The sequence below is a fragment of the Pholcus phalangioides genome, unplaced genomic scaffold (assembly GCF_987345545.1).
Source record: "Pholcus phalangioides strain wild (caught in Gottingen) unplaced genomic scaffold, Ppha-v1.0 ptg000015l_1, whole genome shotgun sequence".
Classification (NCBI taxonomy): Eukaryota; Metazoa; Arthropoda; class Arachnida; order Araneae; family Pholcidae; genus Pholcus; species Pholcus phalangioides.
Window position 1 is genome coordinate 90,446,682 of NW_028301608.1, and position 143,787 is coordinate 90,590,468.

The 143,787-nt window shown below is 36.3% G+C and overlaps 5 protein-coding genes, 1 long non-coding RNA gene and 1 other non-coding gene across 9 annotated transcripts; 3 read left to right on the forward strand and 4 right to left on the reverse strand.

The window, feature by feature from the left end:
* The first annotated feature begins 32,400 nt into the window (after positions 1-32,400).
* LOC149077008 (uncharacterized) lies at positions 32,401-53,194 on the forward strand. Its single transcript, XM_089242623.1, has 2 exons — positions 32,401-32,668; positions 51,925-53,194. The coding sequence occupies exon 2, from the start codon at positions 51,954-51,956 to the stop codon at positions 52,596-52,598; it is 645 nt and encodes a 214-aa protein (XP_089098749.1). The 5' UTR covers positions 32,401-32,668; positions 51,925-51,953; the 3' UTR covers positions 52,599-53,194.
* LOC149077009 (alpha-tocopherol transfer protein-like) lies at positions 33,885-47,254 on the reverse strand. Of its 3 annotated transcripts, none has more exons than XM_089242621.1 (5): positions 47,027-47,242; positions 43,337-43,579; positions 42,148-42,341; positions 36,172-36,282; positions 33,885-34,264 (listed from the first exon to the last, which is right to left on the reverse strand). In XM_089242621.1, the coding sequence occupies exons 1-5, from the start codon at positions 47,193-47,195 to the stop codon at positions 34,076-34,078; spliced, it is 906 nt and encodes a 301-aa protein (XP_089098747.1). In that variant the 5' UTR covers positions 47,196-47,242; the 3' UTR covers positions 33,885-34,075. The 3 variants fall into 3 exon arrangements, with proteins under 3 accessions (XP_089098747.1, XP_089098745.1, XP_089098748.1); XM_089242619.1 differs by having other exon boundaries at positions 33,921-34,264; positions 42,148-42,332; positions 47,027-47,254; XM_089242622.1 differs by lacking the exon at positions 36,172-36,282 and having other exon boundaries at positions 33,921-34,264; positions 47,027-47,252.
* Positions 53,195-57,920: 4,726 nt separating the features above from the next.
* On the reverse strand, positions 57,921-78,862 carry LOC149077010 (uncharacterized). The gene is made up of 2 exons (XM_089244746.1): positions 78,008-78,862; positions 57,921-58,253 (listed from the first exon to the last, which is right to left on the reverse strand). Exons 1-2 carry the CDS (start codon positions 78,503-78,505, stop codon positions 58,089-58,091), a joined length of 663 nt encoding a protein of 220 aa, XP_089100872.1. The 5' UTR covers positions 78,506-78,862; the 3' UTR covers positions 57,921-58,088.
* Positions 78,863-86,818: 7,956 nt separating this feature from the next.
* LOC149077011 (uncharacterized) lies at positions 86,819-93,699 on the forward strand. The gene is made up of 3 exons (XM_089244747.1): positions 86,819-87,193; positions 90,031-90,163; positions 93,394-93,699. Exons 1-3 carry the CDS (start codon positions 87,139-87,141, stop codon positions 93,647-93,649), a joined length of 444 nt encoding a protein of 147 aa, XP_089100873.1. The 5' UTR covers positions 86,819-87,138; the 3' UTR covers positions 93,650-93,699.
* An 8,492-nt stretch (positions 93,700-102,191) lies between these two features.
* Positions 102,192-117,518, forward strand: LOC149077012 (uncharacterized). The gene is made up of 2 exons (XM_089244748.1): positions 102,192-102,401; positions 115,905-117,518. Exon 2 carries the CDS (start codon positions 116,038-116,040, stop codon positions 116,368-116,370), a length of 333 nt encoding a protein of 110 aa, XP_089100874.1. The 5' UTR covers positions 102,192-102,401; positions 115,905-116,037; the 3' UTR covers positions 116,371-117,518.
* On the reverse strand, positions 112,595-112,666 carry TRNAA-GGC (transfer RNA alanine (anticodon GGC)). The gene has a single exon. It is a non-coding gene; the product is annotated as a tRNA-Ala (tRNA).
* Positions 117,519-126,145: 8,627 nt separating the features above from the next.
* LOC149077014 (uncharacterized) lies at positions 126,146-128,775 on the reverse strand. Its single transcript, XR_016193976.1, has 2 exons — positions 128,615-128,775; positions 126,146-126,330 (listed from the first exon to the last, which is right to left on the reverse strand). It is a non-coding gene; the product is annotated as an uncharacterized LOC149077014 (long non-coding RNA).
* Between the last annotated feature and the right edge of the window lie 15,012 nt (positions 128,776-143,787).

Below are 143,787 nucleotides of genomic sequence, written 5' to 3' on the forward strand. Positions count from 1 at the left end.
TTCTCAATTTTTTTTAGTGTGCGAATATTTTCATGTGGGCAATTTTCATCATTTCTGACATTTGAAGTATGTATAAGCAATGTTAATCTCAAAGCTCGAAGTGCCGCCAATTCACGGCCAAAGTCCAAATTGCAGAAATAATGCGGACTTTGGCCAGCCATTTGCCGAAGTGGCCGGAGATCCCTGGTCAAAGCTCAATGTGCTGGTGTAAGACGGCCCGGTAGGAGCCAAATACATTTTTTTTAATCACCAACGTGTGATACATGTTGTCTATGTACAGCAACTGTATTGGATTGGCTCCATGTGACGAGAGAGAAAAAAACGTGAGTTTTGAGAGAAAAACGGTAAAAAATAATAGTAATATACACTCATGTCCATAAATTAAGGATAATTCAGAATCACACGGAAATCGAAATCTAAAGTAAAAATTTTACCTGTAGAATTATCACACACATCTGCAAGAACGATATGCAAATTTCAGGAAGCCACCAGATGATGCCGATAGTACGTCACAATGACGAGAATGTAAGAGGGGGGGGGGGTATATAAGGAATGGTGGCAAAGAAGTGAAATTGTTCACAAGAGTTCTGTAAGGCTCTCAGTGCCATAAGCGAATAGTTATGACACAGAGGACGCATGTGGATGATTTTTTACGTGGTAGAATTATCGGCCGCCTGGAATGTGGGCGTACTCAAATGGAAGTATCCGAGGAACTTGGAATTGCCCAAAGTGTCATCTCTAGGCTTTGACAACGATTCCAAGATAACGGAAATGTCAATAGATGTTACAGTACAGGTCGCCCCCGAGTTACAACGCCGAATGAAGACCGGTATTTGGCAGTAACTGCCAAAAGAAGCAGACGGAGCACAGCATCCGACCTGTCTCGTCAGCTATCTGCAGCCACGGGTACCACAGTTTCAAGGCAAACCGTGTACAGACGTTTGGGAAATATTGGTCTATATGCTCGCAGGCCTGTCAGATGTGTTTCGCTCACGGCAACTCACTGTCGGCAGCGATTAGCCTGGAGTAGAGAACATGCAATGTGGACATCGTCACAGTGGGCTTGTGTGATGTTTTCCGACGAGTCCAGGTTTAACTTGCAGTCTGATTCACGTCGGACTTTCATATGGAGAACGCCAGGTACCCGTTACCACCAAGACAACATCATTGAACGACACCGTTACGGTGGTGCAGCATTGCTCGTTTGGGGTGGAATTATACTGGGTTCCAGAAGAGATCTGCATGTTCAAACCGGAACCACGAAAGCCCAAATTTATCGGAACATCATTCTGGAACAACATGTACGTTTGTTTAGGGGTGCCATGGGCGCAGAATTTGTGTTTATGGATGACAACGCCCGTCCTCACCGAGCAAACATCGTAAACGAATGCCTTGAATCTGAGGATATAACCCGTATGGAATGGCCAGCACTCTCACCAGACTTGAATCCGATAGAGCATATGTGGGACATGCTTGGCCGACGAGTTGCAGCCCGTCAACCACCTCCTACATGTGTACTGGAACTTCGGAGAGCATTGCTTGCTGAGTGGAGTGATCTTCTCCAAGATCAGATCGATAATTTGATACTCAGCATGCCTAGGACGTACGGACTGTATGTCATCGCATGGGAGACATACAATGTATTAACCATCATACTTATACCAACCATGTAATAGTAAGTTTTTGTAAAGGAGATATTTTTTACAATTGCTCCAGGGAGCAAAAATCGTAGTTTTTATGAATGGTATCATACATACACCATCGTTTTTGTTCTTTATCTTTTGTTTAATAAATGGACTTTATGAATAAGTAACGTTTGTTTTGTTTCTGAATCTTTATTTGCTGGAGTTGGCATTATCCTCAATTTATGGACATGAGTGTATTTGATATAAAAAAAAGTTGAGTGTGAAGTATTATAAGCTGCACAAAATCCCGCGCTGGGCAGCACTGTTGCGCCGACCATGATGAGTACGAAATCCTTTGTAGCACTTTCTGTAATTTCAGAGACTCAATATTATGGAGTCTCAAACAGTGCTCAAGGGTGAATTGGAATGGGGTGCTGCTCCCTTTTTGTCATACATGAGTCGGCAAACCTTGATTGATCAAAGCTTTGATTGCATTTTTTGCGCATTGATTTAATACAACTTTCTATGATTGTTTATCATTGGTACCCATCGCATTTCGATTTTCACTCTATTCTCCGGTTTACATAATTTTCATTGTGATGCACTGTATATATGTGTAATCTTCGGCATCTCAATAAATTCTAGGTTTGCTGGAAATGGCCTACTTCACCAACTCTGGCTATATGGCTGTATTACAATTTACTGTCATTAATAAGTTGAATTGGAAATGAAGGTGACATCTTCCGTCTTAAGCTCGTTTGGGAAAATATCGTATCTATATTCTTCCCCTGGTTTGGACCTGGGACCGTGATGGCAACCTTCACAGTGGTAGAGGAGCATCTCACCACCGCGTCACTCGGGCTGCTGAAAATGGCCGGTTTTCTCCTGGTGGATCAAAATGCTTACGTTGGTTCTTGCGACATAGCCAGGGTGTCTCGTGGTTTCTCCAGTTTCTCCAGCTGCACAAAATTAAAAACAAATATCCTTGAAATATTTTTACAGATATTTTAATGAATTCTCACTGTGTCAGTTGTGAAGCAGATCAATGAAGTCCATCCAACCAATCCATCGGTTGTGTTCAAAATTGTGTCTAAAAACGATCGAATATCCTTGCTCTTAAGTGGAGGCACCTCTTCTTGTTGGGCAGACAATAATTATTATTGGGCTGCAAATGTGGCACCCTTGTTGTACTTATAAAGTTGCCGCATAATTAATGTTTATGACATTCAATAAAAGCACCCTTTTCAGCTCGGGCTGCATCTGAAAGGATGAAAGGGTGCTCATGTTTAAATATGGTAGTTTTATGTAATGCAAATTGTCATAAAAATTAATCATATCCTGTTTATGTTGCATTTTATGTGTGTTATGTTTTGTTTTTCAGTTCCCCAACTGTGAGTTAAATTTAAACTTTTATTTTAATTTTCAAAAGAAAATTAGAATTTCAAAGCAAACCACACCATTTTATGTCAATTGGTTGATTCGTTATTAATTTTCAAAATGTATCTATAGGACTTCTTACCCACGTTAGGCTTTTCATCAGACATTTCTACCTAAACAGTTTCGGCAATGTAGAATATACAGGGTGATTATAATTAAAATTCCCGTACTCTAGTTCCTGTGCAGTAATTTTCCCAAAAACTGCTTATCCAAATACATCCAAATATTCAGGATATCTTAATAAGATCAAGGGAGAGAGATTTATTCAATAAAAAATAGTTCAATGTTTGACCACCAGTTGAATAATTGGCGCTTTTTTTATTGAATTTCTTTTTTTCCCCATTAATTGAAAGAAGGTGGCCTATATAGCATAGGTTTATATACCAAGTTTCGATGGAATAACTTCATCACAACGGGTGCTTCATCGGTCTGAATAGTGTCAGTTTAGTGACACTACTCATCAGACCTATGTAGCGCTTTTTCTGGTAGGCGTATTCCATTGGAAGTATGTATACACTATATAGGTCATGGGGGGGGGAAAGAAAATTCAATAAAAAAGCACCACTTATTCTTCTAGCGGTCAAAAATTGAACTATTTTTATTGCATAAATCTCTATCGTGATCTCATTAACATATCCTGAAAATTTGGCGGTATTAGCTGAAAAACTACTCAGAGTTCGGGGGAACTTTAATTATAATCACCCTGTATTTAGCGTGCAATTGCAATAGGCATTCTTCGTCAACCATGTATCACCCAATTTTGATTGCGCACTTGAGGGATTTTGTGAGAATAATCAATTCACAACGCAAGCTGTTCATGTCTATAATGTGAGTTTAATATAATCTATAAGACGTTGTGTGTGTAACATCTCCGATAGATTTACCTCATATACCGAGAACATTTCCCAATAAATTATCATACGAACGCCGCTAGATATAGATTCTATCTCCGCAATATTAGTTTAATTTCATAATTAATGCTTAAAGATGGAACTATAAATACTTTTACAAAAATACAAATACAACGCCACAACAGGCAAAATGCCCAACGAGGTGGCTGAGAAAAAGATGCCCATAAAAATATGGACGTCATATATTTCAAAAATATAGCAACGCAATTAAAAATGCAATTAACAAAAAATTGTAAACAATATATACACATGATACAATATTATACAATGCCCATAAAGAATACTTATGGTTGTCTTATTCTAAGTATGGATAGCTTCTCGATTTACCCCAACATGTTTATCGTATTTCTTTTTAAACGTGTCAATTGTGTTACAATTTACTACCTCCGGGGGTAAGCTATTCCATTTATTAACAACCCTATTAGAGAAAAATTCCCTGCGACACCATAACCTTGCATTGTCCCTCAGCAATCGATAATGGTGTCCCCTTGTAAAAGCAGTCGATTGGCGGTGTACTAAAAGTTCATGGTCCATCCTATCCATCCCATTGAAGATTTTGAACACTTCGATCATATCTCCTCGACACCTGCGTTCATCCAATGTAAACATATTCAAAAAATGAAGTTTCTCTTCATCACTCAAGCCCAATAAGGACACGCGTAGCTATTCTATGCACCCCTTCAACCAAGTCTATGTCCCTCTGTAGGTATGGTCTCGCAAACCTTACAGCATACTACAGAATACCCTTATATAATTATTCTATACTCCCCATAAAAGCGATATTGACAGAAGAATATTTGACTTACCCGGATCCCAACGGAAATTTAAATATGTCTTCAATTTATTTATAAATATGTAGGAAATATATGAACAAAAAAGATTGAAAAGCTTTTGAAAATATTTATTTCGATGTGTTTTCAACATTGTTTGTAAATGTTTTTCCTTAATTTTTTGATTAAATATGTCTATATTAATGAATCACGGGAATAAATATTTCGCGCAGATGATTATTATTATCACTGAAATATTTCCCTGGTGTTTAAAATAAATTGAAATTTTTTCGATTGAAATTCAAAAAGGTGAAAAACATTCACACAAAAATTTAGAAACACGATAATGAATTGAATACCGTAGTTAATAGATATTTCCATAAGTTGTTACATCGCGTTTTGTTCAAAATTGATGAAAATTTATCCTGTAAATTGAAAAAATATTTCAAAGGAAAATGACTAATTATGAAATAAAATATATATGCTGCTTTAATCAATTGCTTTCAATTTAAAATAATAATACAGTCGGACCAACGTATAACGAAGTCGGAAAAAAAAGTCGGCGAAACTATTCGTTATATACGGGAACTTCGTTGAATCCATACCGGTTTTGAAAATGATGCTTTCAAGCAAAATGAAGCATAATTTACAGACGCGATATGCATTTCCCAATATTCTAAGCCTTCTTAGAATAAAGATAAAACTATATTAATTAATATATAGGGTGTTTCAAAAAGAATCGCCCGATTTGAAATGCGTATATTACGAAAAATATTGAACATATACAATTAATTTTATTTTACATGGCTAATAAAAGTTTTTTTACACAGTAAATTAAAGGTGCTCAATATGTCCACCTTCTGATTCACGACATATGTCTACACGGTAGTCAAATTCGTCCAAAACTTTTGAGAGCATGTTTGCATCCACTGCTAGTGGATTTCTGTGAAATACGTGCGAAACTCTGTCGGATGTGCTCCACATTTGCGTTTGACATGCACGAACGGCCAGCGAATTTCCCTTTACATACTGACAACCCGTGTCTCGGAAATGTTTAATGCTCGGAATTGCTCAATGCATGTAACCATTCGAAACCAAACATATAACCATAAACGGAACAAACCAAGCACTACCAGGCTCTGTCGCATTAGCTTTCTAAGCTCGGTACCCCGAAGGGCGTGGTCGTGCTGCAAAACAATCCAGTCGGTAGTCCGGCCGGTTGATGAAAGAAACAGGATTAAAGAGAAGATAGAAAAGTAGGAAAAAATAAAAGAAAATTATAACAATTAGACTACATACATAAACATCACCGAGCCCTGCGAGGTTTAGTCCAAAATAATATCAGTAACCTGGATGTGGGTCCACGTGGGCACACAATATGGGAGAAGAAGCTGTAGCTAAGAGTCAATACCGCTTTTGTAGGGCACCCATTGCGAGGGGTCACGTCAAGGGGTCAGCATGAATTGTGTACTGGAAACCACCCGCATCGAGTTCACGAGTGTTCGGAGTCCGAACACGTGCATTACAAAAAACAGAATCTGGTGTAGATACCATGGATCAAATGCCTCGATGCTATAGTGCAGAGAGAAAGAGAGACAAAGAAATGACCGATGATACTTTTTTACAACATAGTCGATGTGAGCGCTCTCAACGCATACATTGTTTGGCTGTCATTTCAAAAAGGGTAACAAAAAATGAATGCCAGAAACGAAGAAGTTTTCTGATTTTACTTGGGAAACAATTGGCGCTTTTCAAGGACGATCCATCATGAAGCCACGACGATGATGAGTCACCTAAGAAGGAAGCTCGGTGTGGAATATGCCCATCAAAGAAAGCGGCAAGACAAGAACCTGCTGCAAAAAAATAGTACACATGCGTGTACTAAGCATAACAATGTACATTGTAAACATGTAGTTGGAATGAACTTCAGAACTATTTTCAAAGGATACATATACAGGGTGGGCAAAAAGTCCGTAGAAATTTTAAAAATTCATAAAAACCGGAAAAATAACAGAAATAAAAAACGGTTTTCAGCGTTAGCATCGCTAGGTCATTAGAACTTTAAGACAGGGAAAAAATATCTCATAAAACAGCCGATAGGTGGTGCTGACGTACACGAGTCAAATAAAAGATACGCAAATAACGGACAGAATGCCTCCAAATCGTTTATCACAGTAGTATGTGTTCCACACATGACCACCACCACCACAGGGGATAACACATTGCAGGTGAGTCACAAATCCAGCAATGGCAGCGTGCAGCAGGTCCACATACACGGTTTACAACGGTGAACTGATTGTGGATTAGGAGCGCAAGTTCTTATAACCGTCTCATTTGCATATTTCCATCAAAGTTGCTCGCACCAGCTCCACCTATCGGCTGTTTTTGAGGTCCCCCCGTCTTAAAATAATTCCCGTAACCTAGCGACGCTAACCCTGCAAACCGTTTTTTATTTCGGTTATTTCTCCGGTTTTTATGAATTTCTAAAGTTTCCATGGACTTTTTACTATGGACTTTTTCAGAAAAATACGAGAATTTGTATGAAGCACGGGGTCATATAAAGAGTATGTAATTTATATTACGATTTCATTTCTTGCGTTGAACAACGCATTGTTTTAATAAATGATCCTCATCAACTACTATTCGATTTATCTTAGTTTTGAATCATTTTCAAAAATCTTTGCTGTAGTAAATATTGGTTATACTGATTGTTGTTAATTCCCACTCCTGAACCTCCCCACCATTTATTACTCTATGCCGTGCTGTGCTCTTTTTATGTTATCGTTTTTGGTGGATGATGCAACTGCTCGATGTGAAGAGACTCCAGAATAGGATTAGACTGGTTACTTGACCAGCAACTAGGGATTGAGTGCAATGATGACAATGGTTTAATATGTGCCGCTGGATGAGGAACGGACGTACGGTTCTTCCCCGTTGATCCGATGGACGGGGAGTGACGGATGGTGCCGTCCTGCTGTAGGTCCGGCGGGACCATGGGCTGCCAGGGTGTTCTTACTGGTCATTTGCGTGGGTCGGAAGTCCAGCGATGCGATGCCGGCCGGCGTTCGACCGGTGGTCTTGGTGGCTGGCGGGCTTTCCTTTTTCCAACATGGCCCAGCCGTAAGGTAACCTGCTTATATCCCACAAGGGACAGAGCGGAGGCCATGTTTGGTGTTTGTGTGTGGTAAATATTGTGAGCAAAATACACACATATTCAAATGTGGGTCCATTGGACTGCATTGTTACTGAAACCTATAGAAATTTGCAGGTAATCTAAGGGTTAATGTATATCACGAATTACGATATTTTTGTCAACGTTTCATGGATAACTTGAGAAAGTCTCTCGGAAAAAACAAACTTGAATCTAGGTACGGAAGTGTTTGTAAACAACGGAGGTGGAGAGAGAACACCTTCAAACCAAGTTTGGTTGGACCTTAGCTTCAGAATGCGCAAAAAAAAAAAAAAAAAATTTCGACAGGAAAAAAAATGATTACATTATCCGGAGTCTTGATAAGTATAAACGAATTATTTCGCATGTTGCGATATGATATAGACTCGTTCCTTTTCGCGGGAGTGGTAACAATAACCAAGTGGAGCAATATTCATGATTCTAATAAACGGCGTTGGTTTTATTCATTAAATAATAATTTTATTCATTAATTTTTCTAATTCATTTATAGTCACTTGAAATTTTTAGACGCATCGGATCCGTCTTTTTTTGGTGCATACAACATAATGATATTCACTTTTAAACTTTCTAACAATTTATAATTGTAAAAAAATCGATGAATTATGAAAATTAAAATGTCAAATAAAACTAATCAGGAAAAAAAATGGTTGTATTTTATTTTTATTCCATTCCCATTCCAATCAATTTCTTCTTTTTTCTCTCGAATCATTATTTTGCTGAAAGAAAAATGCAATTAATTTAAGATGAATCTGGATGTGCAACTACTCGCACATAGGGGTTTTTTCCCATAGATTCTCTGTCTGATGCTTCGTACAAGTAAAATGAAAAAAAAAAATCAATTAGTGCGATTAACTTATTTTTGAATAAATATTTTTATACCGTTCCAATTACTTTTTCTTTCAGACAATGGAATATTAGAATCATCTGAAGCACATTCTCGGACCAAATAAAAAATATTCTCATCAAATATCTCACAAAAGTTCAATTAATAATTATAATTTTTTTCCCCATAACAGAATTGGTAAAAAGTCCAAATAGGCCTACTAGTTGTTCTTTTTTTTAATTGCACGAAGATCAATTAATAAATGTTTCAATGCTTAATGTTTCTCTGACTAACTTCAAACATTAGTACGTCGCTTTAGCCGCTGTGGTGGTCGAGTGGTCATAATGACGGACTCGCATCGCGAGGATCCGGGTTCGAACCCCACCGTCGCCATAGTGGTGGTCGGCTGAAGTTGGTTTCCTGTGGTTCCCAACTTCGAGGCGCAAATGCGAGCCGATCTCCCCATTAAAAAGTCTCGCCACCTACAATGATTAATTATTCAATCATTACACTTCACTCATAGTTATAAAAACTGGTGGCAGATGGCAGCACTACACATAACAAGCATTAGGCAGAAACAAACTTCACGTCAGGTTTCACTACACGCACACACATTCCCGCATGTACCAATTCGTTAGAGGTTCCGCAGAGGAATATGACCGGTTTTATTCGGGGGAATAGTTGCGCCATCTATCTGCGAAAGTTGGGGAAAGTGTCGTTACTAAGAATGCGCATGTAGGAGTCCTCCTTTCTCAGTTTTCGAATCTGGTAACTCTATATATGCCTCTCATGTAGATTTTTTTAATGAATTTTTAACGTAATGGTTCAAGACGTGCTGCCATCTATCTCAAATGTCTCCTCCAGACCAACCGTGACTACCCGCTCTGTCCCCCTGGGACAGTTGTTCCCAACCTTTTTGTCCTTTCCGCACCCCTAGAACACAATGCGATGTATCTTCCTGCACCCCCTTAGATAATACGTTTTTTATCTGTTAAAAAACTCAGGTTTTTCTTATGTAATTGCTTAGATTAATTATCCAATAATTAATTTTTATGAATTACAGTCAAACCTCGTTAGTGCGTCATCCGGTTAACACGTCACTCCGCTTAACGGGTCACTTTTTGGAAGTCCCAGTTGTCCTCAGGCAGGAATTGGCACAACTATGGATTGCTCCGTTTAACGAGTCACTCTAAGTCACATTTTTGCTCTCCCAAGAGTGACTCATTAACGAGATTTGACTGTATTTTGCTTATTGTAAAATGTCTTTTCGGCTATGGCAAATATTTAATTTGGCTTCAGTTTTTTTTTAATTAATTGAAAAAATAAAATAAAATGAGCTTATAATTAAAAATTTTTTTTTTTGAGATTTAGGAAAAGAGATCCATTGAATAGTTCTTCGCTTATTGATTCACGTCGCAAAAACTATAAATTAATGTTTCTTTGACATTTGGCTGAATTTTTTTGAATCATGTATGTTCACGACAGTATCAAATCTAAGCACAACATGCTAATATGACGGGGTGCCAATGTAAACAATGCACGATATTTTTGTCACACACAATTTTTTCTCAACGGAAATGGGAAACAAATATGATCACTAATCGAAAAAGTAACTTTTGCAATGCGAAATTCGTATGACACATTTCTGCCAGCAGAAGCCAGAACATTGGTATGATTCATATTTTTTGTAAATTGAAAAATTAAATTGTTATCATCATTATAATTTTTTCTTCTTTCTCGCACCCCCAAAAATTGCTTTCCCGCACCCCCGGTTGGTAGCCACTGCCCTAGGGGACATAAGCTGGTTCGTCTCCGGAGACGTAGGCCACGTTGGAAAAAATCCAACGGCATCAACATCCAAGCCAAGACCGACAAACCACCCGCACCAGGCCAGACAGCCACAAGCCAACTAGCAACAGGACCCCTCCCATGATCTCAGAAGTCTGAAGCGAGAAACAAACTGGCAATCGCCTTTTCCTTTACGATCAGTTTGCGCTTCAACGTTAAGGGTGGATTCACATCTTCAGACACTCGCCGTGTCGTGTCAGACGTGAAAAACCATTCTTTAACATGAAGCCAATCAACGTATTCATATCTATCGTATCGTGGCTGCGAAGGCAGAGACAGACGTTTTTTGTTAAAGAGTATTTGCTGTGTCTGACACGACATGGTGAGTGTCTGTAGATGTGAATCCATCCTTAAGGTTCTTTTGTGTTTGTTCGGTTTTTTTTCCACTGAATTTAAAGGTAACTTATAAATTATAGTATGATGATTATGACTACAGTATTATCATAATTAATTATAGATATAAAAATTGTTCATCTCACATATTAGTCGAACCAAACCTTTTTTTCGTGAGTCAGATGTAATCATTTGCGATTTACAAAAGAGCTTCATCTGCTGCAATTAATGCTTATTCTAGGTCAAATGGCAACCGTGCTTCTTTGACAACTTTCTTGGCGTTAATTGGCGATATCCCGTATTTTCTTCTCGAAGGGATCCCTGTTTACCGTATTTTTATCAAAGAAATATGCTCAGCCTGGACATACATTGTGTGTATTGACACTTTTCTACCCCAACTAACACCTTTCACGGGGCAGATGCGACCTCTTGGCATTTGACTCACGGGATCATGATCGCACAACTCTGTCATAAACATCCTGAACACAAAAAGGATTGCGCGTTGTGTGTTCAAGACGTGCCGCAATCTGTCGACAAAATTCAGAAGCAACGAGGCAGCGAGTCATTGCCTGTATAAGTCATGAGTAAAAAATCTTATTTACCGGTTTACTCTTTGTGCAGAGACTTAAAATGGGAGATCGGCTCACGTTCCACATTTCGAAATTTGGGAACCAACTCTATATATGTAAAATTGATTTCCTGTGTGTGTGTGTGTGTGTGTTCGTGCGCGTGCGCTCTATATATACAAGTATGCAATTTTAGACCGATCGTCGCTAAATTTCGCATATATATCAAACAGGATTCGGATTGGGCTACTTTAAAATTTCGTCAGAGCTGGGAACTGCCCGAAATGGGCAATAGTGTGTGGTTCCTGGGCTTCACAATCACTTTCAGAATTATTACTGTGGTTACCGTGGTTCTCTAGCAATGCGTTTCAGACATGCATATGCCTTTACAATGGTTTGTCACTTCTTTAATGTTGCCAGTATATAACAGTTTATTCTTTTATAATAGTTTGTAACACTTTTTTAATCCCCCCCCCCCCCAGTAATTGAAGTAAACCTGGGCAGCGCCGGATATTACAGCTAGTTTATTATAACAGTAATTTATTTTCGTATAATCAATATTTCAATTTGAAATTTTTATTTGAAAAATGTTTTTTAGACTTTTCACGGTTTTCGGTTGAAAAATCTTGTGATAAATCCTCTCAAATGGATTTCACTGGATCGAACCTTACACAAGGAATATTTACAAGAAAAACCAGAAGAGACAGATTCTGAGTCCTTCATCATTTATATTTTATAAAATGCGTTACGTAACATTCTTTTATGATGAGTATCTTTTTTTCTCACATTTTTAAAAGTCCATCAAGTCTTATGTTCGCAATCCTTACCAGACAGCGAACGAGACTAATTTCGCTTCGACTAAATAAAAACTAAAAGCAAAGCAAAATGGGAGAAGATAAAAACCAAAGAATCCTTTATACGGGCCTTAAAAAAGTCCATAAAAAAGTTTTGATAGTTGAAGTGAAATAACTATTCCGTTCACATGCCAATAAACTGTAGACGTGACTCTTTTTCCAAGACGTCTTTTTCCATGCTCTTCACTTTCCGAAACACTCACTATTGCCTTTTTTTTTGTCCTCCACTCACATCGCAAAACTGCCATTAAGTGCATTTAGGCCTTCTAGACGGCTCAAAATGCACTTTTCCATAAAAAAAGTAAACTGAATAAATAAGTGTGCAAGGGCTTTTTTACTTATGAAAGGAAGTCATTTTGTATTCATGAAAGTGAGGTAAAACGAAAGTATTTGGCATTCTTTAACGTCATTTTTTCTATACATATTTATTCATTATTACTCATAATTTACACTTAAATAATTAGCAAACGTTTTCTGAAGAACTGATTTTTTTGCATTTAGGTGTCTTAATTACTTCATTATTACAAAAAAATTCTATGTTTAAATTGTACGTCATCACTGTGCTTTAAAAATTCTTCGTGTGTGTGTGTGTAATTGAAATTCTAATTAAAATCACCACTTATTATTCAAATAAAATGACAGTTTTAATTAATATTAATTGCTTTATTTATACAAAATAGGAAGAACTCGAGAAATTTAATGAAAAAAATACAGTTCTTAATAAACTTTGCGATCACTAATAAAATATGCGTGAATGTTTTTTGACACTGTCACAGCGAATCTCAACTATTGTTCCGTAGAAACTCAGTTTCCCCTGAAATACAGTCTACGTTTCTTAATGCGATTACATTGGGACTTCTAATAACAATAGTTGAATGATAACTAGGTATATCCGAAAAAAGTTTCGTTTTGGAAATACGGTTACCATACCTCCTGTTTGTGAATGGTGAGTATAAAAATGGCTGCCATTCGGAATCGGCAATAAATTGTAGGTCACGTTCTAATTAACCCTCGTGTGCAGAAAAATGACCGTTGGTGCGACAAAAATGATCAAACGAATTACGATATTTTTATAATATAGATCCCTTGAGAAAGTCTCTCGGAAAAAGAGATTTGAATGTGGTCAACAGAAAGAAACTGATCAAAAACTAAAGGAAAGGGCTTTTTTTCGTCATGTATTTGCCCTCACTATAGGATGGCCATTGCAAAAGCAGCTCCACATGTGCGTAGATCAGAGCGGGAAACTGCGGACCGATTACGACATTAAGTACAGAAATGTTTGTTAATGGATAGGGGGAGGGGAGAACACCTTCTAGCTTCCTACATGGTCTTGCAGCCTGATAACGATAACTTACGGGGGGAAAAAACAACTCTCGATGGGAAAAAATGATATCATTATCCGAAGTCCCGATAACTCTAAACTAGTTTTTTCATCTACGTTATGATATTAGTCCGTTCCGTTCTCCCGTTCTTTGCGAAAGTGATAACAATGCCCGAATTTATGACATTATCTGTGATTATAATAAGCGGTGTCGAATGTATTACTGAGTTCCGAGGGAAATTGTAACACAATGACAAATATTTCTAGCGATGGGTTCTAGACAGTAATTTTCCTCCCCCCCCCCTCCGGATTATGGACAATTGAGAGGCACCGTATTTTATCCGCAGTTAGTTTAAGAGTGTTTTTACTTTTTATTTTAATAACTATACAATCCCTTGCAATATGAATGGCGTATATATCTGAGAGTTCTACACGTTATTTGAATATTTTTTTTCCAATTGGAAGTATGCCTCTAGGATCAACGATTCGCCAGTGTAATGCGGTGTGTGCTGGTAGTTGTGCACCCTGTATACACTTCGGCTGACCATATTTGATTGAGGAAAATACAGTAAATTAGGCTTCGAAGTAGGCTGACCATATTTCCTCGAGAGAAATACGGGACATTGCGTTTCCAAATACGGGAAAATACTGGACATCGCCAATTATCGCCAAAAACAACGCCAAAACCAAACAAAGTTGCCAAATATTGTTGAAATTACGGAAAAATCCCAATGGCGGGAAATGATGCAAATTGCAGTGGATTACAATGTATTCCACGAAAGACAAACGTTCAATCAAATGTGGGAGATTAATATTCTCATATATAGTTGTAATTATCGTAAAATAATTTATAAGTTGAAAAATAATGTCAATCTTCGACTTCAATAAAGAATAAAAATTCAAGTAGGCTTCGTGTAAAATACGGGAAAAACCGGGACACTTTCGCCAAAAAGTCGGGACGGCCAAAAAAACAGAAAATACCGGGACTGCCCCGGGAAATATGGGACGTATGGTCACCCTACTGCGAAGTAGGGTAAAATACGGGACTATGCCAAATATCGCCAAAAATTATGCCAGAAGTAAACAAAGTTACTGAAATCACAGAAAAAAGTCGCCGATCGCGGAAAATGAAGAGCCACTTCAAAGTCTAGTGAATTAAAAAATACGTGACACTAATATGCAAGATGAATATTATCTGTAATCGTAATTATCGTCATGTAATTTCTGAGTTAGGAAGAAAATTTTAATCGTTATTTTTGAAGATGAAAATGAAGAATAAAAAGTGAAGCTGTCTTCGTTGAAAATATGTGAATGAACAACCGGGATAGTTTTTTTCACAAAAAAAAAGTCGGGACAACCAGAAAAACAGAAAAAAAACGGGACTGTCTTGTTAAATAGGGGGAAGTATGATCATCACACCAAAAAAAACAGGTTCGTATGTTTCACAGAGTGTAGTAAATTACCTACGCGTGTCGTAGTCTCGGTGGAAATGAGAGTATAATGAGACTCATTCTTTGAGAAGAGACAGAGAACGAGAGGGGCAAAAACAAAATCTCAATTTATTTTTTCATGAAATGACGCGACAAAGTTGTCGATCCATTAACGAATAATTTTCTTTAATTATTTCTCCGCCTTTCTTTTGTATGGCGACATACAGTGGCGGCATTTTTTGACATCTGAAGGTATCATAACGAAGAGTATCGTAACGGAGGTAACATCATTTCGAGCATATGCTAATTTTACTTCTTAACATGTACACGGAATAAGAAAAAACAGAGGCGGTGCTAATTGGATGTCATTGGAAGTCTTGCAGAAATTCATTTCTTGAGGAAAATAAATGTATATTTTTTTCTCGTCAGTGGATATTACAGCGGGATGGAATTTCGTAAGTACACGCCGGTTCGGTGAAATTAATGATCCGATCGGCATAAAACAAGTCATAAAATTATACTGGGAATTGAGATTATGCTCAGAGAGAGAGAGAGAGGGAGTAAACGTGTATTCTTGTGGTAGAGATACGATATCGATCGCATCTATTAAAATAACAGATTCACGTTTTGACTCATGATATTTCTCTAGGTTTTCTTTCATTTTTCCTTTAGGAAGAAATGGATTATTTCCACACGATAATAAAGAAATAATCTCGAACACACAAACAAGTTCGTACGAGTTTCGCGAAAATTCTGGGAAATAAAATGAATATTATTTCTTTTGATGATATATCTGAAAGATGATTCTCTTCGATTTCGATGAATACCATCGGGATCAGTACGGCAAGATACCAAATAATTCACGATTGTATTGAGCATACAGCGATACATACCTCGGCTAAAACTAGCCGGGTTTTCCTAGGAGCAGGCTTTCTGCTGCGCGTCCAGCGTGGAAACTGTGATTAGTCAAAAAACCTAAATTTCAAGTTTTTAACCAATCAGTGTTTCTGATGCTGCACACGGCGCAGAAATTCTACTTCTAGGAAAACGCGGCTTAACGAAAACAATTCGTTCCGGAATCACGTTCGTTAGCCGAAGTGCGATTTCCCGCAGGTTTCTATGAAAAATCGTTTAATTCGTTCAAAGTACTGCCCAAAATTTAAAACTAAGTTTTATAAAACACCAAAGAAGCACTATAAAGAAGATGAAAACTAAGCGAAGGCTTAGAAGAGTTGATCCACTTTGCCAAAGAATATTTAGAAGACACCAACGAATAAGGCAAATACACAAAAAATAATAAAAGTCCTAATGCATTTCAACACCAATGGGTGCCGTCTTCAGAGGAAAAATTTAACCACTAGTTGAAATTTAACCGAGCGTGAAGATTTGGTATTCAACCCAAATGGGAAACTCGGTCAGCGAAACTAGTGGTTAAATTTTTCCTCTGAAGACGGCACCCATTGGTGTTGAAATGCATTAGGGCTTTTATTATTTTTTGTGTATTTGCCTTATTCGTTGGTGTCTTCTAAATAAGCGAAGGCTGTTTGAAATACTGTTTTCTTTAGTCATTTTTAGAGATTTTTGGATTCAAATATCTCAGCGACCAGGGAAACCAAATAACTTTTTTTTACATATAATTATATTTTTCTTTGCAATATGAATGGCGTATCTCAGGTTTACACATTATTTGGATATTTTTTCTAATTGGAAGTATGCTTCTATGATCAACAGTTCGGGAGTTATCTTAGATAAAGGAACTTTCCCATGCAATCTGTGTGTTTGGGGCATGCATTGACATCATAATAACTCCTTTCCCCCAGTCTTGTCATCGTGCCCTTTCCAGCCTTAGCTCCTTAAGCAAAATCGAACCACGTTTTGTTGGGTTTCCTTTAGTTCCAAGCAGATTATAACTAAGTGTAAAAAAAGTAATGGAAATTAGTGAAGCAGCTAAAAGAACAAGATTTGTACTGCTGGAGTAGGGTAAGCTGCAGAATAGTCATTCAATGGTCACTCTTAGGTTACCAGATCTGATCTAACCAGCCGAATAGCAAACCAAGCAATCCGTTGCGTTCGTTTTGGTTCGTTCCGATGTAAAAAAACGTTCATGCGTTGTCACGACGTGAAAAAAGGCATTAGAATCAAGTTCCATCCGTATTGAAGATCTTGATCCAACCACACTGGATCACAGATGCTCAAGAAAACCCACTTACAACATGACCGAGAACTACTGACTCTTCTCTGTGACTGCAGTTAATATGTACAGAACGAAGCAGACCGTTCACGACCAAGCTCGATCGCTTACGCCATTTTTGCTTATTGCTCCGGAGGTCGTGGTAGTGACGGAGAAAATTCTGAAACGCAAGGAGGGAAAAAATTATTATTGGGGGGTCCCTATCATGAGATCTAAATTACCCCTAAACATGTATGTACATTAAAATTGACAATATACATTCACTGGATAATACACAGGGAATTGAATAAAGTGGCGACAAGCTCAGAGGGGTGGTATTAGGCATCGAGAAGAACAAAAACTACCGTAGAACATGGTATCGCAAACCACGTTTAGTCGGGCAAAATCGCAAGTTCTCGCCACTTCAAGCAAAACCCTGTATACAAAGTGGATAATATAACCACTTTTGTTCTTGTCCATATTCAGTTCTTTGACTTTTTTTCTTCATTCTTCAAGCAAGCCCCTCTCGTGACTTTTCCTCTCTATCACTCTTAACACCCTATACATACATATATATATATGTTGGTCTTAATAATAAAACATGGTCTTAATAAATAAATATTATCCTCATATATGAAAAATTATAAATAACTAAATAGGGAAAAGAAAACGTATTTTCCTTTCTGAAAAAAAAATTTCCCATCCACAGGGAATTCGAGTTTAGCAGTAAACTTGCTTTCGACACAGTATTAGCTTACTCAGCATTTTGCATTTTTTTTTACGAATTTTCATCATGTAAATACTGTTTTTCTGAACAAAATAATGCAGCGACGGCACGTGCCTCTCATATAATTATGCCTCCTTCTGTGTTAGCGCGAGTTCAAAATCACGCAGCCGAAAATTTTATCGCTTTGACGGAGCTTAAAAAGCAATTTAAATCTAATTAAACAAGTTGCATTAAAATGTTTATGCGTCCCTATGAATCGCGCTGCTTCCTCTCATTTGTGTCGGGAGCAGCTGTTCTTGTGAAAATCCTGACGTTGTTGCGCGTTTTCGAGAGGGAGGGAGGTGAGAGATGACATAAGCTGTGACACGTTATAAAGGTCGAATGTGATGATTTTAGGAATAATGGTACTCGGAAACGTTCATCGAATGGTGCTACCCCCCCCCCCTCTCTATCTTTTTGGCATTTGGATACCTCTTTAGATTCAAAACCGCGTGAGGATACCTACATAAGGGACCATTCAAGTATTACGTAAGCAGATTTTCAGCCATTTCTGACACCCTCCTCCCCCACCCCCTTGTCAGCAAAAGTTCGTCAGCAGCTTGGAATATTTCATATCTTCAAAAAGGGGTGGTTGATGACGTAAGCAACCTTCGAAACCCCCCCCCTCGTCATCAAAAGTCAGCAAATCCGAATCCTCCTTCCCCCCCCCCCCTCCACTCGATGCTGACGTAATACTTGAATGACCTCTAACTGACCACAAGCATGCATGTTCAATATTTTTGCGCAAGCATGCACACCTTCCCTTTCGCCTCCACAAACATGCTTACATATACGCACCGGTTTTTACGCTGAATCTATTCACGGGGACTTAACCGACAAACAATGCGGCAAGTGTGAGTGATCGAGTAAGTGAGCAATTGAGTAAATGAGTGAGTGAGTAAACGCACTCAGTCAGTGATCAAATGAGTGAATGAGCAAATGATCAAGTTGGCACATGGTTGAGTTGATGAGCGAGTGATCAAGTGAGCAATTGACTGGCAAGTGAGTAAATGAGCAAATGAGAGAGCGCAAGTAAGCAAATGGGTGAGCAAGTGAGTGAATGAGCGAATTGCCCAACCAGGTGGCTGAAAAAATGCGCATAAAGAATACAGATATCAAATATAACCAAAATACAGCATCCCAATATAGAAGCACATACCACGAAAGTAAAAAATAATATATATATACCCCGGAGGTAAGCTATTCCATTTATTAACAACCCTATTAGAGAAAAACTGCCTGCGACACTAAAACCTGGAATTGTCTCTTTCAAAACAATACTGGTGTTCCTTTGTCGAAGCAGTTGATTGACGGTATATTAATAACTCACAATCCATCCTATCCGTTTCGTTGAAAATATTTAACACTTCAATCATACCCCCTGACATCTGCGCTCTTTCAGTGTAAAAATTTTCAAAAAATCAATCTCTTCATAACTCGTGTGACATCAGGAGCGCTCGTGGCTCTTCTCTGCACCCTCTCGACCAGGTCTATGTCCATGTTTAGGTATGGTCTCTAAAACCTTACAGCATACCCCAGTGCAGGACGATCTAAGCCTCGAAAAAGCAGAGGAAGGACTTTAGGAGAACGCGAAGAGACCCTTTTAAGAATGGAACTGGGCATTCCATGGCCCCCACATCCCGAAGCATGCCCCTAGGAGGCGATCTTTTACGGGCTCCCGATCAGACTTCCACGGGTCCCTTTATGATGAATTTATAGCGTGGAAAAACAAAAGAAAATGATGAAAATCATCCCGGGCCCCAGGACTAGAGCCTTGTTAGCCCATCCCTTGGGGGCCATGGAGCATTGTATTCGATTTTTTTACCACCGCTGAACAATGTTTAGAAAACCTAAGTCGCTCGTCAATGAGATTTCCCAAATCGGTGACCCTACCTTCAACCGGCATAGTGACACCATTCAACTCGTAAGAGAAACGTGTGTTGTTCGTTCATGCACTTATCCACACTGAAGGTCATGTTCCTTTCATTAGCCCACGTTACTACGATATATCCCTCTATAACGATACTTTTTTGAGATTTTGTAACTGCTACAATGATATTTTCTTATATTTATCTAAAAATCGATTTGAATTTAGTTTTAACTTCATCTCTTGTTTCCGTGACGAACTATTCCAATTCAATAAAACACTTGCCACTATTAAAAAAAATCAACCCACGTAACATGAATATATTCGGGAGAATATTTTATCTCTTCCTCAAAACATTCATATTATGGTTCGTCAATGAATAATTAATTACGTATCCTACAGAAAAGTTTATCAGAGCCTTCGCCTTCGTTTACGATGGAATCAGAATTTTTAGTTATCATTTTTGCATATTCCGAATATTTTACCTAATCTTATTTACACGGCACAGCACGTTTCGTGGATTTTTAGTTCGGTTTCATTTTCTCTTCAACTATTGCCAGATCGTGCCTTACTTACTAAAAGAGGTAAAACAAAACTTTCACGCAGGTGTGTCTGTTCCCTAGTGTCTCCTAATATAATGGATGAAATAATATCATATAGCTTCTAAGTATTCGTTAGCGTGATAAACACGCTTAAATTAACTCGGAGCTTTTCACCACCGCATTTTTAAAGTATTTTAAACGGAAAATTTGCATACAAAGAACTTTGAACATCATCATATCTTTTAGCGGTAAGAGTGAATTTCTACTCTTCTTATTCACAAAACAAATAAACGTTTAACATCGATGCATACAGAATGAATGTCTCACTGTTCAGAATCGCAATGAATGTGAGTATTTTCATTATGCTAATATATTAAAATAATCCTTATATAGAAAATGAGCAGATCAAAAAATTCTGGAAGTAAACCTTTCTTCGAAATTGAACCACATTTCGAGTATTTAAAAATAGATGGTTTCTCATGAATTCGTAAATAGTTTAAAAATTCATAAAGAATTGCAAGAATCACTAAATTTTTTTGGACGCGGTTAGCAAAGAAGTTAATCCACGAAACATTTCTTTCGAACAGAAATGGTTCAAATGTTTGTCGATAGAGGACGCTGCACGCCAATCCGGCAGGAGTGATTAGACCTCAACCTTCCTTCAATCTCTTCCGAGTCCAAAACGTCCGTAAATCTTCAACTGGCAATTCGTGGCAGGAAATAAAACAACTTCACCATCTTCACTTCTATATATCCACCAATGTCAACATTACAATGAAAACAGTGCCAGTGACAGGAAAATTCAGAAATCATCTGTTATTCGAAAACAATGCATTTTATAGGATTCTGATTCGAATATTACCAGTGATTTGCTTTCGGTTCTTTACTTTCGCCCGCTATCGATAGGAAAAAGAAAAACCTGAGTTATTTTTCTTTCTGTACTAAAAAATCCCTCTTCCCGAGAATAACTTTTTCGCAAACCGCATTCAAATATAATTTATTTATTTTGTTTTATTTATTCATCACTCCAACAACAGATAATCCAATTACAGTTGGAGAAAATACAAGAGAAAAAATAATAATATAAGACAAAGAGCACATATACAAAAAAAACAAATAAGAACAGAAAAACGCTTAAAATTAAATGAAATAATCAAGTAAAAACAATGCATTACATCCGATGTACTAAAAAAAAAGACAACACAAGAATTAGTAAAATGACGGGGAAAAAAATTTAAATAAAATGTGCAAATTTATTTAATTTTAATTTTTTTATTAAATTAAAATTAAATTAATAAAAAATTAATTATAAAATTAAAATAAAATGAATTAAAATAAAAAATATTAATTAATTTTTTATTAATTTTTTTTATAAAAATTTTTAATTTAAAAATTTTTTTTTTAAAACTATAAAATAAAAAAATAAATGTAAAAATTTACAATAAATATATATAAAACAAAGTAAAAGTATATAAAATTTTCACAGTTGAAAAAGGTGATTTTTAAAATTCTTTAAAGGAGTATGAAATATATCCAAATGCCCTATTCGACAATTGTATAGCTTGCAGAATCGATGAATAGGATAGTAATTACATATATTTGATCGATAACTTTTAATTGCAAATACATTACAAGATCTGCTGCGATACATTGGTACATTGATGTGAATTTCCTGTGAAATTGGCGTACAATCAATCTTATTATGAAATAATTTATAGAAAAATGATAACAATAAAGCATTTCTACGATCATCCAAACTTACAACATTAAATAAATTACGTAAAAACGTACCAGTAAGAACATCGCAATTGACACCGAATTTCTTGAAATAAAATTTTTTTAGAAATCTATATTGTATAGATTCTAACAGGTTTATTTGGTAATCGTGAACGGGGTTTGAAATAATACAGGCATATTAAAGTTTTGATCGAATTAAACAATTAAACAACACTATTAGAACATTAAAATCCTCAAAATGTTTGGTGATTCTCCAAGTTTTTCGTAAGGAGTAAAAACGGTATCATTAATATGGTTTGATAAATTATAATCAGAAGAATATCGAACACCAAGGTCAGTTCCTTCAATTCTTATGAATTTTAAACTACATTATTTACGAATTTATGAGGCTCCCGGTACAACAAAAGAGCGAAAAGAGCAATTTTTTTCAAATTTAAAAAATACATACAGGGTAATTTCACGATTCCTTTTGCCGAAGCATACCTTGAAGCATATTTCCAATTACAAAATGCATTTAAATAACCTTTAAATCTCAGACACATCATTCATATTGCAAGAGGTTGTATAGTTATGCAATAAAAAAAATAACTTCTTATACGGACACCCTGTCCTAAAAATCCCAAATAGAAAGTTGTTGCTCCGTCTCTCCCGAAGCCAAAAAAATAAATTCCACGTTTCTAAGGGGAATATTCGATGAGATATTCGAATTCATAAATCAGAAAAAAGTTGAGGGAAAGAACAACATAATTTAGATACAGAAGCGTTTGTCAGTATATTCTGTTCTCTCGACTTTTCTGCGGTTTTGGAATTCAAATATCTTAGCGAGTATTGCACTTAGAAAAGTGAAAATTTCTTTGTTTGCCTTTGAAGAGACACGGAAACAACTTCCTAACGGGTTTCTCAAACACAGGGTGCTCGTATTGGGCGTGGGTTCCCTTTCCATAGCGCCGTAAGCATACGCTGGGGTAGGACACGCGCGACGGACGATATAAATTAGATTATCGTCGCTGCGGCAGACATCAAAAGCATACCTGGTATCTCGAGCTCATCCGGGAATCATTTTTAAAAAGCCGCTGTGGTGGTCGAGTGGTTATAGTGACGGACTCGCGATGCGAGGATCCGGGTTCGAACCCCACAGTGGTGGTCGGCTGAAGTTGGTTTTCTGTGGTTCCCAACTTCAAGGCGCAAATGCGAGCCGATCTCCCCGTTAAAAAGTCTCGCCACAGAGAGCAACAGTCCTACAACGATGAATCATTCAATCATAACACTTCACTCATAGTTAGAAAAACTGGTGGCAGATGGCAGCACTACACATAACAAGCATTACAGAGAAACAAAAAAAAACTTCACGTCAGGTTTCACTACACGTACACGCTCATTCCCGCATGTACCGATTCGTTGGGGGTTCCGCGGGGGGGGGTGTATGTGTGGTGTAGCAGTAGTAGGTAGGGCCTCCAAAATATGGCTCGGGGATCCATGATGTTCTTAAGTCAGCCACCTCGTTGAGCAATTTGCCTGTTGTGGCGTTGTATTTGTATTTGCATAAAGAGTTACTTTTTATATTTTAATAACTATAGAAACCCTTACAACATTAATGACGTATCTGAGTTATAAGTTATTTGGATACTTTTTTTCTAATTGGAAGTATGACTATAGGATCAATGGGTCACCAGTAAAATGCGGCAAGGGGAATTATGGAATCATGTAGTTAATTATGAAGGTGTCAAAAACCTTTTCAGGCTCAAAATGTTTCGGGTACTGGGTGCATAGGAAACTCCCTTCTTCTCTGAATAACTCGCGAACCATTGATCCTACAGCCATACTTCCAATTAGGAAAAAGTATCCAAATAACGTGTAAATCTCACATGCGTCATTCATGTTGCAAGGGGTTGTATAGTTATCAAAATAAAAAAATATATTTGTTCTTGAAAATCCAATTACAAACGTGTTGCCCCGTCTCTCCTGGGCCAAACGGAAATAAAAATTCCACGTTTTTAAGTACATTATTCGATGAGATACCTGACTTCGAAAATGACTGAAAATGAAGGAAAAAGCCGCATAAACTAACGGACAAGCTCATTCTACGCTTTTCATGTGCAGTTGTTTACCCTCATTTTTAGTGATTTTCGAATTTAAATATCTGAGCGAATGCACTTGAAAACTTGATTTTTTTTTTCAGTTGGTCTCAGGAGAGAGACAGGGCAACAACTTTTTAATTGGGTTTTTTAGGACGGTGAACAAATGAAAAAGAAAATTAATACTTATACAACCGCTTACAATGCGAATGACGTATCTGAGGTCTAAACATTATTTTCATACGTTTCTAATTGAGAGTATGCTTCTGGGATCATTCCTCAGTTAGGGATTTATTCCAGGATGAAGGGAGTGCAATATCCCTATGCACTCCCTTCAGCCATTTTCGAACACATGCCCTGTGTATGTATCCAAAACATGTTCCTGCATGTAGCAATTCGATAACAATTTCCGGGAGTGTGGGTTTCAAATACAGTTACCCCTGTTTTTGGCATTATTGCTCTCAAACAACACATGCGTTTCCTTTTCCTTTTCTTTCCTTTTTTTTTTCAAATAAAGGCTCAAAAAAATGTTTTGAGCTCGTTCCGGCATCGAAGAAAGACAGGCACAAATTTTACTTATTGACACTGTCTTGATTGCCTTGTAAATTTCCAAAATCTTCCGTAGTTTTTATTCTGCGTAAGTTGTTTTATTTTAAAAAGTCGCCAACGTGTAAGGCAAATATACGAGAAATGCAAAAAAAACTTCTAATGCATTTCAACACACAGTGGGTGTTGTCTTCAGAGGAAAAAATATTTAACTACTAATCACGGTGACCGAGATTTGGTATCCAATCCAAGTGGGTCTTTTACACGTATTTACAATCAGATATCATGACCGAAAGCGACCTACAGATAGAATGCGATCGATAAATAAGGTCTCTTCTTCCCGATACAATTCCAACTGAACCTAGTTCCGTTTTGGTGGCAACACTTTACATAGGCAGAACTGGCCTTCGAGAATAATCTCAATGATTCGCGTGACATCTTTACACTTCTCATTTAGCATCATGACATCGTTAACTTATAGCCCTCGCCAAACTTGCTAAATTGGCGATATTTACAGAGAATTCCATTAACGGTTATTTACTGCCGAGAAATGACACGACAAATAACGATTATTTATTTAATTTTCACACACACACAACAATATTCTCTCGCTCTCTCTCTGGGGCAAAGTTGATCTATTCTTCCATAAGTTGCTTTAACTGGATTCCTCGCTTTTTTTCATTTTTATCATTATTTCATATTTTACTTTAAATCCAGAATCAACCGAATCATTTTTAATCTTCTCAGGCGGTTTCCGTGAAGCATCAATTATAACAGACAAGCGTGGACAATTTTCTTTTGGTAAGTGACGTGAAATTTTGAAGAACTTGAGAACTTTGAAGAACACCTCTATATTATCATGCAAAACTGTTCGCCAACGTTATTATCTCGACAAGAATGCTCACAAACAAAAAAAGTATAACACTTGAGAGATTTCTGGAATGATAAATGAACGCTGGCAGGTAATAAATTATGGTTAAGCAGTGACTATGGATTGATTTTCAGCCAATTGTTTGAGACTTTAGAAAACGAAATCTCTTCCAGCTTACAACGAAAACACATATTTGGAAAAATTGACTACGTTTAAACTGAACTTTCTTCCCAAGAAACCATTGAATTTATTTTTATAAAACTTGTTTTCTTTTCTTCTTCAAATCTATCGATGCTGGTGAAAGAATTCCAAGAGACAGTCTTTAGCCTCGTGTGTAGTAACTAGATTATATTCCATAGAGTTCTTCGAGGGACGAAGTGAAAGTAGAGCATTTGATGTCACGTACAAAATAAAGTCTATGTATTGTTTCAGTTTTTCTGGAAAGAATTCCACTCGACTCTTAAGATAATAATAACATTAAATCTAATATGAGTCTAGTGAATTAAATTTGATCGAACCATTTGAGTCCCGTTTTGTTTTTCTCACAAAAATATTGACACCTTTTTTATTTAAAAAATTCAAACATTTAAAGTAAGCATGAAAGTAAGCATGACTTGGACTATTAAGAGCATTCTGAAGCTTTGACTAACAGTCGGATTGATACCAGACTATTTCTATGTAATAAAATGCAGCAAAACCCCTGCTTAACGGTCGGTCATCCCTCATATGTGGCCACCCCTCTTTTACGGCCAAATAAAAATATCCCGGCAAAAAGCCTATTTAGATAATGTACTTCGAACCCCTGTTCAACGGTCACCCTCAGATACAGTCCCGGACACTATTTTCATCATTCGTTCCATCCGGCTGAAATCCCTATACGGACACCAAAAATTTCAATTTGGTTTAAATTATGGTCACTAGATGGCAGCAAAAGTTTTAATGTATTTGATCTAATTTTTAAAGTGAAACTTCCACAGCGACGGAAAGGAGGAAAGGGACATAAGAAAGTGAAACACTTTCGTTTTCCTCAAAACCCATTTTGTGGAATAACTGAATGAATGAACGCCAGGGTCTCTGCCACCGGACTTAACCCCGTTGCCGAGATCTCTTCCAGCCCGGCTTCGTGGCAGAGTCTGGAACAAAGTGAGTGCACCTAACAGTCCGAGTGTATAGCTAGTGTTGTGTATGATATTTCAGTGCTGCCATCTATACTTCAAATTGTGAGTGAAGTGTAATAATTGAATATTTGTAACGTTGTAGGACTGTTGCTCTCTGTGGCGAGACTTTTTAACGGGGAGATCGGCTCGCATTCGCACCTTGAAGTTGGGAACCACAGAAAACCAACTTCAGCTGACCACGTTTGTGGAATAACTGAATGAGGGATGAAGTTCCGAGAAGCAGATAGGTTGTGGTGGTGGGGAGGATGCCAATAGACATTCGGAAGTGTAAGAAAATGTGTTTTACTGTATAACCAAAATATTTCTATAAATAATGCGTTCAATGATTCCACGATGGACTAGTTGAAAAATTATCCAATAAAGAGTGGCTTACAGTCACATGATACTTGCCGCTGTGCGGCCGTGTGGACTCTCATGGTGAGGATCTGGCTTCGAACCCCGTTGATGGTACAACGGTGGTCAACTGAAGCTGGTTTTTTGCGGTTTTCCAACTTCGAAGCCCGAATGCGAGTCGGTCTCCCATTTAAAAAAAGTATCTCCACAGAGAGCAGGCAAACCTTCGCGATGATACTTACATTCACCACTTTCATTTCAAAACATGGAGGACAGATGGCAGCACTAGCAAGAACACGAAACAAGCAAAACGCTGACAACATCAATACGTTAGGACCATTCATATACATACACACAACACGTTCCTGTATGTATCGATTCGTTAGAAATTCCACAGAGAAATGTGTACGAATGGGTGTTCATGTAGGTTTAAATAGTACAGTCGACACACACCTAATGTTATAGTGACCATTCCATTATACCTATAGGTTGGATAAGTCCCAAATGTTTTCATATAACGCACATGCGATGCATTTTCCTACCGATGTAACGTCCATCCGATATAGCGTTCAATTTTGATAGAACGATGGGGTTCGTTATAACGAGTGTTGGCTGTAGTAGTATGAGGAGGAGCATCCCTCTTGTTGGAGATCATGTGTTTGTTGTAGCTGAAGCAGAGTCTTTTAAGACATATTTGTCTCTCACCACCATCTACTTCCTTCTGAAATATTGTTTTTCTTACTAAACCATAGTGACGGACTCGCGATGTGAGGATCCGGGTTCGAACCCCACAGTGGTGGTCGGCTGAAGTTGGTTTTCTGTGGTTCCCAACTTCAAGGCGCAAATGCGAGGTGATCTCCCCGTTAAAAAGTCTCGCCACAGAGAGCAACAGTCCTACAACGATAAATCATTCAATCATAACACTTCACTCATAGTTAGAAAAACTAGTGGCAGATGGCAGCACTACACATAACAAGCATTACAGAGAAACAACAAAACTTCACGTCAGGTTTCACTTCACGTACACGCACATTCCCGCATGTACCGATTCGTTGGGGGGTTCCGCGGGGGGGGGGGGGGGGGGGTGTGGGTGGGGTGCATGTGTGGTGTAGTAGTAGTAGGTAGGGCCTCCAAAAAATGGCTCGGGGATCCATGATGTTCTTAAGTCAGCCACCTCGTTGGGCAATTTGCCTGTTGTGGCGTTGTATTTGTATTTGTATATTTGTATAAACCAGCCCATAGAATCGCATATTGCATCGATTCTCAATGGTCCGTAGGTAGACTTGGCAATTACAACTAAACGAAAAAAGATTGACTTGTCATTATTGATATAAGTGCAGTAATATATACATATATATTCTCATGGTTAAAAATCAGACCTCCACGGCCCCTACAAGGGTAGGGATGAGAGAGCTCAAACCTGGCGGCCCGATACAAATCTTATTATATATTTTTTTTCGCTTATATTTTAAGTTCACCATAGAAGGGCTCGTCCAAGGTCTCATCCTACTGGCCTGCATTTAAGAAGAGGTGGACCCCATGCTTAGGGTAACGACATCTCAACGAGAAAATTACATCAAATTGTGATCCTAAATGCGGGATATACTATTTGTAGCCAAAAAATGAAATTTACGATGAAATTGCTAATTGTTTGCTGAAATTTCTGAAGGACTTACGGCCGTATTCACCGACCGAGTTTAACTACAATCTCAGGTTAAAGGATTATAGAGATCGACACGAATTGGTTAAAATCCCGAATTCGACAAATCCGTTCCGATCTCTAATCTAACCTGCGATTGTAATTAAACTCTTTCGATGATTTTAGCCGATATAGAAGTAGAGAGCTCTCTGCTACGAATCGCAGTAAACAAGAATTTATTTCAATGTAAAAACATTCATCATGAGTTGGGTGTCCGTATTTCATTCAGAAAAATACGGGAAATTGGTAGCTAAAAATACGAATATACTGTAAAATACGGAACATCGGCCATTTCATTTTGCTGATTTTATTTATCGTTGACGTAAGTCGGCAAAATTTGCAAATGCTGCTTAAAAGTTATCAATCTGTGGGAAAGTAGAATCTCTAGGAATTTTAGGAAATTGAAAAGTTTTCTTAGTAAAAACTATAAAAACTCAAATAGTTTTTGTCTCATCGAATGGTTCGATGAATATTCACATATTCATAGTCATAATTATCTCAAAAAATGTATAAGTGATGAAAATTATCTTAATTCTCAATGTTAGTAGAGATTGCAAATTCAAGTATATGTTTCGTTGAAAAATACGGGACAGATTTATAAGAAATCAGAACAACCAAAAATACACAGGAACATCGCTTACAATACGAGACATTTGTGCATAATAAGTATTTTATTCATGAGTTTAAATGTCCTGTGTTTATAGGGCATCTGGTCACGCCACTTATGCTGTAAGTTAGTGGTCCATCGCAGTGTTTCAGAATTTTTACTGGTCCTTGGATTCAGAAAAGTTGAGAAACGCTGCGATATTGTATCTATTGCTTATACGGCCCTCGTGGTCCTTTCCTTCGTCATCCAAGGGTTCATGTCCTTTCCCTTTTGCAACTGGGGTAAGCTTAACGTAAATTCTGCAAGTACAGGGCACTACATACAGCCGCAGACACAGAACACACACACGTCCAAAGACTAGTGGCAATAATTTCTTCGAAAAATAATTGTATGTAAATGTGAATAATCCACACATTGCATCAACACGCCCTCTACCAGATTATTTAATAACTATTTTAATTAAAGAATCGTTGAGCTTATTTCTTTGAATAGCATAAGAAAAAATGTTTTGGCAGCGATCTGACTGTTGGTTAAAACTACAGAATACTCTTATAGGTCACCAATGCTACTCATAATAGGCCAAATTTCTTTATACCCGTCTTGAATGGCATATTTCTGGCTGTACATTCATGTTATTACCCACCGCTATCTAAAAAATATTGTACGCCATCATTTCTAGTTTTCATAACAGTAATTTTTAGACTGAATCCGTGTTTGAACATGACCTCTGTTGTGACCGAATACTTGAATTTCACCGTTACCTTCCATTCGCTCAATCAAAAATATCTATTTTTATGGCTAGAAATCTTCACTACTATGTGGTCTTACTGTCAAGTCGATCTGAAATATAGTTATAAGTATCGTATTACATTGTTATCCGGTCCTAAAAGAAATTGCACCATAAAAATCTTTTCACTACTCATCAGCACGATAGCTAATGTAGGGGTAGAGAGAAAAATAGGTCAATAATACAAGAGTCAATGGGGGGGGGGTTAGAAGAGAGATATAGCAGTAATTGATGGTCGAGTGAGGAATCGGGTATTGATATTTACCTAGGGAAAAGACGAATGTGATACCGCGCACAATAGCTTCGATTTACTAAAGAGGCTCGACGACAATATGATGTATGAAGCAGTTGTTTACAGCGGTCTTGGTGGACACAGACAGAGATAGAAACTAAAGATATAACTACTTTCGAGGAAAGCGTCCCAAGTTGACGTCTTCAAAAAAGATTTGAAAAAAATTACCACTCAAAGAAGCGCAAGAGACGATGAGTAGCCAAATGTTATAATTTTTAATAATTTATTTGCAGCTTTGCTAGTTGCACTTCGCCGCTTTTTGTTTTTATGTGGTTCCGGGTAAAATGAATGTACTTCAATTTTTTCATAATTTTCGGAGGACGACACTTTGTTATTAAGTTACAGTAGTAGAAAAAGAAAGAAAGATAGAGACAGCGTAGTAGAATAACAGAAGTTTTCATTCGGATATTGCTATCACTTTTGCAATATACGGAAAAGACCAATATCATAACATGAGAAAAACTTCGTTCTGTTTTCGAGAATTTCGGTTGTGTTATAAATTTTTTCTTCCAAATTCAACTCCACCCCTGGTGGGGGTTCATAGTGGGCCCTCAAAGGTTGCATAGATAAATCGTGCCGAGCTGAAACCGCTGAAGCTACAAGTATGAAATTTGGCCAGTAGTTTTATTTAAGACTTACTAAGAAGGGGACGTAAAGACTTAATAAGACGGGGTTTTCGAAATTCAAACCCCCAAGGAGAGTTCAAATATTATTCGGGGGAATCATCGCAAAGTAATTTTCAGATTACCAAATCCACTCTCAAAGCCTGATTTACGGAAAGAGTTCATGATCATCCGCCACGAAACTGTTTTCCAAATTTTGCTTATCGTTCTTATGCTATCAAGGAAATGTATATTCATTAACGTATTACAATTTGTACTTTCCGATACTTTCCATACTCTTAATGACGATAAAAATATTCAGATTTTGAATGCTACTCCTTGATCCATAGGTTGAACAACATGATCGGAATCAATTGGTACACAGTCCCGATGCACTTCAGCTGAACAACATAAAAATGAGCATTAAATTATCAAACAAAAAAACAAAAGTAGAGAAAAATAGAATTTTCAGACTTTTATATATATAATTAGTCTTTAAAATTTTGTGGTTTTAACAAGCTGATCGAAAACCAAAGTCTCGATCGAAAAGGAAAATCTTGAAAAGCAAAGTCTGGCTCTTCTTGTACAATTTTTCTAATCGAAATTTGCTAATATAAAAATCATGAATTTTTTTTTGGTCCAACAACTCAAGGGGAGTTCGTCAGAGTTCGTATTATCCGAAATTCGAATTAACCAAGTTTTACTGTAATAACCCGATGACGTAGATTTACTCTTTTTGTGTCTTCAAAGAGCTTTTACAATATTTCTTCATAATTAATAATAATTGCTTTCTAGGCATTGAGAGAGAGAGAGAGAGAGAGAGAGCAGCTATCAGCTATCTTATAAATAATAGAAAAAAAAAATGTTTTTAAATGTTGAGTTAGTCAGTCCTGAACTTATGTATAAATAAGCAAAAAGTCATCCAAATAATGACCAGTGGAGTAACTCAGACAGTGATTTCCTCGTTGACCAATAAATCATACGCTTCGAAGATCTCTTCCTTCGCGTTTCCGTATTTTTTATTATTATTATTTGCCACCAACTATTGATCGGAATACTGACCTTGTTCGTGTTGCCTGGAGACCTAGTAGCCACAAGCTGGTAACATATTGTACCGTCCCTGAACAGCTCGTCCTTCCCCTCGGACGTCGACATCTGAGACCGAATATTAATGGATTTTGTCAACCGGAGAAGTGTTAATGCAGGATAAAAAGAAAAAAACGGGAGCGACCTTATATTTTATGTTTTTAGTGATGGGAGTTTCTTTGCACGGAAGCGTCACGAATGTAGGTATATGTCCGTGAAATATGAAGGCGGCCAGCACAAAAGCCCTTGGCCTCGTTCCTACCGGCATAGGGAAGAGCGGAACTTGGCAATATGAGCACGTGAACTTTAGACTGAAGCGATCATTTGCCATCGACTTCAGTCCGTGAGAGGTTTTGATCTAACAGCGGAACAGCGACCGTATCAAGCGACTTAATTTGGGAGGTAAAATAATTTTGTATTGTCTTTATTCTATCAGGATATTCTCTGTTTTTTCTGACGAATGTACAATCAAACTCGGTTATGACGACATCGAAGATTCCGCGGAATTCTGTCGTTACAACCGAGGTTGACGTTTTAAGACTTTAGTATAGAAAGAAATTTTTTTTATTATAGAAAATATAGCCAGATGCAATAATACACATATGTGTGTGCTATGCATTAATACTGCATACTACAGTGCGCCACAAATGTTTAGGCACAACACTAATTTGTAGTTTTAAGTTTTTTAATGTAAATTGTCAGGCTACACATATTTTTTGAGCAGGATTCCTTAGACAAATGAATTCACCTCATATATTCTAGAATATACATGATTTTTCTGATGGTCGACAAAATTATTAACAAAATCAACCAGTTATTTTAATGTTATTAAAGAGTATACTGTGCGCCTGAACTTTTGTGGCGGAGTGCATGCAAGATGCTAGCACTATAAAAAGACCACGCCGGTGGTTTTGACCGTTTTCGATCCTCTCGTGCGATTTGTGTATTCCTGTATAGTCTTTAGCGCTAATATTGGTATGGTGTTATGGATATTTTTTTGCCAACAAAAAAATCCATGTTTATAAGTGCAATATTAAAATAGATATTTATTACCCTCTCGGATTCGAAAAACGAAGGAAATTTGGGAAAGAATAGCAAAAACTAACGGACAATGCTTCTTTCCCTCATTTATGCTGTTCTTTTCCACCTTTTCTGCGATTTCGGCTCAGCAAAGACAGGGCAAGAACTTTCTAATTGGAAGTTGGAAGGCGAGGTGGGGGGGACAGTACAAAAATTAAGATTTTTTTATTTTGTGACACACTGGATACTCATTTTCAAATTTGTTTCAGGACGATTTCTGAACGTATTGAGCGTTTTTAAATATGAACTACATACATCTACGACGAATGGTTCATGAGATAAAGGCTATATTTGGATTTACGGGACACCCTGTACATACAGTATATTTTCCCAATATAAAATATATAGTACACTGTGGAACTGCAATCTAATTGTCCCCCGCTTAATCGGATAAAATGTGCTAAAATCATTGATACCCGTTAAACGGGGCCGACTGTATTGCAGAACTGTTGACTCCTCCCTATATTGGAGCAATCATTGGAATACAAAATAGTGCATATAGAGAAGTAAGCTAAAGGCTTTGATGTATGATGACGATAAAGGACTAAAATTATATATTTTTATTTTAGTCCTTATCAGTAAAATACATATAGAGATAAGCTCTTTTTTTGCACAAAAACAAACAATCCGATGTCTTCATGGCAATAATATCAGTGTTTCTAGCACGAAGGCGTGATATATCCAATGACTGTGTCTGAGTTTTGTCATTCATGCAATCCGCAATGATTCTCACTCGAATTTGAATCCGTAAGTGTTCATTCTCTTGAAATAATCTTCTTCGTCGACAATTATTTTTGCAAGTTCCGAATTGTCAGTCGGTCCAAGGGTACCACCAAACTCAATAGGAAACACCGAACGCGGAAGACCTATCTCTTCTGGTAAATTTTTCATGTCGTAACTGTGGTCGTAAAAATGAACCTGGAAATGAAAAAATATAGAAAAATGTGCTATCACTACACACATAGTATTATGACCAACATCACAACATCATTGTTTACATTCATTCATTTCTTTTCATGTAGAAATATTCAGAAACTGCAGTAAACGTTTCCTCGTGAATTTTTTTATGGGCGGGTTCAAACAAAACCCAAAAGGTGCATTGCGATAGCGTTTTACGAGGTGAATTTCAGATGGCTTGAAGAAGTGTTTGAAATATTACGGAAGTTTTGACTGCAGCAGTCAGATAGTATTTTATATCCGACATTCTTGATGTGTGGGTCCAATAACAGCAAAAGAAACTTTTATAAACACTGAAAGTCAATGGATACAAAGTAAATTGAACTTCACAAAACTTTGTGAAAACCAAGCAATTGCATCCATCAATAAGTGTAAGTAAGCTGTACACAATTGTATAAGTGTAAGTAATCTGCAAAATTTAAGACCTTACGGTCGAGTGTACTCGAGTGCTAATACTGAGGTAAAATTAAGAGAGCAGCTAATAGCAAAGGGGGAGGGGAAGTACCTTATACTTTGTCCTCATTTTGACGTAAATACGTCTTTGAAATCATCCGACGATGCCTGGAAAAAATTGCCTAACGAAATTATTTAAAGGCTCATATCTCAGAAAGTGCACAACGCAAATCAGAACCAATGGTATCTTCAGATGGGTATTGCAAATACCAATCCTATGATATCACTCCGGTTTCAATACCTCTTCTCGTCCAGTCACCAGACCCACTGCACTTATTTGTAACAAAATCGTTTTACGCTGTCTTGGGATGTATAAGATGAGCATTAGATCTTGTTGAGAAAAAATTGCACAATACCCTACGCTACAAAAGGAGACTTCAAGTCAAATTACCACACTAAATAGGTCTCATTGCACTGTAACAGGGTATAAAATACGTATTCACGTTTAAACGTGCGGCTGCGTCATGACACAGCGTAGTATTATGCAGATACGCAAAACCACTTGTCTGATGCTATTGGAAAGAGAAAGAAAAAACAGTGCGTATATATAAGCATTGACGTCAAAATGAGCGAACGTAATTAATTTTAAATATTCTGTGATGCACGGTAAAAAAAATAACAATTTGGAAAAATCGCTGATCATCCAAATACGTACTATCAGGAAGTTACTTGGAAACAGCTCACTCATTGCGTATATCTTTCTGAATTTTCATGACATTCAACTGTAATTTTCACTGAAATTGTTCCATATAGTGGACAACAAAAAATTATGAAAGATAATGTTTTATCTTTCGCGTACGCGTGCCTAAATGTTTTTCAAATATTCAATATTTTTGTTTCAAATATTTCAGCGCATTGTGTAACTCTTACGTTGTCAAGTCCCTCGTGAATTTCGTTGAATTCGGTTGAAAACTCCAAGCAAAAATAACGTGTGAAGTAAATTGGAATTTTTAGAAGAAACTTTGATGCATTGCGAATAGCACGTAAAATATTCCGTGAAAGTTATAAATTATTTGCTGCTTTTTCTGATACAGGTTTAATCAGAAAAATTTGTTTTTTCTTATTTAATTTTTGGTCAGTTCCCTAACTGCACTCGTGACTAGATTTTCACTGGAAATTGTGTGTACACGTACAGGGTTTACATGACCAAAAAGTTTAGAATATTTTTCGAATAATTTATCAAGTATTTTTTTAGAAATCCGAAACACACACACACACACAATCTCTCACCTCCAAACTGGTGTATAACTTCTGGCTGTATAGTGTATATCGAAATATCAACTTTGTATCATGTAATGGTTTCTCAGAATCATAATTTCTTTAACGTGCACTCTAAAAGTAGCGTATATTGAGATGTAAAATGAGATAGATATATCCAATGGATATCCTACCTCCCTAGTACCAGTTTCACTTACTCTCACGCGCATTTTCTCCGCCAAGAAACTCAACAAAAACTTCGCAGCAACCTTGAGAGCAGGCGGCATATTTATCATGTAAAATGCCTTCATTCTTATTGGTATCGCTTTCTGGGTGGGGAAAAATCAACAAACGAAAAATTAAACTATATAAGTAATAAATAAATATTAATGACTTACAGAGTAAAGTGATATTACAAATATACAAATACATATACCAAGGATGGCCAGCTGTTCTCTGTTCGAGGGCCAAAATAATGGTTAGACGCAGTGTCGCGGGCGCCGCACAAGAAACAAAATAACTGCCAGTACATAAGCCGCATGCGCAAGGGGAGAGAACTCCAGCATATAAGTCGCACCCATTTGATTGTTTCTCCAGTTGATTGTTTGACGAGGGACTCGGATTCGAGCAGAGGAGACTATAGGAGCATAGTCTTTTTATAGGTATCACATGTTCGTGATGAATGCACATCAGAATTAAAGAATTTGAAACCAATAATTTGCCAATAAACAGTTTTTTTCTTTCCTCCCATGATTTCTCTGGAATAGAACTACCGAACATTTACCGGGATTTCAGAGGAAAATTAAGATAGAGCACACTAGATAATAAACACGATGCTCATTGACAATGTCAGAGAAATTTTTGTCATTATAGAAGAATATTTTTTTTCCAAAGCTAAAACACTGATATATAATTCCAAAGAAAACTATGAATATTTTTGGGGGAAACTGTGAATAATACAAATCTTATAGAGTAGTCACATTGTGGAATTGTGCTGGCTTGAAACGAGAGTCAGTAATTCCGACAACAGTTCAAATTATATTTAGGATAGGACGGGATCACAAGCTTTCCAGAAAAGTTATCATATGTTATCATATAAATGCTATATTGATAAGAGCAATTTAATACGTACTTTAATAATCCGAGACTCAGAAAACTGCCGAAATGGACAATAAATTCATCTTCCTCTCATTCTTCAACAAATATTTACCGTATATACTTCGTGTGTAAGCCGACTCGTATATTAGCCGACCCTCCCCCCCCCCCACACTTCAGGACCACCAAAACCCCAATAAATTGAAAACCCGTGTATAAGCCGACCCCAAAAAATCCGTGCATTTCAGAGATAAAAAATTATTATATTTTCAAGCAAAATGAATAGCTTGCAGAAATTTACAATAGAAAATTATTCAAACGTTTTAATCCGTTTCTTCTGATTCTCCAAGCTCATCGTAATCGATCAAATCATCGTAGGGAGTGGAATCTTCGTTTTTATCTTCATCTGGGCTGTCATCGCCATTGTCACTTTCAAAGAGGATATCATCTTCAGTTCCGTCCATCGCATTGCTGATGCAACACTTTTTGAAGGATCGAGAATCGACGGAAACAGAATTCCACGCCTCATTGTATTCATTGGCACCCTAGGCCAATGGCAGGTTTCTTCGAGGCACCATTTTTTGTGGTTTCTTTATCATCGAAACTCATCCATTCGATCCACAAATTTCTCAAATAGACTTTGAGAGGCTTGTTGATGCTCACATCTAATGGCTGTACAATCCACGCGCGCGCGTTAGCCCACCTGGTATCAAAGCCAATGATGTTTTCTATTTCTTTGCCTCGGATTTGACATTACTGTGGGGTTTGAACATATCCCATACCAATAATGCCGGTTTCTCGAACACTGCTACAAAAATGACTATTAATTGCGGGGGCCGATATTTTCTCAACAAAAACTGACCCGAGTATAAGCCGACCCCCCCCCCCTCGGCTTATACACCGTATATATTCGTGTGAGTATATATACGGTATTAATGATCATTTATAAATTATCATTTTAGCTAAAACCTTGGCTATGGACTAGAAGTTTCCTAAATTATTTACATTCGTGGCACCCTTCAGGTATATAAGCAGAATTTTAAATCTCGTGGCACTCATTCCTGATCTTGCGGTGCAGTTGCAGCACACTCAAGTGCCGTACATACTTATTGGAATGATGATCACAGTGGAGGTGCTGCATATATTTTATATACAGTCAAACCTCGTTAACACGTCACTCCGCTTACCGGATCACTTTTTGGAAGTCCCTATTATCCTCGTGCAGAAATTGGCACAGCTATGGCTTACTCCGTTTAACGAGTCACTCCGCTTATCAAGTCATATTTTTACTCTCCCAAGAGTGACTCATTAACGAGGTTTGACTGTATATTGTGTATTTAGACAATTCTCAAGTCTCTCCCACTTCAACATGCCAACGTCTTCTTCTTACTTGCACCACAAGTCTTTTCCACACTTGTTTTGAAATCTCAGGATGCGGTCTCCAGCCCTTATGTGCCATTGAACGCACGTGCAATTCCCCCCCCCCAGTCATTGGGTTCAGCTATATCCATTTTAGTCAAATGGCTTGTACGAGTTGATGGCTGTCTTCATGGGAAGAACGACGTGAGTGATTCGATACTTGCGAGCACGGAGCAAGGAGAGCCAACACTATAAATCTTTGCTAACTTTTCCGGCGCAACTCTGCCTCTTTTGAGGTAACGGATGTAAGTTGCTTTGCATCAGTCCGGGGTTGTGAGCGTTTCTATCTATCTACATATTCTTCTGCGACACTAACTATAGGGCAGGCATCTTCAATCTGTTGCTCGCGAGCGTCATGGTGCCATTGGCGTCCGCAGCGTCAACCTTTGGAAGGGGCACAAAAGGCTTCGGAGGCCCAAAAAATTTTTTCCCGAGGAATTTTGAGTTACCACTTTTCAAAAGCCAATTAAATTAACAGAAATTGGTTAATATACCATATAAAGGGTGTTTTCTTTCGATATTTAATTTTTTCTCTAAATATTAGCATTTTTTTCTAACTTTTGGTAGCCTTGGGGTGGGGAGGGCATTGGTCCTCTGCATTGTGCTTGCGAGAATTTCAATATTTTTGCAAATATTCCCTGTACACCCCTGTATATTCTGGATTCAAATAATGTAAAATTTTCGCAATAAAAAAAAGTCGAAACCCCTAAAATATCAGCGAATTTTTCAAGTTACGAGGTGCATTGTACTGTCTAATATAAGTAAATGTTTCAGATTTACAAATGCTCAAAATTTACTTATAAATAATAAGTTAATACTATAACTTATCTCGATATCGCGAGAAATGTGTCCTATCGAATTGAAAACCATGTTCTTAACATCGTTACTCATCCTATGGGCCAAAAAAACTTCTTTGACATTAACATGGGAAAAATAATTTTATAGTGATATTTTTTGTTGTTACTTTGGTAATATTTTGTTTCTAAAATTCCGATATACACATTCATCCTTCAGGAGTGCTTTGATATCGCTCTGGAATGTAAAGCGGGTTGTGTCCAATGTGTGCGTTCAATATTACTGTTCATTAATGCATGCATTAAAACATGGAAATCTCTCAGTAATTGTGATTAGGCTATTCGAACTGTTCAGAGGTATGACATAATTATCTCAATTAAATGAAAATATAATTTTATCTTGACTCATAGCTAATACTGTATATATTAAATACTGTACTCTCCTTAATGAGCTGAAGAATTTCCAGTATCCCCTTAGAGTAAGGCACCCGAGTGACGAAGTGGTAAGATGCTCGTCTTCGTGTTATGAAGGTTGCAATCAAGGTCCATGGGTTCGAATCCAGTCAAAAGTTCTTTACCTATCGAGCCTGGGGCGACCACCGATAGATGGCGTCTTCATGTCACACCCAACTCCACTAGTTGGAAATTGCCATATGCAGATACATGAGTGGAGTTAATGTGTGGTAAAAGTAGTATGTTTTTAGAGTGAGGTTTTTTTTTTCGCTTTTCTAGTAAAATATAGCATCAGACAACTTATACTATATTACTGATGTCATTTCATTCACAATCAATGCTACAAATATAATCAATCCATTGAATTGACAGCAATCTTGAAATCCATGCTGAAAATAACATTCCGCGAAAAAATTAATGCCGAGGATCTAATGGAGAAAGAACTCTTAAGTATTAAAAAAAGGCAGTTTTTTAGTCGGAAGTGTGTTTTAGGCCTATGGATGCTCAGCTTGAGTTTAGTGTAGGAATTTTTAATTTGTGAATTAATTATTGAGATGCTTCGAACAGAGGCATATGCAAGGACATTTAAAATATTTTTGTTAAATAAATTAGAATATATCGAAGGAAAAAAACTTTATATATGCGCTGCTAACCAATATGCTTAACCAATTTCTCTTAATTTAAAACGTTTTTTATGAGTCTTGAAATTTCTCTAGAAGAAATTCCTCTTGTGCTCGTTCTCCCAAAAACCTCCTTCAAACTCGATCATACTTCGCTGTCTCAGAACTAAAAAAAGTGTTAATTCGTGCTTAATCAAAGTAGCTACTATTTTAAAAATTTTAGAAACTGTTCCTTCATTGAGGAAAATCACTAACATTTTTGTGTACAATATTGTTCCTTGTAGCGTGTTGTTTTAACTATTGAGATGGTACACTGCCAATTAATTTCATATGGTACACTGCCTAGGGGGAAAAAAGATCATTATATATTTTACTGCACCTACTGTGCAAGCCTCGGTAGGAAATGAAGTGAATAATTTAACATCTATAATGTTTTATTAGCCCATTAAAGGATGTTTTCTTCCTTCGAAACGGCAATATGACTCCAGAATGACAACGTCAAAAAATATATTTGTTTCAAACTATGAAAAATTATTTGAGAGAGAGCATGAGTCAACATTCTGACACTTGGATCGTCATTCATCTAGTAATTCCAATCGAGATCAAATCCAAACCAACTAAATGCAATCAAGAGCTATCAAACTTATTACAGTTATATAAACATCATTTCTGAATTCACCAAGGGTGCTGGTGAAATATTGCGAATCTGACCAAATAATAAAGTTGAAATAAAATTTATGCACACGTTGATTTTTGTTAAAAGTTTCAAAGGGCGACTTTCTCTCCAGAAAGTTCAGATTATTTTGCTTTTGCCTAATGAATTCAGTCCTTCATGTGTCAAAGAATGGAAAAACCTATAAAAACCACAATTCCAATCACAAATGTTGTATGAAGGGCGATTTCAGTGGCACAATTTCATTCTGGGTAACTTCAGGACATTCACAGTAGGGAAGAACCCCACGTGTGGATACGTCCTCAAATTTCTTACGTGCGGAAATCCATTAAAATACCAGAATCAGAACTTAATGCGGACCCTAAGTCACCTTCAAGGCTAGGATTCTATTACAATACAATACATTGATAAAAAATCCTACTCCTTTTTATTTATTTATCAGAAAATTACCAATTATAATGCTCTAACTAGTGTGAGAATGTTACTTCATAAAATGTTTGAAGTCTATCTAACAAAAAAATAATTTGATATTTTGAGATTAGTTTTTCTCAATTTCGTGCAATGCTTTTCTAGTTTGCTCTCTTCCCAGCTAAATACTTGATTAAATATTTTTACCAATAGACGGCAGCACATTAGTTTTGAATTTTTATGAAAAATTTTGATTAAAATAAAATTGAGGGATATAATCAGGGAAAGCCCGAGGCTTTCCCTGAGGCTGGCTCTTGCAGGTGATCCTGCCTGACCCGGATGCTGAATGGTTTCTCCCAGCATGTCCTACTCTCGTAAGTATCCGCTTATGTCCCGCAAGGGACAGAATGGGAATCGTGTTTGGTGTCGAATAGCTGAAGCCTTGTGTACCAATAAGCACTTTTCTGCACTCCGTAAACCAAGTTTATGTCCCTCTGTAGGTATGGTCTACAGAACCTTATTGCGTACTCCAGTCTAGGACGAACTAAGCTCGGAAAAGTAGAACAATCACATTAGGATGGACTTTATAACATTTTATGAAGCTTCTATCGTAAGTAGGTTGACCGATTTGTTGACTTAAAATAATTTTTTTGACTCCCTATATCAGGGTTTTTCGATAATAATTTATTCTTTTTCTCATTGTGAATTTCACTTGCATTATTTCAAACTTACCACTGTTTGCATGACTGCATAAATGAACTTTGGTGAGGATGCTTGTAAGAAATGCTGAAAGCTTATTCCGTTGAAATTGAGCACGACGATCATACCACATATTTGCGTGGCTTCATACCGCAACATGTGTTCCAAGTACAATATACTCATTGATACCATGTCCCAAAATGAATAGAGCTCTAGATCTAAATTTCCTGAAAATAAAATGCTGATCAAGCGGTAAAACTATCACGTATACTACACTACTTGACAAACGCCAAGAAACAGTGTTATTTTCCGTTATACCTAACGGTATTCTTCCTTCAAAGAAATAAAGCTCAACAATTTGGTGGACAGCATGCACAACTGATGATAAATGTGCATCAGTGTCCGAGGAGGTTTTTCTGCGGTTTCCAGCTTCGAGGGGAGAATGCCAGCCGGTTTCCCATTTAAAAAATCTCTCCGCAGGGAACAGGCAGACCTACAACATAATACTGACATAACATGAAAATTCAAGCATTTCCATCTTTAATTCAGGAAATGGAAGACAGATGGCAGCATGAACACGAAACAAGAGCAACCCTACAGCATAGATACGTTAGGGCCACACATTCACTCAGGACGGGCGTTCCGGCATGTGCTGATTCGTTAGAAATTCTGAAGAGGAATGTGTACGAGGTGCATGTACGGTTAAGTAGTAGTAGTAATAATAGTGTCCGAGGTGGTCACGCTTCTCTGTTTACAATTGCTGTAAGAGCATCTTTTCTTCGTTTGCTTATCCTTTTTCCCCATGTGGCGATGTGTTTCATTTTTCATACTAAAGATACTTTAGTATGTCAATTAAAAATGTGCCTAGATCCATTTCTTTGAAAGATATCTATCGTTACGACAAAAATAACACTGTTCCTTAGCATTTTTCAGGCAGTATAGAGGTCAACCGTTTGACTTGAATGACTCAAAAATATATAATCTCACACTTCAAGATTACTTTATAAATTATGATATTACACTTCGAGATTTCTATGCAAGATTAATTTAATAATTTACTTTAAATCTAGTTCACTCTCTGTGAAGACGTTCAAACGATTGCTGGGGAAATCATACTGTTAGTGTGATAGTGATTTTTCACATCATATAATTCATTATACTATTCTGAATTGCCGTCTTTTTCATGTGCATAATTCTTCAATAAATGATTTTAAATACTCACCTGCCAATCCCAAAGCAATGTGACAGCCATCTAGAGTCCTGTAAGGAACAGTCATACACATATTTTGTCTCGACAAAACCATTATTTCTTTTGGTAGAAAGTCCGTCAAGACACGGGAATAGCGTGACTTGAACGAATAGTAATTGATTATCGAGTTGCACGAAACGTCGATGTCGAACTTGTGTACGCGCAGGAAACTCAGCAAGAAAATATCGTCCAGGCAAGGGTGCAGATCATTTCTTTCTATCAAAAAAAAACAATAGTTCATTGAAATTATGACCCCAATTCATGATGTTAATAATCGCTATTCAAAAAAAGAACTTAAGGGGTGTCACGACCCCCCGGAAGTCGATTTTTCAAAAATGACATTAAAAAAATATTTCATTCAATTGCAAATAAAGTGCGAAAATATTTCGTATGAATCGGTTAATCTGTTCTTTCAAAATAAAAAATAGGTAATGAATTATAGTGTAAATTGTATGCGTGACGGTAAATGTGATAAATCCGGTTATTATGTAAACCAGATTTATTATGCATGATAACATTATCGGTTATTATATCTAATAACCGATTATTATGCATAATTAACAAGCATTTTCATAAGTATGATAAATTTCCCTAAATTTATCACTCTTACCGGCAATTATGCATAGAACCCCAGCGTCGTTGGTAAATTTGAAAAATTTCCCTAAATTAATCATTCTTACTGGTGACTATGCATAATGCCCAAGTGTCGAGTCGTTGGTAAACGTGATAAATCGTACTATATGATACACTATACATGTTAATTCATATATGTATAGAATCATTAAATCGATGTACGATCGTAAAATTTGTTATCAATCGATATATCCGTTACCGACTTTATTCATCACATATACTAGAATTTTTTCTTTTTGTACGTACTTTTTTTTGTAAGGACATTGCACATTCGTGATTCTGGCACGACGAAGCTGATATATTAATTACTGTACAAGTAGAATTTGATAAAATCACATGTAGTATACATGGTAATTAGCTCATATTTAATGCGGTAGATATTCTTAATTAAGTATAATAACTAATTTTTATATTCAATGCGTTTGTATTTGGATTTTCGCCTTTGGGGCCATGCCTCCATCAGAACGGGCGTTTCATAGGTCTGAGTAGTGCCAGTATACAGAAACTACTCAGACCTATAAAGCGTACGTACTGGTGGACATATTCCATTGAAACTTGGTATATACGTTATATGGATCATGAGAAAATGTAAAATACAATAAAAAAGCGCCATCTTTTCCCCTGGTGGTCGAAAAGTTGTACTTTTTTTTAATTTCCCTAAATCTCTCTTCCATGATCTCATTGAGATATATATATGCTGAAAAACACGTGGAAAGAGAAAACGGCAGATTGAACATTTTCCGCAACCAGTTGTGGGGAAAAGAAATACCGAGTGTTGTCCCCCCGTTCTTATGCTTTACGTTTGATTATACTGGAGGTATGGTCATCGTATTTGCTTTTGGATTTCTTTCGGTTTAGCTATCAATCGGTGATTGTTACAAACCTTGAGTCCCGATGCGATTACATTAAGCGACGTGCACTTTATAAACGTCGGCATGCAGTGGCATGTGTTTTCCTCTTCTATGCTTGCAAAAAACGAAAAACGCCGGATTAGCGAACACGGCAGGATTATCGAAAGTTTACTGTATTTAAATATTTCTAAAACACATGCGTGTTATACTCCTATTGGGTTATTTCCTAGTTTTATAAAGCAGTCCATTCCGGAGAAAAAAAAAGGTTTTATACTTCTACCGTAAATTTAGTAATTATGGAAATTTTCCCATTTGGAAATAATTCTCCTCATTTACTCGAATCGGACCCCACTGTACGTAAATCAGCATCGTTCGTTGTTTTCCTCCGATTAGTAAATTAAGTGGCGAGAGTTAGGAGACCAGATGAAAATCGGTTCAGAAACCGTTTTAACTTCTCGCATCCCAATTCGTTTCTGGATCGATACCGTCTCTTAAACGACTCATTTCTCAGCGCAAATCTACCGAATCTAACTACAAAGACACATTTCTATTGGAAATACCATAAAACTGTAACCCCCCCCCCCGAAATAGATATTTATTAGTCGAGAGATAAGATAGTCGTCCAAGATTAGTTCGATTTTAGAAAATTGGACAGTATTATTTTGAATAACGTATTAAATTGTCATTGATGAGAAATCGATTTTCGAGAAAGATGCTCAACCTTTTGGAGAGAGAGTGCGGGTCACTTCATTGGTTTGAAATGGTGTTGCGGGGTACTTGATTGACCTGGAAATCTGCCACAAATTGCTTAAATGGTCTGTAAATGTGCCGCCGGCCACTTACCCTTTATAAGCAAATTCATCAATTTTTCTATGTCCGTGGAGAACTATTTTCACTACCTCTCATAGAGCTACCATCCATTGATAAGTTAAGGAACTACAAAGAAAATTAATTTACCTCAACAATTTAAAAATAATTGATTAATTAATCAATTTTTTTTTTTCAAATAAGTTTATCTAATAAGCTAAATGCATTTCTTTCCTTAAATCAATCTTAAAATCGTAAAAATATTTTAATATACCATTACTAGAAAAAAAATGGCCTTATAGAGGTTTACGTGATCTCGAACAGTGCTCCAAGTCACTTAAGTTATTTGGGAATGTGGCACGTGCCATTTAAGTAATCTGGATATATGCCGCGGATCACTTAATTGAAGTGAAAATGCGCCGCAGGACATTCAAGTGATCTAGATCAGCGCCTCAGATGACTTAAGTGATCTAAGATTGTGCGGTGGACCATTTGAGCGATGCAGAACTGCACAGCGATGAATTAAGTGAAAACTTGAGTGATCTGTAAATGTGCTGTGGGTCACTCAAGTGATCTGGGAATGTGCTGTGACATTTAATTTTGGAACCCTCAATATCAAATGGTTTTCTAGTTATTTTTCCCCCTTTTTTTTACATTTAGCAACTGCGTACATCCATACATGCATACATTTACATTTTATAACTGCCTTTTTTAGTACCGTAAACCGGGGCTAATTGATGAAAATGCAGGATTAATAAAAGAAATAATTCCAGAATCGATGAAAATTACAAAATCAAATCAGGTGAAGCTGAGAGACCTTGTTTACTGAAAAAAATGTATTTGATATTTATAATGTGTATTTTTTCACTTCTATCATCGTAAGTGCAACCCCCTCCAAATCGAAGAGGCCGGTGCAACCGCACCTGTCGCTCACGCCTAATGGTCACGCTGTTTACAGAACTGTTCCTGCCTATGTGCATGTACTTCCAACAATCACCGACAGATGAAAGAATTCAGAATCATTCACTCATCTGAAATATTTACTCCCTGAACCGCTTTGGAAAACCTGGCAAATTTAAAAGTGTTGTAGGATATATGTGTCACAAAGTTGCACCCGCTGTCACAAAGTAATCCTGGTTTACGATACCTACTTGATATATTGGTTATACGGTTAGAAATATCGTTGGATATAGACCAAGCCACACCACACGGTTAGTTAGTACCTATCTGAAGCATTTTTAGCGTATTTTCGCCTATTTTTTGCAGTTTATAGAACCGAAACTGCCAGTTTCTAATCATTATTATCTGTATTTCTATATTTTCTAAATTAATTGCATACATTTTAGAAACACGTGTTTGAATTATAACTTACCTGACAGAAGTTTCTTTAATTCTCGCAGAGCATTTTCTTTCACTTTGGCAGTTTCGCCGAGTTCAAGCTCGGCTTTGCGAATCATTTCATTGGTTAGTCGTTCAGTATTCCACGGTAAATACTCGTAGATTTCTGACATGTTGAGTGTCATTTGTGTTGTCAGCATCATCGGCTAAAAATTGTCACAACACAATGAAGACAGGGGGAAAAAATAGTATGGATTTTGTGTTCCATTAGATAAAAAGCAACCACGATGTTTTCTTATCTGGTAAAAGGGTCGATAGAGCTTTATATCAGCTACCACAGAGATTGGGTCTCGGTCACGTCTCCACTATTATGAAACCACCATTGATTTCAAAACGTTTGTTTATCTTTTGAGAAGAAGAATATCTCGGTACTAGCATATACCTACGACAAAATAATGCTAAAACTTTTTAAAAAGTAAACGACGATTAAGTGCTTTTCAGACACGTTTTAGTTTAGTTTTATCATTTGTAGCAGGAGTTGTCAAATTCTGAGGTGCGCCTTCTGATCTATTACGAAATCTAGACGAAATATTTCGTCCAAACGCCAGTGGAATAAATTCAATCCGATTCGCTGTGTTTCCTTCCCTCACCATCGTAAAGTTTTATTGTAACCCTATGAATCGAAATTGCTTATTTTCTTTCCCGTTCTTTCTGCACTCCTGTTGGTGATTTTTCCCGACATATAATGTATCTATATTTTATACATGTAAGAGTGAAAAATAACTCATAGGCCGTTAAATATCAAATTCCAAACGTATAGCCAAGTTCTTGATTATTTGCACAGTTAATATCATTTGATACGCTGTTGAGAATTTTCATGAAAATACCATATGCATGGTTTTTTTTTTGATAAATTGTTTTTTATATGCAATAATGTAACGGAAAAACTAATCTTCAAAGAACGCGTTTAAAAATTCTTTGTTGCCTTTAAATACCGTAACTGCGAATGACTTAATTCACCAATAACCTTGCTTCTGTTTGTTACATGTATAAGAATAAATCACATTAGGATTTTTTCTGTGGGTAAAACGCTTTCAAACAAACTAAAAAAAAAACAATTTTTGAACATCTTTCACAAAAATTCGTCGTTTATGGCATTCAGTCACAAAAATGGAAAATTTTATTTTTATAATTTCAATGAAACGAATAACTTTCCGAAATGAATTTGTTACCATTTTTATACCATTGCATATTCAGAAACTAAATCATGAAATCCAAGTGGAAACACTTCAACTGATAAATATTCATTATTCATTGAAGATTCTTTGTTTAAATACTAAATAAACCTTCTTCGTAAAACTATTCCTCATTTTCATTCCGAGGACGGTGGACGTCTTTTCAGAGCGATAAAAATTTCTGAATAGACTCAAAAGCGATTCATAAAATTGCAGATAAATATGAAAGAAACAGATTTTTTTTCTGTTGTTATGAATCTCTGATAGAAACATGAAAAAAATACTAATGACTATACTGATTTCAATGTATCATTCCTGAAATAAACAAGAACACTCAAGCATATCTCTCGAAAAATGCTGAAGAACTTTTCTTTCGACATTATTCAAATTTTCATTTGACTTTCAAATTTTTGCATGAGAATCATTTATTTTACATTATTCTTGCGCAATCATGTTTTGCGAATTCGTATTGAAAAAGCTCAAGGTCTCTCATGCATTTTAACATCATCGAAAAGCCTAAAAAATATGTTCTAGTAGAAACAAAATCATTTGAAATATTTTTCAATACCACCGATTTTATTAAAATTTGGTGTACGTGTTTTCAATCGTACCGTGTTACCGCCACATTAGCCGGCATCACCCCCAAACTCGAGGTACAAACGATTTTTGTATGTTGGGTCCATTCCCGGCATGCTGGGAAAAACCAGGTTGAATGAGGTAATCACAGTATGCATTCAGCCAATTTTCAATGTATTTTTATAATAAAAATACTTAAGAATTTTCAAAAATCTGTGATTTGAATTTCAATGATATTCCCGCTGGTCTCCCATGCTATTTCCCGGCGTGCCGGCTGACGCAAGGGAACTATCATTATTTACATACCTCTTTACATAATATTTAATGCATATTTCAATTTTTTCCTCAAATTTTTAAGCATTAAGGGAAAAAAAACCAGTTGTTCAGTATCACAATAATACCTACTTCACCATCTCTGGACATTTCGCTATATTGCAATTTACTGCCATTAATGAGATAGGTTGAAAATTAAAGCGCCATCTATCGGTGGCCACCACAGGCTCGTTAGGAAAAAATACCTGATTTACATTTTTCCCTGGGTTTGAACCTGGGACTGTGACGGCAATCTTCGCGGTGGTAGATCAGCATCTTACCAGCATTCCACTCGGGAGATTGCAACGGCACCTAGCACTCATGATAAAAATAGCATGGCATCAATAAAATTGAATAAAAATTCTTTCGCGAAACAACTCTTTTCATTTCATCTAATAAAACTTGGTGAAACGTCCCAACAACGAGCACTAAAGGAGACGAGCAAATTTGGCCGTTATTGGAAGATTACCGTTGTTAAGAGGTTCAGTATTTCTCGCGTATAGATGAATTTTTTTGGTTGCTTGTAAAATAATAATAGCCCATTGAAAAAGCTGTTTTTGTAGCACGAGACATTCATTTTGAATTGAAAATGCGTGAATTTTTCATACTTAATTTGTGGTGTTTATTATAAATTTCATTCAACAATTTTATGAGGAAATATGCGTACAGCTGCGCTCATAATCCATGTATCCTGGGACATGCGTTCTTCAGATCAGATTCATCCTCCGATGAAATCAGCTGTTTTTTGTTATCTCATCATCGTCATCATCATTAACCATTTTCAATCCACTTCTGGATGAAGGTCTCCTCTAAATTTTTGCATTTTGCTGTGTCTGACGCTTTAGCCATGCAGTTGCGTGAGGGCGCCTTCTCGGACGTTTAACACCACGGGGGTACCAATCTAGAATACTTGTGGTCCATCTATTGTCCTGTCTTCTTGCAATATGTCCAGCCCAGTGCCATTTTAAACGTTTAATTCTTTCCATGATATATACTTTTGTGTGGCTTCTTAACTAAGTGGTTCGTTTTCTGTCCCTTCTTTTTGTGATGCCTAGGATACATCTTTCACGCTCCTTTGCGTTGCCTGTAGCCTTTGTATCGTCTTGCTTGTGAGTGTCCATGTTTTAGCTCCCAAGTCAGGAGTTGTTATCTATAGGGCAGTATTTTTGATTAGTGCTTACCTGACTCTTTGGTCTATGATATAGCCACTCGCCAAAACCTTAACTCACAAATAGTTTTTATACATTGCACATACCGAATATAAAAATTTAAATCATTACGATTACAATGGTCATCGATTTTCAACTTTTTTTTATAACACGAGTGAAATAAGTTTTTTAGACTAATTCTGGGGTGCGCTGGATTCAAATATGACTTTAAAAAATCTCCATCACGTGCAGTTTTTCTGTATGTCTGGTGGTCATTTTTTGAAATACACATAGACTATGTTAACACCTTGAAAAATGAGATAATCGGCATACTCTTAAGAACAAACTATATGAAAAATATATATTTATTACGATATTTTACCACATCCATACAACGTTATTTATGAAATAGGGGGAAAAACTTTTCTAACTTTTTTTTTTTTTCTCATTCACATGCATGTAATTATCCATAGATTGCACATTCATATACACAAAACGAAATTTATACTAAATTTTTTTAATATTTCATAAAAATAATTCATTTCTTTTCTCTTATGTATGGCGTTGTCTTCTTTCTGCAAAACCCAACACTAATCACTCATCATTGAACGGTCCCACCTGCCTTGATTATTCTCTCTCAAATACCACAGTATAGCTCAATGAGCAGCGAGCTTTAACGCATCTTAATTTAATTCCTCCCCCCCCCCCTTCAATATAATGTTAAAAAAATTATTTTTTTTTTTTCTGATAGGTCAGCGGTCCACGGTGAAAAGTAGCGAGGACCACATTTAGCCCGCTGGCAATGCGTTACAAACCCCTGACGTAAGGAGTATGAACATAGTGCCCGTAGGTTTCCGATTCTGCGAGTCGACGCCGTTACGGTTTGGTTAAAACAGCGGCGGTTCTCAACCTGTGCTCCGCTGAGCCCTTGGGGCTTCGCCACGACTCGAGGAAAATGAAATAAATCAGCAAATTTGATATATAAATAAAAAGAAAACAGGCCTACAAGGTTCCGGAATAAAACTTATATAAAAGGGCTCCTCGAGTTAAACAGGACTCCGCCATAGAAATTATACACTGAAAAGGGGTCTGCGAGTCAAAGAAGGTTGAGAACCGCTGGGTTAAAAAAAAAACTAAAATTCAGGTTTTTAGCCATCATCTACGGCCGCTGTGGTGGTCGAGTGGTCATAGTGACGGACTCGCATCGTGAGGTCCCGGGTTCGAACCCCGCCATCGCCGCAGTTGTGGTCGGCTAAAGTTAGTTTTGTGTGGTACCCAACTTCGAGGTGCGAATGCAAGCCGATATCCCCATTAAAAAGTCTCGCCGCAAAGAGCAACAGGCCTACAACGCGGTAAAATCTTCAAAATATTACACTTCATTCATAGTTTGAAAAATATATATCAGATGGCAGCACTGCACATAGCAATCATTACACAGAAACAAACTTCACGTCAGGTTTCACTACACGTACACGCACATTCCAACACGTACCAATTCGTTAGAGGTTCCGCAGAGGAATATGGACGAGGTGCATGTTTGGTTAAGTAGTAGCCATCATCTACGGCGCAGAATCGGAAACAAGCGTGTAATATGTTCGTATCCTCTTGCTTGACACACTCTGCATTGATTAAGTTTTAAAACGTTTTTATTTCTTTTGCAGCAGAGTAATGGAATCTGGAAATCGTACGGATGGCTGTTGGGTTGGATGCCCCCACATCTAACAACCCGTTCGAAGAAGACGAGGTGAGGCAAGTTGAAATTCCAACGACCAGTGAATCTTCGCCGACACCCAGCGTCACGGTGCTGCCATTCATAAAGATCCCGATCCTCATTTGCTGCACGGTTCTCGTATTCGTCTTGCTGATCGCCGGAACGGCTACCACGGTTCTGTCTTTTCCACCGAATTCGTCTGGCCGGAAGGATAATCCACCTCTCGACGGTGATTACAAGATCCTCGGTCCTCTGCTGTTGACTTCCGGATGTTTTCTGTTGTGTGTGAACGTGGCTCTTTGTACCATAATCACCCGCGAGGCGTACTATGCTTCCCGCATGGTACAGCCGGTCGGTCGGGCTTGGAACATTCCTAGACCAGCTCCCGTGGCCTTCGTCGGCGGGCCTTTTTACATCGCTACAACGACCGATCCGTGTGGAGTGTCTATCAATCCACCGGTAGCGGCGCTGCAGTTCGTGCCGCCGTGGTGGCCGGCACCGAATGCACCGCGTTTAGACACAGAAAAGATGGACGGTAACTCTATGATGAGTGCTGCTGTCGTACATGATCATCAGCCACCTTTCAATCCCGACATGACTGATTCTGGGAATAATGACGTTTAACCCTTTAAGGTATAGTTCGTAATTTGTAGCACCCTCTCCCGCAATAAGGAAGGTCCCTGAATTCTCTTGCTTTTCTCAAATAGGTTTTACTGAAAATACATTCACATCCCCAACCCGCCCTTAGGGGCAGGTTTTACAGTGGATATGTTTTACCGAAAAGCCGAATTCACAGGAGACTTCCTGTAACCTTGAGGGGCCGTTATAACGATGAAGTACCGTATTTTCCTGATGTCGATTCCCCCTCGACATAGGACCACAAAGGGTTAGCATGCTGTTGTTAAGAATATGTTTATATGGCTGGGATTACATTATAAAAGGCTTGTTGGTTGTTGTTTTCAAGTTTTGTAAAAGATCTGTATTAAGATGATCTTTTACAAAACCTTTCTCAAAAGGCAAAAAAAGGAGCTCAAAATGAATCAAATGATGTCATTTCAATTTCAGATGATGGGGGATAAAAATGTCTATTCTACCTCATCAAATGTAACATTTTTCCTGAATTAAAATGCGTAACCAACAGGTATTATATTTTTATTAATCATTAATATTATTTGCAAAAAAACCCTTTGTCCTTGGATATAGCTTGTTATTTCAGTATTTGCTTGGCCTGAATAATTATGAAAATGATGAGCATTTCCCCCTCAAACGAGGTGATGGGAATTATATATTTGTGAATCATTAAGGGCGGTATTCACCGGCATGGTTTAAACTATAGTCACAATTTTTGGATAAGAGATCTACATAGATTGGTTAAAAACCTGAATTTAACCAATCCGTGTAGATCTCTTATCAGAAAATTGCGACTACAGTTTAAACCATGTCGATGAATACGGCCCTTACCGATTCAACCAATACAATCGCAGCTCTGACTGATTGGGTGACTGGAATATATTGAACATTTCAAAAAAGGGACTTTTGGCACTGAAAGTAATTTTAAAAACTGCGACTAACTTTTGGAATATAAGTCTCTACAGAAATAACATCCTTGTAATTTTCTTACAAAGATGTATGAGAGAAGTAGTTCTCTTAGTGAATACAGTCAAACAAAATGACTCTAAATTTGCAATTACCTGATCGGCGAATGAGCATAATCCACACTGAAATTTGCTGTTATGTGAATAATTTGTGCCAATTTCTTTTCCCAACGATGGATACTAAATAATTAGCAGTGTTATAACATGAGACTCAATTTTCGACAGCGAAAGTTATCAAAGCGGTTAAAATCAAAGAAAGTTATCAGCGGTAGTTATCAAAGTCCACAAGTATTCCCGGCTGCACTAAAATAATTTAGCTGCGCTAAATCTAACTTTTGTGCACTAAATTCGTTATTTGCGCTTATACCATTTGTCGTGAACTGGTACATGCCACTCTAGTGTGTGCCTTTTCAAACAAGAATAAGCCAATTTCTAAGATGTAAAAATTTTTAAAATACAAGAAAGGTCTCAGGACAATTCCCTGTGGGGCTTTCATTATTTCAAAATCCCTGACTACCCAAGATCTCAGTTACCTCAATCGAGTGGTACATTAACAATATCTCCAGATGCTTTCAAAGAGAACTTATCCAAACATCTCCGGGAGCTATATTTAACTACAATGAAAATCATTTCCCATGATATCTTATACCCAAAACGTCCAGGCCGCTAGTTTTAGACGGTAGTGCGAAATTAAAGCTTAAATATTCGTAACATAAATGTATCCGAAAATATTATTTTAAACTTATGTTTATCGATCTATTGTAGGAGCCATTTTTCGCACACATCTAAAACTACATACAAAAGCGAGAAAATATATTCCATGAAATATTCCTACAAATTTCGCGAAATCGATTTTTTAGGACCAATATTAATTGTCCTAAAACTACAACTACTACTATACCATAGCACCACCTCATCCATATTCTTGCGGAACTTCTAACGAATTGGTACATGTTGGAAAGTACGTGTACGTGTTGCGAACCTAACGCAGGGTTACCAGTTTCAAAAACTGAGAAAGAAAGACGCCTGCGCGTACACTTAATGATGTATCCCAATTTTCACTATAGATGGCGCCACTATTCCGACCAATAAAACCCGCTACAACAATAATATTTTCCCAACTGCAAAACAGAACTGCTAAAAAAAAGCAGAAAAAATTCTGGGAATTTCGATGCCTGCTGTTGAATTTTTGCGTGTGAGAACAAAAAAACCCCACTCATTTCAATGAATATGTTTCAAAGTGGAGAAAAATAAAAACAATTTCCCCAGAAAAAAATAAAAATAATTCCGGAAACCTGAAAAACAGGATAAAAAATGGCGAATTCTCCGAAACGTCCCTGCTATAAATATAAGATAATCCCTTTTTTTCTATTTTTTTTTTTATCGCTTTTCAATGTAGTTTAGTTTCTGTTCGTTTATTCTGATTCGCGGGTAAAGCAGTTTTTGTCCGTATTTCTGCTCTTTTCTTTCTCAACTTTCCTCCATTTTTTGAATTCTAATATCTTAGTGAAGATTGCACTTAGAAACGTGGAATTTTTTTAGTTGTCATCAGGAGAGAGACAGGAAAACAACTTTCTAATTGGGTTTTGAGGCAAACGGGGACTGTATAAAAAGTTAGTTTGTGTATTTTAATAACTATACAGCTCCTTGAAACATAAATAACATATGAGTGTTACACGTTATTTGGGAACTTTTTCAAATTGGAAGGATCAACGGTACGCCAGTAAAATGTCATACCCCTGTTTGCTATGCTCCTTGTATTGTATATATGGGATCCTATGCGTTGGTTATCAAAGAAGAGATGGGATTTTTTTTCTTGTTGGGGGAAGGGGACTGATTAAATAAATAAGCTTAAAAGACTCCGATGCACAGGGTGTCCTGTAAGTCCTAGTACGTCTTTTGTCTCATCAACCGTTCATTGTAGAGGTATGGTTCCAAGTTAAAAAATGCTCGAGATTGTATTCAAAAATCAACCTGCACCAGTTTCGAAAATGAAATTATAGTGTGTCATGAAATAAGAAATTCGTATAAGGACGGGGTCTTCCTGTCTCCTAACTATGAACTAGGAGGTTGTTGCCCTGTCTCTTATGAAGCCAACAAAAGAAAATTAACGTTTCTAAGTTCAATATTCACTGCGATATTCGAGTTCAAAAAAGAGAAAAATTGGGGGAACAAACAGCATATAAACGGACAACGCTCCTTTCTCTCATTTATGCTGTTCTTTCTGAACGTTCCTCAGACTTTTGAATTCAGATATCTCAGCGAATACTGCAGTTAGAATCGTGGATTGTTTGCCTCAGCAGGCATAGAGACCGCAGCTTTCTGAATTTTGTTTTATTTTTGGACTGGGTGTCCATATAAAAATGTAGATCTTTTATTTTGAGACACACGGTATTATCACTCTTAAAACTGGTATATGGCGATATCTGAACACATTTTGAGCATTTATTAAAATGAAACCGGAATTATGTCTGTTCAATTCAATGTCCGTTAAATAAAGGGTTTACTGTATCAATCTAAATAATTCTTTTAGGCTGGGGCATTACACCATAACAATTTGTTTAAAAACATGAAAGTAACAACCTTTGGTTAGCCCGACTGGCGTTGTAGTAAGATGTTCGTCTACCACAGCAAAGGTTGCCCAGGTCGCAGGTTCCTGCGAAAGAATATAGATAACAAGATATTTCCTTTAGTGAGCTTCAGGCGACCATCGATAGATGGAGCCTTCATTTACAACCGAACAAGTAACAACGGTAGTAAATTGCAGTATAACGATATGACGAGACTTGGTGTGTGGGTGAAGTAGTAGTAATCTATTGGAATACACTTGTAGAATCAAGTTTTGTGAAATATCATTTACTAAACTTTTGTACTTATTATTCTATAAAAGTTTTTATGTGAAAATCCTTTTTTGTAAAACTTGACAAATTCAGCCAATAAACTTGACGATTACATGCGAACAAACGCAGCCAATGAGCTTATGTATGGATTGCATTTTTCATGTTTTATACAACTTTTACAAAGTTCTTATATGTATAATACCGGCCTTAGATATCCCCACTCCCCACGCCTAAATTTCATGGTCATATGTTTCAAATTAGCGTTCGACAAACACGATTCAGAACGCATGAGATTAAGTTTGTGCACAACAATTATTAGATGACGCTAATTTTATTTACTGATTTGATTTGGATGCTGCCTCGCTAACCACTAACAAAATGCGCAATATGGGGGCACCATGAATTCGTAACTAGTTTGAAAATTCACAAAAATTGGAGGAATCTGTATAGTTGCATGCGTTTGTGAAAAAATTATTCACGCGAAGGATAATTTTGTTGTTAGGGACAGAAAGAAAATTAGTTTGATTTTTTGTGGATAGAGGGCGTTGAACGTTGGATCGACAGGAGTGATTGAACTTTTCTTCAATTTCTTTTGCGTCCAAAAACGTTCGTATATCCTCAGCCTGCGATTCGTAGCTGAGGAAAAATAATTTCATTGGACCACGTAGTAGTGCCACAACGTCGTCCAGTGGTAGAGATCCTGGTAGAGATCACGTGTAATGGGTTCTTCTCGGGCAGCTAAAGGCAGTTTGAAAGCTCACGTTGCGAAATCCTATTACTTACTTTTTTTTTCTACACTGTTTTTTTTTCTACTGACGCCATTATTGTCAGTCCGTATTTTAGACTGTTTCTTGTTTCCTTGAAATACACGAGACTTCTATACATTTCCTGGAAAGAGATTTCCGGAATTCACAAGACCCCGAAACACATTAAATTCTTTCAACTCCTCGAAAACTTTTATTAGTTTTTTCCCTTCTATTGAAATACAGTCGTTCAAAAATGCTACCCATTCTAAAAGCCGGATATCGAGTGCCCGAAACCCGCCACTCCTCTCAGGCACATACATGAATAAATATATTCCTAAAATTTACAAAAACCATGGTTTTCACTCATTTTTAACAATAGAAAAATGTGAGATTAAAATGTTACAATTTCGTAGTTCAATCACACTCAGCACCTGACGTGTTTAAAAAAGAAAAAAGTACTTTTAGGTCTAGAAACGGTACAAATATTCAATTATTACACTCTTTACTCATAGAAAAATTGATGGCAGATAGCAGAACTACACTCAATGAGTCGCTTTTGAAAAGTAAAAAGTGATATTACTTATAATCCAACTGCCAAATTTTATTCAGGATTTTTTCTTGTGCATTTCTTGCGGCTCTAATAACTCTACGATATCATATATATCGATACATGTTAATTTCTTGACCAGATAGGTCGGGAACGATCTATGATAATTCATGAAACCATGATTTTCTTTGGAAAAGAGAGAGAGTTATGCAAGTAAGTTAACACAATGTATAACTTTTTATTTATAAAAATATATGCATTTATATATATATATATATATACTATCCAAACAGAAGAAAATGTCGGAACACAAAAAAAGCGTACATCGACAAATTACAGGTTTAAGAGCTACAGATTCATCATTCAGTTTGTTCTTTAATTACGCTTTATAAAGCCGTTACTTCAGATCTGCTGCTGTTCCGATCAGATTCTTCTAGCTCCAAAGATTTTAAATGATCAGGATCTTCCGGCAGTTCAGGAGGAGGAGGAGGAGGCAGCTCATAAGGCATGTTGTCTTGATGCTCGATCCAATAAGATACACCGGCAGACTTCTGAAAAAAAAAAATGTGTAAAGAAACAAACACTAAAATATTTTGAACAGTTGCGAGTTTTATATCTCAGTTGATCGAAATAATTGGGAGTTATATGTTGCAAAGGGTTGAAAAATATGTATTCAGGCAGGGGCCTTCAACCAGTCAGACACCGCGAGCCAAATTGAAACTTCCAACGAAGTCTGCGGGCCCCCAACTCATACTGGCGTATTTATAATTGTAAAAAAGATGTAATTCCCCCCCCCCCCACCGCCCTACAAGACTAGCAATGCGGGCTGATATAATTTACAGTGCCATCTTAAATAAAAGGATCCAATGGGACCCACAGCCGCAAAAATAATTAAGTCAAAAATAATTTTAATAAATATTTATTACAAAGTTTTATATATATATTTATTTATTTATTAAATTTTGATTAGTTCTGAAATCCCTGATTTTCCCCGATTCTGGAAAAAAATGATTAATTACTAATTAATTTTATCTGAAATCACTGTAAACGATTTTGTAATTATCATTTTTATTGAGTCATTTCTTTCAATAATTATGCAATTATCCATTTATTAATTGTGAAATAATATCTACATCACGAATTACGAAATTATATCGCTCATTGATTGAAAATACAGGGTGTTTCAAAAGAAATCGTCGGATTTGAAATGTGTATATTACGAAAAATACTGAGCATAGACACTTAAGATTAATTTTATATTTTTTACATCATAATCATAAAGCTAATCATAAAGTTTTTTACGAACCAAATTAAAGGTGCGCAATATGTCCACCTTGAGATGCACGGCATATGTCTATACGGTAGTCAAATTCGTCCCATACTTTTGCGAGCATGTTTGCATCCACTGTGAGTGGATTTCTGTGGACTACGTGCTGAACTCTGTTGGATGCGCTCCATATTTTCGTCGGACATGCGGGGACGGCCAGGGGATTTCCCTTCACACAGTGAACCCGTGTCTCGGAATTGTTTATACCATCGCCTAATGCTCTGAAGTTCAACACCAGGGTACTGTCGACGAAAAGCACGATGAACAGTTGTTACGGACTCGCACTTCACTGAAGTGACTGCCGAAGGAAGAGCGTTAGCGCCGCCTGTCAGCAACTGCGTGAAACTCGAGATTTTCCTCTTTCTACCTATATATTATTCGATCAAAACGGATTAAAAGCTAAATAGTTTTGATTTTTTTTTTTAATCGGATGATTCTTTTTGAAACACCCTGTATTTTTTATTTTACTAATTCTGAAATTATTTGTTTCAAAAATTCTGAATTTTGTTTGAATTCTGGAATTACTTTTTTCATTAATATTCTAGAATTATTACTCTATCATTAATTCCGGAATTCATTCTGTGTTATTGTGATGCTAATTAATCGCTTTTCAATGTTTGTCAACCATTTTCTGAAAATGACCGTTGGGCCACGACAAAAAGCTTTGAGGGTCAAATGTGCCCCGCAGGCCATGCGTTGAGCCCCCCCCCCCCCCCATTTGTATTAAGGTATCTAATTGTATAACACGGCCAGTTTTCTGTATTTTACAGGACTCGGATTTGCAAATTTCCAGTGATTTGCTTTTGTGCAGCGATCTTTATCGACAAAAATATGAACTATTTTTCTTTTTCTGCACTAAAAAAAATTCCCTTTCGTGAAAATAACTTTTTCGCAAACCGCATTCAGATGTACCAATCATTTCAATTTTTATGCCTTTTAAACTATTTACAAATTTATGGGACACCCTGTATTATTACACAAGGGACAATCCGTCCACGAGTAAAAAGAATTAGTGTAATTTCCTGTTTTAGAACCGCGGTTTTAATAGCAACCATTATAACTTTTTTTTTTGCCTGATTTATACGGAACATTAATTCACTTTTAACATTTTTAATGACTTTTTCTTTCAGCTCAGTTACATTCACCAGAACGAGGGCTAATGCATGTGGTAACGTGAGATTACTGCAGATGTATTTCTTAAAATTATATAACTTCAAATTTTATTCAAATATTATTGTTCTTTTTAATTTTCAAATGGAAATTATATGCGGTTTGTAATGAAATTATAATATATAAAAAGCATAAAATATTCTACGATAACTTTTTTTTCCGGTCTTTTTGCATTTTTGTTGCGGCTTATTTATGGAAAGTTATGGTAATTAAAAAGTGACCGATAGAGAGGGCAATAAAGCATTTATTCGCTAAATACCCAAAATAAGGTTACTTTGGGGTCATTCAAGTATTACGTCAGCATCGATGGGGGGGGGTGTGAATGATGTTTACGTCATCAACCACCCTTTATAAAAATATGAAATATTCTTAATGGCAACTTGGTATTCCAAAAATGAATAAACCTTTCCCTAGTTTGAGGGAACCTGAACTAGCCATTTTCCCTATCGACATGTCCTCTACAGAGCCATTTTAGTGATCTCGAAATATTCTGCCGATTCTTCGTCATCTGGAAACGTTTCCGGGGCGCTCAACGGCAGCGTTCAAGTGCTCTAGAAATGTGTCGCGAGCAGCTTAAATGCTCTGGAGCTGTACCACGCGTCACTCAAGTGACCCTTAATTATGCCGCGGATCACTTAACTCTAACCTGGGAATTATTCTAGATTACTTTAGTTATCTGGAAAAGTGCCGCTGGTAACGTTGGCACTTGGGTGATGTTGAACTGCACTGGAGGTCGCTGATGTGCTCCAGAACTATGCCCCATGTCACCCAAGAGATCTTTAAATGTGCCACGGACCACTTAAGTATTCTGGAACTGTACCGTGGGTCACTTTAGTGATCTGCCGGATGGTCTGGAATAGTGCTACTACTTTACCGCACACCAACTTCGGTCATACATCGCCATACGGCAATTTCCAACCAGAGGAGTGAGTTGGGGGAAAATGAAGGTTCCATCCATCGGTGGTCGACCCAGGCTCGGTAGGTAAACAACTTGCTTCTAACGTTCTATGCCCGGACTCAAACCCATGGATCTTGATGGTAACCTTCATAGTGGAAGACGAGCATCTTACCACGGTGCCAGTCGGGCATTAATAGTGCTAATGGTCACTTAAGTGATCTGTAAATGTGCCGCTTAGTTCATTTAAAAAAATATGAGTTAGACCACATCAGATAACTCCAAGGGATTAATTTGGTCTGCAGGCCACGGGTATTGCATATATGGCTTAGGGAAGGGGGGTCTCAATGAAATTCTTCTAGAGGAAGTTTGAGTTGGCCTTCACTTTAGCGTTCAAATATCATTGAAATCGGCAGAAATTGATTATAATAACGCGTATAAACGTATTTTCTTAAGAAATTTTAATTTTTTAAATTATTATTTTTTACATTAAAAGAAATACATTTTTGATCTTCTGAGGGGCAGCGCACGAGAACCTATTTCCCCCCCCCCCCGGGCATACATTTCTGATTCCAATATGTATTAGCAAGTAAGGGCAGTGCTAACAAATTTTGCGGACAAGTGGGGGGGGGAGGGGGGTCAGCATTTTGCTGATTTTCGCTAACAGGAGTGGGGAGGGGTCAAGAATTGCTGAAAATCTGCTGACGTAATACTTGAACGACTCCTTTTCTCCTATTTCAGTCAAAATTTCTGTTTCACAAAAGTGACATTGACTTGAAAATTTGTTGTTAACGCGATATTATCAAAAATGATTACCGTCTCCTGTATCGCTTGATTTCTTGTACTGAATTTGAAAAAAAAAAGAACTTTATCCGACAATTTTTGTGTCAGTGTAAATGATATACAGTCGCATCCCGTTTTAACGAACACCGTTATAGCGAAATTCTCGTTTAAACGAACATTTTTCTAATCCTCCAGATAAGTTCACATAAGTTCGAGACGTTTTTCATCGCCGAAAGTTGTCCTTGCTGGTGATTCTGTGGGTGGGAACAAATCAGGTAGGAGCGAATATTAGTGAGTCTCTGTCAGAGTACCGGGATTTACTATTATCTGCTAGGGAGGGGGGTTCAGATGTGGCAGTGATTCCAGTGCTGCCAAGGGGTAGTAGAGGATATAGGAGTAGGATCCACCAATTCAATATAGGCCTGAAGGACATTTACTCCTCTCTTGGGGTCACGTTCTTGGAGCTTCCCGCATTTACCGATAGGTGGCTTCGTTCGGATGGGATCCATCTAAATAAGAGGGGGGTCTGGGAGGTTTACGATAGTGTTAGATCAGGTTTTTTACTCCCAGACGACGTAGTCGGGAATGCGGGTTAGTTAATGATAATCACAACAGTACTGACGGGGAATTACCCACCTCTGACTTGGATGGCTTCTCGATTGACACTAAATCACCGGGCAAATTAAAATGTGTGTTAATAAATGCCAGGAGCTTGGGTAACAAGAAAGATTTTTTAGAAACTATGATAGTTGTGGAGGACTTGGATCTTATAGCCATTACAGAATCTTGGGCAAACGATGGGGATGAATCTTTCTTACACATCTCCGGATACGATACTTTTTTGAGAAATAGATCTGATAGGATAGGGGGTGGCGTGTTGATATACGTGAAATCCTGTTTGAAGGCTAGAGAGTGTAACGTGAAGAGAAGTGATATTGAAACTGTATGGGTTGAGCTTGAGAATTGGTTGAAGGGGTGCAGAGAAGAGCTACGCTTGTCCTTATTGGCACACAGGGCTTGAGTTATGAAGAGAGACTTCATTTTTTGAATATGTTTGCATTGGATGAACGCAGGTGTCGAGGAGATATGATCGAAGTGTTCAAAATTTTCAATGGGATGGATAGGATGGACCATGAACTTTTAGTACACCGCCAATCGACTGCTTTTACAAGGGGACACCAGTTTCGATTGGTGAGGGACAATGCAAGGTTATGGTGTCGCAGGGAATTTTTCTCTAATAGGGTTATCAATAAATGGAATAGCTTACCCCCGGAGGTAGTAAATTGTAACACAATTGACACGTTTAAAAAGAAATACGATAAACACGTTGGGGTAAATCGAGAAGCTATCCATACTTAGAATAAGACAACCATAAGTATTCTTTATGGGCGTTGTATAATATTTTATCACGCGTATATATTGTTTATAATTTGTGTTAATTGCATTTTTAATTGGGTTGATGTATTTTTGAAATATATGACATCCATATTTTTGTGGGCATCTTTTTATCAGCCACCTCGTTGGGCATTTTGTCTGTTGTGGCGTTGTATTTGTATTTGTATGAGAAAAATGCCAAAACCTTGAATTCTTTTATAACGAAATCTCATTTCAACGAAGTGATTTCTCCGGTCTCTTGGAGTTCGTTATAACGGGATTCGACTGTAGTTTACTCGATTTTTATCGTTATTTTTAATGATATTTTAGAGTTTTGACACACCATGTCCTTTAACCTCAAGACGAAATAGACTCTCTTTAGGGGAAAAAAGTGTTTATATATCATGGAGTCCGTCAGAGAGATAAGTAATGACCTCTTTCAAACACCAAAGGTCAATTACTCGTGGGAATAACGCATGAACCCATCCTGATGATGGCGATGTGAATTTTAAAAAAAGATAACATTCCGTCTTTATAAACCATAATATAAACATTTATACAGTAAAAGTTCGTTATAACGAGAGTCTCTCTATAACGACTGATTTGCTAGTGATTGCCAATGTAGTTAATGTTAAAGGTACAAAAAATATTCGGTTATAGCGAGTTGAAAATTAAGAAACAGTCGCTGTAGCGTCAAAAGAATTCTCAAACACAAAAAAATGTCAGTTTTTCATTTCTCTTGAAGAATTACGCATGATTACTCCTATTATAGCACATGCTTCTCGCAAAAATTACTCGGAGATGCATAATTATAAGTAATCTGGAGCAGTGCCGTGTATCATCTAAGTACCCGATGGTTAAGTAAGAGTGGCTCGGTGACCTGTAAATAACCCGTAGGTCACTTAAGTAAGCTGTGCAACGGTGATTCTTTAAATGTGTCGCGTGTCACGAAAACTATCTGGGAAGGAGCAGTGCCATCCCCCCAGCATCAAAGATGGAGTCGACTGATCTAATGTATGTATGTATATGTGAATTCACATCATCATCATGCCCTCCCCCCCCCAGACTTCCAAGTCTATCTCCGCCTATGGTATAAATATGACATAAGTCACTTAAATGATCTGTAAAGGTGCCGCGGGTCACTTGAGTAATCTGCAAGCATGCCGCGGGTCACTAAAGTGATCTGTATACATAAGCGTACGCAGGATTTTCTCGGGGGGGGGGGTTTAAATTTTTTTTTCTTCTCAAGGAGGGGTTTTCAAGTTTTTTTCCCGCAAAATAACACTATAATCTCGGCTTGAGGGGGGGGGGGTGGTTAGAACCCTAAATCCCCCCTTTTGCGTACGCCTATACCAGTATATGTACCGCGGGTCACTAAAATGATCTGTATATGTACCGCAAGTTGCTTAAGTGCTCTGGAACTGTAACGCGGTGATCTGTAAATAATCTTCTGGTCACTTAAGTGATCCGGGAATGCGCCGCAAGACACTGAAGTGATCTGTAAATATGCCGTTGGTCACGCAAGCAGTGTGAAACTGCACCCACGAGTCGTTTTAAGTGATCTGAAAATGTGGCAATTAGTTCTTTTTCACAAAATCATGTTTGCGGTCGAGAGCCACATCAGATGACTCAGAAGGCCACATTTGGTTGGCAGGCTATGGATTAAATACATGTATGATTTGATGGCCCTTCTACCTCAAACAGAGTGCCAAAATGGGTGTTTGCCCCGTCCAACAAAGTACCTAGTTGTGACCTTGCAAGGAAGTGAGCAGTGATACAATAATTGTAAATTTTAATTGCTCAATTGGTCGTCTAAATTGTTTTGATAATACGAAATTCTATGCAAAAACGCCTTTTTCATGTGTGTGTGTCTAGGGATCTACCAATTCGTTAATATAAGAACAAACGTATGTGAAAGATGTTTTAGTCCAGATAAAAAAGCAGCAATTTTCTACAATTTTATAACCCGGCAGAACAAAAAAAAATAGATATTCGCTCATAACGAGAGGTCCGTTACAACGACAATTTCCCTCATGATCGTGAACTATCGTTGTAACGGACTTTTACTGTAATTAGTTAACTAATATCGAAAGACTCATTTTCCGATAATATTATACGGCATCTCCATATTTGTTTGTCACGTTTCATATCCACAAGCACAGACATGTCCAGCGAACTCGTCGTCGTCGGATCCGTCAATCACCGCAGCTGTATAACCATTAAAAATGTGATTTTATTTGATCAGGCAGCAACGTGTAGGCGGCTCTGAAACCAATGAATTTATCTACATACACTGCTGAAGAGAATCTTGATACGGGAGCTTAGATTATATGCTCCGGTGCTGGCTGGCACGAAGAATTGATCACTTTTTTAATATTAAATTCCCTCAAGAATCGAGCATATTTTCTGCACGCGCCAAGAACTCCAACATGAAGAGAAAGAAAAAAAAATCAATACTAAATTCTCAAGACTATATAAAAAAACGATTTTCCGATATTTTTAATATTTGGTCGGAAACAAGTTTCGTAATGTGTTTCATTATTTTATAAAAAAAAAATTAAACAAAATCCGTCGGAAAAGCATTTTTTCGTATTATAAGGATTCATCGAAATTTTTTTATGAAATGCCTTTTTTTTGTTGCGTAGTGGAAAAACGTGTTTTCGTTTAACTTGTATTTGCAGACCTTGATAATATTTGTAATAAAAAAAAAAACTGTACTGCAAGCTATAGATAAACTGACCATCAGCAACTCTATGCTAGAATTCTTCAGAATATTTTGTTCTTTTCTCTTATATGCTGATTTTTTATAGTTTTTCTAACTTTGAAATTTATTCTCAGGCCGGTATTACACTATATAAACGTTTTAGAAAATTTCTTTTACTTAACTTGAAAGATGCAACCAATAAGCGTATCGGTTACATTTGAGTGAGTGTAACCGATACGCTTATTGGCTTCGTTTTTTTTAAAAGATTTCTCATCGAACTTCAACCTTTTTACAATTGCTGACAGATGAAAAAGGGAGAATTAATTTGCGGACCGGCAAAAAATTAGTAAAGGCAGGAAATAATTTAGGACCGAAATAATCTAATAAATAAACAACTACAAATACAAAGGCCACAACAGGCAAATTGACCAACGAGGCGGCTGAAAAAAAATGTCCATAAAAATGTGTGGATGTCAAATAAAACCAAAATACAGCAACACCGAACTATTATTTTTACCAATACTATTACCATACTACTATTATTATCAGTACTTCACTTACTACGGATATCATATTACCACTACTGCCAGCCCTCGGTTTGCGTGTAATTCGGCTTACGAACAACAAAAGTTCATTCGGTCCAAGAACTTGCCTTGATTTACGAACATGTAAACTACAGAAAATTTGACTATATGCGAAGGAACAACAGTCGCTACACGTCGATTTTTTTTAAATTGTTTTCCCCAAATATGGCTCCTTTTATCTAGCTCATGAATCTGGAAATCCTTTCAAACTATTTTAAGAAAGACTTTTCATCGAAGAACTTTTTCGGAGAAGTTTTGCAATAATCATCATTTTAGTGTCCTACATTGGTGATAGAGTTTGGCGGCAAATGACTCACAGAACCATGAATTCGGTTTGAGAGACATTATGGACTGATTGCTTTGCAGGCAGAAATTTCGAGTTTCTTGACACTGAGGCTAACAAATGAAATTAATTAGACTAAACACGGTGCCAGCTCTGTCCTGGTATAGAAGAAAAGCCCGTTATCTCATCATCTCGCTGGGCAATTTGCCTGTTGTGGCCTTTCTATTTGACTTCTAGAATGCAGGGAGTAAGATAGGGCTTATCTCTCTCTAGGGGGGAAAGTGTTTTCAGTGTCAGCAGATGATTCCAATTGATTTTGCGTTATACACTTGAGCGTAAGCGGTGTTGTAAAAATTGACACTAAAAATCTTCGGAGTCCCAGGAACAAAATACAGTCAAATCTCGATAAGTCGAATGTGCAGCGGCCGACGAAAAACTTCGAGTTATCGGAAATTCCGATTTCAGAGAGAGATAAAGAAAGATTTACTAAAATAACAGCGCTATTTACGGATATCACATTAGTAAAACTACTGAAAGTGAAGAAATTACGAAAGTCATTCCAACTTAATCATGTTTAATTATTGAATGATGAGATATTTAGAAATAAACGAGATAGATTTTCATACTGTCTTATGAAACGGATAAGCATACAAGATACTTGTATAAGTGAAACGAACAATAAATAATGTGTATACAATTTTTTTTTTTTCCAAAATGCAATGATTTAAAAAAAAATTTCTCTATTTTTTTTCCTTCTTTCGTAAGAAAGTCATTCACAATTTGCAAGCATTCAAATGAATCTGCTGAATGAATTTATGAGATTCTATTGCAAAATGATAAAATATATTGCTAAATGATAAAATATATTGCTAAATGATAAAATATATTGCTAAATGATAAAATATATTGCTAAATGATAAATTATATTGCCAAATGCTAAATTCTGTAGGTAAATGCTGAATTCTATAACTGAATGCTTTTTTTTTTTTTTTTAATGTTCTCTCATTCCCGGAAACTTCAACTTAAAAGAAGAAAACTTTAACACTAAAATGCGTAAAAAAATCTGCGTCTGAGTGAAAACTTCGACTTAAACAGATATTCGAGGTATAGGAATTCGACTTATCGCGAATTGACTGTAATCTATTTTACATTGATTCCTATGGGAAAAATTATTTCGGTTTTTGAACAATTCTCGGTTGACGAACGAACTTCAGAAACGGATTAAGTTCGTAAACGGAGAGTTGGCTGAACTATTACTTAACCGTAAAAATACACCTCACACACATATTCCTCTGAAGAATTTTAAATCACTCATGCGCTTGACACTCTGTAGGTCAGGTTTTCTGCGCTCACATGCTTGCACACTTTTAAGAATGAGATGAGGATGTGCGTGAGAGTAAATCTCGTCCTAGCGCAGGGTTGCAATATCGCGCCAGAGTGTTGCGCATAGAAAAAACGCTATAACACTCTTTCGCCATTACCGCTGAGATTTGCTCGCATAAGAAGTCTTAATATGTATTACATTTTCTTTAACTAGTCGTACGCATGAAAAAATGGGAAAAAAATTAATACAGTCTCCCGTGTGCGAAAAGTTTCAATTAGTGAAATGTAGAACTTGCTTCGAAAATGCGTGCTTTTAAATTCAATATTTGTGGAGATGTTCGACTTGGAAGTTTTCAGCATATATTGCCAATAATCGAGGGTGTAGTTCACAAATTGGGAAAACGTAAATTTAACCCTGCTACACTGTTCGGATTCACCCTTCAATTGTAACGTTCTGGTCAATATGGTCCAACTAGTTTGTTTTCAATTAATTGCTGAATAATTTTTGGACCCGCAAAAATAAATAAATGGGAGAAGAGATTTGTGAACTTGAAAAAAAAAATTAAATAGGAGAAAAATATTCTACGGACGGACAAAAAATAAATAAATGAGAAATGATTTGTGCACTGGTGAAAAAACTAAATGAGATAAGTAATTTGCGGGCCGGAAAAAAAAGTAAATTGAAGAAAGTAACTGGGAAAAAATTAATGAATAGGAGAAATAATTTGAGGACAGCCAAAAAAATAATAAATATAGGAGTGATGATTTGCGGATTGGAAAAAAATTAACATATGGGAGAAATTACTTGCGGACTGGAGAAAAAAGTAAATGGGAGAAGTAATTTGCGGACCGAAAAAAATTAATAAATGGGAGAAATATAATTTGATGACCCGAAAAAAAATCAATTTATTAAGAATCATTTGCGGAATGGTAGAAAATGCGAATGGGAGAAGCAATTTGCGGACCGAAAAAAATGAATAAATGGAGAAATAATTTTCAGACAAGGAAAAATATTAAATTGAGGAAATGATTTACAAACCGGCAAAAAAATGAAATGGGAAAAATAATTCCCGGACCGGTAAAAAAATTTATAAATGGGGGAAGTGATTTCAGGACTGGAAAAATATTGGATAATAAAAAGAAATAATTCCCGGGCACAAAACATTGGCAAATTTGCGGTAAGTAAAAAATGATTTTAAAAACATTTACGGGGCTGGCAAAAAATAATTCGCAGACTTGCTAACATCCAAGACAGAAATTAAAACCAATATAGTAGAGAATATTTGAATTAAATATAAAATTATTTCATTAATTGGGCGAAATGCTTCGCAGACCGCTAGGAAATTCTCGCGGAGCGGCACCGGTCCGTGGACCAATAATTTAAGAGTATAGTGGTCTAATTTGTTTGTAAAATAATACGTTCTTTAGATATTATGTTACGTGATGCGAGCGGCACAAATAATTACGCTAATTATATTTTCAAGGAACAAAGATAAAAGTAATTTTATTAAAGCGTCAAGATTCATGTTTCTTCAAGGATATTTCTGGCTTATTTCCTGGAAATTGATCGCCATTATATTTTATTTATTTATTTATTCATTTATTTTTATTTATTTATTTATTTATTTTTGTTTATCATTATGATGACGTGATACTAAATCTCTTTGATCTAGATTCGAAAATTCGATAATATTTGTACATTTTATGAATTTTCAAGAACTTCAATGTTTGGGGGGAAATGAATAATGCTAGTGGCATTTGTTGGACCAATTGCCATCCGCTAATGTGTAAAATCTTACACAAATCCGGACAGATCTTGTCAGAACATCTCCTGAAACTTAATTCTTCTCGTGGAAGAGAGGTGGTGCAAAGATGATCGCACCACCTTATTTCTACCACTGTTTAGTCACCCCAGTCAGTTAGGGTAGTAGTTCTCAACCGAGGGCCATATCACCCCCTTGTGGTAGGTAGTGTGATCTTCTAAAAGGCCCACGGGTGAAAATAAAGTGGATGGGAAGCATGGGCGGAGATACGGGGGGAGGGGCATTGCACCCCCAGCGTCCAAGGTGGAGTCGGCTGATCTAATGTATATATGAATTGACATCATCATCATCGTGCCCCCCCAGCCATAATGACCGTGCCCCCCCCCCATACTTCCAAGTCTATCTCCGCCTATGATGGGAAGCCACGAAGATCTGTGAATAAATTTTGGATGTTAATAAATACAGCTCCCAAGTGAAACATTACGGGGGAGTGTAGCTATTTTTATAATCTAGTAGAACAAAGGCCACCTTAACACATGGGATATTGGGAGGGAGGGGGTTCTTCTCATGCCTATAGGGACCTAAATAATGAGATCTGGTGCGTATAATGTTTGCAAGAGTAAGTATGCAAATATATAAGCTGTTGTTTCCAAGTACGGGCAAACCTGCAACATCACTTTGCCTATGGCCCATGATGTTGAGATGACTTTAAATAGAACCAAGACAAGAGAGATCTCTATTCCAGGCATCAGGAGACCGATCTTATTGATTGACCGATCGATTTGTTCATTATAAATTTACTGGAAAAAAAAAGCAGTTCAATAAGTAGAATCGGGATTCATTCTTGAGTGAGGGACCCTGGGTGAGACGGGGGGGGGGGTGAAAGCAAATATGGTCCAAAGGGAGCCACGGGTGAAAAAAATGTTAAGAAAAACTGCGTTAAGGCATAAACGTCTCGGTGAGATCTGCGAAGAAAAGTTATGCGGCATTGTTATAAATTGTTGTTCTCAGCTCATCCTGGCTTTCCTGTCCATCGTCCCACTATACTACAGACGCACAGCTAAAAAAAACCATTTTGTTGTCATTCATCACTTTCAAGCTGAAAGATAGGTGGCGGCACTGAACCCAAAAAACGTACATGACCCAGGCATATACACATACATTACAGGATTCAAAAGTACAACGAAGAATTTACAGTAGATCGTCATCTATGGAAATGCCCATTTCACGGAGCTTGTGGACGATATCGAAAAAATAGTTCAGATGATCAGACATAGATACCTTCCGATAACCAGATACCGTCGGAGTCTTTAATCTTTCGAAACAGTTGTTTCAACAGAGTTGCCTTCTTCACCGGCCCTTTTGAATCAATTTCATTGAGTTTCATCCAGGCTTCATTAGATGTGGCACAGTGTTACACGTGGCATAATTCACTCGGACTTATGGATAGGGTTATGTCCGCTCTGGCTTTTTGGTCGGCATCGGCCCGTTTCTTGAGCTCTCTCTCTCTTTTCAGCATCAGGTTCCCTTGCACCTTAGAAAGACTTTGTTTCCTTTCCATTCGCCAACTCCAAATGGTCATTTTTGATGGGTACCGCTTCAGTTTGCAGCTTCCAAGTTTCGTAATTGTCCTTACTCATCCTTTTTATATGCTCGTAAGATCTAGTATCTCACTCTCAGAACTCGACTTGCGCATATAGTGCGATTTATCATGTATACCAACGAAGCGACGCTGTGGTATTATGCATAATCGTTGGAAAAAGTGTTTCATTTAGTGTAATTTATCAAATTTACAAACGACGCTTGAATGATGTGCATAATCACCGGTAAAAGTGATAACTTTGGGAAATTTATAAGGCTTATTAAAATGCTCGGTGATTATTAACTGAAGAGCCAAAAAAACTGGTACAGGCATGCGTATGCAAATAATGATATATGGAACCAATCAGAGTACGGCGCTGCAGTCGGCAACGCCTATATAACACAACAAGTGTCTGGCATAGTTGTTAGATCGGTTACTGCTGCTACAATGGCAGGTTATCGAGATTTAAGTGAGTTTGAACGTGGTGTTATAGTCAGCGCCGAGGCACCGATGAAATTTGGATTTTCACGTACGACCATTTCACGAGTGTACCGTGAATATCGGGAATCCGGAAAAAAATTAAATCTACGACATCACTGCGGCCGGAAAAAGATCATGCAAGAACGGGACCAACAACGACTGACGAGAATCATTAAACGTGACAGACGTGCAACCCTTCCGCAAATTGCTGCAGATTTCAATGCTGGTCCATCAACAAGTGTCAGCGTGCGAACCATTCAACGAAACATCGATATGGACTTTCGGAACCGAAGGCCCACTCGTGTACCCACGACACAAAGCTTTACGCCTCGCCTGGGCCCGACAACACCGACATTGGACTGTTGAGGACTGGAAACACGTTGCCTGGTCTGACGAATCTCGGTTCCAATTGCTTCGAGCTGATGGACGTGTACGGGTATGGAGAAAACCTCATGAATCCATGGACCCTACATGTCAACAGGGGACTGTTCAAGCTGATGGAGGCTTTGTGATGGTATGGGGCGTGTGCAGTTGGCGTGATATGGGACCCCTGATACGTCTAGATACGACTCTGACAGGTGACAGGTACGTAAGCATCCTGTCTGATCACCTGCACCCATTGTGTGGGTGCAGGTGATGCATGCATCCATTGTGCATTCCGGCGGACTTGGACAATTTCAGCAGAACAATGCGACACCCCACACGTCCAGAATTGCTACAAAGTGTCTCCAGGAACACTCTTCTGACTTTAGACACTTCCGCTGGCCACCTAAATCCCCAGACATGAACATTATTGAACATATCTGGGATGCCTTGCAACGTGCTGTTCAGAAGAGATCTCCACCTCCTCTTACTCCTACGGATTCATGGACAGCCCTGCAGGATTCATGGTGTCAATTACCTCCAGCACTACTTCAGACATTAGTCGAGTCCATGCCACGTCGTGTTGCGGCACTTCTGCGGGCTCGCGGGGGTCCTACACGATATTAGGCAGGTGTACCAGTTTTTTTTAGCTCTTCAGTGTACATAATTACCGGATTTATCACATTTATCTTAATATATGCATATATGTTACATAACTCTAACTGAAAAAATTCAATTTTTATTTCAGGTAATAAACTTATATTTATGCAACATCCCTTATAGAATAAGCGTTTTATTTTACAAATGCATTTTAAGAATTTATATGAAGCTACGCAATTGGATTTTTCTTTTAAAATCAATAAGCCACTGAATAAAGAAATGATACCGTTCATTTTTTCTTTCCAAGAAATTCTTTCAGACGTATGCAAATAACTTAGGAGAAATCTTATTTGAAAACGCATTATATGTTGTAATTACGAGAAGTTTCTTTTAATGTTTTTCTTTTGCGTATGGGGGAAAAGGTTATTAGCATGTGGGTTTTCATGATTATTTACTGCAGCTCCATTTTCTCCGATTTCGGAGAATTCGAAGTAAAATGGAGTATTTTTAGGAAATTCGATACACATGGGGGGGGGGGGAGGGCTTTTCAAAGAAAACCATTTATATTAATTGTTATTCCATTAGTATATTTCTTTATATTGGTGGTCTCACAATCGCATTTTTTTGTATTATTTTAGTTTTTTAATGTATGTCTTTTATTAGAATGTTAATAATGAAATAAGAATAACTCATGATATAAGAATATTTTTATTTTTTCCCTCCTACAAATTTTTCGTCTGAATACAAATACAAAGCCACAACAGGCCAAAAGGTGACTGAGAAAAGATGCTCATAACAAATATGGATGTCATATATTTCAAAACGCAGCAACCCAATTACAAATGCAATCATAAAAATTTTAAAAAGAATATGTAACAGTATATTTTATCACTTTGGTATATTTTGCTAATTATTTTAGTGCACACATTTTGATTCATTAATTCTTAAAACTTTGTTTTATACAGGGTGTCCTGTGACACCTAATGCGGCCTTTATCCCATCAAATGTTCGTCGTAGAGATATGGTTACAATTTAAAAAATGCTTAAAATGAGTTCAGAAATCACTCTGTACCAGTTTCTAGAGTTAAAATACGATGTCCAAAAATAAGAAAATCTAAATTTTTATACTATCCCCGTCCTCTAACCTTCAATTACAAAGGCCACAACAGACAAACTTCCCAACGAAGTTTGGCTGAAAAAAGATGCCAATACAAAACAAAGATGTCGAATATATATCTAAACTCTATCAAAAATACAGCAATCCAATAAAAGCAATAAAAAATCAATAATTATGGTAAAATATAAATATACTACACATTAAAAATTATGGTTTGTCTCATCTAAGTATGGATAGTTTCCCGATTTATCTCAATATGTTTATCGTATTTCTTTTTAAATGTGTCAATTGTGTTTCAATTAACGACCTTCGGAGGTAAAGTCTATTCCATAAATTGAGAACTCTATTAGAGAAATATTCCCTGCTACACCACAACTTAGAATTATCCCATAATAATCGATACTGCTGTCCCCTTGTCGAAGCAATTGATTGACGATGTATCAATAATTCATATTCCATTTCATCCATCCCGTTGGAAATCTTAAACACTTCGCTCTTCCACTGTGTAAACATTTTCAAAAAATCAAATCTCTCTTCAGAGTTTAAGCCCCGTATGCCATCAAGACCACGCGTGGCTCTTCCCTGCACCCCTCGACCAAGTCAATGTACCTCTGTAAGTATGGTCTCCAAAACCTGACCGCGTACTCCAATACAGGACGAGCTAATCCCCGGAAAAGTGTAAAGATCACTCCGGGAGAACGCGAAGAAACCTTTTTTGAGAAAGAAACCGAGCATTCTATTCGATTTTCTGACCACCGCTGAACAATGATCAGAAAACCTAAGCCGCTCGTGAATGAGAATACTCAGATCGGTGATCCTAGTTGCATCCGGAATTACAAAGTTGTTGCCCTGTCTGTCTCTCCTGAGGCCAACAAAATAAAATTCCATGTTTCTAAGTACAATATTCGTTGAAATACTCGAATTTCAAAATGGAAGAAAAGTTGGAAATCTCAGAATAAATGACAGAAAGGAGCGTTGTCCGTTAGTTTACGCTGTTCTTTCAATTTTTTCACTAATTTTGAATTCAAATATCTCAACGAATATTGCGTTTTTTAAAAATATGGATTTGTTTTACCTCAACAAATAAATACAGGCCAACAAGTTTCTCTTTTGAAGTTAGAGGACAGGTAAAATACAACAAAATTAGATTTTTTTTTTTTATTTGATGATACATGGCATTTTCACTGTCGAAATTGATACAGAGTGCTTCATGAACACACATCTTTTGAGCATTTTATTTTAATTAAAAACATACCTCTACGACGAACGATTGTTATGAGGTAAAGGCCGAATTAGGACTTACAGGATAATCTGTATATTTTGAATAAAGCTTTAGGTTTATATAAATTATACAGTGTGATTACTTAATTTCCTTGCTGTATTTAACTTGCGAACCGTTGATCCTAGAGGCATACTTAAAATTTTTAGAAAAAGTATCCAAATAACGTAGAGCTCAGATACGTCATTAATGTTGCGAGAGTTTCTATAGTTATTAAAATATAAAAATTAACTTTCTATACGAACACCCTGTTTTCGAAAACCCAATTATAAAGTTGTTGCCCTGTGTCTCCTGATGCCAACAAAAAATTTCGTTTCTAAGTGCCGAGCTATTTGAACACAAAAATCGTTGAAAAGTTGGAAAAGAACGGCCGTTAGTTCATGCTTTTCTTTTCCACCTTTTCGCCGATTTCTGGTGTACTACATATATAAACCATACATGCACCTCGTGCACCTTTAACGAATTGGTAAGTGCTGGAATGTGCGTGTACGCGTTGTATGAACCTGACGTGAATTTTTCTCTGCGTAATGTTTGTTGTGTATGGTGGTGCCGCCATCTGCCATCAGTTTTCTAACTGTGAGTGAAGTATATTGATTGAATAACTGTATCGTTGTAGGCATGTCGCTCTCTGTGGCGAGACTTTTTAACGGGGAGATCGGCCCACATCTGCGCCTTGAAGTTGGGAACCACAGGAAACCAACTTCAACCGACCACCACTGTGGCGCGACAATGGGGGTTTGAACCCGGGCCTTCGCGATGTGAGTCCGTTAATATGACCACTCGATCACCTCAGCGGCCCGATTTCTGGTTTCTGGTCTACGTGTTTTTTGGATACTTTTTCTAATGGGAAGTGTGCCTCTTAGGAACGACGGTCCACCAGTAATTTGTGACGAGAAGAGCTAGCTATGCACCCTGTCCATTTATATAAAGCTAAAGGTGCTTTCAAGAATCCTCACGCGTGATATCGTTTTCTCGAGTAAACTACAGTGGTATTTCTAACGTAACAATCTGACATCTTAACGAGTATTCTAACAGACTCAGTGCCACAAACAGTAGCTTAAAATTATTAAATATTTTCAATCTTCTGCAATGTTTTTTTAATGCGCAAATATTTTTCATCATTTCTATGCATTCCAATTCCGAAGTGTATAAATAAGAGCTTTCAAATACTTACGGGACCATTGGCGTACGCAAAGGGAAAAGGTGGTTGGAGATGACAACACCCCTGGGAACAATGCGTTTCATCCCTTAAATAGAGGTGTCCTGTATTCAGAGGTAAATGAGTTCTCTCAAAGGGACACGAATCAAAACATCCGTTCTTAAATGTAGGTGTCCTTCATTTGGAATAGACCTATCTCTTCATGTTTTACTGAAATGGGCGGGTGGGGAGGAAACCGAAAGCCCTGAGGAATGTCTGGACCTTGAGATCATGAACTCATTAAGACGGCAACACACGTAATAAATCGATTTCTGCCTTTTAAAACACCGTTCAAAATAGTCAGTATTCTCTTTGGCCATTTTAGGTAGAATATACAGTTTATCCTGATGGCCATGCACCATCAGATTTCTGCAGATTAGAGATGGAAACGAGCACTTTGATATGCAACTGGTCTCTGAATAAATCGCAGTGCGTCATATGTTAATTATGACTTTATAGTAATCTAAGACTCTCTCTCTCTCTCTCTCACTGATGCTATGGTCCAAGGCATGAGACAGCCCGGCCCATGTTACATATACAAATGCTCGTCTCGATAATCTTACGGAATTTGCAGAATTTGCTTCAGTAACTTTGAAGCTGCGAAACCGTTAGAAAATTTTGTAATTTGGTTGAAGAAATCAAATCAGAGTTATATCCATACTTATTTGCCCCCCCCCCCTCCGTTAACATAAAATTTCCCATCCGTCCAATCTTAATCCAACCCATAGGATCCTATATTTTACGCATAGCGTCCACAATCCCTTGGTCCAGTACAATGTCCCCGATATCAGGGGCGGCTATTGGGCCATGCAACCCATGTTCCCGCACGGGTCGCCGCTGTAGGAGGGGTGCCACATCCAAGTTGAAAGGGCAAAAAATAGTTTTAGACCAAAAAAACTTTGGCGGGAGCCAAAGAGACTATTTCTAATTCTGTAGAACAATCGTTATTCATACGAGCATTTTCTGTATCAAAATAATACTATTCTTAAGATTCGTATAAAAGCGCCCCCCCCCTCCCACCCCCATGGTGAGAAACTGTTAACATTTTCTCTAGTAAAATTTCTTCCAATATCATTATAAGAGTATGTTTTCCTTAAACATTTACGATTAACGCAATCGAATCTGGTATCTGTGAGTCGACAGCTATATGTGGATAGCGCTTTAGTATATCCCCTCTACTGTCCACGTGCAACGTCCATAACACACGTGCGTACTCTAACAATACCTTCTATAGCAGATAGCCTCCGCGCGAAGCTTTAACGTCACTGAGGTCGTGCATTTCACCTGTAGCCATTGGATAAAACAGGCCGGCGTATGCGAAATCTTTACCTTTTTTTGCAGTATATTTAATGACTATAGGTGAAATTCTAAATTCTTTCAATTCTAAAATTATAATTGTTTAATAAACACACATAATGATATTGTTGCATGATCATCGAAATGATCATGTTTTATCGGGGGAAAAAGCGCAAAAACTGACCTCTTCCTGTATGATCCTGTCCATTTCTTCGAGTACTGCCGCCTCAGCCCCGTACTCATAATTCAGCGAGTTGTCCGGAGCAGTAGCAGCGTTTTCATCCTCCATATTATCCTCGGTATACCCATGTCCACCATTGGAAACAGAGCCGCTGGATAGCGGTTCCCTCTCTGGTGATGCGGTCCCCGCATCTCCTATGAATTCCTCGAGGGCACGGTTCTCAAGCTTCCGCTTCCTATTACGGATTATCCACACGATGAGAACGAAACCGATCAGTAGGAGACCACCAGCTATTCCAAAAACCAAATTCTGGAGATAGCTCGGACACGGCCCGGACGACGGATCATTTCCCAAAACGTGACACACGGTCCCCAGCGCTAGCAGAGCACACGCCAAAGCCACCGAAGAGGACGAGATGAAGACGGAGTGGACGATGATGGACGAGACCTTGCCACGACCGAATGTTTTGGTCGTAGTTTTGGCGTTCACCCCGGCCGCCATTTAGCTGAATAACAGATGTCAGAGTCAGTCGTGGGCGAGGTTGAGGCGGCCCGAGTAGTTTTTTCAACGCTTTTCGATGATTCCCGCAATTGTACTTGGCCGAGTGGTGGTGCCATGTAGAGTTCTTACAAGCTTCTTCTTGTTCTTTGTAGAGATGTTCTCGTCAATAAAAGTGCCGTCGTTACTCTCTTTCGAAGTGTTTACTTAACTGCGCTCTCTATTATCTTTCAGCAATGTAAGAAAGATACAGAATGATAAGCAAGGGAAAAAATAATAAGAAGAATAAGAAGAAAAACCGTCCATTCGAGTTGAACGGCTGCGTCTTGAATAAACGATCTGGATAGGCAAACAACGACTGACTGCGGTCTAGAAAAGCTTTCCGTTTACACATCAAGGCCTGTTTTTTTGGGCTCCACCTTCCTCTCGCTCACTCACTCTTGCTGTTTCAATTTCGGAGAATCAATTTCCTGATAGAGTGAGTAATACATATTAGGCTTGCCCCTATATTTGCTGTTTTATCACACAATGGCCTAATGGAATGGAACTGACTTTGATCGCCGGAATTCAATGAGTTGGAAGAAAAAATAAAAGTACCGATAGTATTTACTCAAGCTGTCTTTGTGTCAATATACCTGTTTTTTTTTCTTCTTTCTCCCCTTCCTGAGTTATTATACATTTATAAATACGGGAGAAGAAGCGCTAACGAATGGAATGGTGTTTCCTGAGGGGGTATACCGCCCAAATTGGAGGATGCGGTTGAAGCTACAGATATAGTACAGGGTTTTATGGACTGGCTGAGAAATGATTCGGGAACGTTGTCTCCTACTAGACACACTGCATTTTTTGGGATGACCTGACACAAACGCTGGTATCACTAGACAACAAAGTTTATCATAGTTTCTGCGTCAAGAACAAAAATAGTAATTTCTTATTTAATTTTGTGCGCTGAACACTAATTTGGCCATAAAAAAGACTTGTAATAGCTACGGTTTTCTCTGACATCGCACATTTAATACATATCTGTATGCCTGAGGTAAAGTGAATGGTATCCATTTTAGTCAACAATGAGATAACGCTATTTATTTACAGTACTTTCGTTACACTATACATAGGTTTAGACCAATAAGTCCTGTTTCAATGAATAGCAGAGATATTCTCTTTCCAAAACAAGTGAGCTTCGTAGAAAGACGTACTAAAAAATCGTTAACCCTTATTTGACGATGTTGCTTTCAAAAAAGCAACATGAGTTTCTAATACTTTTCAAGTAGATGCATTTTATTTTATATTTTGAGCTCGTTTCGACATTCATGCTTCTAAGCAGCTACAAACATTAGACTTTCACTTGTGAGATGTTCATGAAGTTTCTATAATTACCAGCAGAATGGCTCAGAAACATGTCTCCTATTTCTTGACAGGCCAAGTAAAAACGATTTTTGGCCCTTGCATATTGGAAGAAATTACCATATGTGGAGGAGACATATTGCTGTGCCTTCTTCAACAATGATAGAAAAATAATCTGGCGAACAATAAATGACATTTCTGTATTATTCTAATCTGTGTAAATCATATAAATCCAGTCTGTTGCTTAAAATGTAATACTTCGTCTTTTTTTCAAATGTTGACATTATCATTATTATATATATATATATATATATGTCATGTAATAGCATTCAGGATACCTCATTTGCTTTATATAGTCCTTTAAAATTTTTCTCCTCTGGAAATTTTAATGCTTGCCAAGTGAAGGTTAAACTGTTCTCCTGTAAAATTTCTTTTTTGTGACTTGGTGCCATTTACCTTCGGCATACAGATATACTGTATAATTAAAACATAAAGTAACTATGTAGAAAACAAAACAAATATACAGAAAAAAACATCGCAAATTTTTTTGAAACTTCACCAACATATAGCGACACTGAATTAATATACATAGAAGCACATCAAAAATATATAGAATTTTTTGCATTGCGCTTGTACTGGACGAAGGAGAACCTCTATTGTCCAATAGTAGTCAGCCAGCATCGAGGTTGACCATTTTCAATAGTAACTTTGCTGTATGTTCCTTATTACTTTTTTAACATATAAGAACGCTCTTAAAGCACTTTTTAACAGTAATATCTAAAGAAAAGAGCCAATAAAACATTTTTGTGGTGATATTCGTGTTAAGCTGATCAAAGTCATTCGGAATCGTATACTTTCATGCCGAACGGAATTTCATTGTTGTCTAGTGATGTTTAAATCATTGCAGATACTACGAAAGAAAAAAATCTATAAAGCTTCGAACAAAAAGATAATATGCTCACTCAAAATTCTACGAGAACTTCATGTGTAGTTATAATAATAGTCATTCCCCATTTTACGAACATGTTCCACACCTGGAAATAAGTCGAGTTATTCGTAAGTGTAAGATATGATTTATAGCACAATATATCGGCAGGTCGATGAGGTGATTTCGGATAATGCTTGGAAAAGACCCACTGGGTTTGATCATTGATGCGCAACTTATCCACGAAGGTCAAATTTTGGCCCATAGTGTCATCCAATGGGACCGCAAACCTAGGTAATATGATTATGAAAAAATATGAATAGATAACAACTGGTGAACCATGACACACGGTGAAGAGTTTTCGTAATTTTCTGTTTACCCAATACTATGATTGTGGATTACAAACTGATCCTATTGCAAGAACAGCAGCTACTGGCTAAAGAACAACTGTGATTCTTCTGCTTTAATTGTAGTTTTATTGCAAACGCCAGAGAGATGGCCTGCGATGAATTCTACATCATTTGGACTATGAAGTCACTAACTAAGATTTATGGCATGAAATATTATTACCATAATTGTCGATAAAAATCTTCATTATGCCACTCGAAATGAATATTTAAAAAACAAATCTGAATTCCAAATGGCCCATTTTATTTAATGCCCATTGTGATTCGTGAACCGTTACCAGATCACTGAAGAGACTCGCGACCGTTAGAAAAATCACTTCGGTGACCCGTGTGTGCTCTTCTAAAAGTTCAACACTCCAGGTTTAGAGGGTAACGCCTTTAATGCGTATTTCATTTGATTTTAATCCCCGGTACTTTTACGATAAAACATACAACGTGTTAAAAAGCTTTTGAACGACCTTGTTGAAGTTTGGAAATAATCAACAACACGCATACAAAAAAAAACAATTTCTAGGTAACCATTGAATTGATTTAATGGATACCTAGGAAGAGTCTCGAAAAAAGTAGAGGAGCTTGAATGCATTTCTTCCATCATCCTCTAGGCCGAGATAATTTGATCATTTGATCCTTTTTGTCGCACCACGGTCATTTTCTGCACACGAGGGCTAATTAGACCGGGACCTACAAATTATTGCCGATTCCGAACGGCAGGCTTGTTTCATACTCATCGAGAGGTCGGTGCGATAACCCCTCGATAGGGGAATCCCTGCGGTAGCAGTTTACGCCGAGATATCTCGCTCCCGTATAGAAAGAGGTTGAAACACTTTGATTCACTTTTTTTCCACAATCGACTTCGGTAGGATAAATATAAACTGCGCTATGACTTCCGTAGAATTTTCGGTCAGTAATATTTTACAAAATTACGTCTTAAAAGGAGATTACACTCTAAAAGTTTGATAAAAGTTATTTTGTAAAACTTGAAAAAACAACCAATAAGTGTGCTTGCTACGTTCGAGCGACTGTAACCAATAGGCTTATTGGTTGTTTTTTTTCTTGTTTTGTAAAAGATCTTTTATCCAACTTTCACAGTGTAATCCCGCATTATACTATAAACGCTCTTTCATAAAAGTTCACAAATGCAACTAATAAGCTTATCGTTTACATTCGAGCAAATGTAGCCGATAAGGTTATTGATTATATTTGTCAAGTTTTTTAAAAGAACTTTAATATAACGTAATCCTTTCCTAAGAGTTATTCATGAAACTGGGCACTCAAACTACTGCGTGGGAGGCATTGGCATTGTATGCCGCAACCTCACTCTTAATATACTTTTCATAGTTAAAATGGTTTCATTGAAAATCCGGTTAACGCCGATCAACGTATTTACGACAAAAGGACGAGTGGGCGGTAAACTTATCACGTCGAAGTGTGTGAGCTCTCATTTCTCTCTTTCTTTATAAGTTTACATAGAATGTAAAAAAAAAATTATAAGTTTAACTGCTGAATCTAGCGTTTTTTCTTTTTATTACTAGAAGAGACACACACACACTGAAAAATGGTGCTCTTTATTGCATTTTCCCTTTTCCCATGGTCCATATAGGGCAGCGGTTCTCAACCTTTATTGACTCGTGGAGCCCTTTTCAGTAAAAAAATTCCACGGCTGAGTCCCGTGTAGGCCAATTTTTCAATTATTCATCAGAGTTAATGATTTTTTTTTGCTATTTAAAAATATTTATAATCATTTTTTTTAATTTTACTGGGGTTTTTTTATTTCCCTGAGCGGCCGCGGTGTAGAGTGCACAAGGAGCCCCAAAGGCTCCGCGGAGCACCGGTTGAGAACCGCTGATATAGGGTATATATTAAGTTTCAATGGAATACGTCCAACAGAACGGACACTACATGGGTCCGAGAATACTGCAACTACTCGGACCAATATACAGGCTGCCCCCAAATTGCCTGCACAGCTGATATCTCTATAACCGTTGACTTTCGAAACATACTTCCAATTACAAAAAAAAAAGTTTTCAAATGACGTGCAGCTACTTGAAATCTCAAAATTTGATTGAGGGGTGATGAAAAAAAAATAAAGAAAGTAACTTTTTATACAGTCCCCGTGTGCTCAAAAACCCAGTTAGAAAGTTGTTGCTCTTGTCTCTCCTGATGCGAAGAAAAGAAAATTCCATGTTTCTAAGTGCAATATTCGCTGAGATATTTTTTTGAGTTCTTAAAACGGACTTTAAACGGTTTTTTTCCACAAATTTCTTCCGATTTACGAATTCAAATATCTCAGTGAATGACCCCTCAAACAAATTTTGAGATTTCAAGTAGCTGCACGTCATTTGAAAACTTTCTGTAATTGAAATTATGTTTCGAAAGTCAACGGTTACAGAGATATCCACTGTGCAAAGAAAAATTCAAAATAATAGTAATAAATTCATGAGAAAGAGGCCCTTTCCACCTGGTGGTCAAAATTGAACGATTTTTTTATTGCATAAATCTCTCTCCATCTCCTATGTTCTCATTAATGTATCCTGAATTTTTTGCTGTATTCGGTTGAGTTTGTTTTTGAGAAAAGCTACTCAAAGAGACTACAGGAACTTTAATTATAAATGTCCTGTACATAGACTACATAGGAATTCTCACTATATAATATAAAATGTCCACCAGAGTGAGTTTCTCTCGCTTAACACCTTGTTGGTGAGAAAATTAGATTGATTGCCGTTGTTAGTTTCTGCGCTAGAAGCGAGCAACCGTTTATTGTGTTGAGTTCTCTCGCTCTGGTGGATCAGGTGAAAATATAGAAAATATAAATACAGGGTGATTCAAAACTCAACGTATAAACTTTCAAAGGAGTAGAAGGGAAGTACAAGGAGTTTCGGATTTGCTGACTTTTGATGACGGGGGGGGGGGGGGGGGGGGGGTTCGAAGGTTGCTTACGTCATCAACCACCTCTATTTGAAGATATGAAACGTTCTAAACTGCTGACGTGGGGGAGGAGGGTCAGTGTTTTGCTGACTTTTGCTGACAAGGGGGAGCCGGGGGTTAGAAATGGCTGAAAATCTGCTTACGTAATACTTGAATGGCCCCTATACAATTAAAGAACACTCGTGCCATCTCGCTTAGCATTTTCATTTCAGTGAGCATTATACGACAATATCAGTGGAGTCAACACCTTGTATTGCAGAAAGCCTCCGCGCGAAGCTCGTGACATCTCTGAAGTCGTTCATTTCACCTATAGTCATTGAATATACTGCAAAAAAAAGTAAAGATTTCGCATACGTCGGCCTGTTTTATCCAATGGCTACAGGTGAAATGCACGACCTCAGTGACGTTAAAGCTTCGCGCGGAGGCTATTTGCTATAGAAGGTATTGCTAGAGTACGCACGCGTGTTATGGACGTTGCACGTGGACAGTAGAGGGGATATACTAAAGCGCTATCCACATATAGCTGTCGACTCACAGATACCAGATTCGATTGCGTTAATCGTAAATGTTTAAGGAAAACATACTCTTATAATGATATTAGAAGAAATTTTACTAGAGAAAATGCTAATAGTTTCTCACCATGGGGGTGGGAGGGCTTTTAATCTTAAGAATAGTATTATTTTGGTACAGAAAATGCTCGTATGAATAACGATTGTTCTACGGAATTTCACATTCTTCTCTAACATAATGCATTACGATGTATATATTACGGGACTATATTCGCTTATAGAATCTTAGTGCAGTTATAATGCCGTGAATCTCGCCTCGAGGGATGCATTAATTCGCGGATGTTTATGTAAGAGAACGGCTCTGCGTCAAACCATAAATCATGATTCCGCTTAATGGACTAATATCATACCTCAGGCATAACATATTATTCTCCAGATATATGTTTAATAGAAATATGGCGTTTATTTCAAGCTCTTTTTACCCTGAAATAAAAATTACTCTATGTTATTTCAAGCACTTGCCAAATATACGATGTATACAGTGAAACCTCACTACAGCGATACTCGATATAACGATAAATGCCTTCTACAACGATATTTTTCCGCAAATCTTGTTAGGCATGTCTCAAATTCGAATCATAGATTCCGGAAAAAAATTTTAAACGAAGTAGGCTCTATCTCTATAATCCGATCATGCGCTAATCCGTCGTTTTTTCGTCAATCACAGGAGAGGGAAAACATGTCACTGCATGTCTGTGAGCAGAAGTTTATACAGTGCACGCCACTTAATGTGATCACATCGGGATTTGAGATTTCTGATAACTATATCCAAATGAAATCCAAAAGCGATGCTCCTTCTAGTTGGATGGAACGGATTGTATGAAAACGGGACTCCGGTTTTTCTTTTCCACACAACTGGTGGCAAAATGTCCAATTGTGCCGTTTTCTTTTTCCATGCCGTTCTAAAAAAAGAAATTTTTACCTTTTAAGCTGAAATCATAAGTTTATTTTATTATTCATCCATTACGAGGAGTTCGAATGAAATCATCTGATATGTTTCATGAATTATGATTTTTTTTTTTTTGATGTGCGGTATGTTCCATAGATAATCCAACTCTTTCGACAGAGGAACTGTGGAACTTAGAGAAACTAACCATGAACTGAAGGAAGGAGCTTTTATTTTTACATTACATTTGTCTCTTCTATAGATGGGTTATTGTAAAAGTAACTTCATGCTTACATGGATCACAGCGTCTACTACTGCCCAAATAGGGTATTGTGAATCGAGTATGGAAACGATTGTCGATAAGTAAAGGGTGCACCTTCTGACCTCCTTCAGTCTTGCAGATTGATAACGATAATTTATCTAGAAAAAAAAATCGGGTTCAACCTGTGTCTAAATACGCAAAAAAAACCGTTTGAAGGGAAAAATTTATAACATAAGCCGTAATCTTGATAACTATAAATGAATTTTTCCCTGGTTATGATATTGGTATGTTCCGTACTTTGTAAAAGCCATAACAATACTCGAATAATATTATCCCTAAATCTAAAAAGCGGCGTATACTGTGCTATTCAAGTGGGCCTTTCCCACTAACTTCCGATAATCCGGTACACCCGGGTCTGATATTTGCCGGATTAGTGAGTCCCTGCATATTTATACAATAATAAAAATCCATTAAATTAGCTGAATGCATACCGTGATCCTTATTGAATTTCGCTTTTCCCGGTATGCGGGGAACGGAGACAGATCCCAACACTCAAAAAGCTTGTGCCCCTCAAGTTTTACGGCATGCCAGCTAATGCGAGGGAACTGCGGCATTCGTACGTTATTGGTAAGTTATGCAAAATTAAATATACCCACGATTTAACTGAGTGTAAAAGAATTTGTGTAAGCTTTGTTAAGCGACCTTTGCTAAGTTGAACGGACAAAAAAACTCGTTAAATACGGGTGATATGATCACCCTGGTCGAGAGTAATCTCATAATAATCACTCGTTATTTACTTTCCATCATAAACACATCCGTATTTATAGCATGATCCTCTCGGTAAAGCTCAGCTTGACGTATCAGCGCTGTTTCATGTCCGAATCGCAGTTTGTACTGACACATTCAATGGTATAGAGTTTCAACAACTGCACCATGAAAATAAAAAACGATTATCTCGTGATTCTGTGGTGTTTTCAGAGATGTTTTTAATCCTACTCACACATTGTTCCGCCATAGTGAAGATAAAACAGACCATTTTATTCACCCGGCTTTGGTCTATGTAAAAAAAAAAAATTCCTTATAATAATAATAATCATCATCATCATCATTATGATTGAGAAATTTGTCTCGACAGGATATGCAAATCAGCCTCGATAACTCCAGAGCGAATGTCTAGCTGCCCATACACAGACAGCCGAAGCATTTATATTTCCCCATTGAATTCTTATCATTCTGGATTTTAGCTTTATCGTCTGTGTGTGAAGGTTTGTTTTTATTTCATTTGCTTCGAGATATTAATCTGAGATTACAGAGAGAGATGGCTGGTACCGTTTCTGTATTTAGATGCATCATCTTTGCGATGGCAGTTGTCGGTAAGTTTGTATTTTTTTTTCTCTTTAATCCTCCGTCGGAAAAGTTTTGTCGACCGATCGGTTTCCATTTAATAGCTGAAGGCTTGTCCTTGTTTCTGGTAGGAAAAGTAACGTCTTTACCATCGTTTATAAAGCTGTCCTTTATCTCCGGTTTTTATCCCAAATTTTGTGTGGGTTTTGACGGCTGATTTATTTTTCAGTGGAAAGTGGCCGTAAGGGGTCATTCAAGTATTAAGTCAGCATGGATGAGAGGGTTTTTCCGATTTCCTGACTTTTGATGACGGCGGGGGGGGGGGTGGATGATGCTTACGTCATCAACCACCCTTTATAAAAATATGAAATATTCTTAATGGCATCTTATTCGGTGCGCCAAAAACGGAATAAAACTTCTGTGCCACGGATCACTTAAGCAATCTGTAAAATGTTCCGCGGGTATATTGAGTGATATAGAACCGCACTGGGGGCCATGTCACTCAAGGTGTCTCTAAATGTGCCACGGATCGTATAAGTGTGATGTAATAGAGTTCTTTATCTTTCAATTTAGCATTGGAAATTAACAAATAATAATAGTAACATTTATAATATTAAAATTTCGGGAAAATTTTTCTTGGGAGGCGCACAAGCCCCCCCACCTTATTTCGGCGTACGCTTCTGATCCCACCAGTATGCGTTAGGAGCAGTGATGGAATTTTGCTGAGGGGGTCAAAAATGGCTAAAAAAATTTCCTTACGTAATACTTAAACAGCCCCTAATGTGTTGAGTTGTGGTTTTTAATGTTTCGATTACTTCTTTGAATAGTATAAGTCTTAATGTTCAATTTTAGATTTGAGGAATATAAGTATATCGTTCTGGAGAGTGAGCTATAACCATCGGTTAAAACTTAGGCCGACTAATCAACCATTAATGTGCCGAGAGCAGCGATAGCTGTCTTAAAGGTGCTTACAAACGACTCGTTCGTAACGTGGGAACACGTCAGTGTCCATGTGAAGAGCACTCGGAATCCTCCAGCCCGGTCCATCGTCGCATTTCCGAAGCAAAAATACTTTCGGCGTGACGGAAAGTCGACCATTTAAATCTCCTGCACTGTACTAGCCACTCCTCTAAACCGGGTTTGGAGCTGCTCCGTTCAAACCAGTGGTTTAGGGTCCGTGGAGCACTAGTTGAGCACCTGTGGTCTAAATGCTTTCAGAAGCTTTAACACTCTAAGCAGTTGTTTCCCTGCTCCGCATTATAACTACCGCAATTAAAATTGCTAGTCTCGTGCTGATGAATGCTTTCACTCCTCTTGGTTTTTATTTGTACTGTATGCATTCTCCGGTCAGAAAAGGAGACCGTTTCTTTCTCCAAACTTTGCATAAAGGCCGATCACGTTGTCGGGAATCTTGTCATTAGCGGAACGAAAACTTGCGCAGCGGCGTCTGAGCTCTGCATTGCCGGAATAAGAGGTTAAGAGACCATTTCCGAAATAGAATTCAGTTTGACGAGATAACTAGAACCCTTACAGCGACAATAACGCTGAAGGGTTTTTCGATGAAGTTAAACTTAACAGATCCAGGGTACCGTAAAATGATATTTAATTTAAATATTTTTAATTGATATTTAAGACTCTTCTCGTTCATTGTAATTTAAGCTTTCAATTTTGAGTTGAATAAATGTCTAGGTTGAACTCGCATCTTCTAAATATGTAACAAAAATCGGTATCTGTAGATTTTCGTACTGATCAATAACTTTTTATAACTTCATACGATTGTTAATTCATGGAGAATTAACAATCGCATAATTTGTTCATGAAAATGAGGCTGGGTTAGATATCTACCTTGTTCTACAGCATTTGGGCTTTCCGACCACGCACCCCTGAAACAAATTTCTCGCGCCATCAAGAAGTATTAAGAGTAGGTACTAACAGTCAGTTCTTTACTCATTTCGAAAACTGGTTCTTTTTTCGTGCTTTAGCTTTTCAAAATAATCGTACATACACTACGAGGTTCATGCACGTACAATTTAGATTTCTCTAGAATTTAACTAATCGGTGCATGCCGGAACGTACTGTGGTCTTAAAGCGCAACTCTGACAAATACGTTTTTATTCTTGCTGGTGCTGCTATTTGCCTTCCATAAGGTAAGTATCGTGCTGAATAATGTCTACCTGCTCTCCGGAGACCTTAATGAGATCCGCTTTTCATGCCTCGAAGATGGGGGGGGGGGGGAGGAACCGCAGAAAACAAACTTATGCCAACCACCATTGGTTCGAACCTGGATCATCGCGGGCGTTCAACGCGATATTATGCGTTCACTATTCTGTCTTTTGTAGGTATATGCAATTGGGTAGTTATCAAAATGAGGCAGATATTCTACTTCAAAAATATTTTTAGGGTTTGATTTGGCTAAAATTTCTGAAGGTTGAGGGCCAAAATACTGGACTAATCACATTTTAACATTCAATCTTTCAGCCACTTTTTAAAATCATCTATCTGGCATAATGGGTGAACGTGTGGGCAATATTTTTTTTTTCGGCATAAAATATTTTGTTCGGTAGAACAGAACTGCCTTTCTTGAAGTCCATACGGAATTATGGAACAACTTTCGTTCAGCGAAATGTAGTGAGACTTCGATGCTTAGCGAAAATTCCTAACTAATCTCGTTATAATTGCTTCTAACATGACGAAGCAGTAAAAGCTTGGATAATTCCATTGCCTAGTAAAAGATTACGTGCTAATGCAGTCGTCTTACTATAGTAGATTGCTTCATATTCTGTAAAGACAGTATTTCGTGATAAAGCACTTTGAATCCTTGTCCCTCATGTTCAAAATAATCCCCTTGGTATATATTCTGTTGCAGGATGTCTATCCGCTTTGTGTAACTATGATCTGAGAGACGAGCTTGAGAAAAAATGTGAATCGTCTTACGACGCTGTATCTGAATCCGCTGATGATCTCGAGGATGCTCAAGAAAGAGAAGAGGTCCTTTGCTGGTAAGTTTTGTAATCGGATACGGACTTCGCGAACCTCCAAATTTTCACGAATGTTTATTGAAATGGAGGGTAGAGTTCTTTCAATTAGTGAATTTAAGCAGTTCTCTACTAGAGATGGAAATTTTCAAAATGCTTAAACTCGCAGGTTTTTAAAGTCCTTCAAGAAATCGTGTTCTGTCGGAATCAATTCGTTTTAAGCCGATACATTTTTACAAAACTCAACCTTTTGGGAGGTTTTATTTCCAATTAGGGAAATATTCGATTTCAAGTCTTCCGTCCCTGTTAATATTTGACATTCTTAACCACTTAATATTGCACCCAAACGCAAGTGGAATAAATTAAATGTCTCAGCGCGCTGAGATTAGGGGAAAGAATTTCTGAAGTTTTGTAAAAACCTTTTTTTTTCCTTCTATACCCAGTTATTTTTTCCGCATATTATGTACATTTTTTTCCTTACAGTGAAAGGACAGGTAGGGTAAGGGATCATTCAAGTATTACGTTAGCATCGATGGGAGGATTTTCGATTTGCAGCCTTGACAAGGGTGTTTGAAGGATGCTTGTCATCAACCAACCTTTTTGTGAAATATTAATTTGCATCCTGACCTGTTAATTCAGGTGCCCACAAACTAATCTCCCTATTGATAAGATTCCTAGAGCCACTTTAGTGATCTCAATGATTCGTGGATCCTTCAAGTCATCTAGAAAAATGTTTACTTAAGTGGCCCAATCTCTAACTGTGCCATGCATCATTCAAGTGATGCGTAATTATGCCGTGGATCATTTAAGTAATCTCGGAATGTGCCGGGCTAACTTGAGTGTAGAGCCGCACTGGAGGTCACTTAAGTGCTCTAAAACACTGCAAACTATCACTCAAGCGATCCGTAGCACGTTTTAGAAATATCTTAAGTGACCCGCGACAGTTCCGAATTTGTCACAGGCCTATTTGTGATCTGAAAAATGTGCCACGGGCCGCCTAAATGCTCGTGGCATGGGTCATTTAAGCGATTTTTAAATCCGCGTAGTCTGGTCCCACCAATGCGATAGGTGATGGCAAATATGACGAAATTTGGCTGGGAGGGGTCAAAAATGACAAATTGAAGTAATACTTAAACAACCCCTAAGGAAGAAAACTACTTTACAACTAGTGTTGCGCTGTTTTACTCTATTCTTTCCTCCTTTTTCTAACGCAGTTAGGACAAGGTTACCATATTTATCACTGATTCGTCAAATGGAGATATTCGAATTTGCCCATCGCTTGTAAGCGAAGGGGACAAATATAAAGGGCATTCGTGATTTCGTCGCGTAATTTTATTTGCTTCTGTAAGCGAAAGGGGTTGATGCTTAAAACGTGGCAAGTTTTCTCCTGAAGCAATATTCCGAAATTTAAAACTCTATATAATCGGCGCTTTTGCCCTAAAAACTTATCCTTCTGAAATACCCTTTTTTGAAAAGTTTTTTCTGTGAAAACACAAATCCAAAAGAGATGCAGAGAATTTCTTCCAACTTATCCAATGATCTCAAAACCAAAAATCTGGAAATACTGCTCGACGCCACTTATTGGAATCGTGGATAATGCTATCATTTGAGTATTATCAGTTTTGTAAAGTATAGAATAGACCAATATCATTGTGTGGGGAAAATTTAGGTTAGCCATCGGGACTTCAGTTTGTTATTTTTGTCGAAAGTGCACTTTGAAGCTAAGGTTTGACCAGACTTAAGCCGGGATAACACTCGAGATTTAATAAAATATTTTGCAAAACTTTAATCCAATAAGCTTATCCCCCTAATTAGTTTTATGAAAATCGTGAGACTTGTAATCCCGGCCATGGAGAAAATTAAATATAACACTAGTTATTATCAGTCTGCAAGACTCTGTAGGAGATTAGGTGTACTTCCCTTCCCCCCCCATGTTTACAAATACTTTTGTATACCATTCACGATATCCTAATCGGGCCATAGTAGCCGCAATCACCCCATGTACGTGTATTCTTCTGCAATGGCCTTTCTATAGTAAAGACAAATGTATAGCGATATCAAAAACTTCAGTTTCTATTCAGTTGTACAGATTGTCTTCACTTCGAAGAATTTCTGAAGGATCTATAGAACACGTATCGAATTGTAATAAGTAATTCTTAAAATTAGGCAGTTAAAATCACAAGCTGAATAAACATGCAGGATTTAGCTCAAAGGAAAATTTGGTCCCATTTTTTTAGCACAAACTTTTACACAATTTATAAAATTTTCAATCAATTGTCTTCTAGATGTCAGGGATATAATTATCAAACTGCAATGTAATCTAATCGCATTAAGCGGCATGAGCTACAATCAAAACAGCTCATCGGCATTTCACCTGTGACTATCTTAATGCCTGATCGTGCAGTAGTTACTCGTCGAAGACGGGTGGACACCTCCAATATTGATTGGGACAGCTACACCATTAATGCCGCCGAAAGTCAACATAAATTATGTCCCGAGAATTCGCGTGTAAATTGGATCAGGGTGATCAGAACGCATTCAGTTCATCCTAATTCCGAGGTTGAATTAACACATCCGATAGGTATATAGGATAAATCCACTAATGGACAGGACACTTGACTAGTCATAAATTTTGAACACCTTTCCGTGTTTTTACTTTTTGGTATTATCAACTAACCACTATACAGATGTTCTTGTTTATAAACATTCAAATTCTCGATGTTAGTTACTTATACGAAAAACTGCTTTTAATTTTACTTGCATGCATACAACAATGCAAAAATGGTTTTGGAATATTAAAATGTTAATTGAAAGTTTTGTAGAACGGCTATTGTTTTTAGTTATGCAGGTTGTCTCCCTTCAGTTTTGGATTTTTCAAAATACCAAAGAATTTTTGGGAGATATAAATAATTGAATGCGGTTTGCCAAAAGTTATCACGAAGATATGGTACAGAAAATTTCATTTTTTGGCGATAGAGGGTGCTGCAAGAAAGTAAATCACTGGAAATATCCAAATCTGTCTTTTGTAAATTGTACACCCTGCATTTTACAGCATGTTTCCTTATAATTGGCACTTAAGGTTTTAATTGGGGGGGGGGGGTGTTGATATTGAATAAAGTACTATCCGTGAAGTATCTTATTTCGGCCATGTGGCGATTGAAGCTTCGCGAACGTTTTGGACACTAGATTGGCTTGCAGCATTCACACGCATTAATTGGATATTCTTTTTAACTAAATATTTCTAAATTTTTCAGTGGCTTGGAGGACCTAGAAGAGTGCAGTTACAAGGCGTATGACATAGCCCATTGTAAAGATCAGAAACCAGCCCTGAGAGAGAACTTGAAAGCCGCTCGTCTTTTCCTCAGCGTCATTTCTAATGTTACCTGTAACGCATACAAGGCGAAATGCTCGTCCGGTGCCACCACAAATTGGAGTGCAACAAGCATGGCGGCAATCTTCTGTTTTGTGATGCGGCTCCATCTTATCGTTTACAAAATGAACATTTTATGATTCGTTTATTTTTAATGCTTTTAGTATTTTTTACAATAAATTATTTTTAATCGTAGGTATTGATTTTTCGACATTCCTTCCCCCCCCCCCTCTTCTAAGGATACGAACAGTGCCCGCTGGTTTCCAATTCTGTAAGCCATTGCCGATTACCTAGAACTTGGTTAGTTAAAAACGTAACTCAATCTGCAACCAGAGTGCGCTAGGTTTGTAGCCTAATACAAAACTAGTCCGTGCGGCTGAATGTCTTTTTTTAGAATCAGTGGTTCTGAACCGCGGTTAGCCAGAGCCATTTTGGGCGAGGTGAAAAATGGCTTCACAAATTTGAATTTTCAATAGTTTAAAAAATCGTATTTGTTCAAAGTGATTGCCTGTATTTCTCATGATTCCCCGTAGAATGAGATACATCGCGAAAGAAGCCAGAGTAGTATACTATTTCTCTCAACCGCCCAATAATTACCCACGATTCCTTGTGGGGGGAAAAACTAATATGGGAAGTGTGGTTTTTTGGCCCATACTTAAGTTATAACGCTTTAAAAATTTGACGTTGCTTCCAAACCCTTCTTAATATACCCCAAACACAACTTGGCGTTTTTGAAATTGGTTAACAATGATAAACCCTAAAGAGGATTCGAGAAAAACTTTTTTCCTTCGCGTACACGAGTTCTTAAAATTTTACGTTATCTTGAAACCGAAAATTAATATTTTTGATCGAAGTTGTACTACGTTACTTTTCATTCGATTAGTTTAAATTATCTCATACAATTATGAAAGTATGGGGCCCTTCACAAAAATGAGTTGAAATTTTCAAGTATGCATGTAAATTTTTCCCGGTAGGGTCTCAAAAACATTTTGTCCGTGGACCCATGGTGTTCTCTTAAAATGGCCCTCTCAGTCCACCCTTTCCCTACTATAGAACTGCCCTTGAAAGATCCTAATCGTCGGGCGGTGGTTGGTTTTTATCTTCGGACTAATTCTGCAACACAATAGGGTTAAATTAAATCGATCAGTTACATTGTCACTTTGAAGTCCAACAACTATAGTTTAAAATTTTCACGGCATGTTATGAATGTGTTTGAAACAATATTCAAATCGACGTATTTAGGGTAAACAGATAGCTTTCAAAAAAAATGAAGCCGAGGGAAGGCATGATTTTGAGAAAAAAAATTAAAGAAAAACGTGGACATCTCTCTCTCGTGTATATATAGGACTGGTAAAATTAGAAGGCTCTCAAGGAAACGGCGAGAGCCTGAAGTCCGTCTGTTAAGAGTAGCCCGGGCGCCCCTTTTCCCCATATATACACGCCCTTGAATGAAACTTTATCGGAAAAAATGAAGTTATGCGCGAATCATTTAGGCTGAAAAAAAATAAATTTCGTCAAAATCTTGCGATATGTATAAGGTAAATCTATTAACATTGCAATTTATTTTTATCGTGCTAGTCATAAGGAAAGGAAAAAATCTTCATTGGAACAATTTGGTATGCAAATGTGAGTCGAACAGTCAATAAAATAATCCCGAAACCATATGAATGTCAGTTCAGAAAAGTTCGATTCGATCAAACTTTTGATCGTTTTTCCTTCGTGAAGCTACCATATTTTTTGCATCCTTCATTTAAGTTTTTACGTGCAACAGTTTGGGTGAAATTTTAAAATTCCTCCAATATTGGCCCGTTTTATTGACAATCTAATCTGACTAAAACGACAGCGTAAAAAAAACTATATGCACTGTACACACCTCAAAAAAATTAACTTGATAGTGAAGTGTCGATTTTCGGGAAAACAATTTTCCAAATGCAGTGGAACTTCGCTTAACGAGCAAAAATTTTGAACTTTATTTCCACGTTGTCGCAACTGAGCTAATGGTTTTTCGCTTTCGTCCACACATGCTGAAATTTGATATTCTCCCCTTATCTCTTCGGTCAGCGTGCCTATCTCGCGGAAAAATGAAATCCGTGCGAATGTCACTGTTTACGATATGAAACTACACCTTTAGATGTAGCATCGTAACTACGCGTATGTGCACTTAAAGCATTTTTTCAATTGTGCTTGGGGGAAAACTGGGCCGATTGCATTATTGAAAATGACTCGGGGGGGGGGACTAGCGCATGAACAAGGAGAGATCGTGTCCTTGGGAAGAACATGGTCATATCCACAGGTGAACTGATGAATCTCCATTGCACGCCACAGCAAGAGCTTATGCACGGGACCTCGTCTGAGGAAGACGAAGAGAGAAATGAGGAGTCCCGCCTCACTTCAAATGAGATTGAGAGATGTGTTGAACTACAAGAGAACCACTAAACAAAAATAAAAATAGCAGTGCGAGTAATAAATCTGACCAAGGGTAGTGCGATTTCCGAAACAGGCAAAAGCAAGTGTCATAGATAGGGTTCCTTTTCAAAGTGTCAACAAAAATGCAGAAGTGAGGCCCTAAACGATAGTCGTTTAGAGCAGTGGTTCTCAACCGGGGGCCATATGGCCCCCCTAGTGGTACTGGGATACTTCAAGGGGGCCATGACAGGTGGTTTGGGGGGCTGAGAAGAAAAATTAAGGTGTGAAGAAATAAAGCTTTTATATTAATGACTATACATTACAGAATCAAACAAAACCACTCATAAAACCAGGGCTGTCTTAGGGCATGGACCCACCCGGGCCTCACCACCTACATTTTGCAGCAGGTTCGCTAGGATGGGGTTTTTCACAGACCCCTCGTCTCTATTAAATTCATATGTGAAAAACAAAAATGATGAAAACCATATCAGGCCCCGGGCTACAGCTCTATCAGTCCCCCTCTTGTGAGGTGTGGCCGCGTGTCTCATGTCATATTTTGTATAGTACAATAAATTTTAAAAATAAGCAGGAAATATGTAGGCTGTTTATTTCCAGCTAAGTATGGGACTACCATAGCATCACTTTGCCTAGGGGGCTCATGATGTTGAGACGGCCCTCAATAGAACTCGGCCTAGCGGAGAGCTCAATAAGTTCTAGGCCAGTGGTCTGGGGGCCAATCTTATTTGTAAAATTTTCGTTCAGTATAAATTCACTGAAAAAATCAATGCGTATAATTCAATACGTATAAAGGATCTTGCTTCTAGATGAGGGCCGAAGACTGAGTAAGACAGGGGAGCCACGAGAAAAAATATGGTTCAAAGGGGGCCACGGGCAAAAAAAGGTTAAGAAACACTGGTTTAGAGTAAATTTGTAAATATTATATATCGCATTTGTATGTTTGTTTATGCCATTATTATATTTATTTCATTGTATTATTTATAATATTGTTGCATTATTGAATAAATGACGCTTTCATTTTCATGTGAATGAATAATTGTGGAACGAAATATCCGAGTTTTTCCATTATTGCCTATGAAGAAGTTTGATTCGGATAACGAGCACGTTGGCGGAACGGATTAAGCTCGTTAACCGAAGTTCCACTGTAGGTCTCACTTGGCTAGCAATTTACAAATCTGCTGGTGAATTTGCCCAATAGTGGGGTACGTCATACAAGGTAGAATTGGTGCTCTTTCTCTTCGTGAAGTTTAATCATAAATGATCGAACTTTTGGCTTCTAACGGGATGAACATTTCAGTTCATTTCCCCTCAAACCAACCTATCAACCATCGCCAATAAGGAAATTGCCGAAAAGATTTTAATTTTTATAGTTTTATGTTATTGATTATATTATTGGAAGATTAAGGAACGCGTTATCGAAGGGGTGAGGGAAGGTAAATCGTATTGCATTGGGGATGCGAAATCGTGCGGATGGGGAGTAATGTCAAGAACCACTTTTTAAATCTTGTGGTTTTCTGTTTATGAAAATATTAATTGAAAGAACTGATTATTCGGAGCTTTTACCAAACAACTGAATATGTATGAAATCGTAGAAACTGGTGCCAGAGCGTGGGCAATTTTTCAAAATATTTTATTTTTAATTAATCTGTCAACAAAAACATAGTGATATGCAAAAGTAATTCAGATTTCCTTCCGGCTTCTATTTTGTGTGGAAACTTATTGCTCACGATTGTGATTGAAGGTTGTCTTTGACATATTTTGCTGAACTCCCGTAATGTGGGAGGCACCTCAATGTTATTAACAATTTGAAAACTATTGAACCATGTGCGTCGACTATGAAATGTGCGGATTTCCTGGCTAATTTTACGTTTATTTCTAGAACTAAAATGTTTATTGTGGAACGAAAATTAAATGCTGGGCAGTATGGGGCCTCACAGCAATGTGAAGTGGTTGAAATTTTCGAGAATTTTCCTGGGAAGGCCACAGAAAAATCACTTGGGGTCCGAGGGGCCATGATACTATTAAGACGGCCCGACGCTGGGTACGAGTTAAGACTCATGTTTATTCTATATAAGATTCTATTTTTCGTTTCATGCACGTAATCTAGCTCAGTCTTCTGAATTAATGCATTCTGATAGAACACATTTCGGTATAATGTTGCATTGTATACCTCTGTGAGCAAATCTCATGATAATCGTAAGGGCCTCATAGATGGCAGCACAAACTCTTTTCATGGAAAGTTTTTAGCTAATTCATTTTGTTCTTATAGGTGAAAATTTGTATATCAAGGTATCAAAAAATGTTCAAAAAGTTATTTCGTAAGAATTTATATATATATTACCGACCTTTTATGAAGTCGCTATTTCTTGTGATTCCAAAATAAGCCTTGTTTTGTTTATATGACGATTAGATCTGAAGATACATTCTCGTGTTACGTTTTTACATCGAGTATAAAATCATGAATAAAGACTCAAAACGCGTTTCGAATTATATCAGTAATAAAACGAATATTATCAATCTGATAAAAAAATGTATTAAAACTAGCTGTAACACCCGATGCTGCCCAGGCTTTCTTCAAACTTTACTGGGACGATTGAAAAAGTGACAAACCATTATAAAGTGATATAAACTATTATACATATATACTGACAGAGAGAGAGAGGATTAAAGAAGTGACAAATAATTACAAAGGTATATACACGTCCGATACGCATCGTTATGAAACCACGGTAAACATTCCGAAAGTGATTGTCGAGGCCCAAAAACTATTTTTGCCCATTTGGGGCATTTGCCCTGTTTTGACGAAATTTTAAAGTAGCCTATCGTTCAAGTCGGGTCCCATTTGGTATACATGTAAAATTTGGTGACGATCGATCTAAAATTGTAGATTTTTATATAGAGAACATACTCACACACAGACAGAAAATCAATTATGATAGATATCACATGAATGTAAAAACTAGGAACGTGTTTTCAATTCGATTTTTGAGATTTTTCTTCAGTGTAAAACACGCACACACGATTTCCAAAAAATCGTTTGCATCCTTAACAAATTTTAATGATATTCTGCCATATAATTTTCAAGGTTATGAACCCCAAAATCAAAGGTCTGTTGCATGTATTCGTCTAATTAATGTTTATACACGACTGAAATCGCATAAATTATAATCTATAACAAGTTATATTATATCGTGAACTGGAAGAAAATTGAAATTTAAAAAAATTTGCAGGATGCATACCAAACAGGAAGTATCACATTTTACTGGCGAATCGTTCATCCTAGAGGTATATTTCCAGTGAGAAAAAGTACTTAAATAACGTGTAGTACTCGTATATGTCATGCATGTTGCAAGAGGTTGTATAGTTATTAAAATAAAATAAAAAATTAACTTTTCATACAGTCCCCGTGTGCCCTAAAACCCAATCAGAAAATTGTTGCCGTGTCTTTCATGACGCCAACAAAAATACTCCATGTTTCTATGTGCGATATTTACTGAGATATTCGAAAAACGCCGGAAATTAGGGGAAAAAACAGCTCTAAATGCGAAAAATACCGTTTCACCCGCATCTAACGCTGTTTTTCTCCAAATTTCTTCCGTTTTTCGAATTTGAATATCGTGAATATTGCATTTAAAAAATTATGGATTTTTTTTTAACTTTTTTATTTATGCATTATTTCTTTTGGCTTCGGAAGAGATAGGAAAACAACTTTCTTATTGGATGTTGGGGCACGCGGGAACTGTATGAAAAGTTAATTTTTTTTTTTAAATTTTATATTAACTATACAACCCCTTGAAACACGAATGACGTATCTGAGTCAGTTATTTGAGAACTTTCCCTAATTGGAAGTAAGCCTCTAGGATCAATAGTTGGCCAGTAAAATGCCATACCTCCTGTTTGCGATGCATCCTGTATATGTGTTAAATGAAATTCGCAAAAATTCACACGTGCATCAAGAGAAATTTGGGTGTTACTTTTACATAATACCCAGTCACGGCATGCCCACACAATCCTTAAGGCCTCCGAAACACATGCTACTAAGTAGCACGAAAGTATGCCACTTTCGAGCATATGCAACCAATGATATTATCGGTAACATTTGAAGCAAATTTTACCAATAATCTCACTGGTTACATTGCTCGAAATGTGGCATGCTTTCGTGCCACTTAGTAACATGCGTATCACTGGCCTTAAATTCCGGTCCATAACCTGCACCATCACTCGCTGAGAGAGAATGTAAGCCTTCTGACTGTGTATGAAAAAACAAACATTTCATTCATAAAATTGTTCACAACCGTGTTACGAATATTACATGAATTGTGCTTAAAATTTGATATAAAAATGATTTTCATAGATAATGGATGAATTCGGGCCACCCTGAGCCAAAATTTTTGAGGTCTATGATTTCATATAAGTTACATATTTCGAGTGGCCAAATTCGGCATCCAAAAATTATACATAATCAGTCAATATGTTGTAAAATTTTTTTATTCCCATCTCGCACACCCAAAAATACTTTGCCGCACTCATCGTTAAGAACCACTGCTTTAAAGGGTCATATTTCTTTTTTTCAAAATGCTGGAGTTTTGTTTCTTTTTGTATTTCACTGATACAAACATATAATACACAAACACAATCATCAAATGCAGGGTGGGCAAAAAGTCCGTAGAAACTTTAAAAATGACTAAAAACCGGAGAAATAACCGAAACGGAAAGAAATATAAAACGGTTTGCAGGGTTAGCATCGGTAGGTCAAGGGAGTCTTTCAAGACGGGGGGGGGGGATAACTCAAAAAACAGCCAATAGGTGGCACTGGTACGAGCAACCCCGGTGGAAATATGCAAATGAGGTTATAAGAACTTGCGCTCCTAATCCACAATCAGTTCACTGTTGTAAACATTGTATGTGGGCCTACTGCACTCTGTCGTTGCTAGATTTGTGACTCGCCTGCAATGTGCTATCCCCTGTGGTGTGCTGGTGGGGGTCATGTGGAACACATACTGCTGTAATAAACGATTTGGAGGCATTCTATTTTCGTTATTTGCGTATCTTTTCTTTGACTTGTGTACGTTAGCATCACCTCTATCGGCTGTTTCTCTCAAGTTATTTTTTTTTTTCTTGTCTTAAAAAAATTCCCGTGATGCTAACACTGCAAACCGTTTTTTTATTTCGATTATTTTTATGAATTTTTAAAGTTTCTACGGACTTTTTGCCTCCCCTCTCCCTATACGAATATTATAATACAAAAATACTTTTTACGGTGATTTATTATTTTTTCAGATGGTGCGTGTGTTTTCCCAACTCCTCAAGTTTTCTGGGGGTGGGGAGTATTTCTTCCCCCCCCCTAAAAATTCCCAATCTTGAGATGGCAACGCAAAACTATTGCAGTGAGAAAAAGCACTTCTTAAACGGGTATTTAATTAGAAATATGTAGAAAAGAGTACAGTAGACTATCCAGCATAGTTTGAAAATAATAATACATTAATAAATTACGATGTTATCTTTTCACATTCGTGCAATTATTTATCAATGAACAGTAAAATAAGTTTAAATAATTTTTGTAAGAACTTGGCCTACGTACATTCATGCTTTGTTCATTTTAAAAATCATAAAAAATTGAAGTAGTAAATTGCAATTTCACAACACTAAGTTCAATAATAGTTAATGAAAATGGTCCCACGGAGGTCCGTTGAAAAGCATTGCTGTACAATGTATATGATTTTAAAAGTTTCTGCAATTTATTTTCAGCCATTATAAAGTTTATATGGAAATATGTGCAATATTTTATTCGTTGAATTCTAAATTTTTGAAACAGTACAGTATGTTTCTGTTCACGCACAGAAGTAAACAACAAACATTTATTAAGTACTCGCCTGTGCTTCGAAGTCAGAAAATGTGAATAAGGGCGGGTTTTTGTAAAAAAAAAATGTTTTTGATGGTATGGGGGAGGGGGAGGAGAGGTAAGGAAGTGAAATACACTGTATTTATAGAACTCCGGTCTATCCGGCTTTTCTGTTATCCGGTCTGCCCTTCCGCCACATTAGGCCGGATAGTCCAGAGTCTACTGTATACTTCCCATGGCCTTAGAAAGGGTTAAGCCGCCCCGTGTTCTGGAATCCTTGCATTAAAAACTATTGCTACGATGTTTTGATTTGAAAATTGTTGGCGAAGAAACCTTCGAAATTGTTGGCGGTGGCGTCTTATCCACAGGTGAAAAAGACATTGAAACAAAACCAGTTTTTTGGTTTCTCGCTCCAACGCTGTTCCTCTTCCGGTATAAGGTAGAGAACAGAAAAAACAGAGAAACAAATTCGCGTCCATACCACTTTTTTTTCAATTCAGCAAACATCGCATGAAGTGAAAACAGGACATTCGTACGAAAACTTCCATTCAACCCCCTCGAAGAAGCGTAGAATCGGATACCATTTCTGATCAACGTAAACCTGATGACATTCCAAGGAAAAAATGGTAAGTCCTTAAAATATTTCTTCTTATTGAATAAAAACACCTGCAACGTTAACGATGAAACCCGAAGAAAATACCTTCGGCTTGAGTCTTGCCCTCGAAATATTTTACGTCATAAACTGGTTGGCTTGTTAAAAAAAATACTCTATGTGAGAATTCAATGAAAATCCTTGGATTCTCATAAATATGACAGGAATTACTTTATTAAGAAAACGTCCTTAATAGTATAGAATACAAGAAACATCATTACTTCCTCCAAATATAAGGAAAACTATAATTGAATCGGTGTTTATGAAATGCTGCATTAATCAATTCAGACCTTAATCATGATTAATGTTAATTACATAAGAACAACTTCTTTGAAGTATAAAACACTGATTTCATTTGAATAATTATCTGATTATTGCTTTACGATTTGAGATGCGTGTTAAACTCAATACTTTTGTTTTACGACAGCAATTGCATTCGTGTAATATTCGAAGAGACAGAAATAGAATTATTATCTTTGTTGTTTTCGTTCAAGAATTATTATTTTGACAGTGTTTATTTTAATATTTTTTAAAGTTTATTATAACTAACGAGTTTATTTATAACTCACTTTGTAACTATGACATGACGAAAATTATTTTTTGTATCAGTGACTAAAATTCTCTTTGCAACTGTAGTTTTCTTAGAGTTCACTGTTTTTAAGTAAATTTTCAGTAATTTCCTTCAAAGAATGCTCTCTTTTTTAGAATTTTAGGTTTTTCAAAAATTCTAAAGATAGCATTCATATATCAACAGTGCAGTTTACAACATTGTATTTTAAATAATGCATTTTACAACAATATATTTTAAATAATGCATTTTACAACAATATATTTTAAATAATGTATTTTACAACAATATATTTTAAATAATGCATTTTACAACAATATATTTTAAATAATGTGCTTTCAAGATAGTAACTTTTCAAGAATTGCATTTGCAAATGTGACATTTCAGAAAATCTTTCTGTATCAGTGATTTTTCGAAATTTCTTTTTATGGCTGTGGTTATCCCAGATTCCTTTGTTAACAAAAGAAATTTTCAGAAGCATTCTCTGTGACGATAATTTTACAAGAATATTATAATTGGGACTTTTCAAGAATGGTATTCTAATAGTTCCTTTTTCAAGAATGGTATTCTAATCTAATAGTTCCTTTTTCAAGAATGGTATTCTAATAGTTCCTTTTTCAAGAATGGTATTCTAATAGTTCCTTTTCAATAATGTCACACATGTTAAGTTTCAAGTCTTAAATAATAATTTACCGTTAATTATTTATTTATTAATTTTACAACAGTCACTTTTGAAGAATCATTTTTGCAACAATGACTTTTCAAGAGTTAGTTTTCAAGAACTTCATTTAAAGTAATGACTTTTCTAATATTCTTGTCAATGATTTTCTAGGATTGTTTTGTTATCAATGACTTTCAAGAATTATTTTCCTTTAAAAACTTTTTTAAGAGCTTTATTTGCAACAGTAAATTTTCAAGAATTTCATATGTGTTGCAATAGCTTATTCTATTTTATTATTTTTTCAATTCATGAAACAACTTTCTTCAGAATTTCTCCTGATTTTTGGTCTGAGTATTTTCACATGGAATATGTCTTATCATCCTTCAGTAATGTATAGATTTAATGAGATTTAATTTATTTGGCTTAGTAAATTTTTTACTCTTGTACGTATAATGAAATTTCACTATACATATGGTTATGACCCATCGATGTAAATACATTCGAATTTTGAGACTTCTCATGGTATGTTACAGTCTTGTCTTTACACAATTTCCTATTAAAAAGAATTCAAAATTCTTCAAACATAAAATAATGGATATATGCAAGGCACAATATAAATTTTAAATAATGAAAATTGAATTTAAAAATTACATCAATTATAAAAATTTAAATTTTGTCAATTAAAAGGAGTAATGACCTTTAAAGTTGATTTTTCAGAAATGACTTTGAAAAACGCATTTTCGGACACAAATCAAATGCAAAAACAAAAATTTGCACCAATCCGGGAAATTTTTCTTCCAAAATTAAAGAGGACAGAAATTAATTATAGTGTAAATGTATTCAAGAAAAACACTTTGAACGCGATTTTTTTCAGATTGCAGTTTTTGAACTTGTCTGTCGGATAAAAAAATATTAATAACAGCAGCGAAATTTCTGAAATTTTGTACGAATATTTATGCGACATGTATCAGTAAAATGAACCTCAAAAACTGGATAGAATGATCATTCGTTATAATTTTATAAATTTTTGAAGTTTGTGAAAAAAACATAAATTTCAAAAATCTGAATTAAACTACTTTCCATAATAGGTAAATCGGAGGACCATTTTAGCATTTATTCGCACATGCTGAATTAGCTGCAAATACTTCAGAAATTCGATCTGAGAGGAAAACACGTTCAATGTTTGTTTCTTCGATGCTTTCACACTGTCATTTATAACTTCTTTCTTTCAGTGTGAAAGAACCCATGAATTCTCTGACACGAATTTTTTTTGCATTTTATTTGCAATTGAATGAAATATTTTTTTGTCATTTTTCAAAAATAGCTATTTTCACTTCCCATCAGTAGAATGAAAATTGCTTATAAAATTCAGCGAAACTACGTATATTCCACTGCTCCTTTTTGTCATAACTTTTAAGTTTGTATTAAATTTTTATTCTAAAATATCTATCCCTAGCTATAATACCCGGTGCTGCCCAAGTTTTCTCCATATACATTATAAGAGAAATGAAAAACCATTGTAATAGTTTTTTTTTAACTTAAAAAAAAAATAGAAACCATGACAAAAAAGTAAACATTCCAAAAGACATTGTCGAGGACTATGAGCCATTGTTGTCCAACAGTTTTTTTTTTTTGTCTATTTCGGGCATTTGCTCAAGCTCTGGCCAACTTTTAAAGAAGTCTATCGTTCAAGTCGGGTCCCGTTTAGTATGCATGCAAAATTTAGCGACGATAGATCCAAAATTGCGGATTTGTATTGAGAACATACACACAGACGCACATACAGAAAATCAATTTTATATACATATGTATATATTGGTGAGGTTCGACAAATTTTAAATTTTCATAATGTTTGTTCATTTTGTACATTTTTCTATATATATATATATATATATATATAGAAAAATACCCGGCACTGGCCGGGTTTTCTCCATATACTGGGAACATTCAAGAAATGACAAACTGTACAGGAGTAAAACGCTTTGTTTTACTCCTGTAAAACAGTGTCTGAAACGCATTGTTTGGCAACCACGGTAACCAAAGTAAAAATTCCAAAAGTCATTGTTGTGGCCTAAAAACCTTAGTTGCTCGACAGTTTTTCGCCCATTCCGGGCATTTGCCCAGCTCTGGCATTTTAAGTAGCCTATCGTTCAAGTCGGGTCCTGTGTTTAATATGTATACTGAATTTGTCAGTGATCGGTTGAAAATTGTGATTTGTATAGAGCATATACATGCAAACACAGGAAATCAATTAAACACATATATAGACTAGCTATAACACCAGGCGCTGCGTGGGTATTTCTCGATACACTGGGGACATAAAAACCATTCTAAAGGAATAAACATGACCGGAACGCATTTTTTTTTTTTTTTTTTTTGGAAACTCCGGCAACTAAAGCAAACATCCCAAAAGTGTTGAGGCTCACGAACCGTTGTTGTCCGAAAGTTTTTCGCCCATTTCGGGCATTGGCCCAGCTCTGATGAACTTGTAAAGTAGCCTATCGTTGAAGTCGGGCCCATCTATGTACAAAACTTGGCGACGATCTGCCTAAAATTGTAGATTTGCATAGAGAACACGTACACACACACACACACACACAGAAAATCAATTTTATATATATTGATTAACTTTTAATTATGCATCTTAATTCAGATATGCTGTTTTTTGTGTCTGATATTACGTATAGTTACGTAATAGTTATTAATATACGCTGTCTCAATGAAATCCAGGTTAATAGTGTCTCTCATGGTCATTGTATTCATTTTTGTTTTATTCGTCATCGTCGCTACTGTTTCGGCAGTGACGTAAGAACTTCTTTCCTGTAACGTCACTGCAAATGGCAGTGTCAGCAACCATTTCACATCGCGTGTATCATTCATTGTTTGTAGAACATTGTGAAGGGACCATTGTTTTTATTTTTCTTCTTTGAATCTTTACACATATCAGGAACGTGACCAGAGCTGTACTTCTTTGTATAAGTATTCTTACAAAATAGAAGTAGAATGGGCTTTTCATAGTCTTTATAAACTATCGATTTTCAAAATGCTAAAACAATGTCTCAATTTCGCAAGAGAAACATGTTTCTGTAACAATCGTCTCAGCAAAAGTGTTTTCGAAAAGCTACCTTTTCACTACAATTAAATAGATCAGAATTTTCTGGTGAACTGAATATGTCAGTTTCATGTCTGCTTATCATGATGACTGATATACAGTATTTGAGACTATTTCTGTAGCTAAATATCAGAATTATATATTTGTTGGAATAGTTTTCCAAAACATTGTCTATGTAATTATTTTTAAGAATTTATATTTTTAACAATAGTTTCTTAAAGATTTTTCGAGAATTATATATCTGAGCGAGAGACTTCTCGAACATTCTAACTGTCTCGGTGCCATCGGTGACTCATAAAAAATTGTGTTTGTGACAGTATTCTTTTAAAAATAGATACTGTATTATAACTCTGTTTTCATAAGGACTACTTTTGTTTTATGATTTTCCAAATCCAATTGTTAAAAACGTCTTTACAAAAAAAACCATTTTCAACGATAACTTTTCAAGAAACCAATTTTCAATGACCTTCCCAAAATCAATTTTGAGCAATGATTTTCTAAGAAACTAATTTTCAGCAATGACTTTCTAAGAAACCAATTTTCAACAATGCCTTTCAAGAAACCAATTTTCCACAATAACGTTTCACGAAACCAATTTTCAACAATAATTTTTCAGTGAACCAATTTTCAACAATAATTTTTCAGTGAACCAATTTTCAACAATCACTTTTCAAGAAACAAATTAATAACTTCTCAAGGAACCAATTTAATGAGTTCTCAAGAAACCAATTTAATGAGTTCTCAAGAAACCAATTTAATGAGTTCTCAAGAAACCAATTTTCAACAATGACTTTTCAAGAAACTAATTTTCAGCAATGACTTTTCAAGAAACTAATTTTCAGCAATGACTTTTCAAGAAACTAATTTTCAACAATGACTTTTCAAGAAACTAATTTTCAACAATGACTTTTCAAGACACTAATTTTCAACATTGATGTTTAAGACCCTAATTTTCAATAATGGCTTTCAAGAAAGTAATTTTCAACAATGACATTCAAGAAAGTAATTTTCAACAATGACATTCAAGAAAGTAATTTTCAACAATGACATTCAAGAAAGTGATTTTCAACAATGACATTCAAGAAAGTGATTTTCAACAATGACATTCAAGAAAGTAATTTTCAACAATGGCATTCAAGACAATGATTTGTCAGGGAACCAATTTTCAACAATGACATTCAAGACAATGATTTGTCAGGGAACCAATTTTCAACAATGAATTTCAAGAAACCAATTTTCAACAATGAATTTCAAGAAACCAATTTTCAACAATGAATTTCAAGAAACCAATTTTCAACAATGAATTTCAAGAAACCAATTTTCAACAATGAATTTCAAGAAACCAATTTTCAACAATGAATTTCAAGAAACCAATTTTCAACAATGAATTTCAAGAAACCAATTTTCAACAATGAATTTCAAGAAACCAATTTTCAACAATGAATTTCAAGAAACCAATTTTCAACAATGAATTTCAAGAAACCAATTTTCAACAATGAATTTCAAGAAACCAATTTTCAACAATGAATTTCAAGAAACCAATTTTCAACAATGAATTTCAAGAAACCAATTTTCAACAATGAATTTCAAGAAACCAATTAGATGGCTTTTCAAGAAACCAATTAGATGGCTTTTCAAGAAACCAATTTGATGGCTTTTCAAGAAACCAATTAGATGGCTTTTCAAGAAACCAATTTGATGGCTTTTCAAGAAACCAATTTGATGGCTTTTCAAGAAACCAGTTTTCAACAACGATTTTCAAGAAACCAATTTAATGGCTTTTCAAGAAACCAATTTTCAACAATGACTTTTCAAGAAAGTAATTTTCAACAGTGACGTTCAAAGCACCAATTTTCAACATTGACTTCCCAAAAATTGGAAGAAGTGAATTTTGAAAATTCTACTTATAACAATAACCCTTCAAGGAATGAAATGCATGTATGACTTTTTATAAACTCACTTTGTAATATTAGCATTTAAAAAACTACTTTAACAGCGACTTCTCACAAGTTCTCTTTGCAACTATGATTCTCTCAGAATTCTCTGTGTTAAAAATTAATTTTATTCGAATTTTATTTTACCTGTCAGAATTCTCTGTTAAAACCAGGAACTTTTCAAGTTGAGAATAATCTTGCAAAAATTCCGCATTTCTATAATTACTTTTACTAATTCTGTCGGCAATAGTCCGTTTTCAAGATAACATTTTATAAAATATTCTTTTCAAAAAAAAAAAAATGAGAAACAATACCGGATCATTTTGGAAACAGTAACTTTACTATATCTCAATTTTTAGCAATAACATTGCAACAAGCACTTTTCAGAGTATTGTATACCACTGACTTCTGAAGAATTCTATTCGTAACAATCACTTTTTCAACGATTCTGTCTGTAACAATCGCTTTCCAAAAAATATTTTTATAAAGTCACTTTGAGTAACAACAATATATCAGAAATTCTTCTCGTAAGACTAATTTTCAAAAGTTATACTTACAAATATCATTTCCCTATAAAGTTCTCTTATAACATAATTAATTTTCTTTAACAGTGCCACAATATTTTCACAAGAATTCTCTGCAACAGTGACTTCTCAAGAATTCTAATAAGCATTAACAAAACTCTAGTAGCTATGGGTTTTTTTGTTTTTCAATGACTCTCCTTACAACAATGCTATTGTTTTGTTTCTTCTAAAGTTTCATATGTAATGAATTTTTTTCCCTTAAAATTTTGTTGATGGCTTTTGAAAAAACTCTTTCCGTCCCTGTGAAAAAACTGAACTGTCTCTTTTAACCCATATGTGACTGGCGTTGCATTTGCGGAACCCTTTGTTCAAAATTTCTTTTTCAACTAACTTTCAAGCAAATTTTAGTATGAAATCAGCATTTTCGAAAATTAAAAGCTCTAATGAGCACCATAGTATTTTTTCAAATTTGTTTACTAAGAAATTTATATTTTATATGGGTTTTCAAAATTGAAATTTTTTGATATTTTATCCTGATTTTTGATCTAGAAATGTTTTTCCCATGACCATGAATGGAAATAAATTTTTAAAAATAGAAAAAAATAGTTCTTTGTTAAATTTTTTTTGTCACGTAATACAAGAAGAGTCCCAAAATCATAATTACTAATTATTTTAATTAAATTAAGTTAATTAATTTATATTAATTTAACAGTTATTTAATTGGAAGTTTCATTCATTACAGAGAAAAGATAAATTAATATCCAGTTTTTTCAAACTTCTCAAATATGTCATTTAAGTAACCAGTTACTATCTATCTAAAAATTGTGTAATTTTGTCATGAATTGGGGAAGCGGTCAAAATGTGTTAAGTAAAGAATTTTGAAATAGCTTATTTTTTTTGACAGAGTTTCTTCAGTAAATTTATTCAAACATAAAAAAATTCAATAGCTCTTTTCAAGTACAACATCGATGACCCCTCGAGTAGTCTCTGCGATTCATTTCCAGATAATACTTTCCACGTAGAACTGCGCAGAATATACAGGATGATTCTAAATTCATGGGACAAACTTTGAGAGGTGATATAAAACACCTAAGCAAGCACTTTTGGTCATGAAATGTGCGTTTGAATCGCAAGAGCAAAGTAAAATGTCTGGAACAATTTGACAGACCACTCGTGTCCCGTATTACGGGACATACCTCTAATTGTCGTTGTTCGAATTTTTTTTCATTTGTGCCGTTTTTTTTATCGATACTTATTTGAATTTGTAATAATTACTAAAGTCGTAATACACACACCGTTTTCATAATGTAATTTTGCAATAATTATCATATTTGCCATAATTATGGTAATTTTAGTAGCTCTTTATTTCCACACCCTTCAGCAATTTTGACAGTGATTAGCAAATTTCATAATGATATAGTGATATCCCGTATTTAAGATCGAAATTTCATGTATTCTCCACGGTGGTGTATGATGAACCTAAGTACGGAGGTATAGTTTTATTCGAACCCATAACGATATTGCTGGTATCAATTACAACGGATGAATAATTTTATCATATCTGTCTGATGACCATCTCTGCCATAGTTTCCCAACCTTTTTTGTCCCATCGCCCCCTTCTTCAGAATTTTTTTTCTCCCATCGCCCCCCCCAACGCAATCTAAACCATAGGATCCTATGTTATACCCGTAGCTTCTACCGCCCCCCTGGAATATTTCATCGCCCCCAAGGGGGCGTTAACGCCCACGTTGGGAATCACTGATCTCATCGTCGGGGACCAGCTCTGGTCCACGGATCATAGACTGAGAAACGTTGGTGTAAATCAATGAAAGTACAGTAGTTAGCCATAAAGAGTGTTTATTATACATCAATTAAAATACAGCCTTCAACATAGTTTTAGTTTTCAAAAAAATGTGTACGTATCTACTGAATTAATCTTAATTTTTCTAGCTGGCAAGCTATACTGCATATACTGCATGAATTTAGAGGATGAAATTATGTGAACGCAGGCAAATGACCCACTTGACGTTGATAAAATCAGGTCCATCTTGTAAAATAACTACGTATGAATACGTTTATTATGTATTTTCACTTTTGATTGTGATTTTAATTTCAATTGTGATTGCTAGCTATTATTTTTAAACTGGTAAAATGCAAAAATACAGTATAAAATACCTTATATTTATGATATTTTATGATTTCTGTTATGTTACAACCTATTTTTCCTAGTGTTTTTATCCTTGACCCTCTTCCCAACGCTAAGATAATAAAACTTCCGCTATATACATGGTGTCTGCAATTCCTAATTCGGCTTTTATCTCACCAACCTTCGTCGTGGAGGTATGCTTCTAATTTTAAAAAATGCTCAAAATTTGTTTAAGAATCACTCTATACCAGTTTCAAGAGTGAAAATACAGTGTGTCACGAAATAAAAAAGTCTGATTTTTATACGGTCTCCTTGTCCTTTAATTTCCAAATGAAAAGTTGTTGTCCTGCCTCTCCCGAGGCCAACAAAAATAATTCGAAGTTTCTAAATGCAATATTCGCTAAGGGATTTTAATTCAAAATTCGGAAAAAAGTTGGAAAATAACAGCGTAGTTGAGGGAAAGAAGCGTTGTCCGTTAGTTTATGCTGTTCTTTCCCAACTTTTCTCCGATTTTTGAATTCAAATATTATTTGAAATAATTAATATTAGTCAAATATTATTTGAATTTAAAAATCAGAGAAAAGTTAGGAAAGAACAGCATAAACTAACAGACAACGCTTCTTATCTTAATTAACTTAACGAATATTGTACTTAAAAACATGGATTTATTTTCTGCTAGCTTCAGAAGTGACCGGGTGATAAATTTCCGATTGGGAGTTAGAGGATGGGGAGACCGTATAAAAATTTATATATTTTTTATTTTATGACACCCTGTATTTTCACTCTCAAAACTGGTACAGGGTAATTTCTGAACACATTCTGAGCATTTCTTGTATCAGAACCGTACTTCTACGACGAATGGTGGATGAAATAACGGCCGAAGTAGAACAGACACCCTGTATAAATATGTCAGGTTGTTATTCACACACAAAAGTTATGAGATTTTTTATTAAGGCGGCTGCCCTCGTTCGTTGTTTTTTTTTAATAGCATGTTTGAGTAAAACGCACATGGTTTTGGTTTGGATATAATGTAAAATCAAGCAAATAAAAGTCATTTCGTGAATATTTTGGCAAAAAAAATTATTTCGATAGATTATGTGTGTAAAATTATATCATATTTTCAGTACTTTTGCTAGGCGTTGTACACTAAAAGCTACTGCAAGATTCATCGAAAGACTGGTTATTTGTGGAGATGAAGATTACAAGGAAGAAACTTCATCACTGCCCCCACGGGGACTCGAACCCCGGTCTCTCGCTTGCCGGACGAGTGCTCTACCATCTAAGCTATGGAAGCAGATAGAATATTTCAACCTTGGAGCGTATATATATGTTGAAAGGCACCGTACATGGACGGCGTCAACAATCAACTAATAGCTCGTGAATGACAAATGCTTCTATCATGTTCTTCACGCAGATTATTGCTATGACATTGTTCTGTGCAATGAACTGAAATTTTTATAGTAGTATGAAAACTTTTCAAGACATAATTATATACACAAAAAAATTCACTTTTTTCGTTAAAAAATTTTTTAATATTCTCAATTCAAAATCATGTAAATAAGAAAATTTTGAAAGTATTGCTTGGTTTTTAGTTCATTTCACAGTAAAAACTATTTAGAATAAAGTGGGAAAGTTTCATAAAGATATTTTGAAAAATTCTTGAGATATGAAGTTTTTCATGAAATGAAAAAGCAAAAAAACACAAATCTTCTGAAAAGGCATTCAAAGATTTTATTTTCAAACTAAGATCATTAAAGTCGCTTTGCTTAATTGGCAATAACTTCAATTCTACTTATTGTAGAGACGAAAGTGAAACAGTTTTGGATTGTAGAATAATTGCTCTCTCGAATGAATGAATAAAAACAGTTTCGAAAATTTTTATGAAATTCATCATTTGAAAAGGAAAAGTACATAATTTTCCGCATAGTTTGAGCATGTTTTAGAAATAACACTTATCCTTCAAGTTTACTGACACTCAAGTTCAGTTGAAGAAAAAACAAAAACGAACCGGTTACCAACTTTTGTTCTAAATACAAATGATGAACGAAGAACTCGTTTTGGTCAAACAAGAGAAGCGTGCACCCTATATACACTACTATTGTGCCGTGCGCGCGTTATTACCAAAAGACCCGCACCAGCTGCTGTATCATGTAATAAGAAAAAAAATCCGTGCATTTCATGACATAAAATTCTTGATTTTACGATGACTCCGGAATATCAGGAGCTTGAATTAACCTATTTGAGACTGAACGCGGAGTGTAAATAGTTGGAGCACTCACTCAGCGGTGGAGAAGTGATGGTCCTCTTCTAAAGAAAGCGATGGAGTCAATGAACCTTCTTACAACCCATGGAGTAGGTCAACCTCGACTGGACATCACTTGTAGAAAGTTTGGCGACATTTCCAAGCTTTTCCTACCTTTCTTATTTATTTTTTTGTGCGTTCAGTTCAAGCTCCAAAGGATTTCAACTTTCGTCGATTTCTCACCAAGATGATACTTTCACATACTTTTTTTTTTATCCGTGATTTTCTTTGAAGAATAATAATAATTCAATGTATAGTTCGAAATTCCGATTGAATGCTTCAAGAATATGTAATATCATCATCAGACGTGGAACTTTCTCCTTAATGCGCGCATTAAAGTAGAAATTTCCCACGTTTTCTTTAAATCCAAGGTATTCATTTTCTATGCTACCAGACCATGATGTCGAATAACATTCCCATATGAACATTTTCATAACCATAATATTCTTATGATAATATGCTACATCAGAGGGAATTTCTCTCGAAATTTTCAGCAGCTTTTGGAATATATTTAAATTATTTTTCTCGGTCTTTCGGAAGTAGTTGATAAATTTTTGGGGCTGGTCTGATTATTCGATTAATGGAGTTAGTTAATGGATCAATTGTTAATCGCAGTTGAAAATTTCAATTCGGTTCAGTTTCAAATTTCAATTCGGTTCAGTTTCAAATTTCAATTCGGTTCAGTTTCAAATTTCAATTCGGTTCAGTTTCAAATTTAATTGACTCGATCGATTCGATTAAAATTGGCATGAAAACTTTGTAATTTCTTCATTTGATTAATGAAACCGATTTGAAACATTTCGGATAAATGATCATATTTGAAAATATTTGGATCAATATTTGAATCAATTTTTTCGCCATGGTGAAATACAGGTCAATTCAATGAAAACTGATGATTTCAGTTTCAAATTTCAGTGATTTCAGTTCGATGGGAGTTTCGAAAGACAAAAAAAATAAAATTTATTATCTTCACTATGAATAGTAGTTTTTTCATATTCTTAGGGGATCATCAGCTCCTCGCCTCCCAGTTAACATTTGTGAAGAGTTGCTATTAAAACAACTAACAAAATATGATCAAAATTAGTTTCGAAATCAGGAACTCACCTAAAATAACTTATTTAAGGACACCGGACGTCAAGTTTTCACAAAATATATGTTCTGCATATAATAGCAGGTGGGCAAAAAGTACGTAGAAACTTTAAAAATGAATAAAAACGGGAAAAATTACCGAAATAAAAAACGGTTTGCAGGGTTAGCATCACTAGGTCACGGGAATTTTTTTAAGACTGAAAAAAATTCAAAAAAAGCCGGTAGGAGACACTGGTGCGAGTGACTTAGGTGAAATATGCAAATGAGACGGTTATAAAAACTTGCGCTCCTAATCCACAGGCAGTGTATGTGTAATGTAAATGTAGTGTATGTGTTGTAAACCGTGTATGTGGACCTGCTGCACTCTGCCGTTGCTGGATTTGTGACTCCCCTGCAATGTGTTATCCCCTGTGGTGGTGGTGGTCATGTGTGGAACACATACTGCTGTAATAAACGATTTGGAGGCATTCTGTTCGTTATTTGCGTATCTTTTTCTTTGACTTGTGTACGTCAGCGTCACCTATCGGCTGTTTTTCGAGTTATTTTTTCCCTGTCAAAAATATTCCCGTGACCTAGCGATGCTAACCCTGCAAACCGTTTTTTATTTCGGTTATTTTTCCCGTTTTTATTCATTTTTAAAGTTTCTACGGACTTCCCCTTCCCCCCTCGCATTCCTGCAAGTAAGCATCCTAATTTTATTAATCTATTCCTATACTATTTACATCAGGTGAATAGGTGCATAAGAGAAATGAATAAATATTAACCAGTTAAAAATTTTGATTGATTCCTAGTCCCATAAATTTTTAAACTCGATATGAAACTAACCGATTTTTGTGTTACCTAATTTTCTATTTCAAACCATAACGATATTCTAATTACATCCGCAATAACAATTCAATAATTCCTCATTCAGTTGGAATTCGATTACTAAGTCTGCCTGTGGACCACTTATGCCATCGGCTTGACCATAGAATGAGGAACGCTGAGTTAAGGTGACCCTTAAATGCGTAACTTTTAACCCTTTAAATGCAAAACTTTGGACCTTGTAAATTTTTACGGTCAAGATTTTGTAGACCACTATAAAATATACTAGAAATTTGAAATATACTCACAGTCTATTATTATTTTTTTTCTTTTTTAGTTTCCTAAAGATCGTCTGCATCTTCTGGTGACCATATGTAGCGTGAAATAAGAAGGAGAACCGGAACATATCCTCATCAGTGTGTTTATTACGTGCCTTGTTCCAAAAAAAAAGTCATCGTCATAATCAAATAATGACGAATTTCGGATTCTTCTACGATAGACCAAGGACTCCAAAACGATATTTCAGCCTCGGCGTGCTTTCTTGCACAATCGGGGGACTGGTATTCACGGTGGCTATCATACTGGTGGTTTTGGGATCTTCACCGGACGAGCCGGAAGCCCTGTGGATATCTGGTATTGTGCTACTTCTGGTCGGTGGCCTCCTGTTCTTCATGGGCATCGGTTCCATCGGACTCTACCAGGCCAGGGAAGACAGGCGGAAGAAAGAAGCCCAGAGAACAGCCGCGATGCAATACGCTGCCAGCATACGTGGTGGATCAAGTCTTTTGACTTTGGTGGACTAATATTATTGTGCAACACATGAACGATAAGCAAAATATCTTACTCTGATGGGAAAACAAAATCCTCCATTGAAAAATTAGAGGAGTCACCGATACCAACCCTATTTGTTGTAGGATTTAAATACAGGGTGTTTCATAGATTTGTATATAGTTTAAAAATGCCTAAAAATTGAAGGAATTTGTACATATTGAATGCGGGAGATATTTTGCGAAAAAGTTCTTCTCATAAAGGGGAATTTTTTTTTGTATAAAAAAAATTAGTTCAAAGTTTTGTCGATAGAGGACAATGCACGAAAGAAAATAACTGGAAATATGCAAATCAGACTCACAAAATGCAAGATATACGGTTATCAGCTAATTTATTAATTTTGCTGTTACTTGCACTTACAAAAGGTTTCCATTGTGATGTCGACATTGGTGGATGAAGTACCATGATGAAGTTGTTCTACTTCAGTCATGAATCTCCGGCTTGAGCTTGACTGGAGCTAGTTCATTCGTTTCGAGCACAGAAGAGATTTCAGAAAGGTTCTGTGAAAGAATTCTGAGCTATACTTCCGTGCAGCGTCCTCCACCGACAAAAATGTAAACTAAATTCAATTTATATACCAAAACAAAATACCCTTTCGTGAAAATATTTCTCTTCCTCGTAAACCGCATTCAAACACACAAATTCCTTCAATTTTTATGAATTTTTGAACTAATTACGAATTTACGGTACATATATATTTTCCAGAATATTTCTGTGAGTAAATTCGCGATCTTTCAGAACCTCAGAATTTTTGTAACTCAAAATTTGAGTATATTTATATTTAATATAAATGATGAATCCCCGTTATACTCTAATTGGGGGGTTGGGGGGTTCCTTCAACATTTTGCGAAAACCACGAGCACTGTCTATACCTATCGTCAAAAAAGGAGCACCAGTGTGACAACGCCGATAAATGTTCAAACCCAAAACATCCTCAAATGTAAGTTGAAAGCGTAATTTAATTAGGATGTTGAGCAGCAACTCTTGGATGCTTCTATGTACACTGCGCTGCATATGGTGCTCGCGAGCAACAGGTTGAAAATGTATGGTCTAGTTGATTCCCCGGTGAAGCTAAATGTACAGAGAGGGGGCGATAAGTCCATGACACATTATTTAAAAAATTTTCCTTCAATAACAGAGTTCAAATATTCCATGTACAGATAGTTCTGTATCATGACAAATTCGACATATGCGTACAGCATAAAGTGTAATACAGAGTGCTTAATTTACATTTATTACGCTTTTCGTTGCATAAAACTACTAGATTTAAATTTTAGCACCCTATTCGCTCGTTAAGTTGTAGCCCAAGCTACAGTAGATAGGGTGCTATTGTTGATTCGTCATGTACATAAACTATACACTGTGTGCAGTATTTTATGTGTTAGGTCGAGTTTTTCGAAATTTCTACGCCACAGTATTGTGGGTATTTTAGTGTGAACGGCTCTCTTTTATGACAATTGGTTGCATGTTCTTTATTAATTTTTAAAATGCGTCACATGGGGGGGGGGACTTTTTATCTTGAACTGTATATCTTTCCAGTGCAATATGATAATTTATAACCTATGCATTTATAGTTCCTAGACTCAATAGGTTTAATGATAAAATAACAGCATTAAGATTAATAAAGTGCACTCTTCATATCATAAATCGGTATAACTGTGCTTATAGTTACGAAGTTTTGTTATGAACTGATCCGAACAATATTATATTATCTATTAATATCTATTAATCTATTTATAATATAATAATATTATATTATAAATATCAAAATGCAGTATTTCTTTTCTTTTTTTCACATATAAGTTGCAATACGTTGACTTTTATTCGTTTCAATGATAGGTTTTAGCACATATTAAAATGTGTTGAAAACAAATATTTATTTTGAGTACGTTTCTTGTGTCTGTGTTTCTTATATGTACTTTTTTTTAAGAATATGGAAATGTAAAATGCAATAAATATGCTTATTTCATTGACTGTGTTGTATTATTTAGTCATTTGAGGTAACTGATTATTTTCGAATGAACAATTTTGGGGAAATTATCTTTTTTCTAATCATTAAATCATTTCTCATTAGAAAGAGTTCTCTTCACATAGCTCAAAACTCTTTATGTTCATGCAATAACATTGAACAACAAATTTTGACAAAGTTTCCTCGTCCGAAACAAAAATAGTCATTTCTTATGTAATCGGTGTGCTGAACACGAATTCGACCATAAAAGCCTGAACTGGTTTAAAATTGTACACGTTCAAAACACTTATTATAACACAATACAATACACTTAAACGCAACATAAGGAAACAGAATAAATTTAGAAAAAAAAAATCACAAAGAAAGTTCATAAATATTAATACACAAACACAACAAAACTATATAGGAACGCAATAGTCTCATTTATTGCTTCTGCATTGCGCTTGTACTGGATATAAGGAGCAGCTCTTAAAATTGTCCAACAGTAGTCAGCCAGCATCGAAGTTGACCATTTTCCCTTGTTCTATGGTTCTCACCAATTTTTCATCACACAATAACGCTCTTAAAAGCCCTTTTTTTAACATTTAACAGTGAAATATCTCTATAGCGAAAGGAAATAAAACTTTCATGGTAATATTCGTATTCAGCAGGTCAAAACCATTCGGAACTGTGTATTTTCATGTCGGACGCAATTTCATTGTAGTCCAGTATAATTATAAACAGAGTTGATGAATCAGTCATAATTGGTTTTAGAGGCAATAAATACGCAGTTTTTAAGTGCGTTTCTTAAAGATCTGTTTTTCTCTTTTTTTCCTATATTACATCCAAAACATAAATTCTCTAAAAGTATGCAAAATATTTTCATAAAACTTTTTGTGAAAGTGTTTCAGATCATACTGACTGTGCTACGTATAAACTAAGAACTTCGATATATGCCTAGAATTCGTCATTTTATAGATTTGTGAAGACAAAATATTTAAATTTTGTCAAAAATCACGTATTTTACTGAAATAGACATTTTGTTTTAGAGTTTTGAATGTACCACAAGTATTTCTTCATTGTAAAGACAACTGCCATAGTAATATACTGCGTCAGACAATACTTTCAAAGAACGAAACGATGAGCCTCTCCGCTGATTATACGAAGTACAGATGACTGGATACCCAGCAAAAATAATTAGAAAGAAATGTCACATTTCTGTGAGAAATCGAACCAACATCCTCACACTTTCCGCGTGCGACCTCTACCATTAAGTTACTAGGATAACCTAAGAACACTGTGTTCCTTTTGGCTGAATGGGACTGCGCAATAGACAGCCTCCAGCAAGTCAGCAACAGATCGTAACGAAATTAGCCTCCAGATGGCGATAGCGAACGAAACGATGGACCTCTTCGCTAATAATTCGAAGTACAGGTGACTGAATGCCAAGTGAAAGTGCTGGTTGGTGGTCCTCACAGACAGAGGAATGTGACTTTTCTTTCCATTTATCTTCACTTGGTATCTAGTCATCTGTACTTTGGATACTTTCGAAGTAATATCAAGAACAAAATTTTCAATTTTGTTTCTTAATTTGAAAACCTATCAGAATATTTCCGAATTTTCAACAAATTTCTTTATTTTTGCGTTAAAATACTTATCATGGCCCTAGAGGTGTTTTTTTCTTTTCAATATATAAAATTAAAACTAAAAGTTCAAATTTTTTTTTTCACTCACAGGTGGAGTTGTAAAACTTCACGTAGCACATAAAATGCAACACAAGCAGTGCATATTTACTGTTTAATAAGAATTTAACTTTTTTTTCAATCATCTGAAGGACTAGGTAATGATAAGTATTTAAGTGCAAACCGCACCTTTTTATCTCAATTGGTTGATTTATTAATAATTTTTTAAATGTGCAGAGGACATATCGTCTAACCTGTATACATTAATTTGAAAAATGTATTTTATAAGAAAAATTGCAATGCTTTTTTGAAAAAATTATTCACTCTGACTACTCCGAGAGGGCTATTTATAGTTTCTGTCTTGTACATCAAGATATTCCACCTATTAAATTTCATTACACTGAGATGGAGAGTCCAAGTCTATTTTGCATTCATTCTCCAAAATATTCAAATTATTTTCCTGTGGAGTATTCTCCCATTTTTCAATAAGCACCGCAAAAGAATTAGCTGGAGGACAAGGTCGTGTTCGAAGAATGACCTGATCTTGACAAATTTTCCGCTACGATATCCGTTACCCTTTGAGGTCCCATTGTATTACATTTGTTGAACTTGCACAAAAACAAGGTAGTTATTTGCATGAAATTGAATGTTATTTTGTTGAAAATATTTGTTGAATTATACAAAATTGCATCGAGTTCAGATGTTTACAATATTTTGACAAAGCCTCGTCGAGTAAGAGGTGAATCCTAATTCCCCACAGATACGAACAACCCGTGCGTAAGTATTTCCATATTCCAGAGACGTTCGACTCATTTGTAAGCACCACCATTTGTAACTTAAAAAGATTATTTCCCTATAAAAATCTCTTCCTACTTTTTGTTTTTGTTTCGATTCTTGTGTGTGTGTTCCTAGTAATGTCTGGTGATGATAATGATGGCACTATTTCTTTTTATTATCATTATTTCTGTCCGTCTTCGCTTGGTTAACGTTGGGTTCATAATTCCTAGTGTTGGTCCGCTCTAGTGACTCTCTGATCAACAGCAGCACCGCGTGGGCATGCTGAGAGAAACAAAAGAACTTTTCTTTTTCCGAACCTCACCGTCGTCAACTGATTAAAATCTTCTCGCGCTGAACCTTAAAAAAGGGCGATAACCCGATGATCTCTCTTGAAACTAAATCGTTTCACCGGAACGTGTCCTACTATCGTCTAAAACTGTCTGACCTTACCTCATAATGGAATACCTTTCATAATGGAAGACCATTACAATGGCTTACTCTGATGAAATGACATTTCATAAAAAGTCCAGTACCGGGAAAAATGTTATGTTATTCAGTTAAACCTCGTTAGCAGGTCAGCCGGATAACATGGCACTCCGCTTACCGGGTCGCATAATTCCACATTATACATAGGATTTTCACATGGGGTTACGCTCATTGGCCTATACCAGCGGTTCTCAACCGGTGCTCCGTGTGCAACTCCCATGGGCTCCGCGGCGACTCGAGGAAAATAAAATAAATCAGTAAATTTGGTAGATAAGTGAAAAATAGAAGCCTACAAGGTTCTGCCATAACATTTATGTACAAAAAAGGGCTCCTCGAGTCAAACAGGGCTCCGCCATAGAAGTTATATACTGAAAAAGCGAGTCAAAAAAGGTTGAGAACCACTGGCCTAGACCATTATCAAGTCGCTATATGCAAGATGGCGTTAAACAATTTTTTAGTATATATGTTACGGAAAACGTGATAAAAATCGGTTATTATACATAATCGCGAATCTTTTCCATAAGTTTGGCAAATTTATCCCTTTTACCAGTGCATTAAATAACACATACTTAAACGTACTTTGATTAATTTGATAATCACTTGAAATTTATCGCTTGTACCAGCGATTATGCATAATACCCCGGTGTAATTCATAAATATGAAAAAAATTCTCGAATAAGTCGAGTACGTTTCACTTGCCCCGATAAGTATTTTCCCCGATTTGATGAATCAAATAAAATCGAAGAAGATCGTTATATAGGGGTTGCGAATAACATTTTCACACAAGATCTTTTAAAAATTCATTGCATTCCACATGAATCATTTCTTTTAATTATTGCTGGTTAAGCACAAAACTTAAAAAAGTCTAACTCAGTCAAAAAGAACCCATCATGGCCTTTTGCGAAATTCCACCACCTTCTTGGAATTAATAATTAATTATAATTAATAATTACATCAATTAATTTTTAATTAATGTAATTAACTCTAGTCTTGGGAATTTATTAATTTGAGTTAATTACGTTACGTCATTTGAGTAACGAAGACTTGGTTTTATGTGTGTTAATGGGAGAGAGGAAATAACGACATAATTTCTTACTCCTTTTCTCGTGTTACTCCACTTACGGGGGGGGGGCATATTTTCATTTTCCCAAGGAATGATCCCCCCCCCCAACAAGGTTTGGCTTTAATCAGTAGGTACGGTGCTGGAAAAAATAATTTTGATGAGTACTGCACTTTTTCAGAAAAAAAAAATTTTGAAATTGCAGTAAAGATCAAAACCTGGGGAAAAAAAGTACACTGAAGAGCCAAAAAAAAACTGTTTCACCTGCCTAATATCGTGTAGGGCCCCCGCGAGCACGCAGAAGTGCCGCAACGACGTGGCATGGACTCGACTAATGTCTGAAGTAGTGCTGGAGGTAATTGATACCATGAATCCTGCAGGGATGTCCATAAATCCGTAGGAGTAAGAGGGGGTGGAGATCTCTTCTGAACAGCACGTTGCAAGGCATCCCAGATATGTTCAATAATGTTCATGTCTGGGGATTTTGGTGGCCAGCGGAAATGTCTAAAGTCAAAAGAGTGTTCCTGGAGCCACTTTATAGCAATTCTGGACGTGTGGGGTGTCGCATTGTCCTGCTGAAATTGTCCAAGTCCGTCGAAATGCACAATGGACATGAATGGGTGCAGGTGATCAGACAGGATGCTTACGTACCTGTCAGAGTCGTATCTAGACGTATCAGGGGTCCCATATCACGCCAACTGCACACGCCCCATACCATCACAGAGCCTCCACCAGCTTGAACAGTCCCCTGTTGACATGTAGGGTCCATGGATTCATGAGGTTTTCTCCATACGCGTACACGCCCATCAGCTCGAAGCAATTGGAACCGAGACTCGTCAGACCAGGCAACATATTTCCAGTCCTCAACAGTCCAATGTCGGTGTTGTCGGGCCCAGGCGAGGCGTAAAGCTTTGTGTCGTGGGTACACGAGTGGACCTTCGGCTCCGAAAGCCCATATCGATGATGTTTCGTTGAATGGTTCGCGCGCTGACACTTGTTGATGGCCCAGCATTGAAATCTGCAGCAATTTGCGGAAGGGTTGCACGTCTGTCACGTTCAATGATTCTCGTCAGTCCCGTTCTTGCATGATCTTTTTCCGGCCGCAGCGATGTCGTAGATTTAATTTTTTACCGGATTCCCGATATTCACGGTACACTCGTGAAATGGTCGTACGTGAAAATCCAAATTTCATCGCTACCTCGGAGATGCTATGTCCCATCTCTCGTGCGCCGACTATAACACCACGTTCAAACCCACTTAAATCTCGATAACCTGCGATTGTAGCAGCAGTAACTGATCTAACAACTGTAACAGACACTTGTTGTGTTACATAGGCGTTGCCGACCGCAGCGCCGTACTCTGATTGGTTCCATATCTCTTTATTTGCATACGCATGCCTGTACCAGTTTTTTTTGGCTCTTCAGTTTATATGGACACACGTGGATTTTGACGTCGAAGAAAGAAATCAACAATTTTTTTTTCATATTGGCGTAACAGTCGAAACTGTTTCGATCAGTCATGTGCAGTGAAATCATTTTTTTTTCTCATAGTGTGAACATGTCAAAGACAAATATACTTATTGGATATGGAAAAGGAAGCCAGTTGTCAGAAATTTCATTCGTAGGAGGACCACTTTCATTTCGGGGGACCAAAGTGACACAACAATAGATTTGGCCATCTTTTTCCCGTTTTTCGGCGATTTTCTCACATTTCGAGGGGGTGGGGCCAGACCGTCCAAGTCACTTCCCTCTCGCTACGGCCTTGTGGAAAAGGCAAAATATATACACTTGCTCTCAAAGAAACTTCGATGCTTGGTCATGAAATGGCATTAAGAATTTAAAGTTAGAAAAAGTTTCATAAATGGGGTCCGAGAATTATGAACTCCAAGCTTATGCAAAACGGTTTTTTTCCCTTCCAACATTCGTCTAAAAAAAGACGATTACTCACAGTTTTTGCGTGAACAAAAATATCTGTTGTGATTCCAGAAGGAATGAGCAACTTACCCTGCACACGTTGAACTGTGCCTAATGTGATAAAAGAAATTTAAAAAAAAAAAATTAAAGTGTCTATTATGGAACCCCCCCCCCCCCCCCCAAATGATAACCTTCCTTATAAAACAGCGCAAATAAAAGCGACGTGAATAGGCCAAACATCGTGTATCTCTCGGTGCCTAGTAGTAGAATGTTTTCTGTATAGAAAAACAATTTATAGATAGATTCGATGGTTTTAAATATTACTGAACTACGCAATTACAGAGCCATATTTTGAGAATGTAGGCATATAGAGACAGTTTTGGCGGAATTTCTATTTTCTGGAGGGGTGATCGTTCTCCTCTGAATTCGTGTCTGAGCGAAGGCGGGCAGGCATCTTCAGCTGCGAATGGAGCACTGGTAGCCATCTTCAGCTTTGGAAGAAGCTGAGACGGACATCTTCAGCTTCGAATGGAGCACTGGTAGGCATCTTCAGCTTTGGAAGAAGCTGAGACCGACATCTTCAGCTTTGGAAGAAGCTGAGACCGACATCTTCAGCTTTGGAAGAAGCTGAGACCGACATCTTCAGCTTTGGAAGAAGCTGAGACAGACATCTTCAGCTGCAAATGGAGCACTGGTAGGCATCTTCAGCTGTGGAAGAAGCTGAGACAGACATCTGCAGCTGCGAATGGAGCACTGGTAGGCATCTTCGGCTGCGAATGGAGCACTGGTAGGCATCTTCAGCTGCGAATGGGGCACTGGCAGGCATCTTCAGCTTTAGAAGAAGCTGAGACAGACATCTTCAGCTGATAATGAAGACGATGGAGATATCTTCAGCTGTTAATGAAGTCGAGGCAGATATCCTCAGCTTCAAATGGAGCCGAGGCAGACATCTTCTGCTGCGAACGGAGTGGAGGCAGGCATCTTCAGCTGCTAATGAAGGTGGCTCAGCTGGGCCGTCTTAAGAGCATCATGGGCCCCCGGGCCAAGTGATTTTTCTGAGACCCTACCTGGTAAATTTTGGAAAAATTCAACTACTCATTTTTTTTAGGCCCCTATTCTCGAGACCCCCAGGCCGCGCCCTGGTGGGCCCATGCGTTAAGACGGCACTGAGACTCAGATATCTTCAGCTTAGAATGGAGCGAAGGCAGACATCTTCAGCTGCGAATGGAGTTGGGGCAGGTGGATCCACAGGGCGATGTGTCGGAAAAGCGATTTATTGTGAGCATTGGATACCCTCGTACTAATGTTTTGGACAGACACCTTTGTCGGGACAAACAAATTTCTCTAATATTTATTTGGCTCTTGGAGGGGCGACAGCCCCATCACCAACCCCTTCCCCAGGATCCGCGCTTCCGGAGAGTATAGAAATCGTACGCAGTACGAAACGAACATGATGTCATTGCTTTTGATCAAAGACGCTTGGAATACGATTGCACAACTAATTATTAATGGCTTATATCTATCAATGAAATCCCAAATGGTAAAGTGTATAAAGGAAAAAAGTGTTTCCTCCATAATTTTTGCGCATAATTTGGAATTGCCGGTCTACTTTTTCCCCCAGGTTTTGATCTTTACCATATTTTCACCAATTTTTTTCTGAAAAAGTGCAGCACTCATCAAAATTATTTTAAGGCGAAAATGTTTAGTTCCGCTTGTAGTTATCACTAAACTTTTCATGCACCTACAAGCACACAGTTTTCAAGGTATAGCGGTTTTTCGGTTGTTCTTGAGCTTATTTCCAGCACCTTGATACGTTTAAAAGCATGAGGAGAAAAATTACCAGGGCAATAAATTAATTTCATGGTATCAATGCATAAGCAGGAATAATTTCTACAAAATTTTATTGAAGCCACAGAGAAATTTCTTCGATTTGCTAGAAAGATTGGGAAACTTGGACGTAAAATCCTTGGCTTTTGGTTTTCATTGTGGTTTTTCTGTAAAGCATCGGATTCTTCACCGGTTGTGCTGCCATCTTCTGGGAATTTTATATATCAAATGATGAACGTTTCCTATAGAAAAAAAGGCGTGTAAATGTTACGGAAAATGTGATAAATGCGGTTATTATGAATACTTACCAAGCATTTTGATAAATTTGATAAATTTTCTTAAATTTATTCCTTTTACCGGTGGTTATGCATAGTTATCCAAGTGCCGTTGGTAAATTTGGTACATTTCCCTAAATTAATTACTTTTATAGTCGATTGTGCATAATGTCCAAGCGTCGCGTCGATGAAAAACATGATAACTCATACTACATGATATACTATGCATGATAATTCATACATGTACTGTATCATTATATCGGGGTACCATCGAAAAATTTGTTATCATTATATCGGGGTACCATCGAAAAATTTGTTATCATTATATCGGGGTACCATCGAAAAATTTGTTATCATTATATCGGGGTACGATCGAAAAATTTGTTATCGGGGTCGACTATATTCATCATAGATAGGCCTACTAGACTACTATTTTTAATTTTTTTTCATATTCATTAAAATCACCAATTACACTAGGGTATTATGCATAATCACAGATAAAGGTGATAAATTCCAAGTACGTATCAAAATTTACCTACGAGGTTATTATGCATGATCGAGGTAAAAGCGATAATGTTTTCAGTATTCATCAAATTTATCACCGACGCTTGGGTATTATGCACCGGTAATATAGTGATAGATTTAGCAAACTTACCAAGACGGTTGATAGGTGTGCATAATAACCGGTAATTACGTATAATAACCGATTTATCACATTTACCGTAATACACATAAATAAATATACGGTTATCTAAGATTCTAAGATATATAAAATGATACAAACTCAAATACGTACAGATTCATATTCTTTCTCCAGAATATAATACGTAATTAAAATACCTACAAAATTGCAATAAGCCAAAAAAAAAAATTTTGTGACGAACATTAAAAAAGATGAATATTATAAAAAAATTTAAAAAATGTGTGTACAGCTCGAAAAAAAAAGAACTTAGCGAAAATGTAGCTCAAAAGTTAAAAAATTGAAACACGTCGGGAATGTAAAAGGCTAAAAATGAAAAATAATGTCTAATAAAAATAGAAAATGACAATATGCCGTAATCTCAGGAAATTTGAAAATATCTTGAATATAAATTTTAAAATTCAAAGAAGCTCATGAACCAAAAAGTCAACAATGGAGGGCCTTTAACCAGGGCCGTCTTAAGAGCATCATAGCCCCCGGGCCAAGTGGTTTTTCTGAGACTCTACCAGGTATATTCTAGAAAATTTCAACCAAATCTCATTTTTGTGAGCCCCCCCCCCCCCGGGTGGGCCCGTCCGTTAAGACAGCACTGCCTTTAACCACACGCAATCTGATTAGCAAACCAACCTTTGATTCAACAGGCGAAGTCTGGCAATAAAAGATGACCAACATACGATTGTCTCAGGAAGTGACTTAAGTCCAAGATAAAGAAAAGCGGCTTTTGTTCAAAATCTCGTTTTTTTTTCTAGCTTTTCCAGTAATTTATTCTCCTAAGAGTGACCATATAATGACCAACATTTCCTAAGAGTGACCAGGTAATTTATTTTCCAGTAACTATTTTCTCCTAACCCGATAAATTTCTCAGATTCTGTTTAACAGCTTATTCGACAAATCACTTTATAACAACCATAAGCACATGCGCTTTTATGGTTTTGCCGCCCTCATAGTATAATTTTCTTAATAACTCTTACCTCGAATTCGCTACCCTATGCTATAACGCCTGTGTCTCTAAGTCACTCTTTTAGTCATTCGCATGCTTGTACGCTGTTTTGGTCACTTACATGTTTGCACCTGCTCTAGGTCACTCTTTTGGTTGCTCACGGACATAGTCCCTTGCTATATAGGTCACTCTTTTGGTTGCTCACTCACATAGTCCCTTGCTGATATAGGTCACTCTTTTGCCTTTTTTTTTCATTCACATTCTTGCACACGCTCTAGTTGACTCACTGACCTGATCCCTCGCTCTGTAGATCACTCTTTCGTTCATTCACCTGCTTGCTCACGCTCTAAGTCACTCTTTTGTTCACTCACGTGCTCACGAACTCTCTAGGTCACCACTCTTTTGATCAATCACTGACGTAATCCTTTAATGTCTTGGCGAAGGCGGATTTATTTAGGGTAATACAAATTTTGCTGCCCTTTTCCCACTCTACTAATTTTATTTTGGCCTCTCATTCCTCAAATTTGCTGCCATTCTGAACTTGCCGGCCTGGGCTATAGCCTGCTAAGCCCAACCCCCGCCCCCCCCCCCGCTGCAAATACTTCACTGACCTTTAGTTTTGACAATATCGTTGACTTGATCTCTGAAAACGACGATTGTCTTAACGACATGGTTGAAAGACCTCACTTAACCTTAAACGAATGGGGAAAAACACATCTTTGTCTCATTTTCTACATTTTTTTCTCCTCTCATTGACGTCGACGTCGTCACATCCAAAGTTTATGTGTCACACATTAATCCGAACGGTTGAGACTTCAGCCACGTATGACGTCGCCAACGTTGTTTTTGCAGGTGCTGCAACAGACGCGTTTGACATATTGAGATGGATTTGATTGGATTTTTGAAACCCAATCGGCCCTTCCCCAAAGATCTCAAGATTAAATGCAAGAGACGTTTCTTCGTAACGTTTTTCTGACGTCATTAACGTGTTAAAAAGGAAAAGTCTGATCTGAAGAAAAGTTTTTCCTTAGCATGCTTAGCGGGGAAGGATCTTGTTTTATGAGCTTGAATTATTACAGTATGAGAGTTTTGCATGAACATTTAACATGCCCGTAAATAATCGGAAACAGGATGTTGTAAAATGCACACTGTCTGATTGTTCAGGTGAATAACTTAGATCAGAAAGAATGGGTGGGTTGTTGCATCATTCATACGTAGTAGATGTCAATGTCCGGATCTGTTCGTATCTGCTCATTGTTGAGTTCAAATGGTGTTTCATACAGGTTACGTTTTCTAGAGATATTTGTGTAAATGGGTCATCACCAGTAAAAAATCCATTCAAGGATTAGCATAATGATGATTTGAAACACATTTCTCACAGCCAAATCTTTTACTAAAAATCACCAGCTCCAAATCTATCACCCTCAGAAAAATATTTTACCAAAAATCCTCCGCTTCACATTTCGTACAGCCAAATCTTGAACTTTTTAGTTCAAGATTTGGCTGTACCTCAGCTTTTAATTTCTCACAGAAAAATATTTTAATAAAAATCACCAGCTTCAAATTTCTCAAAGAAAATTTTTTTAAAGTCACTTGAATGAAAAGCTTGAAATTCACCGTAGCTAAAATTTTCTAATGAAAAACTCATCATCTTCGAATTTCTCTTTCAACAAAAAAATCACCTCATAAAAGTTTTATTTTTTCGGATTTCTCACAGCCAAATCATCTTTTTCCAAATTCCTAACAAATAATTTTTTTTTCAAATTTTTCATAAAATCTTTTGATACAAATCAGGAGTTTTTAAATTTTAATGAAAATAAATTTTTGAGTTATGATTTCTCATTGCCAATATTTCTTACAAAAATTAGGAGCTTAAAATTTCCCACAGCAAAATTTTTTAATAAACACCTCCAAGTTTTTCATAGGAAATTCTTTCGTTTCAGATTTCTCACACTTTTGATTTAAATTTCTTACAGTTAATTTTCTTTTTTCAAAAAAATTTCACGCAGCCAATTTTTTTTTTCTCTTTTTTTTTCAGCTACACTTTTTTTTATGGAAATCACGAGCTCAAATCACTAAAACGTACCAAATTTTTTTCAGTTTTTCACAGCCATATATTTTTTAAACTTTCTTACAGCCAAACTTTCTAACAAAAATTACAACTTGAAATTTAAAGGGCATGAAGTAAATTATATTGAAAAACAAATCACAATTCATATGGAATTCAAATTTTAATTTCGAATTCAAATCAAAAACCCCACAGCTTTAATTTTGCACTGTACTTATTCACAGCTGTACAATTAAACTACAGAGTGTCCCATCAATTAGTGAAAATTGAAGGAACAGACAGACTCAAATGCGGTTTGCGAAAAGTTTATTCTCACAAAAAGGAATTTTTTTGACACACAAAAAAAATGGTTTAAATTTTTGTCGGGAGAAAGGGCTGCAGGAAACCAAGTCCCTGGAAATATGCTTATCTGAATCCTATAAAATGCAGAGTGTTCAATTAACATCTCGTTTCGGAATTTTCCTGCTACTGGTGCTTCCATTGTGATGTTGACATTATTGGATAAAGCACTATTGGTGAAATTGTTTCACCTCAGCCACGAATCACCGACTGAAGCTTTACAAACGTTTTGGACACCGAAGAGATTGAAGAAAAGTTCAGATCGGGAACTCCGTAATTTCCTCTCATGCAGTGCCTTCTATCGACATAAAAATGTTAAGCATTTTTTTTTCTTTCCCAGAAATTAATCCCCCTTCGCCGGAATAAATTTCTTGCAAACCGCATTCGAATATACCAATCCCTTCCACTTTTATGAATTTTTAAACTACCTTATTCTCGAATTTATGGGACACACCTTGAATTTCCTAGAAAAATTCACAATTCAAAATTTGAAATTCAAAACTGGAAACTCATAACTTTTTATTTCGACATCCTAGTTATTCCACAGCTGTACAATTGAATTGCAATGCCAATCACGGTGGGCGTCGATGAATAAGTAACTGACCTCTTCAATGACCTCTATTCATTATTGTTTTGTTTTCAACGAGACAAACAAACAAGCATATATTTCATCTTTATAAGATAATTCATACATTTCTCAAGTACCTTATTGAATTTTTTCCTTACTTCTCAACCTTGTTCGCAAAGTCAATGCCCTAATGTTTCAAGTTTCAAGTAAATGACCTTGCAGTATCCGAAAATAATTTTTTTTTTCTTATCTATTACCAGAAACACAAGAATTGCTTTCTTTCTTCTTCCGTTATTGTGTATGATAACTGGATAAAAAAAACTTTAAAGCTCTCTTAACGAAGTCTCAAAGAAGGTCGTCTTCTTAAACCTGTACAAAATTTCGCAATAAATGAAAAACCTGTGCGAGTCAGTTCAGTTTCCTCGTCGACTGAAATCTTCCTCTCAAAAAAGACAATGCACATTTGGTCCATACTGATTATGTTCCTTTTTTCCCTGTTATCCACATGACTCTGTCCGGCATGATCATGATCATGATAACAAGCTGTCAACGATTGGTTAGTCCATCGCGTTTAGATAAATTTTTTTTTTTTCTCCGTTCAATTTCAACTCTTTTTCAGGATGCTTGGATTACAGGTTGATGTCAAGATGTCGAAAATGGGAAAAGGTTTCAATAGGAAGTGCTGAAGGAAAATTCTTCTCGTGGACAGCAGAATAATTTCAATTAAGTAATGACATCATTTAAAAAGCTGATTTAACCTCTTCACAACTGAACTAAAACTTGACTATCAAAAAAATTGATTGGATTTGTGTTTATTCTACCGTAAACGCGGACTACTTTTGTTCTGGAATCCTTCTTTGGCCAAAAACGATAAATTAATAAAACGTACTATATTTTTCCCAGCCGTTTATTTCATTGGGCTTTTTGCCTGTTGTGGCCTTATTTTTGTATTTACCGTAGAAAATATTTTCGGAACCAGTTTTTGTGTCTGTAGTTTTTGCTAAGTTGCGGTGCTAAGCAAGAACCAAGCCGAGAAAAGTAAAGACACGGAAGAGGGCTCACTAGAGCCACTAAGTCGAGATTGAAGATGTGGGTCCAGCGCTTGGGCTGGCCACAGCGACACGAATGGCTTACCCGAGCCATCAAGCCGAGAAGTGTAGACGTGGTCCAGGACATAGCCTGGCACCGGTAAACAAAAAACAAAAACGGGCTCACACTAGAGCTATAAAGCCATGGACTCTAAAACTTTTTTGCACTTTGTAATTTTTTCTTTAATTGCTATTGTAAATTTTTGCTATTTGTAGTGTTTTTTTATTGTGTTTTATTGTCGTGCATGCAATGCATTGTTATTTATACATTCATAATAAAGTACGCGACACCACCCAGCCTCTCAACCGGGGAAAAATTGGCTATTTTGGCAATTGTCGATAGAACCTAGGTTGTGCGTGGTATGAAATGGTGAATGGAAATGGTACTAAGCAAAGTGTCTTACGCATCGGGTAGTTCACGAATGGCCGACTAGGGAGCAACACTTGTGATTAGCATGCTGTGAAATCACAAAGTTTTTCATTTCTCAAAAACTTTCAACTGTGGGGAATGTAATTGAGCTTTGTCGGTAGGTAAGTGCCTAATTAGAAACTCAATTTAAAGGGTTGCATGACCCTTGAAGTCAAATTTTCGAAAATGACTTCAAAAAATATTTCATTCAATTTGCAAATAAAATGCTAAAAATTTCGTGTCAATCGGTTAACTCGGTTAATTTGTTCTTTCGAAATAAAAGAAAGAAGTAATGAATAGCAGTATTGGATAGTCTGTTAATGGACCGACAAACTCAAAGGGTTGTTAGTAGGCATCAAGAGGAACAAAAATTGCAATGGAACATGGTGTCGCAAACCACGCTGATAGGGTGAAAATCGCCGTCTCCCGTAGTAGTCGATCGATCGTGGCGAAGGTAGTATGATGAGGACAACACCTCATCGGATATTGCTGTTGGTGCATCCGCTGTGCTATGCGCCCATTGCCATCTGCTCGACCGTAAATCAGATGCATATCAGCGTATTCTTCGTTCGTGAAGTTAGCCATCACGGTACTCATTGAAACAGACAACGAACTGCTACACGTGCTTACTACCGCAATAGCGCTAATTTACGTCGTCCGCAGTGCGTGATCCCACCCCAGCATGCGTTTCGCGACGCTGCTTACGTCAGATATGGTGAGTGAACCCACGAACGCATTCAAAGATCGGCTGATATCCACCTTTCGTCTCCTCTTTACTCAGAGCCTGCATGCGTTTTTCGCGATTTTCACCCTCTCAACGTGGTTTGCGACACCATGTCCCATTGCAATTTTTGTTCCTCTTGATGCTTACTAACAACCCTCTTAGTTTGTCGGTCCATTAACAGAACACCTTATATACAAGAAAAAACAATTTAAATGTGGGGTTTTTTTTTCAGATTTCTGTTTTCAAGTTCATCCGTAAGATTCAAAGAAACTATTGAAAGTTTGAAAAAAATATGTAAATTTCAAAAAAACTAAATTCAATATTTTTTCAATAACACCTCCCACTAATTTTTGAATCAATTGCCGAATCTGAGGTCCATTATACTAACACATGTCGAATAAACATCTCTGCAAAATTTCAGAATTTTTGAGAGCAATATTTTTTTTTAATCATTCGGATGCACTTAGAAACTGCAATCCGAAGGGTAGAATCGCGTTTCAAAGTCTCTTGCTTTGTATACGTTTACACTATAATTCATTATTTCTTTCTTTTATTATGAAAGGACAAATTAACCAATTGACACGAAATTTTCAGTATTTTATTTGCAATTGGATGTAATCGTTTTTGACGTCATTTTTGAAAATTCGCCTTCAAGGGTCATGACATCCCTTAATGCTTTCAACTGTAGTATGACTAAAATCTCATCTAATCTTTCATTTCTTCCGAAACATTAATTGAAAATTTATAATTAACACTTTAAAATACCTCCCTATTTCGGCCCAACATTTGTATTTTTACAACCTTTAGTAATTTGTTTGTGACTACACTTAAAAACGTAACCTATTTATAGTTTTTATTTCCAGACTGGAAAGATGGCGTATAAATGAAAACCTAATCCTGGAAGTCAAAGTTATGCAGACTACAGCAATGGGCACCTTCAAAACTGTTTATATGCAATTAGATCAGTTCAAATGAGAAAAAAAACTGCATATAACTTTAAAATGCCTCGAAGCACACACATTAAAAATCTCATACTTGAAAATGTATTTTCTAACAAACCAGGTCATACCAAGGTTTTTAGTATCGGGGAAGAACTAACATTTGCTAGTCACGTTGACAAAATATGTGTTTATGGTTTATTGCTAATTAAGCCCCCAAAGCCTGTTAAAAAGGTCTTTTTTGGTCAATTTGAAAGGTTTAAGATTGTTAAGTAAAAATGTCAACAAAAATAACTGTAAATAATCCTTATTTTTATGATCAATACAAGTTTAAAATGTAAGTTTACTTTGAAAAATTGAAGTTTCATTACGCGAGACCATATTCAAGAAATACCCTAACTCTTAATTCAACGCCTTAAGATAGGAAAAAGTGAAGCTAGATAAAGTTATCCACATACAAAGATAACATTGAATCAAACTGTTTTTATTTTTAATTAGTTTAAATTTTAAAAAAATTATTTGTTTTTTATTTAATATACATAATATATGACCTATCGACATAAAAAAGGTTACCACAACTTAAAAGTAATAATAATACCATGGTTTATTAGAAAATGTATTTAAAATTTTCGATAAATGGGCCAAAGTAGCCCGAGTTTACGGTACGTCAAGATCCTATAAAAAAAACAAATTAATTAATAAGTTTACTAATTTGAGTCGATATCTTCACTAGGACCATTTGAATACGAGGTATGCATGTGTGTACATAGGTCTTCAGAAAAAAATAAAGAACCATTAAAAATCATTTAAAACCGTTAAAAATGAGATAGCGAAGAGGTCAAATAAAAAGTTTTTTGTTATGTCCATGAAACCGGTCAAATTTTCTATGAATTTAATTTCTTAAAAGCTAATTGTCTAAGAATTTAATTTTCTTAAAAATTAATTTTCTAAGAATTTAATTTTTTTAAGAATTTAATTTTTTTAAATCAACTACATGAAATTTCCCACTGACAAATTTTTCAACAAATCCATCGGGTAAAACTTCTTGCTTAGAGCCAATTCGTTTTTTGTTTTTTCAAATTCCTCACAGCCAAATTTACTTTTTTCAACTTCCTCACAGTCAATTTGTTTCGTCAAATTTTTTGCCGATAAATATTTTTCAGGTTTCCAACCACCAAATTTTTCATACATAATTTCTTACAGCCAAAATAATTTTTTTTAATATCTTACAACCAAATCTTGTGACAAAAATTTCAAAAAATTAAATTTCTCACGGCCAATTTTTTTAGGTTTTTGCAGCCAAATTTTTGTTTGGAATTTCTCACAAAAAATTATCCTTTTTTTTTAATTTTCACGACGACTTCTCACATTTTATTTATTTTTTTATTTTTTTTTTTTGCAATTTTTCACAGCCACATTTTTTTTTTTCGTTTTTCTGTTTTTTGCAAATTTTTCATATCCGCATTTTTTTTTATTTGAATTTCTCACAGACCACGTTCTCTTTTTTTTTCTAATTTAATCGCAGTCACATTTTGTAATACTTTTTTACGAATTTCTCACAGCCTCATTTTCTTTCATTCGAATTCACAGCCACGTTTTTCTTTTCTTCTTTTCTAATTTATCACAGATAATTTTTATTCTTTTTCCATCGTTTTAGATATGATCATTTTTGCTTTTTTCTCCACGTTTTGATAATTTTTGTTTTTTCCCCCCATGGCTAGATTATTTTTTGTTTTTTTTTTCATCGTTGATATTTTTTTTTCCCCACCGTATAGATAATTTTTTTTCATTGTTTAGATAATTTTTTGTTTTTTTCCCCAGCGTATAGATAATTTTCGGTTTTTTCTTTTCATGGTTTTGATAATTTTTTTTCCATCGTTTAGATAATTTTTTTTCCATCGTTTAGATAATTTTGTTTCCCCCCCCCCATCGTTTAGATAATTTTTTTCCCCATCGTAAGATAATTTTTGCTTTTTTCCCATGCAGATAATTTGTTTTGTTTTTTTTCTCCATCGTTTAAATAATTTTTGTTCTTTTTTCGTTGGATAACCTCCTGTTCAATTTTTTTAATCTCAAGATGTCAAAAATTGTAAAAGATTCCAAAAGGAATTGATGGATGAAACTTATTCTCGAAGACAACAAAAATCAAATCACAAAATTATTCTGTGCTATTTTCAAAGCTGATTTAAACGACCATGTTTATGTGAGTGTCAAATGTCCATGAAACCGGTCTTAATAACTGTTCATTTCATCTATTTTATTATGTAGGAATTTTATATTAATGGTTCGAATGAATTAGCTAAGTGACTCGACAAACTTCTATTTTATATGATGATGGCTCTCTGGTTCTTGTTTTCACAAACATTCATATTGACGCTTTACGTGTTGTTGTTGTTTTTTTCACGGCAGTCAAGTAGAAAATAATGTTTTAATTTTTACGAAAACAAGGTTAAAAAACTGAACAGTATTTTTATTCTGGTTTTTACTTCCTGCAGTGGTACCCGAAAGTGCCACAGCACGTCAGTTGTTTTTTGAGTTTTGTGTGAATATCCACTATAAAAATGTACCGTATTCTCCAGCATTAGACGGCATGCCTGGAAACAGCGAGGCAAGTCAGTATGCCGGAAAATTCAGGCATTCCCGGCATACTCGAATTCCCATGCCGAGGAATTCGAGTCAATGGTTTTGGAAAATTCTGAAATATCTAGCAATCAAGAATCAATTGAATCGGCCGATTTGAATCTTTTGTGCCCTCTGCATTTTAAGATCCTTTCAAGATGTTTACGACTCACACTAATGCTCAAAAGTTAAGCGACAAAATCTAAAATGCTTATAAAACAAAATGCTTTCATTATTTTTTGTTAGAGTTTGCACTCATCATATGGTGAAGCAAAAAACACTCTGTGGTGAAATTACAAAGAAAATAGAAAATTCAAATTCAAGCAACTGACGTAGAAAAGAACATTCGTGTATTGAACCCCAAAAAGCTCAATGGAGAAAGTCGGCCAATATGGATATCACCACTCATGCTGGATGCTCAGTCTCGGCAACGTCGATCCATACCGATAATAAGATTATATCAATGGCATTTTGCGGTATCAAAGTCCATGTAATCGGAAGACTTGTTCGCAGCTCACCGAGGCTTTTTAGGAGGGCCATGGAGAGTAGTTGAATGTTTTCCATAGATGTCTAATATATTCTCTATTGGGTTCAATGAAAAGAAATGGGTGGCTATTCCATACGAATCAGCGTTTCAGACTAAACGTAATGCTCGACAACATAAACTGTGTTAAATTTTGTATTATCATCCGTAAGCATAGTATGAGGTCCCGAGGCAGAAATAAATAGTGCTAGCATATGGTGGATGGATGCTATTTCGATAGTGCAGTTTGAAAAGATTGTTTTTTGAAAATGATTCTTGAAATTTTGTTTTTTTACAAAAATCCTCAAAACAGTGACCTCAATTATGATTCTGAAAACAAAGTATTTTTAGTCAATGCTCCTACCAATATTGCATTCTCTCCCTTTCTTAACTATGCTCCTTACAACAGTGTTTTCTCTCAACAATTCTTCTTGCAACAGCGTTCTCCACAATGCTCGTTACAACAGTGTTTTCAACAATTCTTCTTACAACAGTGTTTTCAACAATTCTTCTTACAACAGTGTTTACAACGATTCTCCTCACAACAGTGTTTTCAACAATTCTTCTTACAACAGTGTTTTCAACAATTCTCCTCACAACAGCGTTTTCAACATTTTTACTCACAACACTATTTCGCACACGCGAAAAATGCTCCTTAGAACAGTGTTTTCAACAATTCTCCTCACAAAAGTGTTTCGCACGCGCGAACAATGCTTCTTACAACAGTGTTTCTTAAATGTCGTTCACGATATTTTTCTCAACAATGCACATTAAAACAGTGTTTTACAACAATGTTCCTCAGAACAGTGTTTCTCAGCAATGCTCCTCAATACAGTGTTTCACAGCAATGTTCACAAAACAATGTTTTTTGATAATGCTTCTTAAAATTTTCCTTTTAAAAGTAAATTCTTCATAACAGTGATCTCAAATACGCTTCTACGCTTCTGAAAACAAAGGTTGCTAAAAATACTCCTCACAACACTGTGTCCTTAGAAATGCTCCTCAAAATAGTTTATCCTTATAAATGCTTCTCATAACAGTGTTTTTGAAAAATGCACCTTACAAAAATGTTTTTTAAATCATGCTCCTCACAACATTGTTTTTCGACCAATATTCTTAACAACAGTGTTCTTCTTAAATTTTTCTCGTGACAACAATATTTTCACAACAATCTTACAATTAGAGAAAGCAGCGTGAAATTGAGCAGATGAACGTTATCGTACACTTTATCATAGATATAACAACTTCAAGGATGAACTGCAATTTTACGTATCACTTAATACACTGACAATAAAATAAAAAAAACATTTAATAGCAAAAACATCCAAAGAAACCAATAGAAATATTTCTTTTGAAAAATGATTTTAAGTTTCTATCAATATTCATGAAATTCTATCCTACGAAAGCGATTCCGAATTCTTGACACCAAATAAATGAGATTCTCTAAGAAAATAAAACAAAACTGTCACAATTTCAGAATCTTTAAGCATTGATAATCTTTTTCAAAACCAGTTTAAACCAGTTACATCTCTGCAGTTCTGGAAAACCGGTTTTAACTAGAGAAATTTATAAAGAGAAAGTATGTAATATCTCCATGCTATGTAAAAATGGTTAAATGTTAATAAATTGTTCAGAGAATAATGCATTATTAAGTAATTTGCTGTGATGATCATTTGTCAATTTATGATGGTGATGGTAATTATGATGGTGATGGTAATTATAATGATCATAATATTAATTTTATATATATAATAATTATTTAAAAACAAATATCTATGTAGTTGGCTTTAACAATAACTCTCGGAAGATTTATTTTTCTCAACATTACTCACAAATAATGCATTTTCAGCAATTCAGAATTGCATTTATCCCTTTTTAATTCGTTGTTACTTCTCTTTAATGTTTCTTAATTCTCCAAGTAAGTTGAACAAAATTATAATGCCGATAGTCTGTTAAATAATGATAGTCATTATATTAATAATTTTTTATGTACAATTTGACATGATATTTAAACAATACTTATAAACGGATAACCCAAGTATATCATAAAAAATAATGGATAACATTCATTTACAGTGATGAATGAATAACATTTACAAAAGTAAACCGGATAACACTTATTTAACAGAAGTAAACGGATAACACAAGTTCATCGTCAAATGGTGAATGGATAACATTGATCCACAACAATGAATGGATATTAATTATTAACAAAAGAAAACGGGTAATACAAAATTTACCACACCGATAATTCATCATTAGTTAGCGTCTAGCCCGATTCATCAACAATAAACAGAAAACCAAGGGCGTAGCGGGGGGGGGGGGGGACTTCGGGGTCTGGTCCCCCCCCGAAATGTGAGAAAATGACCGAAAAAAGGGGAAAAAAAGGCCAAATCCATTGTTCTGTCACTTTGGTTCCCCCCCAAAATGAAAGTGGTCCCCCTCCGAATGAAATTTCTGGCTACTCCCCTGCAGAAAACACATGCTCATCTTAAATATAAAAGTATAGAATCGATTTATATATGAACAACTAAAGAATAACAAACTTTTACCAACATTTAAACGAAAAACACTGATTTGTCAACAATTTATCAACAATAATCGAGAGATACCGATTTATCCATAACCAACAGAAAACATCGATTCATCGGCAATTAACAAACAAGTGACATCTCGACAGTTAACAAACAAGTAACTTTTACCGACAATCAACAAACAAGTAACTTTTACTGACAATCAACAAACAAATAACTTTTATCGACAATCAAATGAATGATAAAATAATTTTATCAACAATAAATGGAAAATACTGATTTATGAATGATTAAGGGATAAATACTGATTTAGGGATGATTAACAGATAACGCTGATTTATAAACAACTAATGAATAACAATCTTATAACAACAATTGGTTAATATAACACCCTTTTAACAGCAATCGATTATTATAACACCCTTTTATTAACAATAAACGTAAAATATATTGAGTTATATATCGATAATTTACGGAGAAAACACAGATTCAATAACAACGACACTGGACTCAATATTGATTGATTTATAACCACTCATATAGAAATTATCTAAATATATGTATGTGGTTTTGGAGGATTTTTCGCAATAATCAAATTTGAATTTATCATTTATTGGTAGGAGTTAAAAGTGAACATTGAAAACATTTCCATAATAAATTATATAATGTTTATTTTTATACAAGTTATAAAATCATTCTACTTTCATTAATGATTTCTTTTTAGAGAGTGACACAAATTTTCAACTGCTAAGCACATTGTGAAATCATTTTCTAAATAAATGAACAATGGTTGTAAATCGGAATTTTTTAAGTGAAAAAACCTATAATATCTATTGTTGAATCTTATTATTTTGTGGTAGTGAATTGATTAAGGAAAATTGTAAATTGAAAAACAACGATGTATTTCTTTCTTTTTTTCAATGCGTTTTTTTCCTCATGTAAAGTCACGTATATGTTTCTCACTTTACCAGAAATTTCTCCCATTAAAATTTTTCCGTTTCCTTCTCGAAATGAATGATTTGATTTATCGTGTGTTTGTGTTGAACAGACGAAAAATAACTTAATTTTTCCTGATCGGTTCACAGAAATCGAAATTAAAAGCTTGACTTCTTCATAAAGGTGAAGGATATGCTAATATTTTGATTAATTGAAACATGTACTGGGAATCTGGATTTTAAAATCCGTTAAACGATGTTATGAAGAAAACAATTTATCATTTTTAAATTTGATTTACTCCAGTGTTTATCAACCTTCCTGAATCTAAGAGCCAATAAAATGTCTGAGACAATTCGACCAACCGCAAACTTACAACATGATGGTATCCCGTATTTTACGGGACTGTCAGAATGGTCAGATTTTTGGCTGTTCCGACTTTTTATATACTTTTTTTCTCCAACGAAGCTTATTTGAATTTGTAATGCTTACCTATCATCATTCAATAAACTCGTGAATGATGATAATTTTCATAGATTAAATATCACATAGTGATAGTTATTGCTCATTTGAATTAATTAACAGCGATTTCCTGTGTACAGCCTTTCATTTTCTAAACATTTGTAACTTTACAGCAATTTCAGCAGCTATTGTTGATTTATGGCAACGTTTGGGCAACGCTTATGGCAACTTTTTTGGTGACCATCGACGATGTCCCGTATTATTCCGTATTTAAGATCCTACATCCCGTATTTTACTCAATGAAATGCGGTCAACAAGTCATGATGAATGTTTTCTCGAGAAATACATCTTTGTTTACGCAACATCTTCTTATTTCAGCAAACTTGGCAATATTTAACAAATTTGTAGTAAATTGCATTTTTTTTTTGTTACAATTAGTGATATCCCGTATTTAGGGTCGTGATTTCCCGCATTTTCCTCGACGTGATATGATGACGCCAATTATGAAGCTATAATTTTTATTTAAACCCATAAGGATATTTACTAATCCGTATCGATTGCACCAATTGAACAATTTTACAATTGATTCGGAAGTACATTATCAAGTCTTCGCAGACCATAGCTTAAGGAAACGCAGAGATTTACTCCCCTTTTTGATAACTGAATATATTTACAAAGTAATTTAAAATAACACTCGAAAAATGTTTTAAGGTGTGGCGAGAATATTAAAATGAATTACCTAATGTGCTGTTAAATTGTTTAAGAACACAAGATATTCCATAAAAACTGAATACGCGCTTAAAAGTCTAAATAATAAAAAAATATTATTTTTGTTGTTTTCTTTTCATTCTCATAACAATGGTTAATAACGTGTACAATGACAATGATATATTTCGACGATATTCAGTTTTAAATGATATTCGATTTCAATTACATTGGCAATTGTTTTTCAACCGTAACAAATTGTTTATTTTTCTGTTTTTTAAATTACCATTCCCAATAATCGCTATTCATCAAAATAACAAACTAATGCTATATTTAACGATAATATTTTTGTCGGGAACGCTAACATAAGGCATACGAATAACGTATGTTAGAAGGGGAAAATGCAGATGGTCAGAGATGCAAAACTATTCAAGTTGAACATCCTAATCCATAATTATCCGGCAACAATGCTGGATAACGTTCATGTTTCATCAAATGATGAATAGCATTCTTGTCTCAACTATGCTTGGATAGTAACATATATGATTCAACAAATGATGAATAGCATTCTTGTCTCAACTATGCTTGGATAGTAACATATATGATTCAACAAATGATGAATAGCGTTCTTGTCTCAACTATGCTTGGATAGTAACATATATGATTCAACATTGCTGGATAACGTTCGCTTCTTAACAATAATGAACATGAACCCGAAAAAACAATTTTTATCAATAATGAACATCGTTTGTGTCTCAGCAATAATGAATAACGTTCATGTTTCACCAATGCTGCATAACTTTCATTTCTTAAAAATTCTGCATAGTAAGATATATGACTCGATAATGCTAGAAAGTAAGATATATGGCTCAAAAAAGCTGGAAAATTATCATGTTACATCAATGATGAATAGCGTTGATGTCTCAACAACTCTGGATAGCGTTCATGTTTCAACAATGCTAAATAACTTTCGTTTCTAAAAAATTCTGGACAGAAAAATACTGTACTTAAAAAAGTCATGAGAGAGAGACACGTGACTTGATAATGCTGGATAACGTTCATCTTCCAAAAATGATGATGGAGTTCGTATCTCAACCATTCATATCAACGGTCATTTTTTAAATTTTTTTTACTTTAATTTTTTAATGTTTTTTAACTTTCATTTTTCCAAAAAAAAAATTTCAGCATTCATTTTCAACATTTTTTAACATTCATTTTTAATAGTTTATAACATCTCTTTTTTATAATAAATTGTAACAATCAACAAAAGTCACCTTTTTAATAATTATTCTGGAGTAACACTAATGTTTTTTAACACTGATAACATACGAAATACCAATTTTGAATATTAGCATTCATCTTCCCGTTCATATTGACAAAAGTGCATTTAATAATGACCATTGAGCACTCAAATCCCAGCTCTTCACAACAAATAGTTTAAGCACTCTTCTGCATAAAGCTCGAGTCAATATTTTTCTGCTGTCAATGTAAACATGATAGTCATAGGACGATGTAATTATTGGTGATTATAATCTATTAATTAATTAAATCTAAAACAGAAAACCGGGAGAATAATCCATATAACTGCTACGGTAAATAGGATAAATAGGTTATTATGCATACTTACCAATTTTCTTGGTAAGTTTGATAAATTTATCAATTTTACCGGTGAATATGCATAATACACCCAAGTGTCGTTGGTAATCTTAATAAATACTAAACAAATTATCACTTTTACCAGGAGATTATGCATAATACCCAAACGTCGTTCGTAAATTTGATAAATACCGAAAACATTATCACTTTTACTGGTGATTATTCATAATAACCAAGTGCCGTTGGTAAATTTGATAAATACTTGATATTTATCGCCT

Excerpts from the sequence above, each read along its gene's own strand:
- LOC149077009 (XM_089242621.1), bottom strand. The coding sequence starts at position 47,195 with ATGATGCTGACAACACAAATGACACTCAACATGTCAGAAATCTACGAG. Across the intron at positions 42,342-43,336 it reads CATTGCTTTGGGATTGGCAG|GAAATTTAGATCTAGAGCTC; the intron begins GTGAGTATTTAA and ends TTTTATTTTCAG. Across the intron at positions 36,283-42,147 it reads ATGCAGTCATGCAAACAGTG|AAAGCGATACCAATAAGAAT; the intron begins GTAAGTTTGAAA and ends TTCCCCACCCAG.
- LOC149077008 (XM_089242623.1), top strand. The coding sequence starts at position 51,954 with ATGGCTGTTGGGTTGGATGCCCCCACATCTAACAACCCGTTCGAAGAA.
- LOC149077010 (XM_089244746.1), bottom strand. The coding sequence starts at position 78,505 with ATGGCGGCCGGGGTGAACGCCAAAACTACGACCAAAACATTCGGTCGT. Across the intron at positions 58,254-78,007 it reads ACAGGATCATACAGGAAGAG|AAGTCTGCCGGTGTATCTTA; the intron begins GTCAGTTTTTGC and ends TTTTTTTTTCAG.
- LOC149077011 (XM_089244747.1), top strand. The coding sequence starts at position 87,139 with ATGGCTGGTACCGTTTCTGTATTTAGATGCATCATCTTTGCGATGGCA. Across the intron at positions 87,194-90,030 it reads CTTTGCGATGGCAGTTGTCG|GATGTCTATCCGCTTTGTGT; the intron begins GTAAGTTTGTAT and ends ATTCTGTTGCAG. Across the intron at positions 90,164-93,393 it reads AGAGAAGAGGTCCTTTGCTG|TGGCTTGGAGGACCTAGAAG; the intron begins GTAAGTTTTGTA and ends TAAATTTTTCAG.
- LOC149077012 (XM_089244748.1), top strand. The coding sequence starts at position 116,038 with ATGACGAATTTCGGATTCTTCTACGATAGACCAAGGACTCCAAAACGA.